Source organism: Neofelis nebulosa, chromosome 7 (assembly GCF_028018385.1).
Source record: "Neofelis nebulosa isolate mNeoNeb1 chromosome 7, mNeoNeb1.pri, whole genome shotgun sequence".
Classification (NCBI taxonomy): domain Eukaryota; kingdom Metazoa; phylum Chordata; class Mammalia; order Carnivora; family Felidae; genus Neofelis; species Neofelis nebulosa.
The window spans coordinates 42,376,675-42,520,853 of NC_080788.1; the positions used below are offsets into that span (position 1 = coordinate 42,376,675).

At 41.3% G+C, this 144,179-nt stretch overlaps 3 protein-coding genes and 1 pseudogene across 6 annotated transcripts; 2 read left to right on the forward strand and 2 right to left on the reverse strand.

Annotated features, from left to right (window-relative positions):
* Nucleotides 1-446: 446 nt before the first annotated feature.
* RAB8B (RAB8B, member RAS oncogene family) lies at nucleotides 447-56,395 on the reverse strand. Its single transcript, XM_058737487.1, has 8 exons — nucleotides 56,191-56,395; nucleotides 14,503-14,563; nucleotides 11,909-11,969; nucleotides 9,095-9,172; nucleotides 8,028-8,117; nucleotides 6,419-6,484; nucleotides 3,843-3,893; nucleotides 447-2,998 (listed from the first exon to the last, which is right to left on the reverse strand). Exons 1-8 carry the CDS (start codon nucleotides 56,312-56,314, stop codon nucleotides 2,906-2,908), a joined length of 624 nt encoding a protein of 207 aa, XP_058593470.1. The 5' UTR covers nucleotides 56,315-56,395; the 3' UTR covers nucleotides 447-2,905.
* A 29,875-nt stretch (nucleotides 56,396-86,270) lies between these two features.
* Nucleotides 86,271-89,778, forward strand: RPS27L (ribosomal protein S27 like). The gene is made up of 4 exons (XM_058737488.1): nucleotides 86,271-86,403; nucleotides 87,291-87,399; nucleotides 88,075-88,185; nucleotides 89,582-89,778. Exons 1-4 carry the CDS (start codon nucleotides 86,398-86,400, stop codon nucleotides 89,608-89,610), a joined length of 255 nt encoding a protein of 84 aa, XP_058593471.1. The 5' UTR covers nucleotides 86,271-86,397; the 3' UTR covers nucleotides 89,611-89,778.
* Nucleotides 89,779-99,811: 10,033 nt separating this feature from the next.
* Nucleotides 99,812-101,970, forward strand: LOC131517907 (CCR4-NOT transcription complex subunit 7-like; annotated as a pseudogene).
* LACTB (lactamase beta) lies at nucleotides 101,236-118,593 on the reverse strand. 4 transcript variants are annotated; one of them, XM_058737490.1, is made up of 7 exons: nucleotides 117,363-117,791; nucleotides 116,861-116,927; nucleotides 114,173-114,363; nucleotides 113,531-113,882; nucleotides 112,166-112,331; nucleotides 102,621-103,160; nucleotides 101,236-101,670 (listed from the first exon to the last, which is right to left on the reverse strand). In XM_058737490.1, the coding sequence occupies exons 1-6, from the start codon at nucleotides 117,723-117,725 to the stop codon at nucleotides 102,629-102,631; spliced, it is 1,671 nt and encodes a 556-aa protein (XP_058593473.1). In that variant the 5' UTR covers nucleotides 117,726-117,791; the 3' UTR covers nucleotides 101,236-101,670; nucleotides 102,621-102,628. The 4 variants fall into 4 exon arrangements, 3 of the variants coding, with proteins under 3 accessions (XP_058593473.1, XP_058593474.1, XP_058593472.1); XM_058737491.1 differs by lacking the exons at nucleotides 101,236-101,670; nucleotides 117,363-117,791 and adding an exon at nucleotides 117,839-118,593 and having other exon boundaries at nucleotides 102,373-103,160; XM_058737489.1 differs by lacking the exon at nucleotides 101,236-101,670 and having other exon boundaries at nucleotides 102,373-103,160.
* Between the last annotated feature and the right edge of the window lie 25,586 nt (nucleotides 118,594-144,179).

The window sequence follows — 144,179 nt, forward strand, 5'->3', positions numbered from 1 at the left end:
AAGAGTATAGTCTTCGGAACATTTATAACAAAGACTGCACAAAATGCTCACGTAAATAGTAAGAAACCCTGTGGCGCCTCCTAACCGACGCACAGGTGGTTATTTTCTCATAATCTGTATGAAGTAAAACATAGCGAAAATAAATTCCCAGCGAAACGTCTTACAATCAACTGGTTTACATGCTAACTTAGTTACAGCACATTTTCATGGTCTGACATCCTCAGACTCTATTTGAAAAGGTCTAGTCCAATCATTGTCAAAAATTCGCACACGGACAATAAAGTGCAGCCACCGAACCACTAACTGCTGCCAAAGTCTGCGTGTACCTTTCCCCTAAGACCACAAACATGTTCACGCAAAACTAGATTTCTTCAGTTTCAGCAGGGAACAGACAATTATCTGTCACTAAAATTCATCTACAAATAGAAAAAATAATGCACTGTAGGTACATTATGAAGCAAAGTGGAGTATTTATTGGGGCATTTTACCATGCAGAAAGGGAATTTCCTATGGTCTTAGCTCAAATTATATACAATTCAGCAAAGCTACATGTAAGAAAATAGCAAGGACAATTTATTTCTATATAACAGAGCATATATCCCCAAATTGCTGCTACTTCAAAGAGCACTTTTAGACTCATCACTTTTACAGGCTCTTTCAAAGGGAAATTCATGGAGACTAATTATTAACCCATATAAGACAAAAGAAGAGAGAAGGAATAAATCAGAAGCAAAGCATTCTGTTAAAAAAAAAAAAAAAAAGCCTAACCACAGAAAATGTCAGTTTTGGTTTGCAGACAACCCCTGAGATATAAACCAAAGTGTTAAGACACCAAATAGTCAGAGGTAAATTACTAGAATTACATTCATACATGGTGTCATAGCACTTGCCTTTTAGAAAGTACTTTGTTACCATTCAGAAAGCTTAACCGCTTGGATATTTTTTCGGAAAATTAGCAAAGACAAGATGTTTCTAAGAAATTATTTTTTCTTTCCAAAAATGTATCTAATTTTAAGATGGTAGATGTACAATCAGCTTTCAATCGAGCAATTACTGATTGTACTGGGACACCAGCAGGTGCCTCTAAACCGATAGGTAAATAAAAAAAAAAAATCAAGAAGGCTGAAATTTGTCAACATTAAGTTTAGCGTATCCATCAAAAATAGCTCTGGTATATTTGCTGCTGCTAAACTGGACGTAAGTTTTCAAACAAGTACTAAATAAAGGTTGACTGGTCCAAGCATTCTAACGCTATGTCTTAATTTGAAGCACAATGCTCTGTGGTAACAAGCAATCCATTTCCATTTTCCCCTCCACTCTAAACTATCAAGCATGGTGGTACCCTCTATGAAACAAAAAGGACCTAACAGGAAGAGTGATTATTAAGAGAGTTCATTACCCTAATCACCGATTTATTACTCCCTTCTGTGTTTTGACACTGAAGGCTAGGATAAAAGCAATGTCAAAATTATCTGAATTTGGCACATCTACAAAAGGTATACCAGTACCAGTGTTTGGTGAGAAAGGCAGCTAAGCTCTTGGTTGGCTTTGACCCAAATGACTGGACCAAGTTCTGTAACAATGAACCTGAACAGATGGAACTGGGTTCTACACATTCAACAACAGCTGTTTTAGAATGGAAACCTTACTCATATTTTCTCTAACAAAAGGGCAAGACTTTTCCTAGAGGCTGCACTAGGTCTAGGTCTAATTATCTTTATTAAAAAAAAAAAAAAAAAAGAAGCCCAAATAAAACCAGAATAAAAAATCTTTATGTTTACCATCACCAAGAGCTATCTCTATTAAATTTATATCAACAAGTTAATCTCTCTCCCTGTAGGTAAGCTTTCTACGAACAAAGGTCTAAATATAATTCTTGTTAACTCTTGCAGACAGGGATTACAGTAGGAACTGGGTATTACAAACGAAACCAGCAAGCTAGGGAGTGAACCTAAGAAAAAAATATATTACATATGCTGATGTGACGGAACAATAGGACGCTGAAATAAAACCCAAATGGTACATCTCTCTGCCTGTATAAAATTCAGCTCAAGAAGTTCACAATTAGAAACAGACAACAATGTTCAAATATGTTATGTTTTAGATAACTGAGCAGTTACAACAGGTCAAAAATAGGAAAGAACAGTGAATACAAACCCCAGGAAAAGTGAGCTTAAGGTGATTTCCAAATGTAGCTTCTACAGATGAGGCAGAGGTAATCAATTGAAAAAGTGATTTCTTCAGCTACCCAAACTCTCTGACCAAAAGGCCAGGAATGAAGCAAAATTCTCAACCACCTGGAGAAATAAATTGCGGCCTCTGATGAATAGATGGACATTTTTATGAACTTTTAAGATGAATTTTATCAGAATTTAATGATTCTTATTGAAGGAAATCACAAACTAGAGCCCTTAAAAAAATTCTATCAATGCAATAACATTTGGCCACATGAACCAGACCCAACATCTTTTAGTTTTAGCATATTAATCTCTGCGTTAAATGTTTTACTTTTTTCAAACACCCCCCAAGTGCACAAGTTTGTCTAGAACTTCACAAGGCAAAAGTGTGCAGATACGAGTCTGAGACTGTGCTGTAGCAGGGACAGGCTAACACTGATGTGCAAAGTGAAAAAGAAAGATAGCAGCTTCTGGGACAAACCAAAGAAAAAACAAGTTAAGTCCTGCGTATGTCTCCACTTCATTGCTTCCATGTTTGAAAAAAGGAGCCTGTTATCTTTCTAGGCCACGAGGCTGGAACCCACGTGGCGTTCTGTGTTGAGAAGTCTAGGTTCAGTGGTGTTCTCCGCAGCAGCCGGGCGGTGTGGTTCTGAGGCTGGCTGACCTGTGCTTTCAGAGAAGCCGGAAAGGGTCCTTTAGGTGTGCTGCAGTCTCTCAGAAAGAGTTCATCAAAGTAGCGAGCAACGGAAGAAACTGGTCTTCTTTGATCGGTTTTCTGTTATTTTCACTGGTCCACCTGCCCCTGATGAATTGCTGTCATTCTAAAAAAGGGAAGATAATAAAGTTACCATGCAAATTGAAGTTTCATGGTTTGGATCCAATTATCTAAAAAACACAAATATCAAATAAAACCATAAATGCGTATTCAGTAGAGTTTTTTTATTAGAAAGTAACTCGTTAGGCTCTGACATTGTTTCTTTGGAAATGGTGGATTCAAACGGGAAAAATATTTTTAGGATAGCACCTTTTATGTTAACAATATGTTAGACAGGAAGCTCCTATTTCCAGTTCAGAGAAATTATAGCCAAAGGCCTGTAAAATTTCAAGGGTAATGAGGGAAACGATGTTAAGATATTGGTATAGGCAATCCTCTTGTTAGATGTAGGAAGAGTTGGTAACATAAGGTATACAATTATATTCAGGCTTCAGGTTAAAACAAACCTCCAATGTGGTCCTAATGATTCATCACTGAGATCATGTCTAATTTAAGCAAACGTTAACAACTTTAAGATCATAATTACATATAGATATAAGTATCTGTCGCATGAAAACTAAGCTACATAATTTTATGGCAAAAATTTAATTTGTGTCATTAATATTTTAATTATTCTGGTCAAAATTCCATTAAAGACCACCTTTAAGAGTCAGATGAAAGAACTGAGGCAGCTGTGGTTCAGAAGTAAGAAACATGAAGAAACAGAAATAAGAATCAAAGCTCAACCAGGTGAATACGTGAGTCCAGAAGAAAAGGAGGCAACGTGAATATATCAAAATCAGGCCTATCCTTTTAATCAAATAAAAGCACGAATCAAATTAAACAGCATGAATAAGACCACAAATTTAACAAATAGCATAAGGAAAATAAAAATGATAAGTGATACAAACCATTTTTCTGTTGAGTTTTGTCATTATATCCCGTGCAAGTGTAAAAAATGCCTAAAGGTAAACCAAACATTTTATTATTATATGTTTATAGCATATTTTAAAATAGAAATGTGGAATTTTCATTAATTCATTATAAAGTATATTATTTGACACCTTTAATCAAGAAAAGGACATAACTACAATCATAGTACACACTTGAATAGCCTCTTATTTTTCAATGATATCGTAAACACTTCCAGTGTTATAAAACTGTCATGCATTCACTCACCAAATATTTTCTGCACATAATATCCGGCACAAGTTTCTAATGTGACACTGGTTGAGTTATGGGTAGCTTTCTCGGTGCACCAAGAGCACCTAGTGGGGTGGAGGCTCTAAGTCCTGCCACGTCCTCAGAGAGGGACACAGCACCTGGTTTAGGAGATGCTGAATATCTGTTTAATCACTGAATGAATACCTAGAGCTCTAGAATCTGTTTTCCCAAAAACCTCTACCTTTTATCTCCAATCTCCTCCCTTTCAAACTGCTTTCACTCTTGTACCGAGAATATATCATCTTCCATGTCTTAGCTCAGCTAAATTCCCCACCATGGAAATCAGTTCAAATGGAAGCAGGACAAATCTGACTAATCTCACTTTGTGTCTAGTGTCTCTTGACCCAAACCACACATTTTTTAACTCTATCATCTCTACTTTATTTCTACAGAGCCAGGACTTTTTCTTTTTTAAGATTTTATTTTTAAGTAATCTCCACACCCAATGTGGGGCTTGAACTTACAACCCTGAGATCAAGATTTCGCACGCTCCACTGACTAAGCCAGCCAGGCACCCCTCTACAGAGCCAAGACTCTTAAAGCACCTTCAGTTGTCTCCATGCTAAACCCACTGTTGTCACTTTCTTTGTTCCCAAACACTCCTGATACCCGCAAAGATGTTCAGCAGGATTATGTCCAATCAAGCCAAATAGAAACAATGTGACAACTGCTATTATCACTCATTATCAGTGTTGCACTGTCACACTGGTCACCTGTAGGTCTAAGTTTCTAAAGAAGCCCATCCTAGTTCTTATGACAAACCAACTGCACTAAGTTAAAGCTCTGGGCAAACTGCTAATTTCTGTAGAACACCTGGTCAGAATAAGCAGCTCAGGCAACTCCCCAGCTCTGTATTTCCATAACTCAAAGCTTGCTCTAAGCCACAGGTGTGAGTAGGGTGCACAAAAAGAGACCTACACCTGCTCCATTAAGCCAGGGTATGGAGTTCATCCTGTGAGAGCAATCCTATCTGGGCCATCTCAGTGAACATATTTTCTTCTGTCTCTACCAAAGAGGCTCCCCTTTTTCTGCTTTTTTGTGGCAAACGGATCTATGCTTATCTATGCTTATGTAAATAAATCAAAAGAAGCTTCCTGTTTCCTAACACCCATTAGCCAACCCGGAAAAAAATTAGTTTTATTGAAAACAAAGAAAAAGTTCTGATCAGTGTTCACTAGCCAATAAAGTCATTTCAATCTCAATTTTTAGCCATAATGTTATGGTGAGTGGTGAGTAGCCTAAGAAATTAAATGTCTACAAAGCCATCAACATTATTGTTTATTGAGTTACATGTATTAACGCACATATATCATTTTTGTGATCAGTTTAAAAAATGTTTTTAAAAAAGAAAATATTATTAACCTCCCCCCCAAAAAAAAAGAAAAAAGAAAATATTATCAACAACTCTGCCGGTGATAAATAAAATCTATTCTTAGAAGTCTTTAGATGATTTGGTTGTCTTTAACAGTTAACTTACTGAAAATGTATTAAACCTACTCTCTGATAGACACACTTATTTCTACTAAATACTGCTGTGTTACAATGTATCATGCTTAATCTAAGGGAACCTGTTCAATATACGGTTTCTCTCTTGAGAGAGTACCGACATGAAAGTAATTAAGACTCTCCTGCTACAGGCTACTATAGTATGACAGGAACCATGATAAATGAGCAGAGGACACTATGCTTGGTCAGTGAGTGCAGGATTTCCAGCTTCCCAAACAAAGGGCAAAGGTGAACTTAAATGGAACTTTTACCTTCTGTTCCGTGAATCTTAACTGAGCAATCTCATTATAGCCCACATGGAGGCTGGGTGCATTTAACAACCTGAGTCCGCATAAAGTGAGAAGCACAGAAGTTCACAAGATGGAGGTGGAGTTCCCACAAGACATTTACCAAGAAAATGACAAGACGGGGTGCCTGGGTGGCTCAGTCCGTTAAGCGTCTGACTTCACCTCAGGTCATGATCTCGCAGTCCGTGGGTTGGGGCCTCGCGTCGGGCTCTGTGCTGACAGCTCAGAGCCTGGAGCCTGCTTCAGATTCTGTGTCTCCTCTCTCTCTCTCTGCCCCTCCCCTGCTCATACCCAATCTCTCTCTCTCTCTCTCTGTCTCTCTCTCTCTCTCTCTCAAATAAATAATAAAACATTTAACAAAATTAAAAAGAAAAAAAGAAAGAAAGTAACAAGTCTTGGAGAGTTGTTTGAACACAGGTACCTAAGCTCTAATGCTACCCCAGAGAAGTCATCAAACATTTCTTTCTTACCTCTTCTACATTTGTACTGGATTTTGCACTTGTCTCCAAGAATTTAATCCCATAGTCAATTGCTAACTGAAAGGCAAACAGAAACATTTAAATTCAGTTCAATTTGCTTCAACATATAAAGCATTTCCATTTTCTAGGTTTCTCAAAGTCCCAAAGGTACAGTATGCAGTTGAGAACTCTTGTGGTTCTCAAATTTCTTTGCTTTCTTCTATTTTTTGAAATGTAGACATCTAACTCATTCATCATAAGTAAAATGGCACTGCTTTCACTCAAAACACCATTTGAGTACTTCTTTTTTTCTATTATGCTTCAGTTCTCTAATATACTTACAAGAAAAACTGTGATGGGCAACTGGGTGGCTCAGTCAGTTAAGCGTCCGACTGTTGGTTTCAGCCCAGGTCATGATCTCATGGTTTGTGAGATCAAGCCCTGCATAGAGCTCTGCACTGATAGCATGGAGCCTGCCTGGGATTCTCTCTCTCTCCCTCTCCCTCTCTCTCTCTCTCTGCCCCTCCCCTATGCGTGCATACACTCTGTCTCTCTCTCTCTCTCTCAGAATGAATGAATGAATGAATGAATGAATAAAAGAAGAGGAAGAAGAGGAAGAAGAAGACGAAGAAGAAGAAGAAGAAGAAGAAGAAGAAGAAGAAGAAGAAGAAGAAGAAAAGAAAAACTATGAAACAGACACTCGCTCCTACCCTTAATTTGGGATTCATTGACGTCTTTTATCTGCTCCCAAAGTACAACTCTCCCAACAGTCACTATACGGACTTTTCATTTTTTTTAATAAATTGGTGCAGGAGATAATGAAAGCTTAAAATACTAGGTACTCAATGCTTTCGTTTTTATTTGGTTTCTATTTCCATCTACTCCCAAAAAGCTCCCAGTTCACTTAAAATACAAAGACTAAATGAATGTTCATAGGGGAAAAGTTTGCAGTCAGATTTAAAAACAAAATGTATTTTGTATGTATCACTAAAAAAAGGCACAGCAAAATTCCAAGACTTAAAAATTGAAGCCTCTAAGTTAATTTAGAAAATGTTAATTTAGAAAATTTAGAAGTAAATATGTACATATAATAAACGTTTTTGCTTTTTTTGCAGGATGCAAAATAGAGAAATCCCTGTAAATGAGATCCATAGCTTTGATGAGTTACAAGCAGTTTATTCATAATGACCTAAACCTAATGTGTAGTAAAATATTCTTAGGAAAAAAAGGGAACTGGACTATGATTACTATTTAAACTTCACTTATTCTATTACTTTTACTTGAAGAGAATGATTTACTTGACCTTTAAAACTGGACATTTTCACACAGATATGGAAGAAATAGCCTGAACTCTAAGCTGTAGGAATCTGAAAAAGGACCAATTTGTATCTCCCAGAAAACAGCAAATTCTTCAGGAATGAGTCATGACTACACATTATATGGGGATGGATCTCGAATACTAATTCACAACATTCAAGTATGGATTACATCTCTTTGTTGTTTTTTAAAGGATTAAAATCACAGATACTTTTCAAACTGAAACCAATAATTAAATAATACTAAGAAAATAAACTCTTAGTGTGAATAGATTCCAATCTTTATGCATTCAGTTCAAATTTACCTTCTCTCCTCTTTCTTTTGACACTTGTCTTTTGTCATTCATATCACACTTGTTACCCAGGATCATTCTTTCAACGTCTGAAGAGGCATGCTGCAGGGAGAAAATAGTACGTTATAAAAACAGCCTGAGAAAAACACAGGTATTCAATAGACAAATCCTAACCTGTCAGAAACATATCCATAAATTTAATAATAAGACAAGCTTTTACTCAACACAGGGTCTGATTCAGAGGAAAATGTAAAAGATGGGAGGAGGAAAGAGCTACAGCTTAAGAGTCCGTGCTAACTTTTCCCTCAAAGGCTTGCGGTCATTCTCATGCCTTTTTTTGGTACATGTACAAACAGAAATAAAACGGACGGTTAGTCCAACAACAAAACTTCCAAGTATTAGTTTAGAAGGAAACTAAAGGATTTAGAAGGATTACCAAATATTAGTAAAGAAGGGGGGAAAAAAAACCCAGTACTGAGTGGGCCAATGAGGAAGGGACTCTGGCTTCTGAACTACTTAAAATATAAATTCATGTAGGTTAATATAAATGTGTACAAAATGATTTTAAAGTCAGATTGCTTTCTGAAATGTCAAAGACATAAAAACACATCTTAATACCAGTCAATCTGGAATTAAACCAGATTTCAAATACGTTAAGATGGAGAAAATGTTAGAAGGGAAAACTGATAAGATGTTGGAATAGAGAGGTATCTTTGCCAGTCCAACGGCAAGAACCTGGGGGTCAGATGTTAAAGCTCTCGGAAGGAGCGCAAGCAAGTCTCTTCTGTTTTCTCATGTGTGAAACGGGGGACTTGGATGAAATTATTTTCAAGATCCGGCCCAAGTTTAGAATTCTGTGAAACTGCTGTCCTGGCTGTACCCCCCTGTCTGACGGGGTCACCAGGCTGGCAGCACCAGAGATCTCTCCCTCTGTGGTGCTCCTCAGAGCGAGGGGGCCTGACCTGGCCGTGCCCTACTTCGTGGCAGCTCAGCTGCCTCTTCCAGAAACAGAAGGAGCCCTTTAAAGTACTCAGCAGGGCTCCTCCTCCGTAGCATCACCATTCTCTTTCCATACATACCTCTTCAATGTTTCTTATCCAGTTTTTAATATTGTCGAAGGACTTTTCATTTGTGATGTCATAGACCAGCATAATTCCCTGTGACAAGAAAATAACATCTTTATTTAGTACTTCATATACTTAAAGTAATAGAATATAATGGTAGTGTACCCCTACCCTCCAGAAACCATTTTTTGTCCTGTGTCCTTTTTAATGAAATACAATAAAAAATTTAAAGTACAGAGAAGCAAAAGTAAATAAATAAATACTTCCATCGTCTCACCATGTAAATAGATAGTCTGTAAACATCTTTACTCTTAACCTTTAATGAATTAGTGATTGCAGTAAAGGTGATACACCCTTTCTACCAGACTTCATGTGATAAGAATCAGCACTAACTGGAGCTAAAAGGGTATTTAAGTTAAAACAGAGATAATAGCATTGAAAGAAAGAGATAATCACTTCTGTTGTCTATTTGTTTATTACAAGTAGAAATGTCTTGCTTCTTACCCCTATACTAAGATTGTAACCATACTACTTTCAAATTATTTCCTGGGACGTCTGGGTGGCTCAGTCAGTTAAGCATCCTACTTCAGCTCATGTCATAATCTCACAGTTCATGAGTTTGAGCCCCACATCAGCCTCTGTGCTGACAGCTCAGAGCCTGGAGCTTGCTTCAGATTCTGTGTCTCCCTCTCTCTGCCCCTCCCCTGCTCGTGCTCTGTTTCTCTCTCTCTCTCTCAAAAATGAACAGTTAAAAAAATTTAAAAAGTAAATAAAAATAAAATTATTTCTTTTTTTTAAAGTTTATTTATTTGGGGGCGGAGGGGGGGGGGGGTGGACGGAGAGAGCAGGAGAGAGAGAGAGGCCTAAGCAGGCTCCGCACTGTCAGCACAAAGCCTGGTACAGGGCTCAAACTTGAGAACCACGAGATCACGACCTGGGCCAAAAGCCAGACGCTTAACTCACTGAGCTAGCCAGGTGCCCCAAAAAGATAATTTTTAGGGGCACCTGGCTGGCTCAATTGGTAAAGACTCTTGATCTCGGGATTGTGAGTTTGAGCCCCACGCTGGATGTAGAGATTACTTAAAAATAAAATCTTTGACAATAAATAAATACAATAAAATTATTTCTTTTTATATGGGCTAATCAAAATGTCACTATCATCTACGTAAATCACAGACACTTAAAACAGAATACATTTGTTATACAGGTTTAATGAAAGGCAATGTCATCGTATCTTTAAAGACCCTCACGTCTGGTATTTCTAAAAGGCTTATCTTCTAAATGTATCAACTGACGCTTGTAAAATCTGTATCACCAGACCACACTCCTATACTAAGTGCTAGATCTACCTATCTATCCATCCATTCAACAAATATTTAGCGAGCACCCACTATGTGTATGATAACATACTTAGTGCTACCAGCAGTGAACAAGATAGACAAGGCCCCTTCCTTTCAAGCACAGCTAGCAAAGAAAACAATAAACAATAATTATACTAGTAATTATAACTCACCATTGCTATGAAGAAGCATGGGGAGTTTTATATATATATATATTTAATATATATATTAATATTTTATATATATATATTTTTAAATGTATATTTTAATATACATTAAAAAGTATATATATATTTAATATATATTAATATTTTATATATATATATATATATATATATATATACTTTTTAATGTTTATTTATCTTGAGAGAATGACAGAGCGGGAGCAGGGAGAGGGGCAGAGAGAGAGGGAGACACAGAATTCAAAGCAGGCTCCAGGCTCTGAGCTGCCAGCACAGAGCTCAACATGGGGCTCGAACCCACAAACCACGAGATCATGAGCCCAGCCAAAGTCGGAGGCTCAACCGAAGGAGCCACCCAGGCTCCCCACCATGGAGAGTTTTGAATATAAATGCTAATCTAATCTGGTTGAGGAGATAGGGGTGGTCAGAGAAGGCTTCCCGGAGAGAATGACATTAAAGCCAAGACCTGAGGACTGAGTATCAAACTTGAATTGGGCAATGGGGTTGAGGCAGGGGTGGAGAAAAAACCCACAGTGCCCAACACACAGTAGAAACATTATAAATATCTTGCTGACCAGAAAGGCCCAGAACCCACTGGATTGACTAAAAGAAAGCCATCTTGGTAAGAGTGAACAGATCCAATGGGAGACAAGATGAGGCCAAAGAGACAGACAGGGTCAGGCATGCTTTGGAGACCAACGACTGGATATCAGCTCCCAAATATCTCCTGTCGTCACCAAAAACCCAACAAGTGAACCAGCAGGTTGTCTTTGTCCCCTCCAAATCTTCTCTTCCTCTTTGTACTCGTTTTGATAAAGAGCAATATAACCCTGCCAGGCCGCCCAAGCAGACCCCTGCGAGTAACCTCCTCACAGCCAGTCCGTCACTAAATCCTATAGGCCCAACAATCGCAATATCTCCCGATTCTGACCCCCGACTCGCACGCACGGCCTTATTCATATTCTCATCTATTAGCCTTTACCTGAATCGCTGGTATTGTCTTTAACTGGTCTCCCAGCTTTCACAAAAATCTACAATTGCTCAGAAGGTGTGGAGGAGTTCTCAAACATCTACAGGCTATTGACCTGATTAATATTATGAAGACCAACGGCAAAGCATGCAGTTACTAAACACAGAACATAAAAAAAACAAAAACAAAAACAAAACCTTTAAATGTCTTGTTTTCACATCCAAAAATGTATCGTCCCCATTGTACTAGACTCTAGCTTGGATCCTCTCAACTTGACAAATGAATATTCATGTTTTACTTTCACCGGAAGAGTTACAAAACCCTAAAACACACTCACCATGGCTCCTCTATAGTATGCTGTTGTGATGGTTCGAAATCTTTCCTGACCCGCTGTGTCCCTAAAATTTGAAACAAAGGAGAGAGAGGTTTTAAAAGTTATCGCCGGCATCACCAAGGAGAGACCTTAAGCTGTGGATATAATTCTGGTCTGCTCACAAAGGCAGTGGTTTCAAGGGAAAGGGGAATGAGACGCAGCGGGAGCCAGCTGTCTGTGAGCTGGAGGCGGTGGTGGCCACAGGAGCCTGTCAGGAGCTCACAATGACTTTGGTGGGAAACTTGGTCCTTGATGATAAAAGCAGCAACAGGAAAATACACGGCCCGGCTAGGAACTGGCATATTAGTCAAACACACGTGGGAGAGAACAGAGAATGGTTCTAAATTCTGGGACCCCTGGAGGTAGTTATAATCCTTTCTATAAACGCCTAATGACTAAGGCATCTAGCTCTCTTGACCGAAAGTCTGATTTCTGTACAACGCAAGCAATTGGGCTAGACTTACTACTGTGGAAATTCTGCTCAGAACACACTAAAATGGATCTCCTCGAGCACTTTTTCAGCTATAGAGCCTGGGATTAAATGGGAGCCTGGAGTTTAACACACAGCGGTGACGATGCTTCCAAAGACTTGAAAATATGGACAACGCTTCAAAATTACATAAACTTGAATATATTCTTGCTTTTTAGCTGATGGCATTCTATGAAAACACATCCTGAAAAATTTTTTCAAATTTCTCATTATGCTTATTGAAGCAATCCCTATAAAGGGAGTCACATTGACTTGATATCTGGGAAAATCAGTATTTCTAAATTTGGATGAGCCCCAGAACTAATTCACTCCCTGTGCCACTAAGGCAAGTTAAATTGTAGAATTTAATTGCAGGGGAGAGCGAGGCATTTGTGGAAATGTACTAGAAATCGAATGCATACCAAACCCAAACAAGAGATGAAGGCCCAAGAGAAATATCATAAATTAGAAACAATAAATACCTTAACATTTATATACACCTTTCCAAATACTTTCCTCTGGTGCTCCCATGATGCCCCACCACCCAGTGCAGTGGTAGGATGACCACCATCCTCACTGTGCACGAGAGGCAACAGGCTCAGGTAGGCTACGGTCTACCACTAAGCCACTAAGCAGCTCGTCGCCTTGAATGACACTGGAGCATCCAGGTCTCAGTTGTTTAGTGCAGGGCCAGGGATCACACCACAGTCACCTTATCCTGCTGTTCTCTCACTGATCAGGCCTAGATACACACGGCACTGGTTTGGTATATGGCAAAGAAATCAGGGGGAAAACAAGCCAAGCACCTTTGAGCCAACTAACCATATTTTGATCTAACACACCGCTGCATTTGGAACCAGCTCTGCCGTGAGGACGGAGGAGAAGCCCTGCCATACTCGATGTTGGTCGTGAAGACTGAATGGAGACTATTTTGCTGCTGAGAGTATTGATAAATAGTGCCATGATGTTACATGAAGTTCTAATTAGCTGACCGACTGCAGGCTCCTAGAAAGGCTTCTTATTGCTATGGTCAGGACTGTTCGGCACAGAGTCAGAAATTCTCTTGGCTTCCCCCTAAAATTTTTAAAACTATCTTTAAAATATTTGGCCTACTAAACATCAATAGATGAAAAGGGCAACCTGTGGTAACCTTCACAATGTTTCCCAACAAATATACTGGGAACCACTCACTATACTAGGCTAATATATGAAGCTTGACATCCTGCTTCAGATTTGGGTAGCTGTCCCAGCTTTAACATTAACCCAGACAAATGCCCTCAGATGGACTTAACTGCTCTAAGTCCTAGGTTCCTCCTCTGTAAAAGAAGGACTAGTGGGTTTCAACATGATGCTCTAGTTCTATTCTTGTTCTGAGATTCAAGGAAGAAAAACAGCCTAAGGAAAAAGCTGATATATATTACTTGACTATTTTGCCCTACCTCCTTCTTAATCTATACTGCTCTAAATTTCTAAGCTTTGTCTACTCTTGTCATCATCACACATTAGATCAGTCCAGTGTTCCTCATTTTTTTATTTAAAGAGGAGAAATATGAAAACAGATTATAAAGTATCAGATCGGGAGGGGAACTCCAATGTCTTCAGTCCAACCAAACAATTTATAAGTGATGAAAAACAGGCCCTAAGAAGGGAAGGCACAGGTCCAAATCCTCAGATTAGAGGCAGAACCTAGAACCTAGATCTGTACTTCCCACAGAAGAAGCCATTAAGGCTTCTTACGGCCTGAATACTTTTGCCTTATCTGATTTCAAAGCTGCAACAACTACAATGATAAAGTGTATGCGCTCTTTAGATTTTAGTTTCCTTCCCTACAAAATTAGTGTTTGTGTAGAATGAGTTCTCAGATCTCCTCCAGCTGTAAGGTTTAGTGGCTTCATTCTTTACCTTCTCATTCTCGGTGGCGACACCTTTGAATATTTACCCACTTCCCCTTGGTTCTGATAAAGAAAAGACGTTTTAGTGATCACAAGTTACCTCTAACTTACCACAATTCACATTTTTCACATTTCAATTCCCACTTTCAATTCCCACCTAAGGTAGAAACTGTGTATATAATTTTTGTTTTACTTACCATATCTGAAGCTTAATTTTCTTTCCATCTAGTTCTATCGTTCTGATTTTAAAATCAATTCCTGCCAGAAAAAGAAAGAAAGAGATGCTAAATTTCTCCAAATATAATCCAAGTCTTATTAGGAAAAGGACAAAGATTTCTATTGAAAAGAAAAAAAAAGTCTCTCCAACGCACTGGAAAATGTGAACACAGAGAGGGTGTGAATGGTATGTTTCCTCTGAATGCAGGCTGAAGAAAGGAATGCTAATTACTCTGCAAAGAATTCCCACACATGTTAAATGGAACGTATTATATGCCTCATTATTTTGATACAAATGGATCACATCCCTCAAAGTTCTATAATTTAGATAGACTGAGAACATGCCATATTTTCCACTTCCTGATATACATATAAACAATGATTCCTACCCCTCTGCCCCATCTTTCCCTGAGAAACACCGTGGGACCTCTTTACAATGTCTTCCTCCGTCTCCTTCCATTTGTTCTTTGGGATCTGCCACTGGCTAAGGGAAAAAACAAAACCCCAGGCTCCCAAACCTGCCTGTTTGAGCTCAGAGATGGGAAAACCCGCATATTTATTTTACATGGCTGGCAAGTATCTTATGCACATTTTAATAAATGTTTCTCGCATCTTACTGACTGGGCCTGACATAGCTAGAATGGTTTTTAGCCCTGACTGAACTTTGGAAATTACCTGGAGAACTTTAAAAACCTACTAATGGCTAGGTCTGCTCCTTTCCCCAAATTCTGAGACTCTGACTTAGTTGGTCAAGGGTGGGATCTGTGCACTAGTAATTTTAAAAGCTCTCCAGGTGATTCTAACCTTTAAATAACACTCAAGCGGGACTGTGAGGTAGTTTGCGAAAGTCATTTGGGGCTCTGGCACTTAAACGTTCAACGCCACCCTCACCCATTTTCCCCCCACTATGTAGCTCAAAACTTATTTAGCAATTTCAATTACAAAGAACCACAAAGTCTTTGACGAATATCAGAATGCTCTATCATTTTACCAGAAATAAGCTGCTACCCTCTGACAGGACAAGTTAATGAAAACAATTCGAACACAATTTGCTAAATCCTTCATCTGGCCACTGAGCTTTTAGATTTCCCTATTCTTTTGCATCCTGTACAGAATCCCTTAAAAGCAGCCTCCAAGACATTTCAAGAGAATATGTCAATTATCCACTATATTGACCTAACCATCAAATGCAGTTATTTGCCGGGAGAAGAGTCTTCAACGGCTAAATTACTACAATGTTTCTACATATAAACGTTGAGAACACACAAAAAGGCTGCCATTTTGAGGCTCATTAAAGTCTCAGTCACTCTCCAGTCATTTAAAACATTTAGGGAGTTTTCTATGGACTCCGCCTTTTGTTTTCTGTAGAAGGACTATCTTTCTGTTATTTGAGGCGGTTCTAACATTATCTGTGAAACTTAACCAGCTTTTCACAATTCAGAGGTTTTCAGCGTTCGGAAGAGTCGTGAGCTGTGGGGGTTAGCTTTTGTTCACGCCGCTGTCAGGAGCCAGCTGAGAGACACGTGCATAGAACACAGTCAAATTAGCTCAACTTGAATTTCACTAAAGATGGAAAATGTCGTTTATATTATTATTGAAAAGCACTGGCCCTGAAAGCCAAAAGACCTAGACTGGAGGTAGGAAAAGGTGAGGGGACCTAATTAGATAAACTAGATAATGTGTCTGAATGTGATTTAGAAACTCTGAAATTCCAGATAAATGTAAAATATTACATATTCAGATGCTATGATCCTACAGATCTTGTCGCTTCACATGTGATTTATGGTAAAAGCGTCCCAGGACTCTGTGCCAACATCTCTCCTGGTTCTATCTCCCCTGCATGCCACTGCAAGAATAACTGTCAACAATCTCTGTGGTAATGTCACCTCAATCTTTAAGAAGCTATGGGCCCAACTCCCTCTGCCTGGCAATACGGCCTTTGCCACCAGAGGCACTGCTCCCCTGACTCGACAACCCTCAGAGCCTCCCTCCACCTGCCGCCTTCTATCTCTCTGCCCCACACCTCCTCCTCTCCGCACGTGCAGGGCCACTCATGCCCCCAGCCTTCCCTGAGGATGCCACCTGTGGGTCATTCCCCTCCTTCCCCCCTCAGCTCTCTACTTGGCCACGTCCATCCCTTACATAGCAAGTCCTGGCTTAATCCTGTGTTATTTGGTTTTGTTAACACACTCCTCTGAATTGCTCTCAAATCAAACAAGGGCTCCAGCCTCTCTTTGCTAGTTAGGTTGCATGCAGAAACATGCATAGATAATAAAAGGTTAAATACTCTTATGAGAGGAAAGGTTACATTCTACTAAGTGTGAAGAGAATTAAGAAAACCTTGGAAGTTCCAAGTTTTCTTAGCACGCCATAGTAACAATAGTAAAGATGCTAAGAAATCTATTACAATATGAAAATCAAGGTCTTTACATTACAATTAGTTTGATAATAACATCAGTAGACTGTATGGTGGATTAACACTCACTTTGACATTTAAAGGAAAGATAACTTCCTGAGACTACTCCAGAATTAGAAAAACCAGTCATAATACAGGGATACAATTGTATCAATCAGGATGCTTTGGCTGCAAATAACAGAAAGCCCAAATCAAACTAGCTTAGAGTAATTTGTTGACTCATATAACAAGGCCAGTGATGAGTTGGGGTTCAGGGATGACTCAATTCAGTAGTTCCGGCTCATTTCTCTGTACCTCCTTGGGCTCTGCCCTCCTGGGAGTATCAGTTTCATCCCCTGACTGATAACCGTTCCTGACCACCACGGCAATACTGAGAAGAAAAGAGATCATCTTGTGCCTCTCACTTCGAAGTGAGGAAATGTTTTCCCAAAGCCTCCAGCGACCTTTCCGTCATGTTTCACTTCTGGAATTACAACCATGAGAATGTCGTGTTCTCGGGACTAATGCTGAGTTCAGAAACCAATCACTGCCATGGGCAGTTACCAAGATTGAATTAATCTAAACTCATCCCTAAATTTAGATTAATCAAAACCCATCCCTGGAGCTGGTCACTTCCTTGACCCACAAGACTGCTAAAAACAGGAGAGAGTGGAAAAGCTGTTGAATTGGTCATTGTATCTGTCAGAATAATACTCAGATCTACCAATCAGTAGAACTTTATATTCATAGCTATATGAATATCACTATCACTACAACCCTGTCGTGAATGTTACTAAGATTAATGATAAGTCTAGGACTTCATCCGGTGTTCAGCCACAAGCAGAAAATATGAAGGAAAAAAAAATACAATGAGCAAACCAAGCAGCTGCTATGACCTCTCCGCACTAGATCATGAGCTTCACCATCTGCGAGTCCCAGCTCCAAAGGAGTGGCCTGTGCACCAGGCCCAGATGATTCGAGACCACAAAGAAGGAGGGGGCTGTCTGTCATATCAACAGCAGCAATAACCACCACAGCTCATTCTGGCAGGAAGGGAGCAACTTTTTTTTTTTTTTAAAGAACTATACAATCTAAAAACATAGCTTCTGAAGAGTATTATGTTTAGGGTAAAAAAAAAGCCCTTCACATTTCAATAGACTTTTAGAAAGCATCATTTCTTGGCAGTACATAATACAATAACTCATCTTCAAAATGATGACCCTGAGTCATCCCAACTCATGAGCAATCCATCAGCCACCAGGCTTCGTGCAGCCTGCCCAGCTGGCCACACAGCCCAACACCTACGTTCGGGAGACAAGACTCCAACACTGTCTCCACGTGTACTAGAACATGCCCCAACAGTAATTTTTTGATGGCTTTAAAGCAGTGCCAGTTTTTGTCATTAATATTTATCTAGTCAATAGGAAATCTACATTATAAGAAAACATTCCCAAAGGACTCAAAGCCATTTTTATTTTGAATTTATTTATTTTATTTATTTATTTATTTTTGATGTTTGTTTATTTTTGAGAGGGACAGAGACAGAATGCGACTGGGTTGGGGCAGAGAGAGACGGAGGCACAGAATCCGAAGCAGGGCTGCAGGTTCCGAGCTGTCAGCACAGAGCTGCACATGGGGCTCGAACTCATGACCTGAGCCGAAGTCAGATGCTCAAACGACTGAGTCACCCAGGCGCCCCTTTATTTTGAATTCACACACACACACACACACACACACACACACACACACACACACACACACTTTTTTTTTCTGAATTGATTCTCATGCTAAACAGTTACTCATAACTGATATATACATTATAAGGAACCAGGAAAACTAGCATGAAAGGAACCATAGAATTCTAGGCTTGGAAAGAATCTTAGAGATGGATTAGTCAGTCCTCCCTGTGTGCCTAAGAAAACTGAGGCCCAGGGAGATATAGCAACTTATCCAGATTGGCAAAGACTAATTGAAAAGGGGTTAAAATCAAACTTGGCATTTAAAGATCAGGCCTTCCCAAAGAGATGTGTACGAGAATGGCCATGTCTCCCTGGGGAGGCCTGCTCTTTAAGGGTCTATGGCCTAACACTAGTGACAACGGCGGTGTCCAGCAGTGGGAGAATCCCTTGGTACAGTGTGGCTATCCAGGAGCAGCAAACAAGAGTCACACGAATCAACATGAGTGAATCTAAAAACATAATATGAAGTGAAAAAAGCGACTGCAGAAATTTCTCACAGTCAAACCATGCCTACAAAATTTCAAAAACACCAAACACGGTACTATATATCATTTGTATATACATCTGTGTGTAATTAAAGTATAAAACACATACACGAGAATGACTATCAACAAAATCAGTATCGCTGTTACCTCTGGAGAGAAATGGAAGAGGAGGGATTAAGGAGAGGTTCAGAGGGACTTCAACTCTGTCATTTATTATTTCTAAAACTCAGTAGTGGTGCCTGGATGTGGAAGTGTTTTATATTAGGTGTACTTTTGTATGCCTGAAATTGTTCATAATTTTTAAGGAGTAGTTATTTAAAAAAATGACATCTGGAGACTCTCACTCAATAATAGCAGAAAAATCAAACCAAATTTAGAGATGAAAGGTAACTTAAAAATCTTCGTGGGAGGTGGCAGGGGTGTGGGGGAAGCAGGCGTTACCCCACCCCACACTGCTCAATATACAGAGGGCCTGGGAGCCCTTGGTGACCAAACGTGAGTGATAGCAAGATTAGATCAAGGTCAGAAAGTGAGGGGGCAGATCAGGGCCTTGGGGCAGCAAGGAGTGCTAGCCACTCAGATTTCAGGCAGGGGTTCAGGAGCATTTCCTTCCCTGCCTGGAGGGAAAAAAAAAAAAAAAGATTCTCTTTCGGCTAAGAATAATGAAAGAATACACATTTGGTCTCTGTTGGGAGTGGCACTCCAGGAGAGGAACAAAGGAAGGAGTTCTGATTTTCCATTCCAGTGGGAGAAGGAAGAGGATCGCCTCCCTCCCCGCTCAGGATGGGGGAAGGGGCTATGCCCTGCACCTCTGAAGAGAAGGTAAAGTTGTACTTGAGGTCTCTGCGTTGTCCAGGGTGACCCACAGGAACAAGAGCTGGCAGAGACCTGGCAGTGAGGCTCCAGGGAGGGATATGGTGTGAGCACTTGACCTAAAGCACTGCTTATCAGATATTTCTCAGAAACCAGTAGTATAGTTGGAGGCAGTTGGAGGGAGGGCCTGGCCAGCAGAACAGAGGGAAGGAACCTTTGAACTCGACCCAAGCCCACAGTTAATAGACCTAGCAGGGCAAGGAGCTTGGAATGAGCAGTACTAGGCCACCCTTCATTCCACAAATTAGGCCTAATTTAACATGGAGAGGAATAGATTGACAAAATTATTTTACACAGTGTCAAACTAGTCAGCCAACAGATGTTTTATTTACTATCATAACCTTTTTCTGCTTCAAGAGAATAGGGAGGTTGCCCCGGGTTTGTGAAAGGGTGAGACACCCTATGCCGGGGTGTGGAAAGGGTATGAAGAAGGACTATTCCTGGCCTTTGGAACGCCAGGGCCAGCCAGTTGTCCTGACCTTCAGCATCACTGTGATCGGATGCATTTTTGCCCTGTGGGTACTGTAGCTTAGAACACACACAGCTAGGGGTGCCTGGGTGGTTCAGTCGGTTAAACCTCCGACTTGGGCTCAGGTCATGAACTTGCGGTCTGTGACTTCCAGCCCCATGTCAGGCTCTGTGCTGATAAATAAGCTCTAGGGGCACCTGGGTGGCTCAGCTGGTTGAGTGACCGACTTCAGCTCAGGTCATGATCTCACGGTCCATGAGTTCGAGCCCCACGTTGGGCTCTGTGCTGACAGCTCAGAGTCTGGAGCCTGCTTCAGAATCTGTGTCGCCCTCTTTCTCTGCTCCTCCCTACCTCTCTCTCTCTCTCTCTCTCTCTCTCTCAAAAATAAATAAACATTTAAAAAAATGCAAATTCCCCCAACCCATGCAATCTGAAATTCTGGGGGGCAGAAACCTGGAGTAATTTGTTAAAGAAAAAAAAAGAAAAAAGAAGTACACACATAGCTCTCTCTTCTACCTTGGAACTGTCTTGGGTTACTTGGGGAAGTCAGCTCACCCAGGAAAATCAGGGATGGAGAAGCAGCAGGGACCTTCAACTGATGTGTTCCACACCCGGTTCCCACTCAAGTTCTTTTATAAAAAGTCCACTCTGGCTGCAGCCAAGAGATCCATGAAAAAAAAAAGAAGTCCTATTTCTGGGACATTCAGTCTTTCAATGAATGACAGCAATGCAAGATTCCAAAGCTGAGTTTACTCACAGCGCCAAACATACATACATATATCAACAGCCAAAAAACAACGGGGTATCTATCCCCTTTGACCCACTTTAAGAAGCAGAAGTCCAATACTGCACTTTCACAATGAAACAGGGGAAAAATGTACTTTGTTTCAAAAGTACATCTGGAAACATCTGTGATCCCAGGCTATCGGAATATGGGTTATGTGGTTGGTCTATTTACATTTCAGAGATATTCTAGAAATAGAAGAAAGTTTCCCAAATATTGAAATCCACTTTAAAGAAATGCTACATCCACTTCCTCACTTGAGATTGTTATTATTAATGATAAAGATGCAGTGTAGACAGATAATGCCAGTTTTGAAACTTTGACAACCTCATTTTGCTTTTTTTTGGTGGACTTTCAAACATGGAGATTAATGAGATTTTAGAGTAGCTGACTTTAGGACAAATAGCTAAAATCTCTAATTAGGAAAATAGATTACTGAAATAGGAAAAAATAAGAGTCATAGATGGGAGCTTTAAAATATTTTTTTTTCCAAAATAAAAAGGACTTGGAGAAAATGAGTAAAAGTAAAAATAAAGTTAAGAATGTTACTTAGATGGAACGAGAGGAGTTCAAGGCATTGTTCTTTTCTAAATACACATTCTGTAAGTTCACAGAAGTATTTTCACCAAGGACCAATTTTGCTGCATATATTTAGAATCATTTAATTTTTTATTTTGTTTATATTCAAATTTACAATCTGGTTTCTTTTTTGAAAATCAGAAAGTCTAAAATTTAGGAGGAAAAAAAAACATTGAAAAGTAAGCTTAGAAGGCATTTAACAACAGTTTCAAATGATCACTGGCAGCCAAATATGTTAGTTTTGTTATATCCAACATAGGAAAAAGAGGATTTTTTTTTCAAACGTGGGTCTGCAAATATAATCTGCTCTTAGAAAAGACAACTAATATGCCAAAAGAAGACAGAGGTGTTCAGATTTCTTTGGTTCTTCTATTCTGTGAATAGAAAGCAGTAAATTAAAACTCTTTTATGGTATAAATAGTGACACATATTACTCCTTTTTGCTGAAAAAGGTGCATGCACATCTTTATACTGTTTTAAAGTTTTCTACTTGTTACTGAATTAAACTCAACTCTTGGCATTCTTGGCATAAGACAGCTGTACCCACACAATTTGATCATACCAACAAAAGATAAACTCATAAACTAATTCTAGAAATTAGGAAGAATTTACTGTTTTGAGCCATATACATATGTGCAACAGATACAAAAATTGTGCAGATAGGAATAGTTTTATGTAAGGTCTGTATTTGAGAGTCTCAAAGGGCTTTGTAGATTAAATTATAATGATTTAATTAACTCTTAACATGTCTTTGGGAAATTATAGGGCAAAATAACAAATTATTATATATACCAAGTGATAACTGCTAAACGAGCTACGTGTTGAATCACATAAGAGGGGGAAAAACACAACAAAAATAGCAAATAAGGTGCAATAACACAGCTACAACTCAGAAAAAGTAGGCAGAAACACCTAGAAAAGATTGAGAATTTTAAATCTGATTAAGGGGCCAGCAGAGATTATCCAGCATTATCAGCATTTGAGAATGGCCAAATGAATACATGACAAGTCTCTTTTGCAAATCTTGCATTTTCAAAAGGAAATGTGTTTTAAGTATTACTCAATCTGGAAGTAGCTACGTGCTTGAAGTAGTTAAAATGTAAACTTTAAAAGTTTTGAATGAACAGATGTTTTACCTTCAATAAAATCTTTTTTCAGAAAGAGCCAAATATATGAATTAAACTTTTCTTGAAGAATACAAGTTCAGAATGTCTGAGATTTCCACCCCTTTCCCCATTATTAATTCATGACCATGTCAAGAACCATACTGCTCTCAAATGAAACCACCTGCATCACCTCTGCTCCATCCACTGTTTCTGAGAAAGTGTCCCTTTGCAGTAGGCAAACACAACCCCCCACCCACCCCCCAGTATGAGTCACTATCACTTTCCTAAACCTGGAATTTCCTTGTTTGTATTTTGACAACTCAGGGTCAGGTCCATTTCATTTAAGGGTGAAGGGAATACAGTGGTTATTCAGAAAATGAAAATAAAAAAGCAATTCCCTGATTTGACACACTGTTGCTATGGGAAAACCTTCTGCCAAATCACTGGAATTATCACTGGAAAAAATTACAACTACATTCCAATGATGTCGCACCAAAAATGCAGTAAAACTGATCCTTTAGATCTTTCTAAGTATTGACCATGTATCATATTTTCCATTCATTTGGAGGCAGATGAAAGCTAAAAAGAAAAAATACATATAAAATAATATAACTAAGTAACAACATGCCATGGTGCAACTATCTAGAAACAAATGATGTATTTTTTTCCCCTTTGGGAACTGAGTTCTTAAAAGAGTAAACACAAAAAAGATTGTTATCGATGTAATGTATCAGTTAGCAACTAGGACTGAAATAAAGTTTGGCTATAATGTTAGCATTTTTCAGGAAAATTTCCAAATCACTCGTTTAAGAAAGATTTCAGCTTATATTGGTATAAAAGACAAAATTTAGTCATCTCCCTCACCAAGTTAATACAAATCAGCTTTTTTTTTTTTTTTTTTTTTTTTAATGGAGGGAAAGGGGTAGGGTCTGTACCAAATAACTGCAAGCTGAAGAGAAGAATCATCAAAAGTCATCATCTCTTTCCTGCAATACCTACCTCACCCCTTCCCATCTTCTCCCGCTGATTTTTCACTAGATAAAAGGAAAGTGATCAGAGATTATAAAATAAACAAACATAACTGCAAACTCATAGTGCTCTGAATCTAGTTAGCAAAAAAAGCCTTTTCTTGATCAAAACCAACATCAATGCCACAGAAGTAGAGTAAAATTAAGCAGCATTTACAGCTCACGGTAGCCAGGGTGACAGATGGGTAATTATAATAAGCTATTGCTAATGAGTAAGGTTAAAACAAACAGATGGAGTATATGCAAGTAAAAGGATGACACGAAGATCAATACAAATGGCATGAACAGAGTATAGTTTTTCCCAATCAGAATGAAAATCTTCTGCAGATGATTACATCATCCTGATTTGTAAACATACTCCCTTGTGATATAAAAGTAAACAATTAACAGCACCATGAGCTTCATGCAGAGGAAGGAAACACTTCCATGGGGCTATCACGTATGTGTGTGTGTGTGTGTGTGTGTGTGTGTGTGTGTGTGTGTGTGTGTACATATAAATATATATGGCCATCCACCTCTACATACTTAAGACATTTTACTAACTTCAGAGGGTGATAAAGGATTCTGTCACCTACTACTTCTTTGGCTTGACTTTTAACAGAACACAGTGAGGCCAATACCCAATACCAACTGAGTTGGTAAATCCAAGATCTTCTCTCACTCACATTTCAGATCTACAGATGCAGTCTGGACTAACAAAGGACTAGAATGATTCCCATTTCCTTTTGTACCCCTTGTCCCCAGCTAATTGCCACTTTAATCTTCAAATACACGGAATGAATAATAACTCAGGCAAAGCATAAAATGAGTGAGTTGCCAAAACATGCTACTTCAGAGTTTACGTTTGATCATTATGCTCCCTACTTCCAAATCCCAGTGTTTGGGGATTTGGGGTTAGGAGGAAAGTGTTTGGGGTTAGGAGGAAAGAAAACCTGAACAATACTGACAAGAGACCATTTCTAAAAAGCCATCCTGATATTTGAACGGCTCAGAGAATCATCCAGCAGCACATAACATAATTTTTCTAAAATTGACAAAACACATTCCAAATTATATTTTATCAACTTGTTTTTATTAAACCAACATCAAAGTGGAACACCCCATTCAAGGCTCCCCATCCCCACCCTCCCCATCTGACCCTCAGGCATCAGAGCAAGAAAACTAACTGCATAGTTTCCAATGACTGGTCCTCAATCTTGGGTAAAAGAATTATTCACTTTATGTTTCCCTTTACCCACTTCTTTCAAAATAGACCATTCTTCCCAAATCCTGGAGAAACGCATTAAGGATCACTGAACGTTAGCACTTGTCTTTCTCAGGTAAGGTTTTCAAAGTTGTAAATATAAAGTATGTTTTTTAAACACGTCACAAGCAGGAGGTTGCTCCAAATGACAAGCATGTAAGATACAAAGGACTCATTTGGAGGTCTCTAGTCTGATCTTGGGTCCTGGAGGGCAACGACCTGTATTTCCCACAACAGAATACCTATGAGTGAGCTATGTCTTCTTTTAGGCAGGTACGCACACACTTCCTTGAAAATAACACACACCCCTTCAACATCCCCACCCTTGACTTCCCAATGCTAGAGTAGCCACTGAAGGCTTTGTGTCTTTTTCACCATGAAGGAATATTCTGAAGCTATTAAAAGCAATCCTTGGTCATTATCAAGGTTATACAGAGACTAGGGGCACCTGGGTGGCTGGGTCGGTTAAGCGTCTGACTTTGGCTCAGGTCATGATCTCATGGTTTGTGGGTTTGAGCCCTGTGTTGGGCTCTGTGCTGACAGCTCAGAGCCTGGCACTTGCTTCAGATTCTGTGTCTCATTCTCTCTCTGTCCCTCCCCAACTGGTGCTCTGTCTCTGTCTCTCAAAAATAAATAAATGTAAAAAAAAAAAAAAAATCATACATAAACTTGCAAAACATGTATTATAAAAGGAGCAAAATATAAAATGCACTATGTCTTTAACATTGAAAAAATATTATACATGCTATATATAGTTGAAGCAGTACTCACTACAACTAGACTTCAAATTCTAGATTAAAGAAGCTTTCAGGGGCTGCCCTTACAAAATCTTACCATTGAGTATAATGTCATTTCTTTTTTTTGGGAGGGGGAGTTGGGCAAGCATTTAAAAAGCACACAAAATAACCAATTCACACACTCCATCTGAAAGGGTCTTAAGACTGCAACCATCACCTACCAAACAGACTAGACAAATCTATCCCTCTTTCCCTAATTCCTTCAGTTCCAGTTTACTTGCTATCACCTGCAACAGAATGTATGGAAGACAAAGAAAGGGATAAAGAAATGGAAGCTTACTTTTAACATGATGCATCTTTGTGGCTTCTGCAGAAACAAACCCAAGAGGAAAGACAACATCTGAAGATTTCATTTTTCCATGCTCTCCCTGCCCCTAATTAACACAGATAATTCTGAGTTCGCCATACTATAATTTATTAATCATAGTCAATTAATCTAATCAGCTGTAAAACAGGAGAGGGCAACAGAGCAAGCTCTAATAAACTGAGCTCACTGGACTTCAAAAGCCACTCAGCTGAGGCTCATGGTGAAATCCCACACATACAAAGGGCAAAATTGGCCTTGGTGAATCATCTGCTTTGTACATTTTCAACTCATTTTTCTACTCAAATAAGGACCCATATTACAATATGGTTTAGAAAAAAGAAACAGGAGGTATATCCAGATTATTTTAAAGTCAACTCAGGGGTACAGAGGGTAGAGAAATCTGGCCTTTGGTGTGTAGCAGGTGGATCAAGTCAGAGTGTTACCATATATAAAGAGTTGAGAAAAATTAAACAAAACGAACTTGACCATTGAGGTAAAAATTCTACCTCTGCAATTGAAAAGATGGTATTTTACAATGGTAAATTCATCGACCCAGTTTTTGGCTGATCCAAACGAACACTGGCAGCCCTGTTAAGTGGAACCCTCAGTTATTAACATGAACAGCAAAAACAGAACTATCCACTCACATGATCACTTTACAGACACAGCGTCATTTCGAGGATGTCCTCAGGCAAGCCTGGGGCAGGATTTCCACATCTGGTGGTCACAGTGTTAGCGCTCCCAGTTTGGACAGCGCTGCCATTAGGTCAGGAAATGCGTACGACAGCGAGGCAAAGGGCTTAAGAAACACGATACACAATGACTGTGTATTTCTAACCCCAAATGGGCTGTCAGCAGAATGAGGAACCTGAAGGAAAATGTCACTGGCCATTCTGGGAAAAGAAGAGATCATCACCAATGGACTGCAGTTCTTTGCATGAATTTCTGAAAGTAAAAGAAGAAAGCAAGACAACTGCACATTCAGAAAAAACTGGTATTTAATCGACTTCAGACCAACCACTGTGGGCCTCAAGGCTGCAGTCCACATTTGGAGATTACTGAGGGCAAAGAAGGAGCAGACTCGGACCTTTTTCAACTCTGTAACCAATTCCCCAGCCGACCTGCGATGAATTATATACTGCCTGACTGGCTACATAGGAGATCTGCTAAGGAGCGCTCAACCGCATCCGACACGCACAGCGAGGTTCAGCTTAGTCAAATGTCAATCAAATCAACTAATGAAAGGGCAAATTTTAGTGTTTAATTTGATAGGAAGTCTTGAGCCTGACCTGAGCCTGACTCTGTGCTAGGCACTGAGGAACACAAAGACGAAACGTTATGGGCCCCAAGGAGCTCCTGGGCTACGACCGATCAGTAAAATGTCTTACTGTGAAAATCCTATGCCTCACTTGTGTCTTTTGCTAAGGATAATATTCTAAGGTCTGCTCCTCAGGAGCAGGAACTAATGACAGATGATGAACCAACAGAAAACATGATTTCCTAAGATACGAAACTGGCTGCTTTAATTCTGTCATTTCCACAAGCAAGCGTATAATTATCTCCCCAAAGGCTGAAAGTAAACAAGTGGCATTTGTCTATCACAAATGGCAAACATGGTAATAGCAATTTTTCACTGTTGTTTAGAAACCAATTTGACTGAAGGTTTAGGGCAGTTAAAAAAAAAAAAAAAAAAAAAGGAAGGGGAGGCAACTGACTGGCTCAGTCAGAAGAGCATGCTACTCTTGATCTTGGGGTTGTGTTTTAAGTAACAGAGATTACTTAAAAAAAAAAATAAGTACGTAAACTTTAAAAGAAACAAAAAGGTACTATACTATCACCTTCACATTCCCTCCTCCAGTGATCATACTACAGTCTTGGTCAAATTTGAAATTTTCTCTGTATTCTAAGAACTTTAGTGACTAGCTGAAAATCAAAATGAGCAAATACAATATTCACAAGGAATGACGTATTAAAAACTCTGTCAGTTTAAACCTATGTTGGCAAAGGCAAAGGGGCTCGGCAAACCTCTGCAGCTCAGCTGTAATCTTGAGTTCCTGACTCCAAAGTCCTTCATCTGATAAGCATGATGAAATTATACTGAAGAGTTACCATTTACTATGAACTAACTTCATGCCAGGTATACCCCAAGGAAATAGCTAACATTCTCCCCCATTTCACCAACAAAGAAACTGAGGCCCAATGAGGTGTCTAAGACGATAAGCTGGTGGCTGGTAGAGCTGGGCTATGTGCTCAGCTAGGTCTGCCTAGCTCCCTTCCTTGGGCTGTCCACTATGCTAAGGATGAGAATTCTGTGACTCACATGGTACTAAGAGGGGAATCCCTTTCAGGGCCCTTCCCCACCACGTGGTACTAACTCACATTGCAAAATATTGGGGAGGAGCCAGCTTCCAATGCAGCACTGGAAGCTGAACCTAGTTCCAGATCATCTCTGTGTCACAAAAGAATAGGTCTGCTCTGAATGGACCTGAATATTAGGTATTCATTCTTTGAGTCCTTTGAGTATGCTTCATGGAACCAATGCATAAAGAATTCTTTTTCCGGATTAATCTGAAATAGATCAGATCATCCTGACATCTTTCAAACTGGAAAAGACTCTATCATTGCAAGTTTATTTTGAATCAAAGTGAATCTCTCCTCCAAGGCAAGGCCCCAAATAAAGGAAGTTCAGGAGAAGGGAGAAGAGGCAATTGTCTATTCTTATGACTGAAATCCATTTCATGTTAGTCTATAAAACAGGGATTGGGACACTTATGCTGCCCCAGGGAACATGCTCTTGGTTCTGTAGGAAAGCAAGGAAGAACCAAAAAAGTGTGGGATACTGGGGATCATCAGTGGTCATATGTACTTCTTAGCCACTTGGAGGGTAACTTTGAAATGAACATTAATTTCTCCCAACATGAGATGAATGCTTTACATAACTTGTCTCTAGCTAATTGTAGTTGCATCTTCCAATTCTGAGTTTATAATGAGAAAGAAACTATGTTGGAAATAACTACAAATGCTCATAAAAAAATTCAAATATGACCAGCTGGTAGACTGTTCTGAGCTCTAAAACCAGTCCTCTTTTCACTATATCTCATTGCTTCATTAGGAGACATTTAACAGGATAATGATATGGGCATTTTATACCTATTTCTTAGGCTGCACCACAGGGGAAAAACACCATAAAAGACAAAAGAAAAACTTTTCTTTTAGCAAAGTATATCAGTCAGAGTCTGACTGGGGGAAAAAGAACCTCCTGCAAGTATCTGTAACAGAAGGAATTTAATACAGGGAAATGATCACTTAAGCCATGAAGTTGCTGAGAGCCAACTAAGAGATGATGAATAGTTTGGCAACAGCAGGAAGCCACGACCACCCCTAAGCTAGAGAGACAAAAGGAGGAGATGGTGTTACTAGAGCTGAAGGTTCAGAGTCACCCAGTAAGAGGTGAAAACTGTGGTCCCAGAGAAAAAAAACCTCTTTGAAGAAGCTACCCACAGCAGAAAGGGAAAAGAAGAAATACCTTGGTGTCTCTTTTTCTCCTCCCTTCAAATCACCTGCCAGTGTCTCTGTCTGACCCGTCAGCTAACCCAGGAGCCTGGGCAGGAAAAGAGGGAGGAATATAGATGAGGGAAAACTAACCAAGAATATGGTTAACCCTTCGCTGCAAGAATGAAATGTGTATTACTGTTGTAAGCCAGAGATCTGGGGGCTGTGTAACAACAAAAGCTGCATGATAAGCAAACACAGTTCTCCATTAACATGAAATAATATTGGGGCGCCCGAGTGGCTCAGTCAGTTAAGTGTCCGTCTTCAGCTCAGGTCATGATCTCACGGTTCGTGAGTTCGAGCCCTGCGTCGGGCTCTGTGCTGACAGCTTGGAGCCCACTTCAGATTCTGTGTCTCCCTCTGTCTGCCCCTCCACTGCTTGCATTGTCTCTCGCTCTGTCTCAAATATAAACAAACATTTAAAACAACTTTTTTAAAAACATGAAATGATATTAATAGTTATTTTCAACAACTGCTTTGAGGAAAACTTTTCCACCATTAATTTGTGAGCCTGGGGCAGAGGGCAAGCACCCGTACAGCTCTCCAACTGTGCCCTGGTGCTGAAAGAGAAGCACTTGGGGAACCTGTGTAGGAATGCAACAGGAGGAGGATTCCTGTGTAGGAATCTAGCTGGAGGTGCGAGGCCATTATGATCAACCCTGGCCATTATGATCTCGCAGCTTCACAATCAACTGGGCAGTTTGGGACAGGATGACCTGGTGAACTGGGAGTGTCATATGCTGGCAAGTCAGGAGCCAGGCCTTCCAAAAAGGAAGTCTGTCACTGAGTCAGCGATGTTGGCAAGCCCTGAGCCCAAGCAGTCCCAATATAGCTCAAGGGTAACCACTGACAATGGTGACTCCAAGCTTTTTGGTTATAATACTTCCATCATACGACTGGCTTCCAGCACAGTCTTTACAGGACAGTCTCATAGTTACTTATGATCCCTCCCTTCTCCCAAAGTAGACTGTAAGCACACGCAGCATGTGGGGTACCCTTTCAGTTTATGAAACTCTACAATTATCCATACATCTTAAAATACATGGTCCCACCCAACAAAGCCAGCCTTACCTTTCACAATTCCTCAGAACACACCCTCAGCAATGTCTCCTTCATGCTCCACTCTGATATTCCCTGCCTCTGAGCATTTGTCAGGATTCCTCCACTGTCGGGAACATTCTCCATCCTTCCCACTGGAATGCTGACAATAACTCAAGACTCAGTAACTCCACCTCCTCTTTCTTCCAGATATCCTAGCCGATTCTGCTCACTCTCTACCCTAAATTTCTACAAAATTTAGAATAAGTATCATTAGAGATGGCATTTAATTATGCTTGTTATTTCACATGATAAGTTTTGCCTTCCCAATTAGATTTAGGCAGACAACCTAGCACAGTATGCAGGTGAATGAGTAGGTACTCAATTAATGTTTACAGGGATGAATGAAAGAGAAGTCCTTTAGAAGCAGGAGCCCTGGAAACTCCTTCTTGTTTGCTAAGCATATCACAGGCACTCAATAAATACTTCTTGACATTGATTAATTACTTCTGGATACAACCAGGTTCACCTATCTCCAAACTGATCCTACTGGAATGCAACTTAATGACTGACAAATTATGTTACAAATTTGGATAATTTTAGGTGATAAAAAGAAACAAACACACAGATACACGAACACTAAAACATTTACATAATTGAGAAAAGAACAAATCACAAAAGACAGTATTAAGCACACATAAAATAGACGTCTTTTTATTTTAGAATGGAAAAAGGACAACAGTGCAGTCTCTTCTAGAGATAAGGGACTGAATGAAAGGTTCTGTTACCATTGTCTCAACTCCAATCCTTAAATAGTAACCTGTTAATTTAGACAGGCTTAGGAGTGGAAGTGATTTTTAAAAATCTTGGGGCACCTGGGTGGCTCAGTTGGTTAACTGTCTGACTCTTGATTTCGGCTCAGGTCATGAACTTGCAGTTTGTGAGTTCGAGCCCAGCGTTAGGCTCTGTGCTGACAGGGTGGAGCCTGCTTGGAATTCTTTTTCTCCTTCTCTCTCACTCGCTCTGTCTCTCTCGCCAAATAAATAAATAAACTTTAAAAATTAAAAACAATAAAAATCTACACATGAGTAAATAAATACCACTTCGGTAATTATATTAGGAGGACCAATAACATAAGTGCTACCACTAGGGGGAAAAAAGAATTGGGTATTTCGTGTTGGTTAGAGAGTTTTACTTTCTTCCCAAACCACAGTTTTCTTAAAACTCTGGCAACAATCACAACCATATGTTGCAGATGTCTCTGCTGCATAAAAACTGCTGCCAATGCTCCAACAGCCAGAGTGGCTTCCAGGGCCCCCACTTAGAGAAGAGAAAGCAGGAAACGAAAAAAAGGAGAGAGACAATGGGCTCATTACCCAAAAGACCCTAACAAAAACAGAGCAAGTCAAACCAGCAGCCGAAGCCCTCCATCAATAAAAGGCTCAACAGTTAAAAGGCCCAGTTTTCTTTCACGGCGAAAAAAGGGTTTTATCCGATTAAATACAGCCTCCAGATAATTGCTTTAAAAAAAAAATTGTTTTTTAACTCTTCATGGCCAAATGCAGCCACAGCAGTGACTTCCCAGCTTTTGTGACCCACAGCTAAGAAATACGTTTTATATCACACCACATTACACACATACACATATGTGTGCATGTTATACATGTTATATAACTGAAACAAAAGTTTCACAAAATAGCAGTTGACTTTTCCCCCTTGTTACGTTCCTACATGCAATGGACTCTGTATTTCTATTCTCTTATGTGCTGGTCTATTCTCTCTCCCTCCACTAAAAAAAAAAAAAAGTTGGTCTGGACATTCTAAATTGACTTCATGACTCAATAATAGGTTGCAACCCATACTGAAAAACATTGGCTTAAAGAACATGGTGGAAGTCAACCAAAGGTCATATGCTCTTTCTTTTTAAAAAATCCATTGCTGATAAGAAGAGGCCCCTCTAGCTTCACTTTTTAATGACAAAGAAAGAAAAAACAAAGACAACTTCAGGGCCTAGCAAGCACTAAAATATTTGTTAAATTTAATAAGCCATTAAAAAGATAGTGTGTGTTGTTGTTTCTGTTTTGTGGTTAAAGTAACATAGAAAGGAGCAGGGAACTAAGTCTTAAAGGAGAAAAAGGAGAATTCTAATAATGGAAATACTGCCTGGGTAACATGCCCAATTTTTTTGAGCATAACATTGCCAGCGGTTTAGCTTCCTGTATCACCTGAGATGCTTTGATCCATCGGCCTAAGGCCAAAAGAAAAAGAGAGAAAGGCCCATCAGAAAAAGGCAGAAGAGGTCAGCATGGTTTGGTAACTGACCATACTCCAAATGAATGAAATAGGACTATACCTTTTAAATGAGGAAATGATTGCCTGAAAAATCAAGGATCCCCATTTAAATGAATCCAGAATGGCTACAGCGCAAACTGTACCAAAGAACAAGAGGCAGTAAATCACAATGAGCATCAGATAATTCTGTATAATGGAATCAGATAAAATCCTTCGAGATACTCTCCTGAGACGATGGCTCACCCACTCAGCACAGAATGATGTTGACAGCTGTGAGACAGACCATCATTAATAGAAATAGCTATCACTTCTCAAGGGCCCACTGAGTGCCAGGCACTGTGCTAGGTACTTACTATACTTTATCACTATTCTCATAACAAGCCTGCACAGGGGCTATTAAGCCCCTTCCACACAAGTAGAAACTGAGGTCCAGGTGGAGAGGGCAAAAGTCCAAATGAGAGCGTGGACGAGGGAAGTGTATGAGAGAGGAAGGGTCCTGGAACTAAGTTATGCAGACACCAGTCTTCAACGTCCAGATTCCTGGTCCCTGGCTGGTGGTTTGGGGCAAATGTGGTATTTGGTCATAACCACCAACAGTAGGTACCTGCCCTGTTTGGAATCGGGAAGCAGCCAAGAATCCTGTAGAGAATGCAGACATCTGACAAGAGATAGAAGTCACAAGGACAGAAGAGCTTTAGATATCCTGTTCAATTTTAAAGACCTTAATTATGAAACAAGAAAAGTAATATAAATACTATATTTATATTCCATAGAAAATATTTTTCCTTTAGGAAAAAAAAAAATACACCACTACATGTGGTTAAGTTAGAAGGGAAAAACCAGAAATGTGAATTCTCAAAAGCAGAATCTCAAATCACAAGGGTTACACAAGAAAAGAGAAATGAACTGTTGAACTGAAATCGGAGGCAAGAGAGCCCGCCCTGGTCACATCCATTGTCAGATGCGCGAACTTTGGATGAAGTCAGAAATGGAGCACACCCATTTCTAAGGAATTCAACACCACTGCAGAATTCTTTTCTCAAACTGAAATCAAGCTCTTGGATAGTTACATTAGACAGACTCTTTATCTCCCATGCTGTAATACCTTGAGAAGAATGACCAGTTTGGATTTTTCAGCACTGGAAATTTCTACATTTTATAAAGTTGGTGCAGAGAAGGAGGCCACTTTTGTTTTGTTCTCAAGAGCACATATGAAAGACATACAAGAATAAGTGGAAAATGTAGAAAGTTACCAAAATTTACTCATTTTAAGTTTCAATACTCAAAACAAAGCAGGTAGAAAGAACTCATGTAAGAATTGCCCTTAACCAGAGGAAGACTTTTATTTTTTCATTTTTTTTTTTTTAGTGTCCATATTACAATTTAAATTTACAACTTAAGCTTTTATCGTTATTTTTCAATGTTTATTTTTGAGAGAGAGAGAGAGAGAGGGAGGGAGAGTGAGCGGGGGAGGGGCAGAGAGCGAGATGGGGACAGAGGATCTGATGCAGGCTCCGTGCCTACAGCAGCAAACCCTACACAGGGGGCTCGAACTCAGGAATGGTGAGACCATGGCCTGAACCGAAGTCAGATGCTTAACTGACTAAGCCACCCAGGCGCCCCATTATTATTTTTAAAATGAAAGCTGCATCATCTAAAGTCATAAATGCACGGCCTGCTGAATTCAGAAGAGGCACACATTACAGTTTTGAGCATAAATTGAGTGACCAAGTGAACAACAAATTCCTTAGGCGGTACAGGGGCTTTTCTGGGCATTTGGCACTATTTGGAAGACCATGATTTACCAAACACCAATCCACTGACCTAATCTATGACTGCTCCCCTAATCTAACCTCTGCCTCCCTTCCCACATGCCACCTCCGTACACATTCACTTGTTTTGGGTAGTGAAATAGTGCCAGGAAGACATTTATTCTCACTGGATTTTATTTGAAGAAAGAAGTCAGAAAGCAACTATCTTGTAAAACTTAGTTACAATTGCAGGTACCAGCTAGGAAGTAGAAAACTGAAAATTATTTTAATCTGTGTATTAAAGGTTAAATTATCCCTAGTTTTGAAGAGATATTAGTTAGAACCTAGAGAGTTTCCTTTTGATTTCAAAGGGGAGAATGGGAAGAAAAAGGAAGGGACACAGGAGGAGTGGGGAGGGAGGGAAGCAGGAGAGAGGGAAGACTTAGATACTAAAACATGCTTTAGGTTTCTGCCAGAGTCTTACAAAAACCTAACACAAACCTCATAGTTAACTACTGACAGTGGCATGTGCTTTTAATTATATTCTGAAAATGTGCAAGCAAGCAAGGCAAAATTGTATCATGGTTCTCATTTACATTTATCATTCCCTCTCTACGGGAATATATAATCACATACAGACATCTGTGGATGATTATATGTGAAGACGGGCCTTTCAAGATCAAGTTTAAGAGTTCTAGTGTCTTTCTTCCTATTCATATACCAATCGGGAGGCAATTCACTAGAGCGGTTTTAGTGAATAGGGAAACGTGAGGAAGTCCAGAGGCGATCTCCCCACCATGTATAAAATTTTTATAATAATTTCCCTGATCTCCACCCTCCTCCTTCCCACAGTAGAGCTCAGAGATGACATTTCCTTTCCGTGTCTATGTATAAGAATCACTTTGTACTTTACAACACTTTTCTTTGTGAGGATTCTTTTTTTTTTCCCTTGAGTCAAAAGCAATGTCAAATTATCACTACAATATCTTGACTCTTCTGACACTCCAGCAGAATTTCCCTTCCCCTAGTTGAAAGTGACATTTTCTAATACAAAAAATTTCCAAGCAAAATGGGGTTAGACTAGAACAAATATGAGTCACAGGTGAACATAAACCGAAACAGAAAAGGTGCTGATGAAAATCCCTCCCTTAACAACTTTATCTCACAATGCCAGTGGTTTAAAAATGACAAACACGGTGACCTATCCAACAGCAACTTAGGTATCAAGTTTTTGTTGCTTTTTTGTTTTTGTTTTTGTTTTATTTTGTTTTCTGCTGTGAACTAGTTTTGCATGCTCCGTTTGTTATGCACCAAGGATGCTTTTATACCAACTCAGGCAGGACCACAATGCATTGTGCTGGGAAGACAGGGCTCCTAGTGATGTTGAACAATTAATTAGGGGCATTTCACCTTCAGATAGGATACATATGAGAGACACTGGTCAGTCAATATGGGACAATATGAAGGAAAATGTGGTGCTTGGCAAAAACAAAAACAAAAACAAAAACCCACCAAAACCATAACTGGATTTAACTGGGGGCTAATTTTGAATTCTACCACACTTACTTTTACTTTTTTTTTTTTTAATTTTTTTTTTAATGTTTATTTATTTTTGAGACAGAGAGAGAACATGAATGGGGGAGGGTCAGAGAGAGAGGGAGACACAGAATCTGAAGCAGGCCTCAGGCTCTGAGCTGTCAGCACAGAGTCCGACGCGGGGCTTGAACTCACGGACCGTGAGATCATGACCTGAGCCAAAGTCAGAGGCTTAACTGACTGAGCCACCCAGGTGCCCCTACTTACTTTTACTTTTAACAAGATATATTTAAAGGAAGTATTTGCCAACTGCAGTACCAAGAAGCCTTTTAAAAATTTTTTTAATGTTTATTATTTTGAGAGAGAGATGGAGACAGAGCATGAGCAGGGGAGAGGCAGAGAGAGAGGGAGAGACAAAATCTGTAGCAGGCTCCAGGCTCTGAGCTGTCAGCACAGAGCCCAACGTGGGGTTCAAACTCACAGGTGGAGAGATCATGGCCTGAGCCAAAGTTGGATGCTTAACTGACTGAGCCACCCAGGTGCCCCATTACCAAGAAGCTTTAAAGAAAATTCAAATTCAGGCTCTCTCTAGGGTCTTACATATTCTTTTTTGTTTGAATGACCAACATAGTTAAAATACGGTAAGATTAAATAAGCCAGTCAATAAGAGATATACCGAGTGTATACAGCCTAGAACAGAGGACAGTTATAACATCCCAGTGAGACAATAATCTCCCAACCTCCCAACATGTAAAGAGGCAAGAATTTTGCTACAGTTTAAGGAACATCTGTTCCTGAATTTCCCCATAATCTCGGCAATTTCTATACTTCTGATGTACAAAGGATGTTCTATTATTTGTTCCCCTGTCAAAAAAGAAAAGTAAGGCCAGAGAAGTCAAAAGAGATTTTAATGCAAAAAACACTCAAGCCAATGAAAGTAAAGTTGATCATTCATTTTTACTTGGGCTTTTGCAGATAAGCCCTCCACATCCCCAACAAACCAAAGAATCCTCCCCCAAACTCTAGCCTTACTTTTATCCTTCAATACGGCAAGGGCTCCCATGGGTCACCACGCAGTAGTATCTTTTGGCAAAAGAAGTTTCTCTAGGTTGAGTTAAGGCCTGGCTCTTCAAAGAAAATTAGAACCATACCACAGATCTTGTCAGTATGCTGCTAGAAAATGCCTGTGGTATGATGCTAAACTTTCATTCTCCCAGAGAGACAATTCAGTTTCTCATCTTTTACTTATATACCTGTCACTCGTAATAGAAAACAAGTCTACAGTTTAAAAAAAGGAGGCCAAGAGCTGACCCAGTGGTCAGTGCCCACAGCTGTGGCTGCCACTATGGCCAGTGCTACTCACTTCCCCATCCCTTTTTCAGGAGGAAAGGCAGGACAGAAGAAGGCGTGGCACACCCTTCCTTCTCCTGCCAGGGGCTTCCGTGTCAGAAACCCTGCCATTTTCTCCATGTCTAAAATGATCTCAGCACTTCAGTGGGAAATGGGGAAACATGGCCCCACTGCGGATGGTCAGGAACCCAGAGAAGAAGGTATTTGGCACTGAAGAGTGCCTCAAACATATCCTAGGAGGCTGAGCTGTTTTATATGTATTTCTCATCCAGGTGTGCTTTTGCAGAATTCAAACGCAGTAACCAAAGATTTGGGGGGGCGGGGTGGGGGGGAGCGACAGTAGAAATAGACAAAGTGGGAAGAAGTGACAGGCCTGTATATAGACACAGAGAAAAGCCTCATGGTCTTGATCAGGCCAATGTTCACAGGGTGCTGACAACTCTAGAGAAGGCCAGAAGCAAAGAAATCGTAACCGACCACCTGGGGCAAAGAACATTTTCAGGGCCTCCTCTGTCGAAATGAAATCAAAATCAACGTGCCAACAACCATTTCACAGGTTTCACAAAAGATGTCAAATGAAATGTGTAAATTTCTCAATTTAACCACCACAAACACAGCAGACCTTAATCCAAGACTCAGATATCTGGAGCTGCTACAGTCTAAGATGAGTGTGTCTTTAAAAGATAAATGGGCAATTATTCTCAGCACATTTTAATAAGCAACTGTAATTTTAATTTCAGAATCATAAAAAAAAAAAAGAGTCTGAACGAATACTTTTAAAAGACCCTTTCCTCCAAAGATGAGAGCTTTACCTAACTACTTCATCAGCACCAGGCGAAGATTTCAGTTCCATGACAATTTTTTTTGAGCAACAATTATGTGCCAAGTACAATGTCTGGTAATGCAAAGAACACAAAGAAGAAACAAGCTTCTGTCCTAAAGAAAGTTATCATGGGGGTGGGGAGGTGGGGACGCAGAGAAGGAAGCCCGTTCTACTTGAACACAGGAAGAACATGGGAGATGTTGCGCACAAGTCCAAAGTACTACAGGGTACCAAGTACCACTGAAGAAACAGGAAGCACCTTCCAGTGGTGGAGGGCTGGGAAAAGGCTGTGACATGGTGACACAAAAAAGGAACATCCGAGGAGCATCAGGAATGAAAGGTAGGATGTCTATAGGCAGATACGAAGTGTGTTCATGAAACCACCCATTCTGGGTAGAGCAGTGATTCCTAGAAAGTTTAATTTTGTGAACTGGTAAAGTTTCCGGGGGGGGGGGGGAGGGGGGGAAGATAGTGGTAGGGAGAAGGGAAGAAGTTGAAAGAAGGAATATTCTAACCTAGGAACTGTTATTCCATAAAATTTGCTGGGCTGGAAATAGGCTTTTCTCCCCCAGAGAAGCAAAACAGCAAGAATTCTATTGCAATTTATTTTTTAATTTTTCAGATGTTAGTCAGATCAATAATGGCCATCTATCATCACCATCATTTTACAAATAAAAGAGCACTTGAATTCCAAAAATGTAGGAAGCACATAATCTCGGGAACTTAAAAATGGCATTTCTTCTCACAAAAGGGCAGCTAGTAACCTTACACTGGTCAGGCAAAAGCGTGGCCACAGCCTGCTGGGTACACCTGTTTAGGAGGCCCTGGGTTTGGATGTAGGACTCCTTTAAGAAACAGTAGGAAATACAGCTGACGCCTCACTGTAGGGAGTTTGGAAGGATACACTGAGAAAATTATCCTCAATTAGGCAAAGTAAAAAATAAGCCTTTTAAGAGGAGGGGTAAGGAGTTGACATGATTAATACCTAGAGCTATGCTCTATTGTGAATTTGAGCAAAGTGCACAGAATGGAATGGGGGCAGGGGTGTTGCCTAAGTGATGATGGAAGTGCCTAGGCCACCTAGGGGACGCTGCGAAGTCCAGGTGAAAGGTGGACTTCAGGTGATAAAGGCCCTGATACAGGGCCTGTATCAGGGCGGTGGAAGACAGAAAGGAAGGGACTCAGCAACGCATCATATGCAGAATTTGAGGAAAAGGAAGGAGCCTAAGATGACTTCCAGGTCTTAAGCCTAGATAAATGAAAAAGTAAACAAAACGAAGCTGACAGTAGTATTAAAAGATATACAAAAATTCATGAAGGGGTATGAGATAAGAGGATGAGATGAATTCATTTGGAGGTGGGACATGCAGGGCAGGAGTTTGGGAAAGGCTGGGGATATAATGAGATAGAAAGCTGGGGAGTCCCACAGGGAAGGCCTTGGAAGGGGGCAAGCCTACCTTCTTCATCACTTGGGGATTTTCTAACCCTTTCTACATTGCAAGCACTGTACTAGGTGCTAGGGATACGATGAAGAACAACAGATCCGGCACCTGTGCTCCCGGAGGGCCAACCTAGAGGGGAGACAGACCTTCACGCAGTAATGACGCAGATGAATGTGATTACAAAGTGTATTAAAGTGTCTAATTTCCAAAAGAGAAAAAAGGAAAAAATCGAGAACAGACACTTGGAAAATGACTCCAATTAAAAGGTGAAATGAGGCTACCAATGGAGACAGAAGGCACAGTTAGAAGAGTAGGAAGCAAATTGGAGCAGACAATTCCTGGAAGCTGGTAGGAGAATGAGTTTCAAGAAGCAAGTGATCGACAGTGCCAAATGCTGCTGAGAGGCCAAGGGGGACAAGGACGGAGAAAGGGCCGCTGGCCCGTTCAGTGAGGAGGACAGGATGACCTGGACGCAGCGGTGAAGCAGGTGGAGCAGGATTTCGAGGGGTTAAGGCGTGAAGACACAGAAAAGTGCAGGTGACAAGACTTCTCTTTCAGGGAGTAAAACAACAAAGGAAAGGAAAGGAAGAGATGGGGGGGGTTGAGGAAACAATACATTTATGGGGTCTCCTTGTTAGACTGGGGATAATTTCAACAGGATTGAAAGCAGAGCAGAAAGGGCCAGCAGAGGAAGAGAAAGAAAAAAACAGAAGATGCAAGAGAGAAGGGGACGACAGCCAGGGCCCCGTCACAAGAGAAAGGGAAGATGTTAACAGGAACATCAACCAACAGGTCAGCACTGCCTCCTTGGAGAGAAGGGGAAAGGAAAGTTGGGACGGTGAAAGTACCCAGAAATCAGAGATGGCAAGAAAAAACGTTGAGGAAGCTCTGGTTAGGAGGTTGTGGGGTCTTTTCTGGAAACGATTGGGAAGAGATGTGAGTGAGCCACATGTACAGCTGGGACTTGAGAAGATGGCATCTGTTGCCAACTCTATCCATTCAACAAACATTCACTGAGGGCCTTCCATGTTCCACAAACTGTGCATTTATGGCTGAGCATAAATGAAGTTAGCAGGCATTTGTTCTCTGGGTAAAAAAAGAAACAGACTGATTTTGTCGCTCTTGCGTCTAGAAAAAGACCATAAGCAATAACAGGTGATAATTACACATCCTTTGAAGCTTATGTATGTGCTAATGGATGAGATGTCACTACTCAGGAGCCCAAGATCCATTCCTCAGAAGGAAATAGATGGTGTTAGTTTACTTATCCCACAGATACCGTGGGCCTGAGCATCAGATAAACCACCTCTGAAGAGACGAGTCATGGTTCCTGTCCGCCAGAAGGTCACAATCAGAAGTGATGTTCTGAAAGCTTCTGCTCTTTCCACGATTTTGGCATATTTCACTGTTTGGAGCATTAACTGAACCCACCATCACAATCTTTATGTTTTATTAGAAGGGAAGACTCTGGCCACCTGAAGGTTGTTAACAAGATACTTTTCTGGATGCAACATACCTTTGGGGAATGGACTGGACCAGAGAGTTCCATGGCATGGTTTTTCAGTGCCATTAAACCTCAAAATGAACTTAAAAAAAAAAAAAAAAAGATTTTAAGTAATCTCTAATAAACCCAATGTGGGGCTCAAGCTCACAACTCCAAGATCAAGAGTCACACACTCTACCAACTGAGCCAGCAAGGTGCCCCAAAATGAACTTTCTTAAAACCACTGCAGCTTTTAAAATTACAAATCATAGAGGCGCCTAGGTGGCTCAGTCAGTTGAGCATCTGACTTCGGCTCAGGTCATGATCTTGAGGCTCCTGCGTTTGAGTCCTGCGTCGGGCTCTCTGCTGTCAGTGCAGAACCTGCTTAGGATCCTCTGTCCCCCTTTCTCTCTGCCCCTCCCCCGCTCAAGCTTGCATTCTCTCTCTCAAAAATAAAATAAACATTAAGAAAAAAATAAAATAAAATTACAAATCATGTATGTGTCCCTTCCCTACACATAACTCTGCATATGTTATTTCAACTAGAGTCACAATAAAATCTATCCTCCTTACACTGGCCCTCGAGGCCCTTCATGACCTGGTCCCTGTCACCTCTTGTACATATTTTTTTAATGTTTAAAAAAACTGAAACAAGTGAAGAGCATCTCACCTCATCCTCGTGGTCCAAAGCAAGTACTGTACAAAACCAAAGCCAATTTCAGTTTTATGCTTACCATGTTCATGTCATCATTCATTAAGTACTAAATATCACAAGGGGGAAAATTGTGCTTCACGCTCGTACTGACACATTTACTCCCCTAGTTCTCTTGATAAGACAGTTTAATGATTAAAAAGAAATTAATAGCATGTATCGATATTGTAAAAATGTGATTAATGACTTTTTTCAGATTAAAGCATCATCATCTTGATTATTTGGTAAAGAAAAACCTATCAACTAACTTTCAAGTTGGGTAATTTACTCCATTAGAATCAGCGAGGGTGTTTCAAGATTTAATGTATTGTTCAAATTCATGTATGCAAACAAACTCATTAAAATTCAGGAGACTTCACTCAGAAACTCTCTCCACTTAAAATTCAGGGCCCTAACAGAGGACATTGAGCTGGAATATTTAAATTGAAACATTTGTCCCTCCTAGACAGGGTATTTTGCACTGTTTTTTGTTTTTGTTTTTGTTCTCACCCAAAGGAAGAATTCAAGATGCCCTGGGAGTCTGCAGCGGCCAGAGGCTGCAGAGAATTTGCTCCTTACATTACACTGACATGCTGCCCCTGGGTCAAGGGCTTGTTCTTGGACACCTCCTTTAACACCAGCTAAGGCCAGGGACAATCACCTCCACTGTGACAATGAGGCTAAAGACAAATATTTCTAATTCTAGCTTCATAAAATGCATGTGGGCCTCAACCGTAAGAACTAATTCTCTAGAAAACTGCAGCACACCTCATTAAGTAACCAAAATGTTCCCATTCATAATTTTTATGGAACTCATTCCAACAAGGGCTTCCTAAATTACCTGGAAAAAAACAAAACCCTTCAGTAATTACTGAGACTGACTGCATGCTAGACCCTATGCTAACTGCTTTACTATAGTACCATCATTAAACCACCTCGCAATAATCCTCTGCAACAAAGGAAAACTGATACCAAGGAGGTCAAAAGACTTGGTGATGTCACCACTTGGTCACTGGTCAGAAGTGGTGCCACGTTGACACCGCTTCCTTGAAGATAACTAACCTTTTTTTTTTTTTTTTTTTTTTTTAATATTTCTGAGTTGCTGGTGGCACAGAAAGGCACAGTGATTAAAAACACAGACTCTGGAACCAGACTGCCTGGATTCAAATCTGGGTCAGTTTTACTACTAACCGGCCTATATGCCCCAGAGAAGTTATTCAACTATTTTGTTTCTCCACTACTTCTTTCAGAAAATGGAAATAATAACAACGCATCTAAGAGGTTGTTTTGTGAATTACATGGATCAATCATGAAAAACGTTAATCCACGTAAAATGCCTAGAACTGTGCCTAGTATACAGCAGACACTCAATAAATGTTCGCTCTTATTGAAAGCAAGTGCTATAACAATGAAGCCTGAGGGATTGCCAGCGTCCTCCCTCACAGCTGTCTGGGTCTACCCTCAGTGAACTGGGACTGAGTTCCCTCACACGCACTCCTCTTTTGTGTGTGTCCCACGTACCAAAGATAATATACACACTATAATGCATTTCATTCTCAAAATAAAAAATGAAACAAAAAACCTAAAAGGGAGTTCCCATCCTTCCTTGATCAATAAAGAAAATGCTTAAATAATTTGCCCAAGGCTCTCAAACAGGACTTCACTTGAGAGTTTGTCTCAGCAGCCCAAGTTCTTTTATCTACACCATGTTATTTCGTGTTCTTAAGTCTATTTTTCCCCTTTGTCAGTGAATCCTTTGGTTATCACTTAGGATCAGAGTTTTGGAAGAGTCGTTTGAGTGTACTGAACACAACACGCCCTTTCTGCTTCTGAAGAAATGGGAAGGCCAAGGAAGTTGACTACTGACTTGCCCACAGTCATATACTGAAAGCCACTGCTACAGTAGCACAAGGCCACTTTTTTCTCTCTGATGTTGGTGGCCTGCCTCTAGGAGGATCTCAGCTCTGTTCCTGAGCTTTTAAGGGCTCAGAGAAACAAAGGACCACTGTAAAAATCAAGAATGCAAAGGCTAAATGAGAGACCTAGGGACTCGCCAGCAGGCAACTTCATGGGTTTTAGCAAATGGACTTTGTTTTATCAAGTTTAGCTGCTTGGGCCTTTCTGCTTTTTGGCCCACAGCAGCATGCTACGGACTCAGGGCTAGCAAACAAATCAGGTGTTAGTCTAGCCTACAATGTCACCGTGATTCTGAGGAAAGCTGCCAAGCAGGGCTTTACAAACAAAACCCAGAGACGATTTCACCCTGAAAAAAAGAAAGGGACAGGCTAGCACGAAGTCTAAACTTAATTTGTCAAAGGAAAGAAGCTCACAATTAAAGCAGCTCTTCCTAGCACATCGCCATCTATCTAAGGCCAACAACATACAAGCATAACAACCAACGGCCCCATGTGGAGAGACAGTGCTGAGATGCTGGTATAATTAGTTCCCTTTTCACAAGAGAGTTGGATTCATAATTAAACTCTGTCCCTTCCTGCCCCCGTTCTGCTGTGCACGTTTGCCTGCTTCCTAAGGGATTGGATTAGAGGCCAGGAGACAACCCCAAACCGCAAGTCCACTGACCTCCCAGGGCCAAGAGGCAATGCAACGCATGTCTGCGTTAGCCGCGTGGGAGCTTGTCGAGGGAGAGGCTGATTTCGTCTTTCCGTGCAATACACTTCTCAAGTCAGTTTACACAGTTGTGACAGACCGTTGAAAGGCCCTGCTACTCCAGCCTAAGTGCCAACACACTTGGCCCCATGGAAAACTCCAGGACCCATTCTGAGAAGAGCAGGTTGTTGTGGACAGAGTGTGCTCATGGCTCGTCTAAGACTCATGTGACTGATCAAGTCAATTACTCTCTCAGAACTTTAGCTTCCTTGTCTAGAACAGGGAGATAGCAACTTCTGTCCATAGAGCTGATCATTGAGGAGTTGAACATGAGGGTCCCAGTGAGGTAGGCAACTGATACTGTCTGCTAATCTAACTGGTCTCTTGCATAAAACCCTCAGTGACCCCCGCTGTTCTCAGGACAGACAGTTGAGCGGGTTTAAAGGCCCATCACAACATGTCCTCTAATTTCTGTTCAACTTTACCTCCCACCTCACTTGAGGCTTCACCCAGACTGGATGTCCTGAGTTCTTCCAGAAGTTGTCTGGTACACCTGCAGCGGGGGAGCCCTCCTTCCCAGCACTCTTCCATTCTACCCAACTAAGTACTCCTTCGGGTTCTGATCTCAGCTTAGACGCCATTTCCTCCTAGAAGCTTTCTCTTCTGAGCTTTCACAACCTCTTATGTTTACTTTGGAGCCGTCTTCATCATTGTGTTAAACTGCCTGAATACTTGTTACTCTTTCCCCCTCTCAAAATTGGTGGACTAAATAAAGTTGCTGAAGGAGTGAATGTAGTGAAAATGAAAATGACTTTGTTTCTGACAGTAGTAAATGACTAACAAAATCTCTGCAGTTCTCACCCTAAGCTTTGTAAGCAACCTCCCCACCCGCGGTCTCTCCTTTTTACTGGTGAGAAAGCAAAGATCATGAGAAGAAGTTAAAAGACTTGACCAAAAGCAAATGGCTAATCAAGGGCAGAGATGCGTTTGGCCCCTACATCTCCTGGTTCAAACACTGAATATTTTACTACAGAATGTTGACAATGTCCAAATTTTATGCTATACCACTGGTGTCTTTTCATAGCAAGGGAACTGAAGGCAGATGATATGCAAGAGTAAAGAGACTTGACGTCTGAAAACTGATACCCAAAGCCTGGCTCTGGGTGACCTGGAGCCATCTCCACGCCCGCCGGCCTCAGGCCCCCCAAGCGTCAATTGGAAATTTAGCACCAACATACCTAAGCAGCAAAAAGTTTCCTACCTTTTTCGATTATTTTTCACCTACTTGACCATGTTTTATGTGAAGAAAATGAGAGAATCTGAAAATACTTTACGCGTCTCTTCTCACAGAAATATTCTTTACAACCTTCACATGGTTATTTTTCTGGTGACATTTAGCTTTATTATTCAAAGCAAAGCATTTTTTAAAGACAGGATTCAAATTCTTCCAGCAGTCTCCTTAGGACTACAAAAAGTTTAACCGATTTACAACATCAACACAGGCGTGGCTTGAATTAACTAGTGCCATTATTTCTTCCTTCTGTCTTCAAGTCATCAAGACACTAGTGTCCACCTGCAAGAAGAACCCTCGTCCACAGTCATTCACTGAAAGGACAAACCCTTTTTTCTTTACAGACACTACTTGATTTCATAGACTCGCAGGATGATGCAGCCAGAAGAGACTATGAAAACCATCGAAGCCTGTATCTGCCTTTCACAATGAGAAAACAGGCCCAGTCTAACTGTCCTTGGGGAGGGGCTTAAGCAGGGCTGATTGGAAACATGCACCAATTGTTTTTCAGAGTACTATACATTCTGCAATAACAGATAATTGGAATAAAAACTGTGATAAATCATATACTGAGATCACAACACAAATTTAAAATGTATTGAGGAGGGCACCTTTTGGGATGAGCACTGGGTGTTGTATGGAAACCAATCTGACAATAAATTTCATATATTGAAAAAAAAACAAATTTAAAACGTAATGGTATTTATCAAAGTTGAAGGCTGAAGGGCCAAGATAGAGACACCCCTCTGATATTATATACATGCATGTCTTAAAATTTGATTATAATAGAATTTTCTGGAAGTGAAAGAAATTATTTTTCTTGTCCCACCAATTTTTCATGCTTCTGTATGATTTGAAATTTTCAAAACAAAAGTAAGTAGACAAAATAGGAAACACACTCGCTCAAATTATTTTGTTTGTGGATGACACCTCATCTGTCACTGTTCGTTACCGGCTATGACTGAGACAAGCACCAATTTTTTACTAATGAGTTCGAAACAATGTAAGGAAGCAATGAAGTCAAAAGTCACTATTAATCCTCACACTCTTTTATTTGTTTTTTTTCAGAGTTTATTTACTTATTTAGAGGGAGAGACAGATTGCGAGCAGTGGGGGAAAGAGAGAGGGGAAGAGAGACTACCAAGCAGGCTGTGCTGTCAGGGCAGAGCCCAACATGGGGCTCGAACTCAGCAACCATGAGATCATGACCTGAGCTGAAATCAAGAGTCAGATACGCAAACAACTGAGCCATCCAAGCACCTCTATTTCCTTTTTTAAAGATTTTAATTTTAAATAATCTACACTCAACGTGGGGCTCGAGCTTACAACCCCAGGATCAAGAGTCGCACACTTAACCGACAACCCAGCCAGGCGCCCCAATCCTCACACTTTCTTTTTTAAAGTTTATCTTGAGAGAGAGAGAAAGAAAGAAAGTTAGCAGAAGAGGGGCCGAGAGAGAGAATCTCAAGCAGGCTCCGCACTGTCAGGGCAGAGCTGGACACGGAACTGGAACTAACGAACCATGCGATCAGGACCTGAGCCAAAGTCGGATGCTCAACCTACCGGGCCACCCAGGAACCCCCGAGTCCTCACACTCTTACCGGCAGAAGTTTCTAATTCCTACCCAATAGTTTCTCCAACTACTAACAAAAGCAAAAGAGACTAAAGGAGTAGCCAGAGAAACTGACAGGGGGAGGAGGGTAGAATGTTGTTTTCATTCTCTTCCCTCTCCCAATCCAACCCCTCTCCCCAAACCCTGGTAAGGGTGAGGTGTTAACGGAGACTGTACTGAGACAGTGGTCTGAATCATTCCAAAACTGAAAGAGTTGACTCTCAATAAAAAATTATTTTCCATGCCATCTGAAGATTTTATTCAGAGACCTTTAGAAAAGAAAAAGTAAAAAATTCTTTGTTGAAAACCATAAACAGCTACCCCATCCAAATTCATAGGCAGCAAACAAATTACAGTAGAGTTAGTCACAGATAGCTCACAATGCAAACTTTTTTTTCTTCTTTTTTGTGATGGACTTTGTGTTTTTGTGTATATGAGATTACAATATTGTGTAATACCTATTCCAGACAAATTTTGCACAAGGCCGTAAGAAACAAACTCTTATCATTCAACCTTTATTTATTTATTTATTTATTTTTATTTTTTTTATTATGTTGATTTATATTGAGAGAGAGAGAGAGAGAGACAGAGTACAAGTGGGGGGGAGGGGCAAAGAGAGAGAAAGACACAGAATCCAAAGCAGGCTCCAGGCTCTAAGGTGTCAGCATGGAGCCCAGTGTGGGGCTTAAGCCCACAAATCGTGAGATCATAACCTGAGCCGAAGTCGGACGCTCAACTGACTGGGCCACCCAGGCACCCCTTATAATTCAACTTTTAAATAGATCATCCTAAATCTCACGTCAAAACTTGATAATATATTTTAGAGATTGTCCCTCTACGTTATATATCAGGAAAACATCTATAAGTTATTAAAATAATTACTGCCAAGTTCTTTGCCAAAATATGCAAAATGTGGGGAAGTCATGCCAGTCTCAGCTCTGCCAGCAGAAAGCTATGCAACACTACACGTTGCTTAACTGCTTTGTGGTTGTGTTTATCATGATGAGGCAGGATTTCATACCTAACCCGGCATTTGCTAAGTGCTCTTCAGTCCTGTAATGCTGTCACAGGGCTGCGACTAGCACTGCCATAGCCTGTCTCTTAATGATAGCAAGACTAAATTTGATGAATATGAGGACATAGAGAGCTTTAGCATTTTTTTCCTGGGTGCCAAGAATTAAAATTCTGGGCTGAGGAAGGAGAGCTACTTGGAAAATGTCCCAAGGTTCAGCTACAGGTAAGTACCAGAGTGCCTAATTAAACTGATGCAGAATGCTACAGTCAACACAGCAAGAAAATAGGTGTTTCATTGCAGCCAAGTAACAGGTCGGCTGCAGAGAACAGTTTCCAATTGTTTCCACCACTTTATGTTGCTTTGCAACACTTCTTCCTCTAAAGACAATCAGGCACCTTCCATTAAGGTTCTTATTAATTCAACTCAAAATGAGACAAATCCCCAAACACAAAACCGAGCAGAGGAAAAGGACACATTTCTACATACAGTATATCCAATTATCATTCCAGGATAACATTTTCACTACTGAAATTTAGCCCTAACAGGATGGACCACAAATAGCTACCTATTCACTTGAGAAAAGAGACGGCAAATGTGTAGGGTAACGCCACCCATTCTCTCCCTTAGTCACCACCGCAGAGGTCAGGAATCCATCGGGCCCTTGGTCTTGGTGAGCTCAGTTAGGAGCTCAGAACTCCACATCTGGCAGCATGCCAGGGGGCCACTACCAACCAGCCAGCCCTGGCATTCGTGCTGACGTCTATTTCAGCCCGGCTCTGCATATGCCTCAACACACCATGCCAAGATATTGAAATGGGTCTTCAAAGAAAGCCACTTGATGACAGTAAAGCCTTCACTGAAGCCGTAAAAATGGTAATTTTTTTCTACCTGATGTAATTTTAAAGTGGTAATAAGAGCGGAAAACGTAACTGCAAACATTAGTTTTACTCTAGACGCTATGCCACTCTGGTGAGATACACAAGAAGTTCTATACAATAAATATTTATAATCATCTTTTGAAAAACAGAATTTGGCTTTATTCAACCCAAATGCCCAGCCTGGTTCCAATCCACTCGCTACCTTGTCATTCAAACAAGCGCTAGGCAGCATACAGACACAAACAGAGCTCCATCTGCTAATTAAAACTGGGCATGAAACTGTTAACAGGCATCTGTTGCATTGTGTGAAGCTAATGGGCAGAGACAAAGCTGAAAGCTCTTCTGAAGCAAACCCAGTGATGCCACTCATTTTCCATTTGGTATTTATGTCAGTGGGGGGTGGGAAGCGGGGTGTTAAACAGCTTATTATGGAGACTGAAAGATAAGTGATACCGTACCTAGTCTAAAACGTCCCTTTACGTTTTCTACTGGCATTCTTGAGTTAAGAATTCAGATTAAGCCCTTTTGATCTTATCTCAGACATACTGTAATTATAATACTATGGAAGGGAATAATAACCAAAACTCAAGCAATGCTGTAGAGCTCATACAGTGTTTTCACAATTCATCCAGCCAGCCATTCATTCGTTCAGTTGATGAGTCATTTAATACAGGCCTTGGAGATTTAAAAGGTGAATAAAGGCTTGATTCCTGCCCCTAGGCAATTCACAGCAACCCTGAAAAGTTGGTATAATATTATTAGACTCTATTAGAGATGAAAGAACTAAGGCCTAGAAGAACAAGTGACTCACCAAGGCCAGAACACTAGGAGCGGCAGATGCCAGGACATGAACGGATCGCAGACCCCACTGCTCCTCCTAATTCGCCGTATATCTCCCTAACACCAAACATGAACCAGTCCACTTGATCGGCTACTTGCATTTCACAAACTCCCTATTATGTTATGTTCCACAATATTACTCACCCCTGAAAATCTACTTCTCCATCCCCACTCCAACCCTCCCCTCATCCTGTATGAAATCTCTTTCCTGCAAAATATTCCCAATTCTACTACACCCAAGAGAGCTGGGCCCCAGATGGCTCTGTGTGCAGGCAGGCAGACCGAGACTAGAGCCAGCCTCAGGCCACGCCAGCAGCCCCCTGGTCTTCCACTTCTGGCTCCATGGTTCTTTTCAGATTCAGTTATGGGACTTAATTCACAGATCAACTGCTAAATTTGTCCTGGTCTTCAAAGGCTAGACTTATTTCCCCCTAAGACAATATCCAAACCTGTTTCCCTCCAGCTTTCTCAGTGGGTCCAGACAATGCCAGTGCTGTTGCCCAGAGAACCTCCTCCCTGATTTGCGGCCACATAGAACAGTTGGCAAAACTCTTTTTAAAGTACACTTATTCTTAGGACATATCCATATTGTATCCAAGACTCAGTTTCCCCACACCCATTCTTAATATGTTGGATGGCTTTTCCCATGCACTAAAACACTGATTGAGGAGGTAAATTTAACCCTTTATTATCAAGCATTAAGTTCTACTTTTTCTGAAATAGTATGGTTATCAAAGCTATCACTTAGATGGAAAACCTACTGACAGCTTTGAAAGAACACAATGACATTAAAATAAAGCTTTATGTACAAAATGTTCAACTTGAAGTTGCATGTTCCTTGCATAGTTTTGTTTGAGAGTCTGAAACCAAGGAAAACAACTATGAAAATTAAAATCAACTTGCTCTACATATCTGGATTATGCTTGGCCAAATGTTGATAACATCTTGGATAAAAATGTAAATATGACAAAGTTTGTTTTTCAATCAATAAGTCTTGATAAAAGCCTTGAATTGCTACCAACCAAAAACAGTTTTTAATTTGAAGCTGGGGTCGACACACTTTTTCTATAAAGGAACAGTGAGTAAATATTTTTAAGCTTTGTAGAACACATATGGTCTCTGTTGCATATTCTTCTTTGTTTTATTTTTTAATAACTCTTTAGAAACGTTAACAAGCATTCTTTGCTTATTGATGGCACAAAAGCTGCAAGCCACATTTGGCCTGGGGGCCACAGTTTGCCAAGCCCTGATTTTAGGAAAAGCAAATCCAAGAAAAAAAATGCACTGTTACAGAATAAAACATGGAAAAGTGCTCTGATGAGACCAGGCAGCGACAATTAACCAGCACACTGCCATTAACATGATTTCATTAGTTATTTTGCACATGGAAGGAACTTTAATGACAGGATGCACTTTGATCTCCCAATCTGAAACTATGGACACAAAAGAAAGGGCAAAGGACAGCTATAATGTGCTGAGTTATCCCAGAAGAAATTCCTCACAGAAAAACGCATGTGCAAAATCTAATTCCTCCCTGGGAAAGGCGGTGACTTGGATCTATGGAGGTGATCAGACTGATCAAAACTAGCAGCAGCTCAACTGTGAAAAGTGACACAGACTTGAACTTGGGGCTTCACCAGAAGCTCTGCTGCTCCCGGCTGCGTGATCTTGACGCTGTCAACTTCACCTTCGTGCTCCTATTTACAAGATTGGGGCAAGGGTATAAAGTAGATAATTTCTAACTCTTTCTGCTGTCAAACTATGACTAAACTAAATAATGAAACCACTCAGGAAATACCCTAACAGGAAGAAGGGGGGAGGGCAGGGGAGAGACAGCCAGGGGAAGACGCTCACGCTGTCCAGTCAAAGGACAGGGCTAGGTTTTCTCTTTCTGTTCCATCAGTACCTTGCTCAGGACAGGCCTTTCCAAGGTGTCAGTATGGCCTCATACGGATAATAAACTGCACCCACATCCCATAGGAATTAGGATGCAGAGCTGACTGTACTACTGTTTCCTAAGTGTCTCAATGTCACATTTTACAGACATTTAATTAAACATTAATTATGATTACATAAGAGGTTGGGGGGAGCTAATCGAAAAACTTTTTTCAGTTCTCAAACAACTGAACTGAAAGGCTGCTTGGTCCTAGGCACCGGGCCTATAATTTCAAGCGGGTAAAACATCCCTACGCAATAGTCAACAAATATTATCTGATACACTGAAGGATCCCCAATAGGCCAGGTGAGGGAAAATGTACCCTCCACCACCCCCAAGAGCAGAAAGGAAATGAGGGAAGCCAGGGTATCAGAGAAGGTAGCAGGACCTTAGAGAAGTAAGAAGAAAGTTCTTGTGTGTGTGAGACAACAGTATCTGTAATCAAAATGACTGTCTCCTTCCTGTCATGATGGCCGAACCACTATCCAACAGGGTCTAAGGATGGCAGATGCCTTTTTTAAAAAATGACTTCCACCTTGACAGAGCAAAATTAAGACTTAACGTGTATCCTCATGGGAAGAAACAAGCACACATACGTAAGTACCAAAGCAGGAGCGCGCGCGCATACGCGCGCACACACACACACACACACACACACACCCCTTGGGCATTAAGAAATGACTCTTTCCTGTGACGTTGACCTTATCAAGTTTTGTCAGCAAGGCTGTAGCAGAACCTAGGAGAAACCCAGGAACTTACACAATTGGGTACCTCAAAAAACAATTATGACTGGAAGGAGATAGACCACCAACTCTTACCTCAACAACTTCAGATCACCTGGGGATGGGTGAGGAGATGGGGAGGGGGAGTGGATATGGCTGTTAGAGATGTGGACACTCCAAGCCTATGTTTGTGGTTAGTTAAGAGTGTGTGGAACTTTTTTCACTAGAATGGTGTTAACATTCACCTTCTTTTCCCAGCTTAATTTCAAGTGCAAAGCATTAGGTTTCAGGTATACAAGTTTTCCTGCTGTTTGAAGGCAGTGTGATACCACTTCCTGTCGGGTTCTGGGGCTAAGTAAGAGGCATGGATTTCCCCTCCTCCACGTCAACTGAAGACACAGCTCAGAGTCTCTTTTAACCACATCCACCCCACAGAAAATATAAAGAGCAAGATCACATACGAGACTCACCCCATTTAACGTCTCCCTTCTGTTCTACACAGTTTCAGGATACTGGTATTCCTGCCTTCATGGCTGCAACCCTTCACCGAACCAATTGCAATAATAAAAAAAAAAAAAAATCCACACAAGAAAGATTCTAAGCCAAGAACATGAAAAGTAATTTTTAAAAGCTACTATCACAAAAGGAAGCAGATACTCTTAGAGGAAATGTGGAACGAAAATTAGGGCAAAAAAAAGGGGGGGTTACTAATAAAACTATTACAAATGAGCAAAAGTCATCCAAGGAGCTTACCAGAAACAGCATCAGCGAGACTCATTCACTTTCGACACAGAGAATGCTTCTGGGAGGGTCACATAGAGAATGGACAAAAGGCTACCCACTCCACTTGTTAGAAATTGTCCTTTACCATCTGGACTGCAATATGCATTCAACAGTGAAAAAGGTCTATTTGGGGTTTTGAAATTAGTACCAGCATCAAAAACTACTGTCCTTTGGTTGCTGTGACAGCTCCCACCAAATCTCTTGGGAATATACTTGAGACATGACATTTAAAATCTGCTTCCTCAGAAAAGAAAAAGTCCCACTCAAGAATGACTGCCAAGAACTTGCAACTCAAACTTCCCTAAGCCCAGACATCATAACATCGAGGGGGGGGGGGGGGGGGATCAGAGCACTCAATCCATATGAAAGAGGCCAGAACAAACCAACAAACAAACCAAAGAATTTTCCAGCTCTTAATTTTAAGAGCACTCTATATCCAAATATTCTTTTTTTAATGGTAAAGAATCCTTAAAACATACAATACTCACATACAATTATTACCATAGCACTAGCCCCGTAATAACCCCAGAAGTTCATGGTGAAATATGCTGTAAGAACCATGTGACAGGTGCTTAAGTGAGCTACTATTAGAAACCACAGACATCACCCAACCAAAAGCTAAGATTCTTAGGGTACTTAATTAACTGTAGCTATTTAATAAAGGAAATGATGTTAAGGTCACTTGTATAGGCAGCTTACAACCAGTTTTGGGGCACCTGGGTAGCTCAGTCAGTTAAGCATGTGACTCTTGATTTTGGCTCGGGTCATAATCTCACAGGTGATGGGTTTAAGCCCCACACTGGGCTGCACACTGACAGTGCAGAGCCTGCTTGAGATTCTCTCTCCCTCTCTGTCTGCCACTCTTGTGCTCTTTCTCTCAAAATACATAAATAAAATTTAAAAAAGAAAAAACACCAGTTTGATTTGCTCTTCAGCTTATGGTAAGTTAGAGATCTCTTTACCTGAACACAAAGTCTTGCCAGTACAAAAGTAGAAAGGACAGCTCCCAACCAAGATCAGGAAAAACTGAATCAATTGAAAGCAACCGGGGGAGGGGGGGGGGGGGGGTACAGTGCATGTTGTGATTCATTTAGCAAGTAATAATTAAAACCAAAGCAAAATGCATAGGAAGGCAGGCAGAATGTAAGATCAATTCCTCTGCTGAGAAGTTATTAAACATTCAAGCCCAAGAATTTAAAAAGTTGAGAAGTGTTGCTTCTTAGGCGATGGGTAGTAAAGGAGTGAACCATATTTTCCTGACCACACCATTCCCAAGAGTCACCAATTCTCTTAACACCCGTTAACACTCACACAACAATTTAATATCCTGTAGACATTATTCCACCCTTAGTCACTTTTTGCTCTTTCTCTGGCACTTGATCCGAAGGAAGAAGAGGGAGAAAATGGTAAGCAGTGTTTTCGGTTACTGCAGAAAGTCCTGTGCCCCACACTTTCCATTTCCCCTCCCTTTCCCATTTTCTCCGTCTTCTCTGTACACCCGCTCAACTGTACATTCCGCTTCCCCTTTTGCCTCCTGTCTCACGCCCAGCTCTCTTTTACTTTCTCCCCCACCTATCCTCACTCTGGCCCCCTGAACTGTTGTCCCCATCCTGCAATTTTGTTCTGCCCCTCCCAGGAGGAGGGATCCAGACCTCTTGCGGCCAGTGCCCCCAATCCCTCACCTCCTGATCACTCATTCCCCTGAATTCCCTTCCGATTGTCGGGTTCTCACCTCTCTTGTCCGTGATGTCCTCCCTTCTTTTACTTCACGTCCCTCCTACTCCCCCCAAAGCTTCATTTCCCCCTTCACATTTCCTTCCTCTTTCCTGTCTTTTAATCCATTTCACACCCACTATCCCCTTCTCTTTCTCCATGAGATTTCGTGTGTCCCCCCCGCCCCCGCTCCAATCACTTTGTCCTGCTAAGACCCTTCCCTGTCACTCCCCCAACCCTCTAATTTCCCCCAATACCCCCAGTCCTTGTTCCTCTGGTTCCCCTTCCTTTGCCCCCAAGTTCCCTCTTCACCTCCCCCCTCCCCAGCCTCACGTCCCCGCCCGCCCCTCTCCCTCACGCCTTCACCCTCTCCCACTGCCCTCGCCACCCTGCCGTCCCCGGGGTCGCCTCCCTGGGGCTCCCAAGCCCTCCTCCAGCCCTCTCCCCCGCCGCCTTGCACCCGCCCCCCACATCTCACTCCCTGTCCCCGGCCGCGGCCCCTCCCTCACCGATGGTGGAAATGAAGGTGGTGTTGAAGGCGTCCTCGGAGAAGCGGAATAGGAGGCAAGTCTTGCCCACCCCCGAGTCGCCGATCAGCAGCAGCTTGAACAGATAATCGTACGTCTTCGCCATCTTCTCGCTCCGGCCCTCTGACCGGGGAGCTAGAGAAGCGGCGGAGAGAGGCGGGGAGGGGGCCGCGGGCGAGGGGGCGTGTCCGCCGAGCCACCACCGCTCGCCCCGCCCTGAGACCCGCCCCTTCCCTTGGAAAAGGCCTGCGCGCCCCGCCCCACGCGGCCAATCCGAGGGGGCTTCGTCATCACCGCCCGCGTCCCAGGGCTTGATGGGATTTGTAGTTCCTTTGAGGAGTCTCGGGCGTGCCCAGCGCGGGCTGTCCGAGCAGCCCCAAGGGATATAAGAGGATCTGCTCGGGGCTCGGTGACCCGGTGGATTAGACGTTTCCACCCCTGCCGGGAAGGAGGGTCCCCTTTCGAACTCTGCGCGTAGTGTCGCTGGAACTCAAGTTCACCGTTTTCTTTGTGTGTGGGCGCCTTTCAAATCCAGACCTCGGAATCTGAGTCCCACGACTGCCGTATGTCTCCGGTCCGGACCCGGAGCAGAGATGCTTTCTTTGCTTCATGCTGCTGTGGCGCAGCCTGTGGATTATCTGCAGAGTGCGTTATCTGGCTTCTCCTGCAGTTCCTTATCAGCACCACCCCAAGCCCCCTCCCGCAGCTCCTCAGTTACAGAGCTCCAAAAGAATGATTGCCGTTCTAACTTGAACCTCAGCTGTGTTCTCTTCACGGCACACAGACCAGAGCCAAATACAATTGGTATTTTAGAGATCTGTTGTGCAGACCGCTCCCCTCCCAAGGCAAGAGGATGGATTAAAAAAAATCTGGAAATTGAAAATATTAAGGCTTGTGCTACAGGTCTATGTCCTATAAAATGAAAATCATTACGCGAGGCCCGAACTATGACGTTGGGAATGAGAATCGGATTTTGTCTTGGCTCAGCGACTCAGCTGTTCAATCTCTGCGCCCCAGTTTTCTCATCTGTAAAATGGGCATAAAACAAGCATTTCATAGGGTTGTAAAGAAAATTAAATTAAATACCTAACATAAATGTTTGTGGTGATAGTTACCTTCTTAAGCCCTCTCTCTCCATGGATGACAAATGAAGGGGGGGGGGGGCAGCATTGTCATACTCAATGTAATCCTTTATTTACTGTTTTAGACTATTCTATAATTGTTTTGTGGATGTATCATTAAGGCCTCTTTCATTTGCTACTGGCAGAAACCCAACCAGAACAAGTTCTCCTGGAAGGGAAGTTTCCTGGCTCAAGTAAAGCCACAGGGCAAGGAATGGCTAAGGAGGTCTAGGACCAGAGGCTTCATCCAGTCAGGGTTCAATCTCCCATCTCTTCTCTCTTCTCAGTTTTAACTTCTAATATGTCAAATACCTACAGATAAGACCCACATGAACAAAAGCTCTTCAGAGTACTCAATAATTTTTTTTTATTTTAGAGAAAGAGAGCGGGGAGAGGGACAGAGGGAGAGAGAGACGATCTTAAGCAGGCTCCACGCTCAGCAAGGAGCCCAGAGAGACGCAGGGCTTGATCCCACGACCTTGGGATCATGATCTGAGCTGAAATCAAGAGTTGGTGGCTCAACCGACTGAGCCCCTAGGCACCCCACCTCAATAATTCTTAAGAGGATAAAGGGGTCCTGAGGCCAAAATATTAGAGAACAACTGGCCTAGGCATTTACCTTAGATCTAAGGAAACACCTTATGGAAGGTTAGAGGAGGTTATTAAGGAAACCAGTGGACTCAACCATTAGTGGAATAAGGAAAACACTTGGGACAGTAAACAAGATGTCAGACTTTCCTTCCTTCCTTCCTTCCTTCCTTCCTTCCTTCCTTCCTTCCCTCCTTCCTTTTTTTTAATGTTTATTTTTGAGGGGGAGGGGAGGAAAGGCAGAGAGAGAGGGAGACAGAGAATCCAAAGAAGGCTCTGAGTTGTCAGTGCAAAGCCTGATGTGGGGGCCCAACCCACAAACTGTGAGATCATGACCTAAGCTGAAGGTGGACGCTCAGCCGATTGAGCCACTCAGGCACCCCGACAGCAGGCTTTTCTAAAACACCTCAAGTGGCTTGTGACTTTATATACAGTGTCAGTGATACTCCATTCTTAGTCTTGTGGCAGAAGATTTGGTTGGCCTTAGTATTGGCCTTCACCTTCCATGTAGAAAAAAGATGAAATGTGTCATTAACTCACATTTATTGGTAATACAGTACCCAGAGAGTTGTTGCTAATAAAATGTCTAGTTCCTAGAGCCTGCCTGATGGAAACAAAGGTCTAAGGAGGTCAGTGTCAGTTTCTGCCCCGTTAAGGGAAGGGCTCTGTCCTCTGGCACAGGCTGAGCCTCCTTGCCCCAGTCAGTTCTTGTGCAAGTCTGTGAATTTGGCTTCAACCAGGGCTAAACAAGTGTGAACAGCTCAGTTCTATACCTGCACCTTCATTCTGAGAAAGAAGTAGGAAAAAAAATCTTCAAAGACCAGTGAAATCTTTCTTTTATAAAATGTGTATTGATTTAAAATAAATTTTAGTCCTACTATCTGCATGCAACTGTTGCCATTCTTTTTCCGTATGAATAAGAACATACAGATGTGGTATAGAACTTAAGTTCGGAAAATAAGTTGGGGCACCTGGGTGTCTCAGGAAAGCATCTGACTCTTGATTTTTGACTCAGGTCATGATCTCACAGTGGTGAGATCAAGTTCTGCACTGACCATAGAGCCTGCTTAAGATTCTCTCTCTGCCTCTCCCTCTCCTGCCCCTCTCCTGCCTGCTCTCTCTCTCTCTAAAGAAAAAAAAAAAGAAAAAAAAGTTAGAGTTAAGAATTTTAAAGTCCCTAAATTTCCTTAGGGGAATTTTTTTAATTGATGGGAATTAAAAAAAAAAAAATCTGTCTTGTTTTCACTTCCCTGGTTTTTCTCTATTACCAAGTATATAATATTGGGACTTTCTAGGTGGTAAGTCTGTGCATCACTGTTGAACCATTCACAAATTTTGATATGTGGGCCCTATTTCAAGAAGAATTCAAATTTTTCTCTTTATGCATTATTAATTTTTAAATTTGTACAACAATGTTACTTACAGAACAGATTTGGTGGTAGGCACAGTACTATTATATCAAGAGGCACCTGGGTGGTTCAGTCAGTTAAGCGTCCAACTTCGGGTCTAGTCATGATCTCACAGTTCGTGGGTTTGAGTTCCGTGTCGGACTCTGTGCTAACAGCTCATAAGCCTGGAGCCTGCTTTGGATTCTGTGTCTCCCTCTCTCTCTCTTTGTCCCTCCCTACTCACACTCTGTCTCTCTCTCTCTCAAAAATAAATAAACATTAAAAAAAATTTTTTTTAAATCAGGGTACTTTGCTCAAAGGACTGGACGATAAGTTTATTTGTAGAGCTGAGAGTACCACGTGTAAGTGATCACTGATTGCCACCTAACATCTACATGGCAGCTTGACTTACAGAAATCTCGATGTCCAAGGAGTTTACTCTCTGTGGTTTTTGTGAGGCCAGCACTCTTTCTTCCTGCTTTTGGTAAGTGCTCCTCCCCCACTGATGGCTGTGAATCAGGGTACTCTACTCCTCCAGCCAAAGAGGTGGATGTAAGGCCGAGCTGGGTGAACCTGAGTTCTTCCCTGTGAATCTCCTGATGAGGTGGGGCAATGATACTGAAAGGAGGTCTGAATGGTGGGAGGTCTGTGTGAGCTTCAGGCTGGTTTTGAACAGAGCTTTAGTTCATTTTCCTGTATTTTCTTGTTGCTGCCCTCCTCTACGTGTTCACCATGTCCTTGGACTGGCTTTCCTCAGGACCGCCATGTTGCACAATTCCAAGGGCATTATTCACATCTCACAGTTTATTCATATGGGGGATCAAAGGCTCCCAAGAATCTACACATATTCTTGAGGGTCTGTGTGTTCTCTAGGCAAATTTTCAAATTTATTCAAGCACTCTTTAACTGTTTTGAATTGCTCTATAGCACTTGAGTGTAAGAAGAGTTACCTTTCTTAACTGCCTAAGTGAAATTAAATTTGGCTGAGACCTCTACCTGGCAAGGGCTGGCAAAACTGGTATCTACCATTATCGGGGCTTTTCCTCCTCTTAATTATATCCTATATGAATCCAGGAGCTTACATGGTCCTGAAACACTAGGGGCAAAGCAGCTTCTGATCATCTGTCTGCACCCAGCAGTGTTGATGCTTCTGCCCAAGCACTCTTGGGTTCTGGTCCTCTGCCATCTGTTGAGCACAGCTGTCCCGGTGGGCTACAAAGATGTCCTTCATGGTGATTATTTTCACTGGCTGATGACTCAGCCATTGAATAAGTTCTCACTCTGTTATCTAATAGTTTGTGTACTTCTTTGTCTTCTCCCTTACAACTTGAGCTCTTTGAGGAAAAGAACATTTCTAATTTCTCACTGTGTACCCCAGTAGGTACTCAATTAAGCTGTCAAATAAATGAATGAACACCTGATTATCATGCCAGTTTTCTAGTTTTTCAAACAGCTGGTTCACCTTCAGTTTATTATTTGCTTGGGTATTTTTGGCCTCACAAATACCTTTCTGGTTGTACTCTATAGTATATTTATATGTTATTCATTCTGTAAGTATACTGTTCATTGTTGTGTTTAAGAAATCAGTATGATTATATCTTATTTCTCTAGCTTGTCAAGATCATATTGAATGATAATCTCTCAAAAATACCAATTTCTCCTATCACCTGTGTGTCAGCCAAAAACATGCTATTTGTTTAGTGATATTCCAGTGGGACAATTCTATAATTATCTTCATCAGAGAGACAAACTGTACCTTTTCCACCCACTGATGTTTCCTGAGCAATCACAGGGTGAATAATGTCCATTCAAACAAATATCCATTAAGCTCACCCTATGAAACCAGCTCAGCAAGGCCACTTGGAGAATACAAAGGGATCTATCACATGATCCCTTCCCTCAGTTTGCTTCCCATCTAATTGAGGGGAGAATCCACAAGTGACAAGTTCAATAATAAATGGGAGACCAGTATTTGGCTGTATACTCTTCATTTATTATGATGGGTCAGGTGTTCATTCTGATTGGTTGGCTTTTAATTCAGATTGGTCAGGCATCCATTTGACTGGTTGGGTGTCCATTTTGATTATTTGGGCATACATTCTGATTGGTCAGGCTTCCAATGTGATGGATCAAATGCTCTTGCCAAACAGATGGCTAAATATGTTGCATATCTCAACTAGATACAAAAGTTAAATAAAAATGATATGGTACAAAAATTGCTGCATGAAATTACAGTATCTGCTTGATTAACCAATTTCTATAAACCTAGCTTTTTAGAACAGAGTCAGTAGGTATATAACAAAGGTGTAGAGGGGATGAGAAGATAGTCTGCATCGTTCAGGCCTGAGTTAATGAATGTGACTGAAGGGGAGGCCATCCATAGCATGGGCCCTTAGAATATGGGCAAGGACCACAGCCAACACCCAGATGAAGGCAAAACTCCTTTCCTGGGTGTCAGGAGTGAATACCTAGTCATCTACAATGCAGAAGAAGCCACCCAAGTTGCAACAATTCTGAGTGGCTCCATTTCTGGGCACTGTCCAGCCCACAGAAAGGGGAGGCCAACCTTAGCCTGCATAGAGAGTTGAGATCAATATTTTACTCTACTAAAGGGTGGAATGGAAGGAACCCATTCCACTACCTCTTATATTATTTCTTTTTCTGATAATAAAGTTTCTGACAATAAAATATTTCACAAAAAAATAATAGAAGATTCTAGTAAAATTCATTCCTTTCAGTAACCTAGACATTGCTATGTAGGATTTTGTGTCAAATAAGGCATATGCTCTAAATACTATGCATTTTTGGGTGGGGTTTCTTATAAGCGTGGGTGATTAAAGAAAGTTTTGGGACCAACTTTAAAATGGACTTTGATCCAATGGCAAAGTCAAGATATGCTGAAACTCACAATCAGCATCCTAATAGGTATTGAGATGCTTATGGCGGTAAATAATAGAACACTAGATAGCTTGAATAAGAAAAAACATTTAATCACACACTAAAACAATCAGATATAAAACTAATGACAGGTGAGTAATTCAGCAGCTCAAATGACATGCCTGGTACCTGGTTTTTCTCTCTGTCATTTTCTTAGTAATGTTTCCTAAGTAACACTTATTTCAACAGGCCAGCCCAATGTGGTTGCAAAATGTCTTCCTGAAACTCCTGAGACTCCTTGCTTCCAGATTCAACAAAGCAGGATGTAGAGAGTCCTCTTCCTCAAAAGTTTAAGTGAATACCCTACAACTGAGTTCCACGGGACTGGACTGCCCTTCCATGAATCAATCCCTAGAGTCTAAGATTCTGGCCTACACTAACTGGAGTAAGGCTGAGTGTAGGGTCAAGCTCAACCTAAATCATGGGATTCTGTTAGAAACAGAGAAAAGAAGACAAGGCGACAGAAGCAACAAAGGAATACTACCACCTGTTTCAGTGTCAAGTGCATATTGGTTTTTGTACTGAGTACCTCTAAGTGGTTAGTTATGCTGGAATTTCTGCAGAAGTCATAGAGCTGAATCCAGGAAAATTCTGACTTGTTCTCTTATACAAATGGATTGATGTTGAACTGGGAAGAAGAGGCAAGAAGGAAATAACTTTGCTTAAGAAAGAAGGGATAGGTGGTCCAAAGCTAGAATTAACATCGGCACTTACACACCTGGTCCCTTTCTACCCTACTTCAGCAAGCAGCTAAGGTTAAACACTTTAGCAGCCTTGAACTTTCTAAGTTCTGGGGTTTTGTGATGGAAAGAGGAGCAGACTAAGCATCAGGTGACTGGGGTTCTGTTCCCAGCTCTGCCACTAACTAACTCTGTGACCTTAAACAAGGACAACAACCTTTCTGTGTCTCAGTTTCCTCATCTGTAAAATGAGGGGAGTTTGTTTAGATGATTCCTTTTTGTCTATAAAATCCTTTAGGTGTTAAATCCAAACCCCCGTAACAGGTGACCCAAGACCTGCCTTGGGGATTCTGGTTTTACAGACATTGGTCTCCCAAGCCAACCAAACACCCTGTTGAATCAAGGGGATTTATCAACAGCCCCAAGGCCTAGCGGGTCTCTTGGAGGCCAATCAGGGTGTGGTGCTGGGAAAGGAGCCCAAGACACCTAGTTCCTTGTTCCAAACAGCATTCAATTCACCCTATGACTCACTTATCGTACTTCTCTCTTTCCAAGGAGTGCAAAGTTTCAGTCCTCTCTGTGATGGCAACAGCAATTTATTAGGTTGCCAATCTAGAAGGTTAAGAGAAAAATGAGATTCTGCTTTGTATTTTGAGCCATATCCAGTTATATTCCTGCTTCCAATTCCTATTTAATATGGATAATCATTTCCCAAATAACCTTAAACATAGGCTTCCCCCCCCCCCCACCTAATTTAACAGCAGCAAGGCACCCTTAATCAGGGTGCATGTTGAATGTTCCAGAACCTAGGATAAAACACCTTATCTCTTTAATTCCTTGCCTCTCACTCTCCAGACAGAACTGAAGCAGTTAGTATGAAATCAAGTAGAACTCTTTGATTACTCATTTTTAAGATGTACAATTATAAGTGATGGTGACAACATAATAGGATGCTAAAGAAATAAGGCTGAAGAGGTGATTCTTTGGGGCCAAGATGAATATTCAGATTAAGAAAAACTGCTAATGAAATCCCAATCACATAGTAATTTCCCACGTATTGCTTTCTGAAACTCAAGTAGCTATATGGCCTAATTAGGCCTGTTTGGGAGATTATCACAACATCTTATTTCTGCCATGAATGGCATCATTCAGCATTTAATATTCATTGAGGCTTTTATGAAACAGAGAGGTTTCCATATGTCTCTAGAGCAAAACATTTGTGTTTGCCATCTGCTACTCAAGAGTAGTTTTTGTAGGAAAAGAATGCAAATCGCTTGGTTCTTTAATTACTTTGGGGTTAGGCTGTACTATAGCTGGGACTGTGGGACGGCCAATTCACTGAAAGGAGCATACGGTTGTTTACTTAGCCACCAAACTTAAAGAGTTCTTTACAAGCAAACGGCATGAAAAGAAATTGAAGCCTAAAACTATCTTTGTCCTTTAAACTCAAGGCAAAGTCCCTTGTGAAGTGATGTGTGAGACTTTTATAAGTTGGCATTAAGGAGACACTATCTAGGGACACTGGACTTTGAGGTTGTTATAGCAAGCATCAGTTCTCTTTTCTTAATCTTGACACCAAAGGAATATATGACTCAATACTTAAAAAAAAAAAAAAAAAAATCAAAGGATCTCCATGAACTCAGTATAAAAAAAAAAAAAAAGAAATTTACTCTTGGTCACCCAGGAGATAATTACTTGGGCTTTGGACTCTGTGCTGTTCATTTTGCCTTTCCCTCTTTCTCATTACTTTCTCGAATTTTGGATAATTCTCTGCTCAGTAACACCTTCCTAGCCAATGGATACACACCATTAGTTTTGCTTAATCAGGAGTAACTTCAACTGAGAATTTAACCCAACGTGGAAACCCTGGAGCTTAGAGAAATCTATAGATCTCAATTACTGATGCTCTTTGGAGCCCTCACAGTAAATTTCATTCACTGGGATTACTGGAATATAGAATGTAAGAAATTGACAAATCAAAGGGACCTAGTTTGGCTACTGACTATGAGATCCTAACCTCATGGACTTCTGTTTTCTAAGACTATTTTCTGCTTGAAGATGGTATAGAACCAATGAGTATAGAGATCGTTTATTGTTTCCAAAGTTTGTATCTCAGAATACAAAATGAATCAGTAGGTGAAACTAGAAGAATGGGTTTCATGGCCAAACCCTTTTGACAAATTCTGCTATCACAGTGTTTTGATGATAGGGCTTCTCAGAACACTTAATATGCTCGTGTGCTTTGTGACTCTTCATAGTCTGGTGCTGAGTGCGGCTTTCCCCACACTTGTGCTCCGAGGCACCTTTTTGATGGAGCATCTTATGGGACCTATGTTCAGTATATATGTCAGGAAAGTGATTTCATCTGAATCCTAGTTTTAGATATGAAGATTGAGCTGTAAAGTCCTACTGTCATGAAGAAAATCAGCATGTTTATAGGAAGGTGTCAGGAAGGGAGGCAACATCTATCTATCAGAGTTCCTGCTGGACTGAGAACATCTGTCCCTGTTCAGGATTCTCCTGAATCCCACGGCATGGCTCCCTCATGCTACCTCTGTTACAATCACACCCATGGAAAGATTAGCCAAGGGGTCTAGGGTGCTGTGATGGCTACTTCCTCCTGACCTGGGGCAGTTGACTTGCCCCCAAGTCCTGGGGGACAGACATTGTACTGAACTGAAATGAAAATCACCTTATGTGCAGAAGGAAATTTACCCAGCATTCTAAAAGTGCAAAAAACTAGATTCTTTTTTTTTTAATGTTTATTTTGGAGAGAGAGACACACACACAGTGTGAGTGGGGGAGAGGCACAGAGAGAGGAAGGCACAGAATCCGAAGCAGGCTCCAGGCTCCAACCTGTCAGCAAAGAGCCTGATGTTGGGCTTGAACTCACGAACCATGAGATCATGACCTGAGCCGAAGTCGGATGCTTAACCAACTGAGCCACCCAGGCGCCCCCCAAAAACTAGATTCTTAAATGAACATTCTTGAGGCTGAGTTTTTTCAGGAAATAAGGCTAATGCCAGCGGTCCTGGGTGGCTCAGTCGGTTAAGCGTCTGACTCTTCATTTTGGCTCAGGTCATGATCTCACGGTTCATGAGCTTGAGCCCCAGTTCAGGCTCCATAGTGACAGCGTGGAGCCTGCTTGGGATTCTTTCTCTCTCTCTGGCCTTTCCCTGCATGTGCTCTAAATAAATAAACAAACAAACAAATGAACTTAAAAAAAATTTTTTAAAAGGTTAATGCCAAGTAATTAAGCTAACATTTGTGGTTTTTTCTTTTGTATCATTCTCTATTTTGAGTGAGTTATAGGATGTGTTAAGGGTCACATCACATCCAGACCAATTTTCTACATTGACATCTAAAGTTCTGTAAAATGGTCTGTGTAATAAAATGTTTTTAAAAATAGATTATTTAAATTTCTTGAGGGCATGAATTATATTCATATTGTATCCCTAATGACCACCACAGGGCTTGGCATACATTAGGCACACAGTAATAAATATGTTTGCATTCATTAGTAAATTACAATCTGATGATTAGACTTTAATAATGATAATAATACATTAATGGTACTAATGACATCCTATCTTTCCAAAAATCTCAAAGATAAATTCCTTGACCTGGTTAAGGTTTAAAAGCAGAAGCCAGTTAACACTCCTTATTTGTAACCTTCTATTTCACAAACGGTTGTACTGTGATGCGGTATTTCTTTCAGGAAATAATAAGTGGGATCACTTCCGTGTTTGACTTTTGAATACATGTACATAGACTTAGATGTGGAATGAGTCCATAGATACCGACTCCTATCTTCCAGTCATTGTAGAATTCCCCTGTCATCCAGTTGGCCTGTATTAAACATCCCCAGAGATAACACACATAATAATAATCCTGAAACAATGTGTGACCCTGGAGGGCCTACTGAGTCATCAAAGAAGGATTAAGTCATGTTGGTAAATTACAGTTTTCTGTATATTCATTCACTTAATAAAAACAATTTTTTTTAGCCCCTACAATATATAAATCAACTCACTAGGTACTGTAAGGGGAGTAAAGAAACTGATACAGACCATCCCTTAAGAAGCCTGTGGTCTTAGAGGAGAGGTGGGGCACACACATAAGTAATTACAATGCTGGATAAAATTACGACATGCTGGTAATGTGCTGTTGTGTTAATTTACAGTTCTTTCAAAATTAGCTTATTTTTCTTTCAAAACTGGTAGTCTCTAGGTAAGCAGATTCCCCTGTGTATTAGAATGCCCCATCTCCTGACTATTCTGGATAAGCAGCATCTGTGACATCAAGTTTTATTCACAGTGATCTGCATTGTCTGGGAGCCATGCTTCTTGTTATATAGCAGGACAGGGCCATCCCAGGAAGGTCTTATTGACCAGCACTATGTCCCTGACATTGGACATACAATTCACTTGAACTGGATGGGTGAGGAGGATGAATCACAATGACAGGAAGGTGGGTACTTTGGGCAGCAACATAGTAATACAGGGGTCAAGTTGTTAAGTGACAGCCAGAAATGGGGTCAACATAGGCACACAAATTGTCCTTGGCTCGCCGAGTAGCTCCCTCTGAACAGAGAGTGGGTCTGTGGGGGAGAAGGTTGTAGGGGCAGTAGGAGGATTTATCGGTCCACACCCCAGAAGTGACCACTACCTGATGATGTGAGTTGACTCTTTTTTTTCTGATTTGAGATCTATTTTTATCTCCATTTAAAAAAATGTTTTTAATGTTTATTTATTTCTGAGACAGAGAGAGATAGACCATGAGTGGGGGAGAGGCACAGAGAGAGGGAGGCACAGAATCCGAAGCAGGCTCCAGGCTCTGACCAGTAGGCACAGAGCCCGACTTGGGGCTTGAACTCACGAACTGTGAGATGATGACCTGAGCCGAAGTCAGTCGCTCAACAGACTGAGTCACTCAGGTGCCCCTTTATCTCCATTTTAAAAGCAAAAAAAGTAAGGAATTCATTTATACATCCAACATCCCAAGATCATTATGGAAACACATCTTTCATACATTAGGAACGATGCTGTCAGAGAAAGTTGGTCTAAAGCCTTTCTCTGAGCCAAGAATCCAGAATTTAATACGGTAATCACTTATTTTTTTTTAAGTTTTATTTATTTATTTGTGAGAGAAAGGGAGAGAAAATGCATACATGAGGGGTGGAGGGGCAGAGAGAGAGGGAGGGAGAGAGAGAGAGACAGAGAGAGAGAGAGAGAATCCCAAGCAGGCTCTGTGCTGTCAGTACAGAGCCCGATGCAGGGCTTGAAATCATGAACCTCAAGATCATGACCTGAGCTGAAATCAAGAGTCAGACGCTTAACTGAGCCACCCAGGCACCCCAATACTGTCATCATTTAAATATACAACAAATTTGGGGCGCCTGGGTGGCGCAGTCGGTTAAGCGTCCGACTTCAGCCAGGTCACGATCTCGCGGTCCGTGAGTTCGAGCCCCGCGTCAGGCTCTGGGCTGATGGCTCGGAGCCTGGAGCCTGTTTCCGATTCTGTGTCTCCCTCTCTCTCTGCCCCTCCCCCGTTCATGCTCTGTCTCTCTCTGTCCCAAAAATAAATTAAAAAAATAAATAAATAAAAAATAAATAAATAAATAAATAAATATACAACAAATTAACATCAAAGTATACACTTATACATTTCCTTATTTACAACTTTTGCCTTCAAAATTGATGATTAAAAATACTTTTTATGTATGGACATAGTTTTTTTTTAAATTAAATACTGTAAATCATTAAATGAAACAGATGAGTTAACAAGGAAACTCATAATTTTAACTTTTTTGTATGTCAGGCCAGGACTGGGATCATGACTCTGATTCTGAGGGGCATGATGAGGACAGAGGGATAGGTTTTGTCCCCCAGCTCCTTGCAAGTTTGGCTGACCAAAGAGCAGGGCAGCAGACACCCAGTGTCCCAGGGATTCATGCTTCTCTTCTTCCTTCCACTTGGTCCATTTTGGGGAGGCAGCAAAAGGGTCATCTATACTAGGATCACCACCTAGAGCTTTGGTATCTAGATTTTTATGGGAGCTCAACCTCTCTGGTAAAATATTTAATTATGGAGTTTATTCGTTTGATTCCTGGCCCTTATACGGGAGTAGGCCGGAGACCATGCCTACTGCCCAGAATTATCTGTGGGAGGCAAACAGTCAAAACACTTGAAACAGCTCATGCCTTTTGTGTTTTATAGTTAAGTAGCAATTACTTATGGTATCCAGATTTGTGCAGACTCCAGTATTAACTCAGACTTTTGACTTATTTGTTATATGGCCAGATAGCATTTGTTCTCAAGTCTTAGCAAGAAGGTCCCTTCCCCTGGGGCCCACTCTTTAGAGAACCCTACCCTTGCCCTCTTTTGGTCACTATTCCAAATTGGGCAGGGAATCCATAGGTCAGGAGATGTATTCATTCAGAGTCATGCTCCCTTTTCAGAATACACTCCAGCTACCCACACCCCAGAATTCTCAGCCGAATGCCCTGCTTCCAGGAATGGTATGGACGTCATCTCTGGATCTATCCTTCTGAGGGTGCACTGTTTCATTGGTGTGGCACCACAGCCATAAGCAATGACCAAAAGGGGGTGCTAACATGGACAGAGCTTGAACACATGGTCTGGGATCCTCATCGCATGTGTATGATGCCTTCATGATATGGGCCCTGCCTGGGGCCGTTGGGGATGGGGGAAGGAGGGGCGTCGGTCCAGGCCAGGACTGCTCTCCCTAAACCACCACATTCTGGTGTGGAGCTCTGTGGAGCTAAAATATTCTAAATTTCATATCAATTTTTTAGGTCATTATAAATATATATCTGTTAAGCTAGGAAACTTGCTTGTTATCTTCATCTATAATTGTTAAATATTTAGACATAAGATTTTTGGGCCTCTGTTTTCACTCTTTTCTTTGTTTTTGTTGTTTGTTGTAGTTGTTTTTTTCCCCACTTTTTTGCACTCTAAGCCCCACAAATTATGGGACTAGGACCTCTCTTAGAATAGGTTTGATTTTGGGTTTGTTTAAAATCTTAATACAGGGGCGTCTGGGTGGCTCAGTTAGTTGAGGGTCCAATTTCAGGTCAGGTCATGATCTCACAGTTGGTGAGGTCGAGTCCCACATCGGGCTCTGTGCTGACAGTTCAGAGCCTGAAGCCTGCTTCACATTCTGTGTCTCCCTCTCTCTTCCCCTCCCCTGCTTGTGCTCTGTCTCTCAAAATTAAATAAACATTAAAAAAAAATTTTTTTAATAAAAAATTAAAAAAAAACTGAATACAAAGGATCTGGTAACAGAGGGTTGAAATGTGGGTGGTGGGTGGGCAGCTTTGTCACCAGGTCAAATTGTAGCATGCTCATAAGCCATGTTCCAACTATGTCCCAATGTCCTGGTCCTGCTCCCTGGCCTGATAGGGGAAATTGTGTGTGTGTGTGCATGTCTAACATCCACTGGGAATCAGAAGAATATGACTTGGCTGTTTTCTTTTTTTTTTTTTTTTTTTTTTTTTTTTTTTTTTTTTTTTTTCAACATTTTTTATTTATTTTTGGGACAGAGAGAGACAGAGCATGAACGGGGGAGGGGCAGAGAGAGAGGGAGACACAGAATCAGAAACAGGCTCCAGGCTCCGAGCCATCAGCCCAGAGCCTGACGCGGGGCTCGAACTCACAGACCGCGAGATCGTGACCTGGCTGAAGTCGGACGCTTAACCGACTGCGCCACCCAGGCGCCCCATTGGCTGTTTTCAAATAATTCAAGCCCACATTGATGCTCTGCTCTAGGCTGCTGCTGTATCCCTGCCAAAATGCTCTTCCCAGTTGACTTCTTTAACCTGCTTGGAGTTAAGAGCTGGGCGCCCTGAAGGCCTCTTCCAGGCGAAAAAGAATGAATGAGAAAAAAAGAATTGGGCCAAGCTTCCTTGATTGAACCACTTCACTTCGGCAAATCCCTAAGCCTTTCTATCTGTTTCGTAGGGGGTCAAGTGAGTAGACTAATTCGGTCGTACCTCCGAGGACATTGAGTGGCAGGTTTAATTAATGATGACTGTGAATGGGCTTTGTAATGTAAAGTCATACATAAATGAAAGGGACACTACAACTATTTTTTGCCAAGTCTGGAGTGCGTCCTGCTTTCCATTGCCACAGTTAAGCCTCTAAGTACTGATCACAGACTGCTGCAGACTTCAAGAGTGCAGAAAAGCACAGCTGGTCTCCCATTACCTGAAGCAGAAAGCAGGGTCGGTAATTCAGGTGGAGAACTGGGGCAAGTAATCAGTGCCCATCTCAGATTCCTGGATGGCCGGTGGCACCAATATCCACTGGGTCTAGCCGGTGGCAGATGATGGACTGGTTTCTGCAAGCAAAGTTCAAAAACAGGTGTATCCATTTATTCCTGGAACCATTCTGGAAAGATTCTTGAGCTATCAAGCATCACATCGAGTAGAGAACTCTTCCCAAAGGTCTCCCTTGCACTTCTTCCTAATGTCTCTGCCTCAGTTTGCTGGCTGACAGCTCACACTAGAGGTGTTTTCTTCAGGGACAGTGTTTACTGAAAATATGCAACAAGAATCAAGCCTAATGAGGATGCATTTCTTCCTTTAAAGTCATGTGTCTTATTTATAGGGGTCACATTCCATGGTTCACTTAAACACATGGCTATATGATTTACCAGAAGTCATACTGGCCTTGCTAAGCATTCCACTTTGGAACGGTTGATTACTCTGGCTAACATGGGATTTCTGTGTCTCTTACACTACTCATCTAACAACATTCATATGCAACAAATCCTAACATTTACGTAGTAAGTGAACATGATTGCTCCTTCTCTTAATCTCTGCAAGACTTTATGTTTCTAGGATGGTGTATCATATGTTGTAATTATGTTTATACAGCCTCTTCCTTATAATTAGATAATCTGGAGCTCCTTTAAAACCCCAAAAGGGTCTTAATCATTGTTACATTGTCCTTTACATCAGTGTCTTCTTTATAGGAGACACAAAAATACACTTAATCAAATACAATGAAAATGAAAAGACCTAATGGGTGATGAAAATGATAGGAAAGCCTAATGTTCATAGGGAGTTTCTTTCTTTCTTTCTTTCTTTCTTTCTTTCTTTCTTTCTTTCTTTCTTTCATTCTGTCTGGGGAGCTTCACTTTCAAATAATTTTTAATTTAATTTAATTTATTTTTAATATAATTTACTGTCAGATTGGTTTCCATACAACACCCAGTGCTCCTCCTAACAAGTGCCCTCCTCAATGCCCATCACCCACTTCCCCTTCCCTCCCACTCCCCATCAACGCTTAGTTTATTCCCAGTTTTTAAGAGTCTCTTATGGTTTTGCTCTCTCCCTCTCTAAACTTATTTTTTTCCATTCCCCTCCCCCATGGTTTTCTGTTAAGTTTCTCAGGATCCACCTAAGAGTGAAAACATATGTTATCTGTCTTTCTCTGTATGGCTTATTTCACTTAGCATAACACTCTCCAGTTCCATCCACGTTGCTACAAAAGGCCATATTTCATCCTTTCTCATTGCCAAGTAGTATTCCATTGTGTACACAAACCACGATTTCTTTATCCATTCATCAGTTGATGGACATTTAGGCTCTTTCCATAATTTGGCTATCGTTGAAAGTGCTGCTATAAACATTGGGGTACAAGTGCCCCTATGCGTCAGCACTCCTGTATCCCCTGGGTAAATTCCTAGCAGTACTATTGCTGGGTCATAGGGTAGATCTATTTTTAATTTTTTGAGGAACCCCCACACTGTTTTCCAGAGCAGCTGTCCCAGTTTGCATTCCCACCAACAGTGAGAGAGGGTTCCCGTTTCTCCACATCCTCTCCAGAATCTACAGTCTCCTGATTTGTTTATTTTAGCCACTCTGACCGGTGTAAGGTGATATCTCAGTGTGATTTTGATTTGTATTTCCCTGATGAGGAGTGACTTTGAGTATTATTTCATGTGTCTGTTGGCCATCTGGATGTCTTCTTTGGAAAAGTGTCTATTCATGTCTTCTGCCCACTTCTTCACCAGATTATTTGTTTTTCGGGTGTGGAGTTTGGTGAGTTCTTTATAGATTTTGGATACTAGCCCTTTGTCTGATATGTCATTTGCAAATATCTTTTCTAAAAATTTCTTGTTGGAATATCTAAGTATATTATATTGGTTAAGATCAAAATTCTTCTGCTACAGCCAGACCTAGGCTTACATCTTAGTTCAAATGACCATTTATGAGTTCTTGGGAATGGTACTTAACAAGCTCTGTGCCTTAGCTTCCTCATCTGTAACATGTGGATAACATCTCATGGAGATGGTGTAAAGATTAAATAAGATAATCCATGTAAAGTGCTTAGTGCCATGCCTGACACGAAATAAGCAAGAAGTAACATTCAGATGATATCACTGTCATCACCATTAGAAATTGTAGGGGAAGGAGTCTTGGGTGCTCTCAGAGCCTTAAAGTATTGCCTCCAGATTTCACAGCCTACCCCATAGTTCCCTTAATATGCCTTATAAATATGAAATAGGAAACCACATAGGTTAGAAATTCCAAGTTTTCTGCTTCTAGCTCCTGATTTCAGATTTTACTCTTTAGATACTTTAAGTATGAGTAAGATAGTTCTCATTCAGACATAACGTAAGGGCTATTTAAAAGGCATTTTGTTGGTTGTAAAATATATTGCTAGGCAATGTGGGCCCTTGGAAATGGGCTTAGCTCCAATGTACTTGGTAAGTCTTTAGTTGAAAATGGCATCTCTCCTCAACATGTGGTCTCTAGATCTGATTGTTCTACGTGAACAAAAAAAAAATTTGCATACATTTATCATCACTTTGCTGAAGTTTGTGGAGAAGGTGTTTTCAGTTAACAAATATGTCCAGCGAATACTCAATGTTTCAGGGAAAAGACAGAACAACACTGAGGCAGCCTGAGGGGAGGATTTAGACCATCAGCTGCCTCCCCAAAGGCAGTCGCGACAATGTTTGGAGGGAACAGGCACCTTATGGGGTCTCTCTCCAGCCCATGCCTCCTTTTCTCAGAGCTTCCCTGACCCTCTTGCACAGGGGTGGGCCCCAGGAGTCACTATCACTCCAAATGCTCACAGACTGTTGGAGTACACGCTCCTGACCCAAGCTGAGACAACCAGATTCTCTTGCCAGGGCATCTGGAATTGGGACACAGGCCTTCTGGTCAGTCACTATTGGCCCTGGAAGTAGGACAGCATATAACAAGGGGCTGGCATAGCCACTGTCATGATGTGCCCTGAGAGGCAGAAAAGCTGGGATGTAGGGAGAGGAGGCTGAAAGAGTGTCAGGGAGAAGTAGAGATGAGAAACCAGGTCACTCCTGAGAGAAAAAGGGAGGTGGCAAGAGAAGAGCCGTCTCCATTCCCAAGGCCTCTCAGGGCTTTGTTCTGACCCCCCTGAGGCCCAGCTGCCCTTCCTGCCCTGGCCCATGTCCAACACACTCTCCACCTTAGCTCAGGCAAGCTTAAGATGTATCTGTTACGTGAAACCCAAGGACTCTTGGCTGAGGGAGTGGTCTGGCAGAGAGAGAGAGAGGCTCAGACAGGGATTCTGGTTGCACAGGCAGGGTCTGCCTGGTGATGCCCACCCTGGTGATCCCATCACAACGGCCTGCCCAAATCGGACATGCACACGAATCATTTTTGCTGACGATAAAACCGAATGGAACAGATTCATGGCTATTCTTGAAACGACGTTCTTAGTCACTTCCTGATGTACTTTCTTGTGTAATAGGGAAGAAAGTGGCATTATGGATGGCACACCCAGAATTTTGTCTAACCCTGAATACTTGTACAGGGGCATATGTAACTGCAGCTGTCACCGGTCAGGAATTTTGCAGGGGAAAAATAAAAACCAGATGGGCACTGGTCGCTTTAACGATCTGTCTGTCCCCATTCTGGCCACTTGACACTCAGCTTTGGCTCTGCCCCAGATTCAGGGGCAAATCCTATCTCTAGGGAAGGTTTCAAGGAGCCCTGTCTCAGGAGTTCAGGGGACACTGTTAGGTTACCCTGTGACTTGTTCTCTCATCAAACTCTCTGGTTCTGGCCTCTGGGCTTCAGCCTTCACCCAGGGATTGAGTTGGTTAGATTCCCTGTCACAGGACCTGACTCCTTGATTCCTCAGGCTTCAGCCCCTGCCACCATAACCCAGCCAGGACCGTGGCCCCTTCAAAATCAGGACTGTAATTTGCATACACCTATTCTTTGTAGGTAACACACCTGAAACGCAGACCAAGCTGGGGACCTTGCTACCTGCCCTTCATCCTGTGTGACCCTCCCCCACTGCCACTCGGGGTCACTCACACTGTTATTTCCAAAATCTGCCCCCCCACTTTCACCGCTGCCAATAGTCACATTTGCTTCACTTATGGGACACCTTCTTTTGGTACCTGAATCTCTCTAAATTGCCACATCGCTTGTTATTACTCTGAGGGTCCATGGTCCTGCAGCTCTGCTGGCCTGGAAGACCTCTTCCCTGTCACTTCAACTGGGCACCAGTCACAATGCCTAGCACTTAACAGGTGACAGGGAAGCAATGTGGTGGAATGAGCATGGGCATCTCGAGCAGACTTAGGTTCAAATGCCTGCTCCTTCACTTACACAAGGTTCTTAATTCCTCTAGAACACAAAAGAATCGTTGAAAGGATTATATGAGATAATGTGTCTGGCAAGATTTCGTAGTTATTTGATAAAATACATCTGCTTTTCTTTCCTGAACTTATATTTTTTAACAGCTTTATTGCTAGTCACATATCATACAACCCACTGACAGAGTGCAGTGCAACGGTTTTTATTATATTCACTAGATTTAGGGTTGTTGTTGTTCTTTTTTTTTTCTCTTGAGGGGAGGGGAGGGGGGAAACAGGGGGAGGAGGGAGAGAGGGAGGGAGGGAGAGAGAGAGAGAGAGAGAGAGAGAGAGAGAGAGAGATACAGAGAGAGAGAATCTTAAGCAGGTTCCATGGCCAGCATGGACCCCAATGCGTGGGGCTCAATCTCACAACCATGAGATCATGACCTGAGCTGAAAACAAGAGTTGGTTGCTTAACCGACTGAGCTACCCAAGTGCCCCTAGACTTAGATTTCTTAAAATGCAATTAAAGCATGAGAAATATGAGGCTTAATAACACTTAAAAAGACTTAGGATGTTAGTCAGCCATACGGTTAGGTAAATAAATGGTGCAATGCTATTATGCTGCCAAGAGAGCTTATGTGATATTGGACTGTGCCGGTACACATGTGATGATCAGAACAAGACAAGCAATGGTTCCCTGTGATTCAGAGCCGACAATGTGTTCAGTCATTGGGCCCGCTGTAAGAGGGATGTGGGCAAATCGGAGCATGACCAAAGAAACATGAAAAGGGTGATGAGAAACGGCAAATACTCTGATATTCATCCTGGAGAAGTAGATTCTAAGAGGAGGAGACCCTGTCCTTAATTAGCTCAGGGCATTCAGTTGGAAAATGAATGACATGTGTTTCCTGTGTTCCCTTCCTAGGCCTGAAAGTCAAGAGGTGAATTTATTTTATTTTATTTTTTTTTGTTTATTTATTTTTGAGAGAGAGACAGACAGAGCATGAGTGGGGGAGGGCAGAGAGAGAGGGAGACACAGAATCGGAAGCAGGCTCCAGGCGCTGAGCTGTCAGCAGAGAGTCCTACATGGGGCTTGAACCCACAAACCATGAGATCATGACCTGAGCTGAAGTCAGACACAACCGACTGAGCCAACCAGGCGCCCCATCAATAGGGGAATTTAAATGCAAGCAAACTTCGACATAAAAGGATTTCCTCTTGAAAATAGGAATGGGTTGGCCCTTCCTAACCTGAAATTCCATATTTAATACGTTGCTACATTATTAGCAAGTCCGAGAGCAATGGCTTATAGAGCTCCTACTCTGTGTAATATGCTGTGCTCAGGTGATAAAATGATCCAGCAGGTCAGCCCTTCTTCATTTAAAGCCAACCATACAGTTTGTGGGTTAGTCTAGTAGTTCATTCTTTCTCCTATTTTTGATTCCTGCTTTTGATGTAAGAGAAAAGGATGCCCCAAAGTGTCGATACAGATATTTTATTAGCAGTTTTGATGATGGTAGAAATATTCCTAGAATAAGACTTTGGCATTACCTGGTCAGGAGGATTATGCTCTCCTCTTCCCGGCTCTGTGTAAAGTGACTTCATTTTAGTTCTTGAAATCGACCACTGTGGAAACATTTAGGGAAGTCAGCAAACACTACAGATCAGCAACATAACTCTCCCCCATCTTCCAGGGTCCCACTGCTTCGAGTCTATGCTACACAGTGACTGCAGAGCTGGCACAATTCACAATGACGACACACCTTCTACTACATTTTTGGACTATGTGTCTCTATGAAAGATATACTTAGGGCCAATGGTATTTAACTTTCACCTAAGGGTGATTTGGAATTTAAGTAGTTTAACAGAGTTAACTAGTTTCAGATGAGTGGAATATTTAGGGGGAAATATTTGGGGAAGATTAGACTCATTCTCAACTGCCTTCTAAGTCACATCTATTTTTCCTAAAACTTGTAATAACCCAGTCTATATATTTAAAGAGTCTATAGGGAGACAGAGCCAGGACTAAGGCCCTCTGGAGCTGGGAAGATAAGGCTCTCTGCTGGCCAGTGCTTGTCCTGCATGACAAGTGGCTCCTTGTGCCACCTATTGGACTTTGAAAGAACAGTCTCTCAGGTTTTGATTGAAAGGTAAGACACCAGCAAGTATTTTCCGCAGCTGGAACAAATTCATGGTCTTCCCTAAGTCAGAACTATTCTAAAAAGCTAGAATTTTACAAGTCACTAAGAGGGAAATCATCATCAGCCCGAGATTCACAGAGCCAACTGATTCCTTTGTAATCAACAAGCTCTAGGAATTACAGTTGGCATTGACTGAGCACTTAGTATACTGTGCACTTTACAAGCATTACCTCATTCTGTCTTCATATAACCTTATGAAGCAGACATAAATATTTTCATTTTACAGATAGGGAAACAACACAGTTAAGTGGCTATTAGGCTTAAAAAGTTTCTGCATTGCCTGCCCGTTCTGTATACAGACATTCTGCAAATAGTTGAGTAAGTTTTTAAATGTGAATAAACAGAGCACCATTCTTCTTAATACTCTGAGCCTGCTGACCCATTAGCCTTTTAATCAGCTTTTATCTAATGGGAAAACAGAATGATTTTCATTTATTTTTGCTTGAACATGCCTTCCAAGGGAAGGCTATACTATCTCCATATCACTATATCACTATAATATCTCATTAACCTTATAATGACTTACACTTACTTTTTCAGTTTCAGAAAACAAGTTAACTTGGGCTTGGCCAGAATTCTGTGGTCGTTCGGACTTCTCATCACACCAAGTTGAGGCAGAGGAAATACCAAAGGCATACATCAAGAAGGACCTATAAAGTTATGAGAGAAAAAGAAGGGTTATGGATAAAGCAGAGAGAGAAGAGTTAGTTCTCAAAGAAAGACGATCAAGCCAGTTACATTGAGTAGATGGCACTCTGGACATATTTCTGTGCCTATCATGCTACTAGACAAGTGGGGGAATGACAGCACATCCTGATCTTAAGAAGCCTATGGACTTCTAAGGAAGAGAACACACTCAGAGGAACATGAGAAGCGTGAATCTGCAGTATAAGAACTTGCAGAGAAAAACCACACAAGACAGCAGTGGTCATTGAGAAAGGATTAATGTAGGCAGTAAGTGCCGCAGAAAAGGGAAAGGTTACATTTGCATACATTTTTGCTGACCCCAGCATCTTCATAAAATATCTTCACTGTGAGCTGTGGGGAGACAGTGAAGTATGAGAGAACACCTGGCCTCTCAGTAGCTCACTTCTCCCCTGGAGACTCAGGCAGGTGATGAGAGGGTTTGCAGGAAGCAACAGCTGGAGAGACATGGAGACCAAGCACCCGGCCATCAAGGCAGGCAAGATGGTGCTGGCAGGTCTCACCTGGCTACCAAGTCTTGATGTACCAAATATTAATGATTTTTTTTTCCCTCTGTATTTGTCCTTCATTCTACCTTTCAGCAGGAGTAGACTGTAGTTCTTCTGGGCTTTGCTTTTGAAAATTTTGAGCCCTCTGGAGAATGGAGAGTAGTAGTTCTCAACCTTGACTCCTCCTGGAATTACCTGGGGAGTTATAAAAAACACTGCCGCCTGGGTCCCACCCCCATGTGCTCTTAAACTGACCTGGGATGCTCCTCTGGTGATTCTAATGTGCAACCAAGTTTGAGTCCCACTGACTTAAAAGGTTCCTGGACATAGTAAGAGAGAATAAGATCTACTAAAATGGACAAAGCATCTTGGAAAAGGAGGGAAGAGGGGAACTTCCGTGTTGCAATCTAGAGAAATAGCCTTGATTTGTTGTCTGGAGTAGTGGGAATCTGGGTTCTGGTTTTCGTAGAGTTCCACAGAGGAGGTAGGCAGGCTCCAGAGAGAATGCCAGTTGGTAAATCTAGGGCAGTGTTTGTAGGTCTGGGATCTGCATGCAAATTGCCAGGCCATCTTGTTAAAATGCAGATTCTGACTCAAGAGGTAGGGGGTGGGGCCTGAGTCTCCATTTCCAGAAAGTTCTTAGGTGATCCCAGTGCTGCCCATAACATGTCAAAGATCTTCATGGCTAGGACTCTAGGCTGTCTCTCTTAAGATTCCCATTTCCATCTGAAGCCACAACCTGTTAAACGTGAAGTGTTCCACAGTCAGGGGCAAAGGACATCCTTCTGTGACCTGGTCTGATTGAGAGCTGAAGGGCAGACAGACCCATCTACAGATCTCCAAAGCCTGGCAGGCTAAAGAGGAGCATATCCTGGCAGGGGATCACCATGTCAGGGTCCTGGTAGAGTACAAATGGCCCACTCAGAAGAGATGACTGAAGATAGCTCCATGTAGGTATTATTTACAAGGTTGAGGCAGGGTTAACAGAAATGAACAAAAGATGGTGAGATACCATCCCTCAGGCAGAAGAACCAAAAGAGGAGAATGTATTGACTGGAATCCCATAAAACCTGTAGGAAAGGGACACCTGAAACAACTGTTTCTTTTATTTTTATTTGTTTATTTATTTACTTACTGGGGGAGGGGCAGAGAGAGAGAAGGAGAGAGAGAATCTCAAGCAGTCCCCACACTTTCAGCACAGAGCACAACACAGGCTCCTTCTCACAAACCATGAGATCATGACTTGAGCTGAAATCAAGAGTCGGATGCTTAACCAACTGAGCCACGCAGGTGTCCCTTTATTTTTATTATTTAAGAGGCCTCACACCCAGCATGGAGCCTAATGAAGCACCTGAATTCAGGATCATGAGATTAAGACCTGAGCTGAGGGACACCTGTGTGGCTCAGTTGGTTAAGTGTCTGACTTCAGCTCAGGTCATGATCTTATGGTTAGTGAGTTCGAGCCCTGCATTGAAAGCACTGAAGGTGGAGAACCCACTTCAAATCCTCTGTCTCCCTCTCTCTCTGCCCCTCTCCTGCTCACACTCTCTCTCTCCTTCTCTCTCAAAAATAAACATCAAAAAAATAAAAGACCTGAGCTGAGATCAAGAGTCAGACACTTAACCCACTGAGCCCTAGGTGCCCCACAACTGTTTAACTTCGAGAAGCACAGCCACATGAAGAAAATAGCCCACCATGGATAGATCCAGGGGAGTGAATACCCCAATATTTCTCTTCACCCACCTCATGATTTCCTACTAATACCTCCCATTGGCCCAACTCAAGTAGAAACCAGAGGACAAGAGAACTCAGCAGATGCAGTCCATCAAAGTCAGCTTCCTGGGCACAGAGAAGGGTGAAGGATGGAGAGGAGATCAGGTCAGGGAAAACCTAGCACAATCTCCAAGAATGAGGTGAAATGTTCTGCCAGGCCAGACTACTTAGCCTGTTTAGGCTGCTATAACAATATACTCTAGAGTGGGTGGCTAAAATAACAGACATTTATTTCTCACAATTCTGGAGGCTGGCAAGTCCAAGATCAATGGTGTGGGCAGATTTGGAGCCCACTTCCTTGTTCATAGATGGCAGTGTTCTCACTATGTCCTTACACGGTAGAAGGAGTGAGGGAGCTTTCTCAGGCTTCTTTAATAATGGCACTAATTCCATTCATGAGGGCTCCATCCTGATGACCTAACCACCTCTCAGAGTCCTCACCTCTCAGTACCACCACACTGGGAAGTTAGGATCCAACCTATGAATTTCAGGGGGACACAAACATTCAGCCTATAGTACAGCCCAGTGGGGCTCAGCTTCTGTCAGAAATTCAGCTGGCATGGAAGAGAAAATGACAACAGAGTTTGCACCTGAGACTCTTACCCCTTCTAGACGGGAGCTTACCTGAGAGTGTCAAACATCCTCATGAATGACAGGTGAACTTCAACCCCCACAACGGAGCTTTTGGGACAATGATCGTGATCCTGTTGGAGAACTGGTGAGCAGAGAAGGGGCGAGCTTTCAGAAGTTGGTGTTGATTTCAGGAATGTGTTGAGAGTAAGCCACTCAAGCTTTGAATCCTGACAACAGGTGGAGCACAGAGGAAGAGAAAAAGAATACAACCATGTGACAGTTTGCTGATGATACAGATTTCTCTGAGTTTCTCAGAAAAATACTTAGGAAGGCAGGAGTGTGAAGAGTTATCTTTGGGCCCCACCTCGTACCCTGAATTTCTTAAGACAAAACGAATCTCCCACCATCTTTCTGGGAAAAGAAGGGCACAAGCCAGAGGCACGTCCCCACTCCGGGGAAAGTAGGGATCTGACCTATTTAGAACTGGTCTTGGCTAGCCTGAAATTTAGCACCGGTTAAGTTCCTGACTTAATTGGAACACCTGTGCGCTTTCCCAGTGTCTGAAGTTGACAAAGGGGGAAGGGAGCGGAGACGGCTGCGCACTTGTGAGGCTGGTACTGAACGGGAGATAACAGAAGCACTTTCTCGGACGTGGCCAGGTAGAACCGCTGGGGAGTTCTCAGCAGTACACAGAATTCCAACTGGCACTTTGGGAAGTCAGGTGGGGGTTCCTTCCTCCGGATCCCTGAGAGCAGGCTGCCAAGGCAAAGGGCCTCTGGGTCCCTTAATTGGCCAGCAGTGCAAAGACAGCGGGACATTTTAGGAGATGCTTAGCTTTGGAGGAGGAGGCAGAGTTGTAGCATCCAGGTCTTTCTGACCTTGAGTTTTATTTCCCATGCAAGTACTGTGTCTCAGAAGTTGAGGGTTTTGACACTGTACGGGGCATTAGTAAGGAATGGAAGCAATAACTAGTCAGAACACTAGAAAGTGTTCTGAGGGGGGCGCCTCCTGGCTCAGTCGGTTAAGTGTCCGACTTCGGCTCAGGTCATGATCTCATGGTTGGAGGAGCCCCACATCGGGCTCTCTGGTGCCAACTTCAGATCCTCTGTCCCCCTCTCTCTGGCCCTCCCCTGCTGGTTCTCTCTCTCTCTCCCTCCCTCTCTCTCTCACAAAATAAATAAATAAACTTAAAAAAAAAAGTGTTCTGAGGCCTACTGCATATCAAGTGCCAAAATCAATTCCAGGTTAATTAAAAAGTTAAAGAATGAATACCACAACAAAAGAATTAGAAGAAAGTTTAGCTGATCCTCACATGGCCAAGGCCTGTGAAAACACAAAAGCAAAAAAAAGAAAAAAAAAAAAAAGGAAAAACCAAGTTTGAAATAAAAATACACGCGCAAAATTAAAAATTTCTGTATAGTTTTCAAATCACCAAAAAAAAAATTAAACAGGATAAAGTTAACAGGAACTAATGAGTTGGGAAAACACTTGCAGCATATGTGATTATTGGTTAATGTCATTAACACAGAAAGGAAGAAATGGATGATCACCTCAATGGAAATATACGAACTGCCAATAAGCACTGGAAAATATTAATTAAATAACAGTGAAATATGATAAAATATCATACAGTTCTTCAGGATTGACTGAGATAGGGAAAAACATAATATCCAGTATTGCCAAGGGTAAAAGAAAGGGGCATCTCAAATATATATAACTGGAATGTAAATTGGTTTGATTTTTCTGGAGGGTAATTGATAGTTTATATTATTATTTTTTTTAAATGTTTATTTACTTTTGAGAGAGAGAGAGCATGTGCACACAAGTGGGGGAGGGGCAAAGAGACAGGGGGATAGAGGATCCCAAGTAGGCTCTGTGCTGATGACACTTTAGGTGCTGACAGCACTGAGCCCCATGTGGGCTCATGAAGTCATGAACTGCAAGATCATAACCTGAGCCAAAGTCGGATGCTCAGCTGACTGAGCACTCAGGGGCCCCAGTAGTTTATATTATACACCTTACAATGTGCATAACTTAAAAAAATTATTTTAAATGTTTATTTATTTATGAGAGAGAGGGAAAGACACAGAGTGAGAATGGGGGAGGGGCAGAGAGAGAGGGAGACACAGAATGTGAAGTAGGCTCCAGGCTCTGAGCTGTCAGCACAGAGCCTGATGTGGGACTTGAACTCACGATCCGCGAGATCACGACCTGAGCCGAAGCTGGACGCTTAACCGAGTGAGCCACCCAGGCTCCCCAAAATGTGCATAACTTTTGACTCAGCAGTTTGTCCTCTAGGAATTTATCTTAAGGAGATAATCAAGGACGTGTACAGAGACTTACCTACAAGAATGTTTACGACAGTGTTATTTTAACAATGACAAATTCTGAGGAGGGAGTACTGAATGTTAAGATTTGACAGAATTGGGGAGTAGCTACATGGGTCTTCATTATTGTATTAGTTTCCTATGGGAACAAAAAACCGTAAAGTTAGTGGCTTAAAACAACGTAAATTTTTTAAGTCACAGTTCTGTAGTTCAAAGTCCGACCTGGGTCTCACTGGGTTAAAACTGAGGTGCTGGCAGGACCGTGTTCCTTCTGGAGACTCCAGGGCAGTGTCCATTTCCAGCTTCTAGAGGCTGCCCGCATTCCTTGGCTCAGGCTCCCCTTCTTCCATTTTCAAATCCAGCAACACAGCATCCCTCAGACCTTTCTTTCATCACCGCATCTCTTTCCCTGACTCTTTGTCTGTTTTCCTCTTCCACTTTTAAGGACCTTGTGATCACATCGGGCCTACACAGACAATGCTCCTAGTTGGCTAATTAGCAAGCTTAATTCCAGTTGTCATGTAACCATAGGTCCTGGGGATTAATGCTGAAGTCTTTGGGGGTCATTATTCTGCCTACACTACTGTATTATAGTTCCATATACTTATCTTCATAAAATGGTATTTTGTAATATTTCAAAATCCTAAATTCAACGTCCACTTTCGTGTATGGATGAAAGGAGGCTATATATTGATAGTATGAATGCAGTGTGCGCATTAGAAGTCATAATGTGGGGGCACCTGGGTGGCTCAGTTGGTTAAGTGTCCGACTTCAGCTCAGGTCATGATCTCACAGTCTGTGAGTTCGAGCCCTGTGTCAGGCTTTGTGCTGACAGCTCAGAGCCTGGAGCCTGCTTCGGATTCTGTGTCTCCCTCTCTCTCTGTCCCTTCCCCACTCATGCTTTGTCTCTCTCTGTCTCAAAAATAAATAAAAACATTAAAAAAAAAGTCATAATGTGGGAAAACATGTAACACGGAGCAATGTTCATTATATAATGAATGGGGGAAAATAAAGTCTACAAAAGAATATGCACAAGATAACAATTATGTAAAACCCAAACCCCAAGTGTATTACTGTTTACTATGCAAGTAAATAAAAAATGTTGGGAAGGTCAAAATGTCAATAATGTTTATCTCTGGATGGTCATTTTAATTTTCTTCAATTTTTCTCCATTTGCCAAAATGTGTGAAATAAAAGGTGATTGACAATGTTATCTAGCACATTTTTCTCCTTGGTATCCTTTTAATTACACTTGCTCACATCCATCCCTCAAGTTCATCCTCATCAAAAATACTTCAGTTCAAAGGGGCACATGCACCCCAATGTTTATGGCAGCGCTATGAACAACAGCCAAAATATGGAAAAAGCCCAAATGTCCATGACTGATGAATGGATAAAGAAGATGTGGTATATACATACAATGGAATACCACTCAGCCATGAAAAAGAATGAAACCTTGCTATTTGTAACAAGTGGATGGAACTAGAGGGTATTATGCTGAGGTAAGTCAAGCAGAGACAGATACGTAATTTCCCTGATATGTGGACTTTGAAAAACTCAACAGATGAACAGAGAGGGAGGCAAACCATAAGAGGCTTTTAAATACTGAGAACAAACTGAGGGTTTGGGGGGGTGGGGAGGTTAAATGGGTGATGGGCATTAAGGAGGGCACTTTTCGCTGGGGAGGTGGGGAGACACCTGGGTGGCTCAGTCAGTTAAACATCCGACCCTTGGTTTTGGCTCTGGTCACGATCTCAAGGTTTGGTGAGTTCAAGCCCCACGCTGGGCTCCATGCTAACAGTGCAGAGCCTGCCTGGTATTCTGTCTCCCTCTCTCTCTGCCCCTCCCCCACCTGCACTGTCTGTCTCTCTCAAAATAAATAAACCTAAAAAAAATTAAAGAAAAAAAGGCAGGCACTTTCCTGGATGAGCACTGAGTGTCATATGTAAAAGATGAATCACTTGGTTCTACTTCTGAGGCCAAGACTACACTGTACAGTAACTAACTTAAATATAAATAAAAAGAAAAAAAAAAAAACCCACCACATTTCAAGTCTGGCTCTCAGTGACACCATTTTTTTTCAGGCCCCAGTTGTTCGCGGAGGCAGGAAGGAACCATGCGGTGAACTAAGCCTGGCAGCGAATCCTGCTTCTTAAAAACTTCAGGGCGAAGCTAACCCAAGGCACAGCCGCATCCCACAAAGAACTTAACGGGTATCTTGGAAGGTGGATGCTCAAGTATAGGAACCCTTCATAATTTCTCCAACACGGGTTAACGGTTTCGATTGACGCTACTATTTTTTTAAAAAACGAACAGAGAACGGCGGCGACAGCCGGGGACCTGGCGGCCAGGACCGTGGCGGGGGCCACCCACAGCGCCCGCCGGGTTCCCCTACGCCGCGGGGCTCAGGCGGCCGTCAGCGTTCCCCATCCGCGGCCTAAGCCCCAGGTGGTTTCCCAGCCGGACACACCGCCTGAGCCTCACTCCGGGCACCGCTGGCTCGACGCGGAGCCCTACGGCCGGCGGCCCTGGCCCAGGAGCCTGCGAGGCTGGTGCGGTTCGGACGTTCGGCACGAGGAGAACCTCAGGGCCTCTCCCGCAGCCCCTGATCGGCTGACCCGGCCGAAGCCGACCCCCACCACCGAGAGGAGCGCCTAGAGCGGACCGGCCCGCCTGTCCCGACGCTCCGCTCCGCCCAGCCGCCTCTATCCCGGAAGTTGATGCAGCTCGCCAGATCGCGTGCTGCTCGTTAGGGGTGTCGCCTTAGAGATCGGGACTGGCTGGGATTGCGAAAGGATCAACATGCCTGTGAGTTGTTTACTTTCTGGCTTTCCGTTTATTTCGGGCTTCTCTGTCTAGGGGTCCTGGGGGCGGGTTAGCCCGACGCTTCCGCGGGCCCGGGGGTCCCTGCCGAACGCATTTCAGGGGCGCGGATCGCGCAGCCCCTCCGCGCGTGGCGGACTTGTTGGGACTTGCCTGGACGGCGCGGAGTGTCGGGCCCTGCATGGGCGTGGAGCGGGAGGACCCGGGGCCGCCCAGTGCTTAGGTCTCGAGTCCCTAGCTAGGGGGACACAGCTTCCCGGTAACACTCAGCCTTCTTGGGTTTGGGTGGGCGCTCGCGAGACTGTAGTCTTTGGAGTCTTTTTGCTCTCCTTGTGCTTGGTGGTTCTCTCCTCGTCTCGGAAGCGATTTTCTGCTGGTTTCCTTTTTCAAAACTGTCTTCGCAGTTACTTTACTTGTTAACTGCATCAAGGACAGTCAGGCTTCAGCCGCTCAGAGTTCCTGTCAGATCAGATGTTGAACCCCGGGGGCAGAAGTCACCCCCGGGTTGGCACTCTCCGGTCTACCTCAGCGATTTCTACTTTCAGCGGGTGTACGGTTGGGGTCAAGTTCTTACTTAGCACCACAGTGTTGTTTTTATCGGAGACTGTTACTCAGCGGACTAAAGAAGAACGAGATTAACTTTACCATATGCTTCTTGATCGTCCTGGACCTTTACCGGGACGTAGAGAAGGCAAGCTATTATAAAAAGTATGGATTAAAGTTAACAGGCTAAAAAAATAACAAGTATCTGACATGTTGCGTCGGCTGAGTATGACTTCTATTCCCTTTTTTGCTTGTGTATTTTAAGTCTGGTTAAATCTGCCACCATTGTGGATTCCTTCTGGGAATAATAATACGTTTTTTTTATTCAGTTGGCTAGAGATTTACTCCACCCGTCCTTGGAAGAGGAAAAGAAAAAACATAAGAAGAAACGTCTAGTTCAAAGCCCAAATTCCTATTTTATGGATGTAAAATGCCCAGGTAAAATTTCAGATCTTAATTCCTTTCTCAAGGAAAATTTCTGAACGGATTGCTAATGTGGTATGTATGTTTAGATCCCTTAGGACCCTTTGTTGACTAGCAGTGGGATTACAGAATTGGAATGTCAAAAGGGACAGTTTCCTAGTAAACTATTCAAACCACGGGAGAAAGATTTGGGGGCGGGGGTGGTGAAGAGGAGACTCCAAAGGGGATATGACATTTGACTTACTAAGTGTTAAGCTATGCAGATGGTTAGTTTTCTTGAAACTAATCATGAAAAGTATGTTGATTCTTCAATGTAAAGCTGTGCTGCCCAGAGTGGTGGCCATTAGCCATAGGCAGCTACTGAGCACCGGAAATGTGGCCAAAATGGGAAATACTCCTTAAGTGTAAAATGTACACCTGATTTTTAAGATGTAGCACATATACACACAAAAACCATATTGATTACATGTTGCATTGGTAATAATATTTTGGAAATACTGAGTTCAATAAAATATATTACTGACTTCACCTGTTGGCTTTTAAAAACATTTTTTTTATGTGACGTTAAATATGTGGCTTGCTGTTGCAAACATTAAAGTCTTAATCTTTTACAAAGTCTTTGCTAGAAATATGTTGAACAATATGCTTTATTTTCTTCTGCTTTTCGCTTTCAATTTGCCCTTTTTCTAGGTTGCTACAAGATTACCACGGTTTTCAGCCATGCTCAGACGGTGGTTCTTTGTGTAGGCTGTTCAACAGTGTTGTGCCAGCCAACGGGAGGAAAGGCCAGACTCACAGAAGGTATGCCATTTGGCCGTTTCTAACCCAGTGATGAGACTTTATGATTATAAATGTCTTCCTTTGCTAAAAACCAGTTTAAAAGAAATCTTAAATTCATTATTACCAAAATAGTTGTATCTTTCATTGTATGCTCTTTCAGTAAAGAGTACCCTGCTCAGATGGCTAAGTTTATATTCTTGACTTTGTAAAGAACTCATGTAACTATTATTTTTTCTTAGTTTGGAACACCTAATTCTGTTACAGTTAGTCATTTAGTTTGTTTAACTTGGAATATTAAACATGAGTCAAAATGGAGTCAAACAATAACTACATATAATAGGACATACAGATTTTTAAAACCATAGAATTTTAAAAATTCCATCATAAATATTTTGTTTCATATATAGTTGACGCATTTGACTGAAGACAGTTTTCATCATTGCTGGCTAAGCAACAGAAAACTAATGTATAAATTAAAATGCCAGAGGTTTTGATTTATGAGTACCTGCTTAATTAAACATCTCATTTAAAAATTTTTATTTATTCATCTACTTATTAAAGACTTTATTTTTAAGTAATCTCTACCTCCAGTGTGAGGCTCAAACTTACAGCCCTGAGATCAAGTCACATGCTCTACTGACTGAGGCAGCCGGGTGCCCCTAAAAATCCCGTTTGAGTTGCTCTTTCACTTTTGTGCACCAAGAAAAAAAAGAGTAATTATGAACATTGTTTTCCATAGTAGTACTTACAGATTTATAGTTCCATAATTATATTTGAAATTTGCTTGTGATATTTTGGGGAGTTGTGAATTCCACATTGTTCTCACCAGAAGAGTTATAAGTAGTTTGGGAACTGATCTAAAATCTATTTTGTGTGAGCTGGTGAGATCTAAGTATGAGGTCAGCATACGATATTTATGTGTAGTGTTGCTCTCAAAAGTATACTTGCAAGAGTTTTTAAACCTTTATATCATGCCATGATCTTGGAGTTTTGTGCCCATGTGCTGATAGATGATTAATAGGGTATTAGAGTTTTCCTAGCAGACTTGAAGAGCATCCTAATCAAAATTAGTTTCTTGGGAAAGTGATTCAAAATAATTCCTAAAAACTAAGATTGTATTTTCTGATAGCTGGCGTTAAAGTTTTACCTGTTGAATTTAGGCTCATGGTCTTATGTAGACTCCAACATAGCATTTGAGAAACAGGAATAATAGTTATAGTCACATCAGAATAAATTCAAATGTACAAGATTTATTATAATAAAGTTCTAGTATAAAAGATAAATAACATATATATGAATGTTAATCTAATATTCCTAAAACTTTGTTTTTTTTTAACTTAAAAAGTACTTTTTGTCATTAAAACTATACTAGAGATAGAGTACACTTGTTTAACATGCTCTTGTGATTCCTTTGCAGGGTGTTCATTTAGAAGAAAGCAACACTAATGATCACACAACCTCTTGAATTTGTGTTCTATCGCAGAAAGCCTTATCAGTTCAATAATTCTGGTTAATCTACCAAGATAATGTAATTATGTTTAATTTTGTAAGGTATACAACAGTCATCTCCTATTTTGGTGTCAGTTTTTCAATAAAGTTTTGATTATGGGCAAATTCCCCTTTTTCTTTTTTTTAAAGTATGTGTGAATATGCTATATGTTTATATGTATACTGTGTCTGTGAATTTGGTATAAACATTTTAAGAAGTGTATTCTGATTAGTTTGTCTCATTTCAAGACTGGAAACCCTAAATATTTGATTTTCAGCCCTTTTCCAAATTGCTGTGAGTGGGCTAAATAATTAAAAAATGGAAAGAAGTCCATTATTTGTTAATTCTAAAAATAGTTTGCTATTGCAACTATGGAAACACATTTACAGAAGTACATATTTAATGCTGTAACAATCAGTATAATTACAGAGTAATTATAATGTAATGGTTTGTGTTTTTGTGGCCCTAACATGCTGCATAATTTAGTAGAATAACTGCAGCTGGGGTCTGAGCTATAGGAAGCTCCTTTTGGGGTAGGAAATTTGAGAGGAGACATCAGGAGTAGCATGATGTACCCCAGGATGTCCTGGTTGGGAATGGTAGATGGCATGGAATTCTCTGATCCAGACACATGAGCACACCTGATTACAGATGTGTGTACAGCCACCAGAGTGGCTCTGGTGTCTCCTTGTCATTTTGATAGTTTATGGAGTGATCCTAGGGAGCTAGGAAGTGGAGTGTATCTCCCTCTAGCCACATTGGACTGCTTGTATTTGATGTGTTATCTTTAAAGTAGGCACTTAAGATGGGCCTTTGCTATCAAGAGATGTTTCTATATATTCACCCCCCAATCTGGAAGGCTGATCCTTAAACATATTCATATACAAGAGGAATGTGGCACAAGAACTGAAAAACTTGGGGCACCTGGGTGGCTCAACCTTTTGAGCGTCCGACTCTTGATTTCTGCTCAGGTCACGATCTCAGGGTCTTGGGATTGAGCACTGCATTGCCCTCTGCATTAGGCTCCATGCTGAGTATGGAGCCTGCTTGAGATTCTCTCTCTCTCCCTCTGCTTGCTCTCCCCTGCTTGCCCTCTCTCTCTCTCTCTCTCAAAAAACAAAACAAAACAAAAAAACTGAAGAACTATCCAAAGTTTGGAATGTATTTAATATAGGGAGAAGTAAATAACCCAAACGTTTCCAAACTTGCTTGGTTTACGGTATCTTTAGAGTCTCAGTAATTTTTTCAGAGTTCCTTGGCCAAAACAAAACAAAACCTAACAGTTAACATTAAGTAGTTAGGTTCTAATACATGTAAACTAAAAACAAAAGTGGTATTTTTTATCTCATTCTTAAATGACCACATTAGTAATCGAATGGGTGTCCCTTTTGGGCACTGCACGGTTTCTCAAAATTGGGATCAGACTAGACAACTGCCATCTCCTTTCTTCCACACTGATTTTTGCGTAGTACTTGCTTTTTATCACAGCAATGACCCAAAACACAGCTTCGCAAAGATAATGACATCATCAGGGGTGCCTGAGGACCTCAGTTGGTTAAGCATCTGACTCTTGATTTTGGCTGGGGTCCTGATCTCATGGTTCTTGAGATCGAGCCCTACATTGGGCATTAGGCTCTGCACTGACAGCGTGGAGCCTGCTTGGGGTTCTGTCTCCCTTTCTCTGTCCCTCCCCTGCTCAGCTCTCTCTCAAAGTAAACATGGAAGAAAAAAAAGATCTGGTACATCGGAAGGAATGTGGTGTCACATATTAACTACCTGGAATTACAAGTTGGCATGGTATCCAAAAGATACCCCGTATCAAAGCTTTTCTTGTACCTCAACTCACCTCAGCTTGCACAGTTCAGGAAACTTGGCCCCATGGAGAGCCAGTGGGGATGGCAGCCTATTGAAATGGAAAGGAGCAAAACCTGTGATATCTAATCTAGAGGGCAAATCCCTGAAAATTTCCTTGGAAATAGTACTGAAAGAAAGGGTTTGTACTTCGAAAAACATATCCAAGGATTAAGTTATGGAGATACTTGCCACTGGGAAGTGAATGGTGTATTGACTTTTACTTCATTATTAATCCAAACAGTATTCCTGGGTTTGAAAAATATGCAATAGAACACTAGGACTTTTACAAATGTCAGAGTCTGCCAATAGACCTTGTTATTTACTGAGTGCTTTTCTTTAATACTCTTATATTGACATTTTTTTTAAAATGTAAGCTTTTTAAAAAAGGTTTTAAGTAATCTACACCGAACATGGGGCTCAAACTTAAAACCCTGAGATCAAGAGTCACATGCTCTAAGGCCTGAGCCAGCCAGGTACCCCAGATGTAAACAGATTTTTAAAGGAAAACTTTCCTCTCTTCTCTAAATAGAAAATCCAGTTACATAAAGATGACAAAATAAAATGGATTCTTGGCTCTGACCTGGTCAGATGACAAATGGTTTCTTACCTGGTGGTGCCTGCAAATCATCCAAAAAAGTTCTTGTTCTTATCCTTGTTCTTGTCCTTGTTCTTCTTCATAGGATGTATATAGAACTCAATGTTGAACAGTGAACATTTCATTCAACACGAAACGCAGTGTTTTTTAGTATATCCACAAGTTGTACAGCCATCACATAGTCTAATCCCAGACTATTTCCGTAGTTCATGAAGAAACTCCATATTCATTGCATTCACTCCCCATTCCTTCCTTCTCCCAGTTCCTGGCAAACACTAATATATTTTCTATCTCCATGGATTTGCCTATTCTGGACACTTTATGTACATGGGGTCACATAATATGTGACCTTTTGTGTCTGGCTTCTTTGACTTAGCATAATGTTTAAGACGGCCATCCACGCTGTAGCATGTGTTAGTACATCATTCCTTTCTGTGACTGAATAATACTCTGTTGTAAAAATATACCTTCTGTTTATTCATCAGTTGATGGACAGTGGGTTGTTTTCACTTTTTGCTACTATGAATAATTGTACTATGAACATGTGTGTACAAGTTTTTGTGTAGACATAAGTTAGATTCTCTTGGGTAATATACCTAGGAAAATTGCTAGGTTATAGTAATTCTGTGTTTAGTTTTTTGAGGAAATGCCTATGTTGCAAAAAGGCTGTACCATCTTACATTCTGACTAGTAATGCACAAGGGTTACAATTTCTCTACATCCTCACCGACACTTGTTTTTATCAGCCTTTTTGATCGTGGCCATCTTACTATGTGTGAAGAGTTATCTCACTGTGGTTTCGATTTGCATTTCCCTGATGGCTAATTATGTTGACCATCTTTTCATGTGCTTATTGGCTTGTTTTTCTTCTTTGGAGAAGTGTCTGTTCAGATCCTTTACCCATTTTTAATTGGGTTGTGTTTTATTGTTGAATTGTAAGAATTCTTATATACTGTAGATATTACACATATAAACAATTTTCTCCCATTCTGTGGGTTGTCTTCAACTTTGTCCTTAGAAATAGAAACATCTTAAATTCTTATGAAACCTAATTTACCTATTTTTTTTTGTTGTTTCTTGTGCTTTTGTTGTCATATCTAAGAAATCATTGCCTAATTCATGGTTATGGAGATTCATGCCTGTTTTCTTCTAAGAACTTTCTAGTTTTAGTTCTTACATTTAGATTTGATCCACTGTGAATTAACTTGAATTAATTGTTACATATGGTGTGAGACAGGGGTTCAACTTTATTCTCTAATTCTTTTTAATGGTTGCATACCATTCTATGGTATGGAAGTGCCGTAATTTATTAAGTATTATCCTGTTGATGGGCACTTTGTTTCTAGTTTGTTCCACTGTAATCAAATGTCATAAATATATTTAAATATGTCTTTAGTAAAGGTGCTTTTATTTCTGTGGGTTAGATTTCTGGGAGTGGGATTGTTGGTTGGAAAGATAAACGTATTTTTCATTTTAATAGGTAATACCGATTGCTTTTCGCCAGCAATATATGAAAACATTCTCCTCCTTCTCCATCTCTTCCACTAATAAATGGAATCTAAATTTTTTGACATTTTGATGACCATAAGGTTACATATATACATCATTGTTACTCTAATTTGTATATCTGCTTACTGAGGAGTGTGGGAATGTAAAAAAGGCAAAATAAGCTGCTATCTTCCTAGAATTCCTTCTCATTTGCCTTTTCTTAATAACACCAGCAACAACAACAACGACAACAAATTCTCCATATTAGAAATATGTCTAAAAAGAGTTGGAATGCAGTTTCCTGTTGCTGCTGTAACAAATTAGCACAAATTTAGTGGCTTAAAACAGCACAAACTTAAATGGATCATCAAACTTAATGGATCATCCATGTCTCTAAAAATAAAACAAAACACACACACACACACACACACACACACACACCCCAGAGAGAGAGAGGGAGAGGGAGAGAGAGGGAAACAAGGAAAACATAAACTTATTATCTTACAGTTCTGGAGATCAGAAATCCAAAATGGCAAAAATCAAGGTGGTGGTGGGGCCATGTTCCTTCTGGAGGCTCTGGGGGGAGATGTTTCCTTGTCTGTTCCAGCTTCCAGAGGCTGCCTGCATTCCTTGGTCCCTGACCCCACATCCTCCTAGCTCTGCTTATGTCATCACATCTCCTCTGGCCTTTACTTCCTACCTTCCTCTTACAACGACATTTGTGATTACATTGGGCTCACCCAGATAATCCAGGACAATCTCCCTGTCCAGGATCCTTGATTTAATTACATCTGCAATGTCCCTTTTGCTGTGTAAGGTAACTTATTCACAGGTTCTGGGGATTAGGGCATCCGTATTCTGCCTATCACAGAATACAAAGCTTTAAAATTCTATCCCAGAATTTAAAACAGATTCTGGAAATGTGTCTTTGTAATTCTCAGTGGAAAAAAACTTAAATCTGGGCACCTGGGTGGCTTAGTCAGTTAAGGATCCGACTCTTGGTTTTGGCTCAGGTCATGATCTCACAGTTTGTGGGATAAAGACCCAAGTCAGGGTCTGAGCTCACAGCATGGCCCTGCTTGGGATTCTCTCCTTCCTCCCTCTCTGCCCATCCTCTGCTTAGGTGCCTGTGTGCATGCATGCAGGCTTGCTCTCTCTCTCTCCTTCAAAATAAATATATAAACATTAAAAAAAAGAAACATATAAAAAAACATTAAATCTTTGTCTGGAAGGGTTAGAATTTATAACTGCATTTTATAGAGAAAAACAATTACTTTTATAGAATAATGACCTTACCTTATAACCTCTTAGGAGTTTAATGCTACATTTTCTTAACTATAGGCATAAATAATTACATCAAGTTAAACCCAGGCTCAGATAGCCTTCGAATCTTGTTTCTAAGGGAAGTCTGGAATAATTTTCTCAGTTTATCTCTTCTACCTATCCTAGCTCAGTTCCCTCATTGCTATACCAAGTCTATTGTTATTTTCTTGCTTAGCAAAACCTCACCTTAGGATAAGAATTAGGGAAAATAGTCCTGTCAGATTTAGTTAAAAGCCTACCTTCAAATCTTGCCTTATGGAAGCAGTTTTAGTTTTGATTATTCCACATGAACAGAAATTTAAGCTGTCACTGCCTTCTGGACCCAGAGTTCACCAGACATTAGCTTCAGCTCTGCTCAGTGTTTTGTGTTTGTGTTCTTCAGTCTGTGAATGTCCTTCTCATTTTCCCACTTCCCATTTTATATGTCATGCTCTGTATTTAGGAGGTGGAATGTAAGAACATGACTCTACTGTGTCACCTCCGTCTTGTCTTTATATTAATCTGTGCAGTAATGTAAAAGTTGTGTACTTTTCTTTATTTGCAGCCAGATTTACTAATTAAAATCCAAATATATATTTATTTTTATTCATTTTATGTACCTTAAGAACTTACTATTTATTGTTTATAAACTATAAATATCTATAGTTTTTACTAACCTATTTTTACTATCTATAAAATTGCATGCCACTAAGTGTGACTTTTATTGGATCTGTAAATTTTTAGAGACTTTTTTTTTTTTTATGGGAAGGCAAGATAATGGTTAGAACAGGCTTTACAGCCAGATATACCTGGGTTTGCAATGAGTTCCAATGGCTAATGGTTGTGTGACCTTAGGCAAAGTAAGAATAATTTCTACTTAATAGAGTGTTTTGAAGATCAAACGAAGTAACATATACAAAGTGCTTAGCACAATGCCTGACACATAATAAGCACTTTGTTAATGGTATGTTTTTAATTAAAAAGGATCCTATTAAAAATCACGTACTTTCAAGTTCCTTTTTTCTCTAAATTATTTACCCATCTCATTACCATACTAGAGTATAGTTATGTTAACTATTTTAAGATTTTTAAAAAAGTTTATTTATTTTTGAGAGAGAGGGTGTACACACATGTGTGCAAGCACAGGGGAGGGGCAGAGAGAGAGGGAGGGAGAGAATCCCAAGCAGGCTCCATGGTATCAGATACAGCTGGATGCCAGGCTTGATCCCACAAATTGTGATATCATGACCTGAGCCAAAATCAAGAGTTGGCACTTAACCCACTGAGCCACTCCGGCACCCCCACAGTAAATTCTTGAAATACTTCATTCATTTATCTTATTCCAGATAGCACAGAATGTAAGTGGGAAATTTACATTAGAGGAAATCCAAATGGCTAAGGGTTAATCATAAAAAACTCCCTATTCAAATATTTTTGACCTACAAAAACGGCAATTTCATATGGTCCAACCAAGAAAAAGATGTTCCTTACAGCACTGCCTACTAAAAAAAAAAAATCTGTCAATGAGAAAACATTATGCGATATAGTTAAGCAATGTAGTATTTTACAGCAGTTAAAATAAACTGGCCAGATCACCGAACAATGTTAAATTTAAAAAGGGAATGTATAAAATATGTATACAATGATGCTATTTATATAAATGTAAATAATACAAGTTAATACTGTTATTAGATATGGATACATACATGGCTGTGAAAGAATTAAACAAGGAATTGGAAGGGTAAATACCAATTCCTGATAGCTGTAGCCTGTAGGGCAAAAGGGGTTTGGCATGAAGGGGTCTTCAGCTTTATCTCTTATGATACTATTTTTTTTAATGAAGAAAATTTAATGAAATGTTAACATTTTAAATTCTGGGTATTGGGATTGCCATATGACTCTTGTGTGCTTTCTGCTTTTTTTTTTTCGGACTTCACAAAATAAAAGTTTAATAAAAATAAAAGATCAGTTTAATACAGGAAGGTAAGGAAAATAATTTGTAGCTAATGATCACCTTGACAACTTGTAAATTGCAGGAAAAAAAAAAAAACACAACAACCCCAAATACAAGAAACTTGTGTCAAGTTCTCTTTAGTTCTTTTCCCTAATATTAAGGATCCGCCACACCAGAGCTAGCACTCTGGGAGATATGTACATTTATCAAGACTGTTTCTAACAATATCGAGAAACGAAGTTATCATGGCAAAAATATCTAAAACAGGAATTCTTTCTTTTTCTTTTTCTTTTTCTAAAACAGGAATTCTTAATCTAGGGTCTGCAAAGCCCTGACATTTGCATAGCACCTCATTTTCTGAGCAAGTTCACAGCACTTCTCAGAGCTTTAAGAATCCTACAGAAGATGAAAAACATCTAAAGCAAGTGCCTTGTTCATAATACACACTCACTAAATTCGCAGGCTCTTCACGCTGTGTGGATCCTCCTGCACCTATAGTTCAGTCACAGGGCACTTCTCCCCAATGCCCAGATAACGTTCTTTCCTCATCCTTTTCCCCTAATTCAAATGTCCGCACTTTGGAGCCTCTGAGCAGTTTACTCTGCAGTCTGTACACAAGTTCTAAGCATACAATAACATCGCATGATCAGGTTGCAAGCGTATGTATCTTTCAGTATCAGAAACATTGATTTATTTTTATTTTTTAAATGTCTATTTACTTTTAATTTTTTTTTTTTTTTTTACGTTTTTATTTTTGAGACAGAGAGAGACAAAGCATGAACGGGGGAGGGGCAGACAGAGAGGGAGACACAGAATCGGAAGCAGGCTCCAGGCTCTGAGCCGTCAGCCCAGAGCCTGACGCGGGGCTCGAACTCACGGTCTGTGAGATCATGACCTGAGCTGAAGTCGGACGCCTAACCGACCGAGCCACCCAGGCGCCCCAATGTCTATTTACTTTTGAGAGAGAGAGAGAGAGCGCGCGCGCACGCAAGCAGGGGAGGGGCAGAGAGAGGGGGACAGAGAATCCAAAGCAGACTCTGCGCTGACAGCAGTGAGCCTGATGTGGGCCTAGAACTCAACAACCATGGGATCATGACCTGAGCTAAAGTCTGATGGTCAACTGAATGAGCTATCCAGGCACCCCCATTTTCTTAAATTACCATAATTTTGGGGTGCCTGGGTGGCTCAGTTGGTTAAGCTTCCGACTCTTGATTTTGGGTTGGGTCACCATCTGATGGCTCGTGAGTCAGAGTCCCACAGTGGGCTCTCTGCACTGACAGTGTATTCTGTCTCTGTCTCTGTCTCTGTCTCTCTGCCCCTCAACCACTTGTACTCTCTTTCTCTCTCCCTCAAAATTAAATAAACATTAAAAATAAATAAGTTGCCATAATTTTATTGCTTTTAGTCACAACATATTTTAAAATTTAAACATTAAATTTAATCAATTAAAAGAAGGCATGACCGGGGCGCCTGGGTGGCACAGTCGGTTAAGCGTCCGACTTCAGCCAGGTCACGATCTCGCGGTCCGTGAGTTCGAGCCCCGCGTCAGGCTCTGGGCTGATGGCTCGGAGCCTGGAGCCTGTCCGATTCTGTGTCTCCCTCTCTCTCTGCCCCTCCCCCGTTCATGCTCTGTCTCTCTCTGTCCCAAAAATAAATAAAAAAAACGTTGAAAAAAAAAAAGAAGGCATGACCTTTTCATGTTTATCAAAAACAGCATGGATTGAAAACTTTGACAAATATGAATACAAGACTTAGAGATCAGAAGCCAGAAAAGAATAAGGAGATCAAATGGATCAGTTATAGAGAGAGAGCTGCTTTCTCTATACTTCAACCAACTCAGAAACATCCATGTATTTACCTTTACAGATCAAAGTGGAAAGTGAAGAAACAGGCTTAGGGCTCAGAAGAATAGAAAACCCCTCTTTTATTAGAGTGTAGGAAAACTTTGCTATCTTTTTGAATTTTCCTGAATTGAGTGTATCCCCAATATATTCATCTATGGCTGTTACAATAAAATTTCCTAATATGTCAACGCTCTAAGAAACCATCTGCAGAGCCAGATTCCCACACTGAATCAGGGTTGGTCTGTGTGATCAGAAGAATTTGTCGTAAGCGATGGTAAAGGACTTCCAAGGCGAGATTATAGCAGACATTGTGGCGTTTACCTCGTCCTCTCTTCAATTACTCAACTTTGGGGATGCTATAGGACAATCAAGCAGATCTATGGCTAGGTCCATGTGGTGAGAAACTGAGATCTCTTGCCTTAAGCCAGTAGCAAGTAATGGAGGCCTCTTGCCTATAGCCACATGGGGAAGCCACGTTAACATAAGATCCTCTGGTCCCAGGCAAGCCTTCAGATGACTGAAGGTTTTGCTCACATAGTGTCTGCAACCACAGGACAGACCCTGAGCTACAACCATTCAGTTTAGCTGCGCCCACATTTGTGAAACACAGAAATTGTGAGATGGGATAATTTGTTAATGCAATAGATAACTAATGCACATTGTACAAAATGAAAGAAGGCAGACGAAATAGGCCACATATTAGATGATCCTATTGATGTGAAATGTCCATAATAGGCAAATCCAAAGAGACAGAAAGTAGGTGGGTGGTTTCCAGGGTCTCGGATGAGAAAGGAATGGGGAGCAATTGGTAATGAGTATTTCTTTTTTTGGGGTGAAGATGTTCTGGAATTGAATGGGTGTACACCTGTGAATATACTAGAAACCAATGAATTGTACCACCTTAAAAGGGTGAATTTTAAGGTATATGAATTGTGAATTGTATCTGAAGTATGTGTTTTTTCACATTACAGATTTGTGACCTGGAAATAGAGTGTGGCTGTAACAGAAACCCAAAATGTGGGAGTGGATTTAGAACAGAGCAGGGGCTGGAAGTTGGATGGACTTTGAAGAGGGTGTTAGTGCAAACCTCAGGAGCCTCGAAGAAACCCTTCAGAAGTATGATGGCCTTTGAGGCTGAAGCTGTGGCCTTAAAGGACAGTAAGGAAAATCTTATTGGAAATCGGAGGAAAGGAATTCTAATTTTGCAGGGGCAGAAACACTTTTGGCCTGCAGGAACACAGAAAGTAGAAAATGTGCCCAATAAACGGGGGAATCCAGCTGAGATGTCCAGTGTTCAATGTGCCTCCTGGCTTCTTCCTGCTGCTTATACCAAAGGCACGCGAGACATAAGCTAAAGGAAGGACTACTTGATAAAAAGAATCAACAATGGATGGTTTGGAAAATTCCCAGACTCTCCAGATGGCAAATGAAGCTAAAATTAAGAAACGGCTTCAAGGCAAAGATAAAATTTAGGGCACTTCCTGGAAAACACGGTTTAAAGATGAAGCTGAGGGGGCGCCTGGGTGGCGCAGTCGGTTGAGCGTCCGACTTCAGCCAGGTCACGATCTCGCGGTCCGTGAGTTCGAGCCCCGCGTCAGGCTCTGGGCTGACGGCTCGGAGCCTGGAGCCTGTTTCCGATTCTGTGTCTCCCTCTCTCTCTGCCCCTCCCCCGTTCATGCTCTGTCTCTCTCTGTCCCAAAAATAAATAAAAAACGTTGAAAAAAAAAAAAAAAGATGAAGCGGAGGTCTTGACTATAAAATCCTTTCACTGCTGGAAGAACCAAGATGGTGCCTCAGAGGGCTATATAAACAACAGGGTTTATTAGAAACAAGTGTTTCTAATGTTTACTAACATGAACCTGCCCCCCCCTCCCCACCTCCCCCTGAGATTTGTAGGAAACTTGCCAGGTTGAAGCAAATTATATTGGCAGGAACACTACTTAGACTGAAAGGAGAGAGCACAAAAGAGGCCTTTGGGCCTCAAATTTATATGAGCAGAAAGCAGGCTGAGAAAGCCACTCAGCTACCAACACATGCTACCTTTCATGAACAAATTATAACTCAGTGGGCAGAACCAGCGGCCTGGAGAATATAGCCAAGAACAAAGAATTATCCCCAGGCCTTGAGTACTCATCAAGGAGCTGCCAACCTGTGTCTGGTTGGATTTCAGAATTGCTAGAACTCACGTATGTCTTCCGTTTCCCCACTTTCTGAAGAGGAGGGTCTACAGCAATAACTGTACATATGTTGCGCCATTGCATGTTCCACATGTGGGGAGCAAATAACTTGTCTCTAGTTCACAGATCTCAGATACAGAGGAACTATACTTCAGGAACTACCCCCAAGGAACCTTATCCATACCTAGACCGGATTTATACGATAGATACTGGGCTATGAGCGGATACTATAATGGAAAGAAATTTCTGGAAAACTTGGGAGGAGGTAAGCGTATTTTGTATGTAGAAAGGACATTAATGTAGACTTGTTAAAGATAATTCAGCTAGGACTGACATTTGTGAATGAGCAAGGAGAATACCCTCCAGGGAACTTCAACTTGGCGGTATAGTTTTAAATTTAATTTGACGGAGGACATGTATGCCCAGGACTCTATAGAGCTACTAACAACATCTGGCATCCAGTTTAAGAAACATGAGGAGGAAGGAATTGAGACCCAGTACTTTGCAGAACTTCTTATGACATCGGGAGTGGTCCTCTGTGAAGGGGTCAAATGGTTATCATTTCATAGTGGTTATGACCTTGGCTATTTAATGAAAATCCTGACCAACTCTAACTTGCCTGAAGAACTTGACTTCTTGGAGATCCTTTGATTATTTTTTCCTGTCATATATGATGTGAAGTACCTCATGAAGAGCTGCAAAAATCTCAAAGGTGGTTTACAGGAAGTTGCTGAACAGTTAGAGCTGGAACGGATAGGACCACAGCATCAAGCAGGATCTGATTCATTGCTCACAGGAATTGCCTTTTTCAAAATGAGAGAAGTATGAAGACATCAGTGCCTTTTTCTCAGTTGGCTGTTATGCTGAGAACATAAAAAATCTTACGATTTTTAGAGCAGAGGTCAGACTGTGGTAGATGACCCCCCATGATCTCCATCCACTTCCTAATATTCATACCTTGTGTAATCCCTCCAAGATTGTATCACGGCTGGTCTGTGTGATCTAGAGAATATAGCATCTGTGATGGTAGATGATTTCTGAGGCTAGGCTATAAAAGACACTGACTTCTGCCTGGCTTATGGCTCTCCCTCTTTCTCTGTCCCTCTCTCTCAATGTCCCTCGAATCACTTGCTCTGGGAAAAGCCAATTAACATGAGACTAAGATACTTAGGCAGTCCTACGGAGAGGCCCACATGGTGAGAAACTGAGACCTCTAACCACCAGTCAAGCGAGTAAGCCATTTTAGAAGAATTTCCTCCAGCTCAGGAGAAGCCTTGAGATGACTACATCTTGTCTGCAACCTCATTAGAGACTGGTGCCAGACTCACCCAGCCAGGCTACTGAATTCTTAAGCCTCAGAAACCATGAGTTAATTTTTTGTTCTTTTAAACTGCAATAGATAATATACAGTTTCTCATAAACTTGTTTCTGCTGTCATATTAAAATAACAGTATTTGAACTTTCCTGTAGAATGACATTTGCTTTATATTACACGTTCAAAAATATATTTTTTATCAGAATATTTTATTCAAGAATTAACACGTTTTTTCAAAAAGTAAAAATAATAGTTACTTCCCTGAGTATAAAGAACTAATCCTACAATAAAAGACAATTACAAAAGTAAGCAATTAGAGGTACATAATTCTCTGCATTCAATTATACTCTATTACAAATCTATTTTTAAAAAACCTCATGTATTTTGGGATTCATGTTTCCAAAGACAACAACAAGAATAAAACAGCTCATTTTGTACCTGTGATGTTAAGATATGTCAGATCTGTCCTTATCAAATTCCAGAGCAATCTTTAAAGCAGTGCTGTTGAGGCCAACCGATTGCATGTTACATATGATAGAAACAACTATTCCTCTTGGGGGAACCTTGTTATTTATAGCTTCCGCATCCAGTTCTTCAGGAAGGACCAGCAGGACACTGCTGGCACCCACCGCACCTCCAGTATGTGAGGCATAATGCCGTTGCTTCCTACAAGAACCATATGTTTGCTTCTTTTCCACGACACCCCATGCCATCGCATATTTACCCTCTTTATCCCAAGACATCTCTGTGTTAGGGACTGGTGTCCAAATCATAACCATCGTTTCTGGTTTGAGATATCCAGGTAAAAGATTTTCATGTGAGTTCTTAAACAGCCCAACTTGGTAACCATACAGCATTGCATTCCCAAATTTCAGAAGGTCACCCACTGTAGACAGAAATCCACCACCAGCCCATTTATAGGAGTTATCCACGTAAGGTGTGTTGACAAGACGTCTCTTTTTATTGTAAACGTAAAATCTAAAATGAAATAAGAATGGTCATTAAAAATTTAATAGTCTACTACTGACTTTACATATGAAAATGAATAGGAAAATATGTACATGAGACAGAATGTGTTTTCATGGAGCGATCATTCTCAGAAATCACTGATTTTCAGTATGATTCAGATTCTAATAAAAACATAAATAATTGAGTAATCAAAGCATAGAATGTGTGTGTTTTTCCCCCCTATTGGCATGGCTTGCCCATTCTGAGTGTATTATACTTTTAATACTGGTAAAAATGTACTGATTGTTATACATGATACATTTACCCTGTGCATATGCAAAAACACTTCTTGTTTGGTAGATATTCCCAGTCCTTGGGGGCAATGAATCATGTGCCACATGTAACTTTTATAACTACAAGTGTATACATCCGGATATTTAAGAATAAAATTAATATTTGTAAGGAGACTACATCTCCTGGTTAAAAATGCCACGGGAATACTATGTGTAGTGATGTCACATGGTACTTTCTTGGTGTAGTGAGAGAAAGTGGAGTTTGCAAAGCTGTTTGAATCCCAACTCACCCTTCCTAGCTAGGAAAATACGCTTATTTTATTTGACTAAAACTTACACAGCTCTTATTTTGTGCCAGGCATTGTTCTAAGAACTATGTAAGTATGAACTAATGACAGTTGGAGGTAGGTACCACTATAATTTCTATTTTACAGATAGAAAACTGAGGCACAGACGGTATAAATTAACTGGTCCCAGGTCACAAAGCTTGTAAGGGACAGAGTTGGATTCAAACCCAGGCTGTCTGTTGCCTCTCTGCTTCAGCATCCTAATCTGTGAAGTGGTGACAAAAATACCTGCTTTGCTGAGTTAGGAATGCGTGCCTGAATCCCTTTGCACATTTCTGGTAGCTACCTAACAAACGTTGGCTTTCATTTACTCACACACTCAACAATTACTGGTGGAGCACTTCCTATGCGTGTGGGGCTGCTTAGATGCTGGAATGAAATGTTAAACAAAAGAGACCAAGCGCCTGACCTCATGAGCTTTCTACTCTAATAGGAGGAGACTGCACCATCCATATTAGGTAAATGGAATGAAATCACACAATAATTAGACATAAAATGAAACGTGGTTCAGGAGAATCCGTTCTTTCAAGATGCATAACAAAATGTGCTCTCAGGTTTGCAGTGTGCTGTCCATCTGTGATGACCTTCATCTTCTTCCCACCTTGGCTATTCCTAACACTGTCAGACTCAAGCTCACCATTACTTTCAGCTGCTTTATCGGCAGGGTCTCGAACTCGGGAATTTCTTCCTGGGACTGTGATTTCCAGTCCTGCCAAACTCTCCAACTGAACCTGCTCTCTTGCCCTCATTGTGACTATTCCCCCTGGACTCCCATCTATTCCCCCTCGACTCTTCCCCATCTCCCCAGGTCTTGGAGTTCCTCTTGATCTCACCTGACTTTCTGTTTTAGCCTGAACTACTGTTTCAGCTGTGGTCTTACTAGCACCTTTGGGTTCCTCACTCACCAATCTGCCAATCCTGAATAAATTTAGGCACCCCTTTCTTTGGATCCTTATCTGCCAAGAAGGGCTGCAGATACTCACACAACAAAGCTGACTGGTCTCAAGTCATACTCTTGCTAAGGGTTGTCACTGCTGTTACCAAATCTCCTTCTTTTCCTGGTTATTATCTGGTATGTTCTTCACAAGAGCTACTTCCAATCTCTTCCACCCTTGGTCATCCACCCCTGGCCAGTGAGCAGACAACTATATCCTTTGTTTTACTGAGAAAATTCCAGCCTACTCTAGGTGCTTTAGATGGCCTCAAACTGCCATTTTTATCTTAAAGTGCATTTACATTATCACGCGTTATTGTCTCCTTTCCGGTCACTTATGAAAATGTCCTATTATTTTTAAGACTAATTCTACTACCTGCATCTCTGACTGCCTTTTTGCCTCTACACCCTTGTTCCACCAGTTCTACTTCCGAGATCATTTTATCTCCTTGCAGTCTATTCTCTACGCAGAAGCCTGAGACTGTGTCTCTCGCCCCCTTCTTCCATCCATTTGAAACCTTCCAATGGTTACCACTTTGAGGACAAAACCCAAGTTTATTATGATGGACTACAACACAATTGATGGTCCTCAACAGAGGCAGTACTAAGTCCTTAAGGGAAATTTTTGGAGGCATTTGTTTAGGTGGCACAATTATTAGAGGGCTCTGACATTTAGTGGATAAAGGCTCAAACGTCCTAAACTTCTTATGATGTATGGAAAAGTCCCACAAAGTGGTATTCTCCCATACCGTGTAAGACCTTCCACTATCCCACCAGATACTCATGGAAGTAAAAAATCTATTTATAGTGGGCTGAGCCTCAAACCTCTCCATTTGGTACATAAACACAAAGTACTTTTTGCATGTTTTTATTCTACGATGCCTTTTTCTTGAAAGTAACTATTGTGAAAACTGAAGAAAGACTGCACTTTATTTTGCTCAAACCTTTAGCCAGAGGCGGCCAACAAAGGCATGAGTTGAAGCACCAATACAATATACCTGTGGTGGTCTGCATTTACAGTTGTTACATTTACGATGCTTTTATGTATTAAGTTGCATCTGACTTTATCACGTCTTCCAATGTTCTGAGTAAACAAACATACTGAAATATCTACTATGTATTATAAATTACATTTCTCTTATTTCTTCTTTATTTAATGTTTATTTATTTTGGGACAGAGGGTGACTGAGTGCGAGCAGAGGAGGGGCAGAGGGAGAGGGTGACACAGAATCTGAAGCAGGCTCCAGGCTCTGAGCTGTCAGCACAGAGCCTGGCATGGGGCTCGAGCTCACAAATCGTGAGATGATGACCTGAGCTGAAGTCGGATGCTCAACTGACTGAGCCACCCAAGTGCCCCTCTTCTTTTATTTTAGAGTAGTGAGTATATGTTATATGATCTGCAACTTTCATTTCAGGATATTAAAAGAAGTATTATAAAATATTTGTGAAATTAAGGGGCAGAGGGTCTAATGGCATTGAGACTCACCATCCAATATGATTTTGTCCCTCCTTCTTTGATCTCATCACTTAGAACATCTTCCGTTGCTTCTTTTGTGCCAGACTTATTTCTGTATTTGCAACAAGGCAATTTAGCCTTCCTTATCAGTCATGTCTAAAACCAATGTATTTTAAATAGATCCCCTACCTCTCTCCATGTTACTCTTTATCCCATGTTCTCTTTTATTTTCTTCCTATCAGTATCTGAAATTCTTAGCCTGTTTGTCTTTTTCCCATAAAAGCAGGAACCTTACCTATCTTGCTCCTTGATGATTCCCCTATCTAGAACAGTATTCGCCATCCACTGAGTGCTCATTAAACGTGTTCAATATAGAGTGGCTCAGTCGGTTAAGTGTCTGACTTCAGCTCAGGTCATGATCTCACCATTCATGACTTCAAGCCCTGTGTCGGGCTCTGTGCTGACAGCTCAATGCCAGGAGCCTGCTTCGGATTCTGTGTCTCCCTCTCTTTGCCCCTCCCTCGCTCATGCCTCTGTCTCTGTCTCTCTCTCTCTCTCTCAAAAAAAAAGTAAATAAACATTAAAAAAAAAGTTTTCAATACATGAACACATCACTTGTTGGCCAAATATTTAATGGAGACACCTTGGAAGGCACTGGGGAGACAGGTTAAACCATACACCGGCTGCTTTCAAGGTGCTAACAGTCTTGCTGGATAAATTTCAAAGCACTACATGAATCACCTGGGGATTTTGTTAAAATGCAGATTCTTCAGTGGGTCTGGGGAGGGGGTAACATTCTGCAAGTCTAACAAGCTCTCAGGTGATGCCAATATTGCTGGATCCTGGACCACACTCTGAGAAACAGGTTGTGGGGTGATTAGCAAGATGGATGCGAGGACTCCTGAGCACTAGTGAGAGTGAGCCTTGTTGAAATGGCCGATTACAGAGGCCAGGCTGGGGAGCAAAGTCGTTCTTTTGGCTGAGGCAGAGAGTTTGAGGGGATAAGTGGCAGAAGGTGATGCTGGAAGACAAGACATGAGCCAGGGGACAGGTCACAAAGAACTTTCTATGTCACGCTAGGAGCCTTGACTCCTTCACTTTAGTTCACAAAATGCTCTGGTTTTCTGTATCCTAAGGGTGGGGGGGGGGTGGAAAGCCTTTTATCTTTTTATCCTCATTACAGCTTCCAGTTGTCAGTCCTTTCTCTCTTCTGATTTACTTCCCAACTACACAGAGCAGCCCATACCTTCTGTTTCCACGCACTCACCCTCTCTAGTCATTCAACTCCTTAAAACCTGGCTTCTGGTCTTTAGTCACTCAACAGCTCTCTTGTGGGTTTTCAAGGCTCTCCTAATTCCCCCATCCAGGCTGTATCCTATTTGCCCCTGCAGCACTGTTAACCAGATTTTCCTCCAGACTCCCCCTCGGGCCAGTCTGCTCTCCGCTTCTAGATCTCAATCCCGATTCCCTACATCTCCTTCAATCACCGTGGCCCCGCTTTCCCAAGTCTTCTCTTCTACAGAGATAACTATAAATCTCCATCAGTTCCACAGCCCCTGTTCCAAATTACAATCAGATTTTCTACTAGCATTAATAATTCTCAAATCTGGTTTTGGGGAAAGGCAGGAAAGTTGTTTATCAGAATCACCTGTGGGCCTCCCCTCTCTCAAAATTGTACCCTTCCCTCAAAATTCATAACTTTGGAGGGAATGTGGGCATATACAATTTGAAAAATCACTCCTTTCTTCCTTCCTTCAAGAATCTTATATGTCCCCTAAAAGTCTGAGGCATAACACTGGGAGAAGCAGGGGTGGCCAAAGGTAAGTGCTTTGAAGATGGGGGGGGGGGGGGGGAAGCCTACAGAGAATCTTAATATGCTCTCTTGAGAACCAATGATTTGATATGTGTGTGGTCTTCTCATTTCTCATAATGAACATGTCCAAAATTAAACTAATCTCTTCCAAAACTTCTCATATTTCTCATCTCCATTAAAACCCTGGTTGACTCTCTTGCCCTCAACTCTCACATCCATCAAGATGCTAAATTCTATGATTCAACTTCTGCTTTGTGACTTACCCTTTTCCCTTCCTTCATTCCTATGGCTTCTCCCATATTTTAGGGCCTCCTTACTTTCTTCCTGAACTCTGATTACACTTCTAATTCCAGCCAGTGAAATCAAAATGAAACCACATAATAGAAATACATTTTCTCATTGGGTAATGTATGTTTTACAGTGAACTCCAAATTTGTAAACTAGGGGAGAACTACCAGTATATTTTGGCTGATAATCAGCTGTGAGTAACTTTCTTTTAAAAGTAAAGCATTCCAAACTGCTTATATCAAAGCTGGAAATTAGTACTCCTCAGGCATTCCTCTTTTAAAATATAAAAATAAGGAGAATTTCAGACTCCAATCAAGAATTCCAAACTTTAAATAAACAAATTCTAGGCTTTAATCTCTTGATTCCTTTTCACAGAGAACAAGTTAATGACTTTTTGTGAAAATAATTTTGTTCAGCTAAAAGATATGTTTACCATTTCAAATTCTTAAGGAATTTCTGCTCTAAAAAGAATGGAATATAGACACAAGTTCTTGAGTAAGTTACTGAGACATCTTTGTAACTGAGTAACTGATGGAATAATGCCAGATGACAAACAGCCTCTTCCTACTTATTTAAGAATCTCTAGATTCTGCACAACAGCATTATATAACTATAGAAATCTATATCAACTTAGAAATTGAAAATATTTTTATTTTTACAAGGCTTCTTAAATCCCTTTAGAAATCAATATGCACCAGTTCATGTTATATTGTTATGAGAAGTTTAAAAACCCACAGAATTTAAAATGCATATTATAAAAACCAATCCCACACTTTGACATTTAGCATTAACATTTGGGTTGAACCTATTACTTGAGAGCCTATCAGCTAATGACACAGAAAAGAGCTACCTAAGTAACAATGCTTAATTATGGAAGATACTGTAGCAAACAAAGCTAATAAGTAATAATCATAAAGATAACAACTGGAGGTACAGACCATATCTACACTGTCAAACTATAGCAAACACTTTGGAAAGCATCCATTGTATTAGCTTTCGATCCCATCCAATTATAAAAGCGATTTTTGTTGCCAACTATTATGCCAAACTCAGAAAATATGAACAGAGTCTAAAAATAAACTAATGAAAATAAAAATCTTAAAAAAAAAAAAAAAAGGGCAGAGCATCTGGGTGGCTCAGTGGGTTAAGCATCTAATTTTGGCTCAGGTCATGATCTCGCAGTCTGTGAATTCAAGCCCCATGTAGGGCTCTGTGCTGACAGCTCAGAGCCCGAAGCCTGTTTCAGATTCTGTTTGTCTCTCTCTCCCTCAAAAATAAATAAACATTAAAAAATTTTTTTCATATTCTTTAAAAAAAATAAAATGAAAATAAGCTAATGCACTGACTAGGGATTCCCCTATCAATAAACTGAGTGTCTTTCAGTACAAGAATATTCAGTCCACTCCCCCCATGGGTATTTGCTTAAAAGGTTATTTAGTTTACTTGCCTATACAGAATATACTTGTTATACAGAATTAATATATCTATTTGTGTATACTAAGTCAATGTTCCTCATCTTCCATTTAAGAAAATCCCAGTTTTATTCAAGACATCGATGTATCCAGCTAAAAACTAATTTCTCTGCATCTCTTACAGCTAAGTGTGGCCTGTTGCTAAAATTGTGGCCAAAGAAATATAAGTAGTATTTTGGGATGGGATTCCAGGGAAATACCCTAAACAGGTGACAGACACTGGGAGGTATTATTTTAAACACACAGATATACACACAGAGAAGTGATAAAGATGATACGTATTTACTCTTGGGTTATAACAACTCTAACAAGCCTGTTATGATAATATAAATATGCTTAAATTTATGATTATGATCAAGGAGTCAGGAGACTAACAAAGCAGTGAACTTGTTTAACATAAACAAATAGAAACATACGCATTTACTAAGTTTTACTTTAAGATTATTTTGTCTTTAAAAAACTGTATCTCTGAAATTTCCTTATACTCTCTGAACTCACTTAAAAAGCTAGTGCTTTTAAGCTCTTTTAAAATAATTATTACCAAAAAAATAATCAGAGTTGAGTTTTAGAGGCCCAAATAGATACTGTAGTAAGTAAAACAAAAGCAAAGCAAACAGACAGACCATTTTCATAAGTAACAATATTCCCTTCTTCTAGTGCCCTTTTTCAGCAGCTCATTTAATAGAACTAAAATGAATCAACTACCCTTTTAGTTCCACTGGGTACTATCAAAATCTAACAAATCAGAGCTGACAGGAGCCTTTGACAAAAGAAATGGAAACCCATGGCCTTTTCTTTTCTTTCTTTTTTTAAGAATGGGAGATAAGCTGAAATTAACTCAGCATCATATGCCATATTTTGATTTTCATGCAAGACACGAACAGCAAATAACTGCCCTGCAGTCTGTACCTTCATAGAGTCTTCATTTTCGGTTTAGAAAAGAAGCTCAGTGATTACACCTAATGTTCTCTCCCCCTTACATATAAGTATAAGCATTATCAAATGCCTAGATCTAAAACAAAGTAAGGTCATGCATCTATGGCATCTTTACTAGAGAATCATTTTAGATTCAGTTGACAAACTCTGGCATTTTCTTATGCTTTCCAGGAGAATGTAATCTGGGACCTAAAAATAATAAACACTAATTGTTTGAAGAGGTTGAGAACCATAGGCCATTTTAAAATTAAAATTCATTGTTTGCTGCTAACCTAATTTCTTTTAGATCCAAAAAAACCTCTTTTAGGCTGATTTGCAATGTACATTTAATCCTTTTAAATAAACTGGTAAGTTTAAAATGGCAATTTAACTAACTATAACAGAAGACTGAACAAAACCAATAAAGGGATAAGAAGATAAAGCTAAAATAATCCCTCTATGAAAGTACCATTAAGCCATTTGCAAAGCATGAACTAAGAAACATATACAAAATAAAAGTAACAGTTGCTTTGTTAAATGTGTTACCTTTCTAACAAACCAAATAGTAATGAGTGAAATGCAAAAGAAAACACAACCAACTCATCATAGTCATTAGTCTCAAAAATTCTCTCCCAATACCCCTTTTACAAGTCACTAGTAAAAATTATGATAAAATTTTAGCTTGATACATTTCAATTAAATGACTCAAACTTCTAGAGGGGACAAACCTATCAGTGCCACCTCAAAAAGCAATTAAGTCACCATCACCAACAATGGGATGGACTGACCTCATGTGACTTCTGAGAGACATGACAACTAAATGTAATGTATGTACCTGGACTAGATCCTGAACCAGAAAATAATTTTTTTTCCTTTTCTTTTGCTATAAAGGACATTACTGGAAGAACTGGCAAAATTTGAATAAGGTCTGTAGATCTGATAGAAGTATTGTGTTGATATTCATTTCCTGAATGTCATTTTTAGAAAATATATATTTAAGTATTTACGGGTAAAGGGGCACCATGTCTGCAGCTTATTTCCAAATGGTTGAGAAAAAAAGAATGAATAAAGCAAATGTGGTAAAAAGACAACATTTGGGGAATCCAGGTGAAAGGTATATGGGAATTCTTTGTACTTCATCTTGTGACTTTTCTATTAAGTATTAAATCATTTCAAAATTGAAAAACCATTAAAAAATAATAAAAGGTAAAGTATTAGCTACAACATAAGAAAAGAGATGATGGAAGAGCATATCATAGATGCCCATGATAGGTGCAATTTTGGTTCAATTAATAATGAGTTGAAATTATTATTGCTGTCTTTCATCTGAGGAACTTGGGGTACTTTGCAAATACATTCAATTTCTCTTACTTTATAGATGGAAAAACAGACATGCGGAAAAGCTCTAAAATGTGGCACATGTGATTTTGGAACGGAGACAAGGAAAGTCTGACTTTTAATGAACAACACAGCGTTAAGATGTGATACAGCTAGACGCACCAGACGGTATCATTTACCTTGCTCTATTGTAAATCACTGGCTCATTTTCTTCCTGCACAGTTGTCAGCATATCCAAGTCATGGAATATTTTCTGCATATAGTCCAAATATTTATATCCTGAAGCTCTTTCTACTATGGCTGCCAGTAGGGTATAGCCAAAAGTTGAATACAAAAACTGACTACCTTGAGACATCATTGCAAGGGGGAGGGAAGAAAAGAAAATGCTTCATTATTATTTACAATCATAAAACGTTTACCACTGAAAACTGGCATACCTTTACAACTGGAATATTTTACTTCAGCATTTAGAAAAAGATAATGGGTGATATGTTAATAAATTTTGTCAACTTTGCAATGGCCCTGCTTACTCCATGATTCAATGAAGATCAGAATACTTAAAATTTCACATGAATCTACTCCTTCTGCGATAATGAATAAGCAAACTTATCCTTCCTCAAAATTAAATTAAAATCCTTCAAACTGGTAACAAAACAGGAAGGGGGAGAAAAGCAAATTTGGTTTCTTGAGTTAACGGTCTTGTTCTTAGTATATCTAATACTCATTGTTTAAGGCATGAATTAGTTGTGTACTTTCTTATTTTAATAAAGTATATGTAGGTAGAAAGACTTTGTTTCAAATATACATTAAAATACAAATATATATTCAAATACAGATACATTTCAAATATATACCTTTATATCATTTGAGATTCTGGAAACACAGATTGTATGATCTGTGCTAATAATTGTAACCTGACTTTTTAAGACAAAATCCAGAATTCTATTCCTTTGTCCTTATTAATTATATCTATATAATATGTCTTCATGGTAGAAAACAACTTTTAAAATAGAAATGGAATAGAAGTACATAAGCTTATGGTAAATTCAAAGATATTAAGTGGTTTTGGTAGGCATCATACCAAAAAATATGTTTACAAACATTTTTTGTAGTCAGCTTTTTGGGAAATAAAATTAAGTTGATGAAAACTATTTTCTCTAAGGAGGGAAAGCAGAAAATAAGTGGAGCAATTTAAACACTAAATTAGACACTAAACACTGACATATTGGCAATATTTTATCATGCCCTCTTTGGTCCAGATTTTATTTGGAGAACATTATAACATTTCTCTCTAATTTTTCAAAAATCTCTTGATACAGAAAATCCACTAAATGACTGATAAGGCTAAATCTAAACAACTTGCTACCTGGAGGGTAGGCTGTGTCAAGAACTACAGACAAAAAGGCACACACTTGTCTAACAGCGAAACCCATGCCGCAATCATCAACCACATCCAGTGCTCTCGGGGTGAGATCATCTTAGATTGTCTGAAAATTAATACTTCAATAATGATGACTTTGTTAAGAGAAGGAATTAACACTCACCAGGTTTAAAGAACAAAGGGTCATTTTTAAATAATCTTAGTGATTCAATTGAATTTTCAAACTTTTCTTTCAAATATAATTCGCCTTGTTCAAAATCATTCTTTTTCTTGCCAGGTTTTAAATTCCGGCCTTTGGCATCATTATCTTGCTCTATCTTAGCTTTAGCAAAGTCACTCTTTTCATTACTTTTGCCTCCTTTTTCTTTGAACTCTTTTTCTTGGTCAGATTCCACTGTCCCTTTCATCATCTTCGAGGCTTTGTAAGCTTTCTCTTCTTTCACCTTTTTCATGTCCTTTTCATAATGACGAATTCCACTTAAATGGGAGATCAACAATCTTGTTGTGACAGAAACCTAATTGTAAAAACATGGAAATTCAATTATAATATTAAACTGTATAATAAAAAGTTAGTAGCCTTAGAATAATGCCTCACTACTGTTTTCCATTTTAAACTGCTGCTGGAAAAACATGTCATGTTCACATCTTCAGCCTTAAGTTTCAGAAAAATACACAATCACTTATCATCTGGATAAAAAAAAAACTTTAATCCATTAACAATCATTAAAAACAAACTGAAGAATCTTGTGAAACCTTTTAAACCATTTAACATGCCGTCAGTAAAATGAACTATGAGTTTCATCACCTTTTCACCTTCGTATTCTTTTTCTGGGAATTCAGGAACATAATGTTGTACTGGAATATCAAGATCCAGTTTCCCAGCTTCCCACAATTTGGCAAGAGCAACCATGGTGAGGCTTTTGCTGATACTGGCAATTCTCATAACAGTCTCTGGCTTGCAGGGTACTCGGTTCTCAACATCAGCATAACCTAAACCTTTAGAAAAAGAAAAGCAAAAAGTCACTAGTAACAGGCTTCATGGTCAAAAGAATCTTCAGAAACTTGAAGCAATACTATCTTAAAACATCCCATGTATTTATCTAAAGGAAAAGATATTCCACTTAAAAAAATTTTTTTTAACGTTTATTTATTTTTTTGAGAGAGAGACTGCGAGTGGGGGAGGAACAGAGAGAACAGAGAGAGGGAGACACAGAATCTGAAGCAGACTCCAGGCTCCGAGCTGTCAGCACAGAGCCCGACTCAGGGCTTGAACTCATGAACCTCAAGATCATGACCTGAGCCGAAGTAGGAGGCTCAACCGACTGAGCCACCCAGGCACCCTGATATTACACTTTTATAAAAAAGTCAACACTTAAGGGATGAGAACCTCAGTAACACTGCCAACAGTAAGGCTAAGAATCTTCTAACTGAGCCAAAATTACACACTGTGCACAATAGCAATTTTCTATCTGCTTCAGATCCTAATTATTCTTAGTTTATCTCAACAATTCAGTTATTCCACATTTCACATAAGTTATTCTATATTCTTTATTTTTTTTTATTTTTTTATTTTTTTAAATTTTTTTTTTCAACGTTTTTTATTTATTTTTGGGACAGAGAGAGACAGAGCATGAACGGGGGAGGGGCAGAGAGAGAGGGAGACACAGAATCGGAAACAGGCTCCAGGCTCTGAGCCATCAGCCCAGAGCCTGACGCGGGGCTCGAACTCACGGACCGCGAGATCGTGACCTGGCTGAAGTCGGACGCTTAACCGACTGCGCCACCCAGGCGCCCCATATTCTTTAAAGAAAACATCTTTGTTCTCAGATTATATTTATTTTTGATTCTTGAGTTTCCACTAAATTCCTTAAAATAACCACGCAGGAAAAGTAAACGTGAGGGGCACCTGGGTGGCTCAGTGGGTTAAGCAACCAACTCTTGATTTTGGCTCAGGTCATGATCTCACAGTTTTCTGACTTTCCCTGCACCAGCAAGCCCAGAGCCTGCTTGAGATTCTCCCTCTCTCTCTGCCCCTCCCCTGCTTGCACTCAGTCTCTCTCAAAATAAATAAATAAACTAAAAAAAAGTAAACGTGAAAAGGTGTCCTGCAAACCCAATCTAGGTAACCATCAGTTTACCTCAGCTGCAAACCAGAAGAAAAAAGTCCTAGAGAAATTTTTAAGTTTGTTTTTATCTTCTGGAGGCTGAAAGTGTGAAAATCTAAGTGATAAGAACTGAAATCTGAAAAGAACAAAAAGGATACAATGATTGTTTTTAAATTGTAAATGTAGATTATGCTGAAAAATATTTACATAAAAATAAAGCCCCCACCCATAAAGCTGACATTTATATAATTTTTTATTATATTTTTTATAAAATTAGTATTCTGATTAGGCTATAATTATACTTGGGAGAAGAATCATTTTTCTTTAAATTCAAAACCTTATTGTTCCCATCAACTTCTCTTAAAAATATTCATTCCTTTGGGGGCACCTGGGTGGCTCAGTGGATTGTGTTGGACTTTTGATGTTAGCTCAGGTCATGATCTCACAGTTCCTGAATTCAAGCCCCAGCACTGGGCTCTGCACTGACAGCATGAAGCCTGTTTGGGATTCTCTCTCTTTCTCTCTCTCTGCCCCTCCCAACTCACTCTCTCAAAAATAAATAAACATTAAAAAAGCACTCAGCCCTTTATTTTTTAAAAAATGTTTATTTATTTATTTTGAGAGAGAGAAATAGAAAGCAAGGGAGGGGCAGAGAGAGAGAGAAAGAGAAGAGAGAGAGAGAGAGAGAGAGGGAATCCCTCTGCACTGCCAGCACGGAGCCCATCAACCCGGAAATCATGACCTGAGCCAAAATAGGAATTAACTGACTGAGCCATCCAGTCGCCCCACAAGTACTCATTCCTTTAAATGATATCTGACACATTTCCTAAAAGGGTTCTTAAAAGCCTGGAATGACCATATGGACCAATTCGTGTCCAATGGGTAAGTAAATCAAATTATAAAATATGCTTTGATAAAAGTATCATAAAATGATTAGAAATCTCTCTCCCAAAGTCTCTAGTTTTTGTTTGGAAAAACAAAAGTAATAAAGTAGATTGTAAAACCCACTAAGAGAATTATGCATACCCCTAGTTCTTAGTGCATTTTACAGAACAGGGGGCTCAATAAATTGTTAACTAAAATTTAACTAGCATTAAGTGTTATCTACAAATATGCAGGAGGTAACAGATTGTTCTATATACAACTTTCAGGACGGTAAATCTAGTCCTTAGACACAAGCCGTCTTTATGATTTCAAGAGTCACGTTTAAACTTTGCTGTTTACAGAAGGCCCCATTCTTTATTCCGTTAGAATTGTTTTCTCTACAACACGTATGGTCTTAGGAAAACTGAACATTTCATGGGATTCACTCCACGCGGTAAAACATCAAAACTTCATTCGCCAACTGGCACAAAACAAACCACTAAATAACACTTTTCTGAGCCCACCTTCTGACCAGACTTCTTTTCCATCTACAGAGACTCCAACCACTATGCCAGGGGCGCCCACCTCATCCTAAGAGCGAAGGGGAAAGAACAGACAGTTCAAAGACAGGCGGAAACACCTCGCACGCCCGCCAGCGCCCACCTCTAGGGCCTTCCCGAGGCCCCGCCCTCACCCCGCCCCTCCGCCCGGACCCCGCCCACCCCGGCTCGGCCAAGACGGGCGCTAACGGTGAGGGGCGTGCCTGGTCCGCACTGAGGGCGAAGGGGCGGTCCCCGAGGCGGGCGAGGTGACCTCCGCCCCCACTTGGGCAACCCCCAAGAACGTCTGACCGTGGCGGGGCGGCCGGGGAACGGGAAGTCCTTCGCGGAAGCCGACCGCAGGCATCCCACCGCCTGGGGTGGGGTCCGCTCGGGCCCGGGAGATGACCACCAAGACGCCCCATTCCGGGGTGACGCCGGTGGCGGGGCGCTGGGTTCTCCGCAGCCTACGCCCCCGTCTCCGCACCTTGATCCGGTGCAGCAGGTCGCGGCTGCTGTCGATGGCTCTGGCGAAGCGCCGGGTAGGGGGCAGCATCGGGGTCTGTGCAGACCACGGAGCGAGGGGCTGCTCCTGCGGCGGCAGCGGCTCCGCCTGGGGCGACGCCTCGGGGTCGGGGGCCCCTGGGGACTGCGTGGGGGCGGCGCCCCTCAGCCCGCCCGCCAGCTTCACCCCGAGCGCTAGCCCCAGCCCCAGCCCCAGCCCCCCGACCCAGCCGGGGCCGAGGGGCGGCAGGCCAGCGCGGTGGTGGGCCGCGCGCCGCCCGCGGCCCCAGACCCAGCCTCCGGGGGTCGCGGCCCGGGCCGTCACGGCTGACAGGAGCCGGTACATGGCGTCCGCTGCGAGACCGAAGCCTCGGAGCTCGCGCAGGCCGGGCGGGCGGCAGAGGCGCGGGGAGGGGAGGGGACTGGATGGAAATGAGGAGGCGGTGACCGCGCGCAGACCTTAGCAGTCGACGCCGGATTCGGGAGCGCCGATAGCATCGAGCCTTTCCTCTTTTCCCTTTATCTCCTTGCCTGGTCTCTTTGTTGATGTTTCTTCTTTCCCCGCACCGGTTTTATCTTCTCTGCCTCTCCTCAGATCAACTGTCACCTCCTCAGGGAAGCCTTCCCAGTTGCCATCCCAGCGGAAGTACTCGCCACACCTTTTTGACCCCCCAGTGCTCACACCTCCTTAATAATACTTAACGCTTTCATTGAACTTATCTGATTGCTTACCAGACAGGCTATGACCTCTTTGGAGAGCTGTGACTTTTACTTTTGGATTTTCAGCTCTTGGACCAGCGCCACGTACACAGCAGCCACTCTGCAGGCATCTCCTTCCACCGCGCCCAACCCCCCAACTCTCTCTCTTGCCATGTCCTTTCTTTATGCCTCATTTCAGCTCCTTCCATTTACTTGAGTCCTTTTTAAAATCTACTTTTGGAGGTCCAGCGTTACACCACATCAAGCGTTAAGTTATATGCAGGCCCATATTAAAAACAATTTTTCTTTTTGCTGCAAACATTTAAACGTTTTTTTGCACTTGAAATAATTTACAATTAGCTATCATTTCTGACATCTGTAGATGATCAGAGATTACTGTGAAATAAGAAATCTAACATCAAATTGCTACAAAAAGGGGCGCCTCGGTGGCTCAGTCGGTTAAGCCACCGACTTGGACGCAAGTCACGATCTCGCCTTCTGTGAGTTCCAGTCCCACATGGGACTCTGTGCTGACAGCTCAGAGCCTGGAGCCTGCTTCGGATTCTGTGTCCCGCTCTCTCTCTGCCCCTCCCCTGCTCACACTCTCTCTGTCTCTGTCTCTCTCCCTCTCAAAAATAAATAAACATTAAAACATTTTTTAATTGCTACATGTAAAAGGTGTATAATTATTGCTGAACAAGTAATGGCGATGTTAATTTTAAAGATAATTAAACACTTATCCATTTCAATTTTACAATTATGCATATTTAGTTTTCAATATATATATTTATTAGGGAGACACTGGGGCTAAAAAATTATAAAGCACTGGGGCTGCTAACAAAGCCACTACCAGCAAGAGATCAGGGTATCCTAGGACTCAGGGGTTTGGCACTGAAACTCACAGAGGTCTCTAGAGCACCATCTGCAGTTAGAATGGACAGGTGCATTCTATCAGATGGTATTGCTGGAAGCCCCACTACTCCAAGCACATGACAACAAGAGAACAAAAATACAAAGGCAAAAAGGTAAAAGACATAGCTAGTGGTGGTCACAATGAGCTCTCATTTTAGTATTCTTTTTAAATTTGTACATATATTTTATGTACTCTTCTGTACTTCTCCTTGGATCAAAAACGGAATAGAAGCACAGAGCCATGCAGAGAGCAAAAGGCAAGTTCCTGGTGGACTTCCAGCAGTTCAGAAGCAGGTAGAGGCCACCCATAGTATAGCTTCTGTGAAGGTAACAGAGAATAAATGTTCTCCATGAGAGCTGAGTACCTAGGAGGCAACCTGACCAAACAGCTGGCAGAAGTGTTGGCTACGTCTTTACTATCACCATGGGGCAAGAGCCCAGAACGCCAATATTTTAGCTTGCTCTGGACTGGGAGCCACAGAAACCAGAAAGAAGAAAAGTAAACTTTTACTTTAAAAAGTAAAGACAGAAAGAGGAGGGGAAAGATAGGAATAGAGAAAGAGGAAAGGAAGGAAAAGTAAGAAGGAAAGAAAATTTCCATTAAGTATAAACCGGCAAACCAAATTTCCTAAACATGTGAAGGAAAATATTTCTAAGAAACACTGGCAATAATCAAAAAGTGAAATACCTCAAACAAATGAAAGCAGTAGGACAATCTATAGGAAAAGAGAAAAAAGAAGCCATTCCCTGGTTAAAACAAAAAAAAAAAAGTAGATAGAAGACAAAGTATGTTTTTTTCCCGAAGAATCCTCGAAGAGAGAAGTGAATGCCTAATATTCACAAAACAAGTAAGGAATTACGAAAAAATAGGAATAAGTGAAACAACAAAGATATTAAAAAGAATTTATCAGAAATTGTGGAAATAAAAAATCTTGACAGATTTAAAAAGAGCATCTTTTCTGAAGTTGGAAGTATGAATTTGGTGGGCTGCCTTTATGTGAGGTCAGTTTTTGTTTTCCCTCAATGTTTACTTTTGCAGGCTAACCTTCTCCAGCTGCTCTAATCGTTCTTCATATCTTAAGGTTTCCGGGCCCCAAACCGGTTCTAAGAACTAGCAGACACTGTGCTTAAGGGTCCACGGTAAAGTGAACCCATCATCTTCCCTCTTCTGGACAGTTGGCATTTTCACCAGTTGAATTGCAAGACTGGTTCATAATGAATATGTGGTCAGCAATCAAGTCTTTTTGTTTTGTTTTGTTTTATATAAACAATATAGTCAAACCTAGCTTCCCTTCTTTAGCATGTACTTGCAAGATTGATTAACCTTTATCTTACCTGTTTTGGTTTAGTATTTCTTTTTGTTGTTGTTGTAATTTTTTAATGTTTATTTTTGTGAGAGAGAGTGCAAGCAGGGGAAGGGTAGAGAGAGAGGGAGACACAGAATCCGAAGCAGGCTCCAGGCTCTGAGCTGTCAGCACAGAGCCTGACGCAGGGCTCGAACCCATGAACCATGAGATCATGACCTGAGCTGAAGTGGGATGCTTAACCGACTGAGCCACCCAGGCGCCCCTGGCTTAGTATTTCCATTGGCATTATTTTTAACTTAAATTCTGTCGCTGTCTATGTTATAATAACCTTTTGGCTTTCATATTATCATCTGCAAACAAGATAGGCAAGCCTTCCATCTTGTTCAAATATTGAATATGACTGGACCTCATACAGAACCCACTAGTCCACCAATAGAAACTTTTCTCCAGGAGACCAGAGATCTAGTAGCCAGTACTTCTGATGTGGTTGTTTAAACGGCTGGCAGCCCATCATTGCTATTTGTGACCTGCTAGTGTGTGATGTCCTGAAAGTACTTCTGTTTCCTCTCCTATTTTCCTCTTCAGAATGTTTCCCATTGCACGTTTGATCTAAGGTTCATTGAAGGCTTTTACAGAACCCTACTCTTAATCATCCAACACATATTTATGGGTATCTGCTCTTTACCAGACAAAGTTGGTGCTAAGGTTACAATGGTTACTCAAAACAGACACATACCCAGCCCCCCTAGAGATCACAGGCAGGAGGGTAAGATATTCATGAATCATATAAACACACAGATAAATGTAAAATTCCAACTGTAACAAGAGCTGTGAAGGAGGGGTGCATAGTGTGTTGAGAGGTGATAATGGTGAGATTTGATCTAGTATTGGAAGATTAGGGAAGGTTTTTCTAATGAGGCAAAATGAGATCTAAGATCTTAAGGATAAATGGGAATTAACTTGGTCCAAGCATGGACAGAAAGAGGAGGAAGTGTCCCATGTAGAGGGATCAGCAACAGCAAAGACCCTGTGGTAGGAGGGAGGAGGGTTCATTCAAGAAATTAAAAGTGGCCATGGCGGCTGTCATGGAAGACAAAGGGGAAAGAAGTGAGAAATGAGGCTGAGCACTGACGTTCAAGATCTTATCTCCCCTTTGATTCTTTGGAAGAAAGAATATTCTTCTAGAGCTGCTTCTTGCCACAAGTCCTATTCCACCGTATCTCAGTGCAGTATAAGCAATACTATCTGTTTTCTAGGGAGACTTTCAAAATTACTTCATCACTCATACGCTGTGCTTTGGTGTGTAGATATCAGGGGTCATAACTATTAGTTAATCAGCTTCCTGCCCAACCTTCCAACCACAAGAATTTCAGAGCACTTCCTCTTTCATGCTGCTGTTTCCTTTGTTACACTTGCGGTACCATACTATCTGGTTTTAATGTGTTCTTTCGGTAGTTTATTCTTTCATCCCTTAAAATTTAGTTGAGGGTAACTTGACTTTGGATGGCAGCTTGGGAGTGTCTATTAGCTGTTTAAAAAAATGCTTGTAACTCATGACCCAGCAACACCATTTTAGGTTGTACTCTCTAGAGCTATGATTTTCAAAGTATGGCACTTGGACTATCATTAGCATGACCCGAGTCATTAGAAACGCATATGTTCAGGTTTCACCCAGATCGACCTACTAAATCAGACACTCCAACAGGGGTGCCCAGCTATCTGTGATTTTAAAAGCCCACCAGCTGATTCTGATACATGCTACAGTTTGAAAACCACTCTAAAGAAATACCTGCACAATTGTATCTGATAACTTTCGCTGTTAAAACAATGACTTGGCTCACAGTTCTTCAGACTGGCAGGTGGTCTGGACTCAGGCAGTTTTGATTTCCTCTGGCTTCAGTCGTTGTCAGCAGTTCGTGCTGGGTTAGCTGGGTCTGGTTGGTACAGGATGCCCTCAGAAGACAGCTCAACTCTCTTCAGTGTGGTCTCTCTTTCTCCAACCAACAGGTGGGCCTCAGCTTGTTCACGTGGTGGCGGATAAAGACCCAAGAGAGAAAAGGAGAAGGATTCAAGGCCTCATGAGGCCTAGGCTTGGAACTGGCACGCTGTCTTGTCTGCTGCATTCTCTTAGCCAAATAAGCCCAAGGTCATCCTAGATTCAAAGGGAGGAGAAACAGACGTTAACTGCTGATGGGCAGAGCCTCAAAGTCATATTGCAGTGGATTCAGGGAGGGTGAAAAATTACAATGGATACAGAGAAGATGGCCCGTTTTTCCAATCGTTCACACACGCTCATACAGAAACAATGCAAGGGTGTTTACTGTAGCATTTTTAGTAATAGCAGAACATTGGAAACAACCTAAATATCCTTCAGTGAAGGATGGGTAAATTGTGGCACATACATACCACATGGATACTCTGTATTCATTGAAAGGAATGGGCTAGGTCTCTCTCTAGGTCGCCTATAAGAAATGTAAAACAAACCCCCCCCCCTTTTTTTTTAAATTTTTTTTTAACGTTTATTTATTTTTGGGACAGAGAGAGACAGAGCATGAATGGGGGAGGTCACAGAGAGAGACCGCAAGATCATGACCTGAGCCGAAGTCGGACGCTTAACCGACCGAGCCACCCAGGTGCCCCATAAACCCCCCTTTTTTAATGAAAAAATAAAACTGAGAAGCGAGCGAATTGTATATAATAATACCATGTATACATTTTTAAAACCTACACAAACAATATTACGTATTTTTGATGGGTACACATCTATGTTTTTGGAAGTTTTTTAGGTTTAAAAGTATACACAATTAACCCTTAAACAACACAAGGTTTGAATAGCATGGGTCCACTTATATGTGGATTTGTTTTGATAAATAGAGTTCAATACTGTAAATGCATTTTCTCTTCCTTATAATTTCCTTTTTTAAATGTTTATTTATTTCTTTTGAGAGAGAGAAAGAGAGTGCGTGCACACATATGAGTGGGGGAGGGGCAGACAGAGAGGGAGAGGGAGAATCCCAAGCGGGCTGTGTGTTGTCGGCACAGCTCAAACCCATGACTCGGGGCTCAAATCCATGGACCATGAAATCATGACCTGAGCCGAAATCAAGAGTAAGACGCTTAACTGACTGAGCCATCCAGGTGCCCCTTTCTCATGATTTTAACATTTTCTTTTCTCTAGCTTACTTTATTGTGAGAATACAGTATATATAATACTTATATATCTGTATCTGTATATGTCTGTACATATACGTATATATCTGCATACATATATACGTACGTATCTAAACATATATATGTATCTGTATGATTCTATTTATATAACATTCTGAAACTGACAAAATTGCAGAAATAAAAAACAGATTAGTGTTGCCAGGGGTTAAGGAGGGGGTTGGGCAATATAAGAGATCCTTGTGGTGAGGATCTATATAGAGATCCTATAAGGGGCAACATACGAGATCCTTGTGGTGATGGAACTTTTCTCTATCTTGACTGCATCAACTGTCAGTATCCTGATTGGGATACTGCCCTAGAGTTTTGCAAGATGTTACCGCGGGGAAACTGGGAAAGGGTATGCGAGATCAGTCTCATTTCCTAGAACTGCATGTGAATCTACAATTATCCCAAAATTTTAAAAAGCTTATTTAAAAATACAAGATGTAGCGTGAACCAGGGTAAATATGCCAAAACTGAAATGTAATCATGCACATCCCCTACTTAAATGCTCTAAAGTGCTATTTCTCAACAGGAGAAAGTCCAGACTCCTGTGGTTCGTCACGTGGTAGGATAACCTATTGAGAAACTTTTTTTTTTTTTTTTTTTTTGTCTTTTCAGAATTGGATTTCCCACAAAGGAATGAACGACATTTCCTTCTCTGCCAAGAGGGTAGCCAGGCCTCTGCAACCTGAAGGTCTGGGCTTTCCTTATCCCCCAGGGGGCAGTTAACAACTGTAATTGGTCGTTTGAGAGATCTCAACCCACCGAAGTATAAACAGGGAAGGTTTTGTTTTTTTCCCAGCTATCTACTTTGCTTGGCTAAATCCCTTTCCAACTGGGTAGAAAGGAACTTTAGTGACATCCCTGTCTGGTCCCAAACGTTTTCAGTCACATCTAGCTATTAAAGTAGTGTAATTTCAAGGGAACATTCAGTTGCTCTAGGTACTATTTCCTTTGCCAAGTGCAGTTCAACACCCTCTCTCCGGGAGCTGGGCAGGCTGCCTCTTGCATGGAGGCCCCTGGCAGAGGTTGAAGGGGGGCTTTGGCTTGCTTGCTTTCATCGCCCTCTCCCCTCCTTCCAGTCCCTCACGCCTACACTCACCACCAGGAGCAGTTGTGGAGTCAGGGGGCTGACGGGAGAATGGTGGTTGGTGCAAGAATGGTGGCCGGTGTGGCCCTGGGTCTGGGCCATGCAGCTGACGGAGCCTTAGAGAGCCTGCCCCCAGAAGGCACGGTTGCCTGTGTACATTGAGCGGGAACTTCCAAAACCCATGGCTTTGCAGAGCTCAGCGAAGGTCTCCCAGACTAAGTTGGAGGCTGACAAGGTTAAGTGTCCAGAGAAGAATCCCACCTACAATAGCCTCCACAGACCCGGGGACTCCTCGCCCCTGGCAGAGCACCACAGCAACAACCATAGACAGGGGTCCAGCAACACAATCCCACAACTTTCTGGGGCTCTTGTTTAATACTAAGGTGGTGTAAGGAGTCCCACCCCCACAAAGAAGATCCATCTAGTGCTTTTTACCAACCTTGATGGGCTTGCTATGTTTGATTTTATTTATGCAAATGAAAGATAAGGCATTATTTGTACCCTCAGCCCCATGGACACTGCCATTTTTATTGAGTAAATAAATGAGTGGAATAATTCATTTCTGTTACATTCTGTTACATTCTGTTACAATTTCAGCACTGAATCAAGGTGTAGTGGATATGTGTCATTCCGTTGGGCCACTGCAAAAACACTTTTCCTTTCTTTGAGAGAATTTCCTCTCTTCTGAATTCTGCCTCCTTGGGGAATAAGGACAATCATAGCAAATGCTTACATAGTGCTATTCTGTGCCAGGCACAGGCCTAAGCTCTTGACATATATTTCATTTTAGCAGCGTGCCAACTCTAAAGGCAGCTAGTGTTATTATCCTTGCCATTTCCTACATGAGGAAATAGAGGTACAGGGAAATGAAGTAATTGGCCCAGGAATTTATTTTCTCAGTCTTCCTTCACTTGGTGGCAGGTGTGTGAAGTAGGCTCCACCAATCAGAGGTGCCCGTTTTTGGAAGCTGGTGATGCCATCAAGGGTGCTTCCCTGGGTGGCAGTGACAGGAATTCTTGTCCAGTGTCCAGTGCCTGTCTGGGCGGCAGGGCCGCCCCACTGCAGGCCTGGGCAGTGTTCCAGGCTGCGCACTGCTCTCAATTTTCCAGCTTTGGGGAGTGCCCTAATATTAACAACTCCATGCGTGTCTTCTGTACATCTGCCATCAGGCATAATTAAAAATAGTGCCCTTTCCCTCTCAAATGGGGCGAGAAAATATATGGTCATCCCACCCAATATGTTTCAATAAACTCCTTTTCTACTTGACCTGGCTACAGTGGTCTTTGTAATCTGCAGCAGACAGTATGCTCCCAACTTTCCCACCGCCCTCACCTCCCACTTCTCATCAGGGCTCTTATCTCGAGTTCTCAGAGAACAGGCTGCTGGTTGCCTCCAGGCCTTTGCACAAGCTTTTGTTTCTTCCCGGAAAGTTCTCATCAACATCTGGGGTTTACCCAGCAAACCCCGCCCTGGAGAGTGTGGGACACTCCCTTCCTGCCTCCATCTTGCCCTACATTCCTCCATCGCGGCACTTAGCCCTGTGGTACAATTTGACCTAACTCTTTGGATTTGTTTTTTTACCCAACTTTTTGGATTTGCCAATGATTTGTGAATTCCTTCAGAGCAGAGACTATTTCATCTGGGTTTAGCCCTAGTGCCTGGCACATGGTGAGCTTTCAACAAGTATATATTGAAGACTCTATATGAATGAGTGTAAAATTGTACTTTTTATAGAAAAATAGTTGCAGTCTGCTACTCAAGTTCCATCTTCTAAGGTTTTCATTTGCTGGTTTTGTTTTTTAGCTTGAGAGAATCCTACTGGAGGACTAGAAAATGGAATTCACCCGGGGAGAAGACCTTACTAGCACTGGGCCATCTCACCCCCTGAGGGAGGAGAGCTCACCATCATTGGACTTTATTATGTGCTGGCTACTTGATATGCATTTGTACATTGAGCAGTAGGTATTATCTCCCTGACAAGTAAGAGAACAGAGGCTAAGAGAGGCTAAATTGCTCAAAGAAATAAAGTCAAATGGAAGAATTGGAATTAGAATTAGGGTTTGCTCCAGGGTCTATGCATTTTCTTGCTTTGTTCCCCGGGGATTTGTACAAAGTGATTCAGACAAGGGAGTGTGTATGCATTTGCTATGTAGATTTACAGAGGAGGCAGGGCCACAATAGCTGCCTCCACCCTCCATTCCCTGCCTGCCATTTCTGCATACTGTCTTTTCTGCCTGCTTCTTTGACTCTATCTTCTTATTTTATTTTATTTTTATTGTTTAGATTTATTTATTTTTGATAGAGAGAGACAGAGCACAAGTGGGGGAGGGGCAGAGAGAGAGGGAGACATAGAATCCGAAGCAGGCTCCAGGCTCCGAGCTGTCAGCACAGAGCCCGACGCGGGGCTCGAACTCACGGACTGAGAGATCATGACCTGAGCCGAAGTCAGAAGCTTAACCGACTGAGCCACCCAGGCGCCCCTGACTCTATCTCCAAATGGAGACAAAATACCCAGTGGTATTACTTGAGGATTGCAAAGCTGGAAGGCACATCAGACATTATATAGTGTGATGGTTTTAGTGGGATGGGGCATTTAGGAAGGCATTGAGCTATTTTGTCTTTTTTCTTTTTTTGCTTATCATAATTGGGGGAGGGAGGAGGGGGGCCCCTGACATTTAGTGGAAAGGGGTCCAGGATGATTTTGAAAGCCCTTCAATCTGTGGGAGAGTTGTGCTGGCAAAGATTTTCTCCGTGACCAAACTCTGGCCAGACTCTTTTGAGCCCTCCTCTCGACTAGGCCTCAACCTTGGCTATAAAAAAAACCCCATAAACGGACACTAACAGTTTCTAATAGCTCAAGGCCATATCTCTAGGCTGATCTTCCCCTCTAAGGTGCTTGCCTGACAAAAATCAGGGCTGCCAAAAGCATTTACTGTTTGTGTCAGTCAACACCTGAAGATAGGCCATCTGTCTCCCAGTTTCTATGGGTGCGTAGGAACCTAACTTCAATAACTAGCAGGTTATTAACAGGTTAACTAGCAGGTTAATTCAGATGACTTTTACACAAACAAACTCTCTCAGCTTTTTGTAATTTTTCACTTCTCTGATTCTGTTCATTCTGCCCCCTCCCTGTACCCTCATTTTTCCTTTAAAATACTCCAGCACCTCTGTACAAATCTGAATGGCCCTCTGCTCTTTCCTCTACTGTCAGTGGTTCCTGAAGAAAATCTGTTTTCACCACTTGAACTAATGCCCTACCGTGTTTTCTTTGACGGTGCACCGTGAATTGTTCAGCCCCAAATACTATCCTTCAAAAAGAGATCCTTGGGGCGCCTGGGTGGCGCAGTCGGTTAAGCGTCCGACTTCAGCCAGGTCACGATCTTGCGGTCTGTGGGTTCGAGCCCCGCGTCGGGCTCTGGGCTGATGGCTCGGAGCCTGTTTCTGATTCTGTGTCTCCCTCTCTCTCTGACCCTCCCCCGCTCATGCTCTGTCTCTCTCTGTCCCAAAAATAAATAAAAAACGTTGAAAAAAAAAATTAAAAAAAACAAAAAAAAACAAAAAGAGATCCTTGTTTTCAAAAATAAATTTTTAAAAATGTTTTTTTAAAGTTTATTTTTGACAGAGAGAGAGAGAGAGAGAGAGAGAGAGACAGAGCATGAGCATGAGCAGGGGAGGGGCAGAGAGAGATGGAAACACAGAATCCGAAGTAGGCTCCAGATTCTGAGCTGTCAGCACAGAGCCAGATGTGGGACTCGAACCCACGAACCATAAGATCATGACCTGAGCCGAAGTTGGCTGCTTAAGTGACTGAGCCACCCAGGTGCCCCAGAGATGCTTGTTTTCAAAGCGAGATCTTATACATGTGTTCACTTAGTGATAATTCATTGAGATGTATACTTATAATTTGCGCATTTTTCTCTCTGTATTATATATATGTGTGTGTATTTATGAGAGAGAGAGAGTGAGAGAGAGAACATGCAATGAGCGGGGGAGGGGCAGAGAGATTGGGAGTAAGAGGATCTGAAGCAGCCTCTGTGCTGGCAGCTGAGAGCCTGACGCTGGCCTCAAACTCACAAACTGTGAGATCATGACCTGAGCTGAAGTCGGATGCTGAAGCGACTGAGACACCCAGGTACTCCTGTATTTTATATTTTCATGTAAAAGTTCATGTATAACAAAATAAGAACTTGAAAAAATGAGGGGTGCCTGGGTGGCTCAGTCGGTTAAGCCTCTGACTTCGGCTCAGGTCATGACCTTGTGGTTCATGAGTTCCAGCCCCACGTCGTGCTAACAGCTCAGAGCCTGGAGCCTGCTTCAGATTCTGTGTCTCCCTCTCTCTCCTGGCCTTTCCCTGCTCATGCTCTGTCTCTCTCTCTCAAAAATAAACACTAAAAAAAAATTGAAGAAAAAGGAAAAACTTTAAAAAATGATAATAAAGCATAATTTAAGAAATAATCATTGAAACAGTGTTAAGTGGAAAAAGTAAGACATTCTGCTTTGCAGTAGTAAAAACACAAACACGTATAAAGACATGAGAATGTAGAGGAGGAGGAATTTGTAGGATTATGTGTGTTTTTTAGAAGTATGTTATTTAATGGCGTTCTGAAAACAAACTTTATTGAAATATATTTAAAATATAACAAGCTGTATGTATTTAAAGTGTACAGTTTGATTAAGTGTGAAACCATCAATCACAATCAAGACAATGAACATATCCATCATCCTCTTTTTAAAAATTTTTTATAAATTATTTTAAAGTGTTTATTTATTTTTGAGACAGAGATAGAGTGAGCAGGGAGGGGCAGAGAGAGAAAGGGAGACAGAATCCGAAGCAGGCTCCAGTCTCTGAGCTGTCAGCACAGAGCCTGATGTGGGGCCCAAACCCACGAACTGTGGAATCATGACTTGAGCTGAAGTTGGATGCTCAACTGACTGAGCCACCCAGGCATCCCTCCATCATCTTCTTTACAATCCTTTCCTGCCTCGCTAGTTGTTTCCCTATCCATTCCCTAAGCGACAGTTTTTTGGCACTGTAGATTAGGTTGCATTTTTTAGAATATTATGTATGTGAAAAAATATGGCATGTATATGCTTTTTTTTGTATATCTTCTTTTACTCAGCATAATTATTTTGAAATTAATACATGCTAACTCATGTATTAATAGTTCATTCCCTTTTACTGGTGGGTGGCATTGCATTATATGGATATACCACAATTTGTTTATGTATTATTGGTTGATGGACATTAGAGCTATTTCCAATTTGTGATTACTACCAGTAAAGCTGCAATGAAACTTCATATACAAGTTTTTGTGTGCACATAGGTTTTCATTGTGCATAGACCTAGGACTGGAATTGCTAGGTCATATGATAACTCTATGTTTAATCTTTTGAGAACCTGCCAGATTGTTTTCAAAGCAGCTGCATCATTTTACTTTCCCCCCAGCATTGGATGAGAGTCCCAATTTCTCCATATCCCTGCCAATACTGTCTTTTTGATAACAGCCATCCTTGCAGGTGTGAAGTGCTATCTGATGTGGCTTCGCTTTGTATTTCTCTGAAGGCTAATGATGTTGAGTTTATCTGTCATTTGTACTTCTTCTTTGGAGAAACGTCTATTTGGATCCTTTTCCCATTTATATAACATTCTTGAAGTGACAAAATTATGGAAATGGATGACAGAGTAGTAGTTACAAGAGGTTAGGGACTGGGGCAGGAGGAGGAGAGAAGGAAGTTGGGAGCATTTATAAAAAGCAACCTGAAGCATATTGGTGGTGATGGAACTGTTCTTTATCTTGACTGCGGGGGACACATGAACCTACGTGTGTGATTAAATCACACAGAACTAAATACACAGACATGCACAAATGAGTATGAGTAAAACTGGGGAACCTGATTTGTATTGATGGATTGCAGTTATATCAATGTCCTGGTTGTGATATTAATACTATGGTTTTGCAAGATGTTGCCACTGGGGGAAACTGGGTAAAGGGCACATGGGATTTCTCTGGATTCTTTATCAGGGCATGTGATCTACACCTATCTCAGAAAATAAAATGTTTAATTTAAGAAATGCAATTAAAAAGAATCCTCATGATTCATTCTTCAACGAAACATAACAATTGTTAATATGTATGCACCTGACAACAGAGAGTCAAACGATGAGAGGCAGAAACTGACAGAACTGCAAGGAGAAATAGATGAATCCACTGTCATAGTTAGAGACTTCAACTCCCCTCCATCAGAAATGGACAGACAGATCCTGCAGGCAGAAAATTGGGGATGACACCGCCGAAGTCAATAACACTATTAATAAATTGGATATAATGGACATCTACAGTTCATTTTATCCAGTAAGAACAGAATACATATTTTTCTCAGGCCCATATGGAACATTCACCAAGGCAGACCCCATTCTTGGCCATAAAACACAAAACACACCTCAACAAGCTTTTCTTTAAAGTTTATTCATTTATTTTGAGAGAGAGAGTGCATGCACAAGCTGGGGAGGGGCAGAGAGAGAGAGAAAGAGAGAGAGAGAGAGAGAGAATCCCAAGCAATCTCCATTCTGTCAGTGCAGAGCCCAATGAATTGAGAGATCATGACCTGAGCTGAAATCAAGAGCCAGATGTCTAACCGACTGAGCCACCTAGGCACCCCTACCTCAACAAATTTAAAAGAATAGAAATCATACATCTGCTCTCAGACTCTAATAGAATTAAAATAGAAATTAGTAACAGAACAAAAATTTTAAAAATTAAAAAAAAATTTAAGAAATTAATAATAGAGAATAGCTAGAAAAATCTCAAAATATCTGGAGACTAAACAACACAATTTTCTTTAAGAAATGTTTTTTAAAAACCTTTATTCACTTTTGAGAGACAGAGAGAGACAGAGCATGAGCTGGGGAGGGGCAGAGAGAGAGGGAGACAGAATCTGAAGCAGCTCCAGGCTCTGAGCTGTCAGCACAGAGCCTGACGTGGGACTCAAACCCACAAACTGTGAGATCATGACCTGAGCCAGAGTCAGATGCTTAACCAACTGAGCCACCCAGGCACCCCTAAATAACACACTTCTAAATAACACATAGATCAATGAAGAACCTCAGGGAATTTAACTAAAAAACTATTGAACTTGGGGTGACTGGGTGGCTCAGTTGGTTAAGTCAGCGACTGACTCTTGATTTCGGCTCAGGTCATGATCTGATGGTTTATGAGATTGCATGCCCCCATTGGGCTCTGTGCTGGCAGCATGGAGCATGTTTGGGATTCTCTCTCTCCCTTTCTCTCTGCCCCTCCCTGCTTCTGCTCTGTCTCTCAAAATAAATAAATAAACATTAAAAAAACCCACAGAAACTATTGAACTAAATGACAATGAAAACATAACTTCTCAAAGTTTGTGGGATGCAGCAAAAGCAGTGATTAAAGGGAAACTTATACCACTAAATGCATATATTAAATAAGAAAAAGAATCTAAAATCAGTCATGTAAGTTTCAATCTTAGGAAATTAGAATAAGAAGAGCAAATTAAATATACAAAGTAAGCAGAAGAAAAGAAATGAAAGTCAGAGCAGAAATCAATAAAATTGAAAACAGAAAATCAATAGGGAAAATCAATGAAACTGAAAGCTAGTTCTTTGATTAGAAGATCAATAAAATTGTTGAGTCTCTACCTAGGATAACAAGAGAAGAGAAGAGAAGAGAAGAAAAGAGAAGAGAGAGGATACTAATTACTAGTATTAGAAATGAAAGAGGAACATCACCACAAATCCTACAGACATTAAAAGAATAATCAAGGAGTACTATGAACAAGTCTATGTCTACAAATTTGATAACCTAGATGAAATGGACCAACTTCCTGAAAGACAGTCTGCCAAAATGCACATAGAAGAAATGGATAATCTGAGTAGGCCTCTATATATTAAAGAAACTGAATCAATAATTAATAACTTCCTAGAACAGAAAGCACCATGCTCAGATGGGTTCACTGGTGGATTCTAATAAATATTTAAGGAAGAAATTAAACCAATTCTCTACAATCTCTTTCAGAGATTAGAAGCAGAGAAGAGGGAATACTTGTAAACTCATTCTATAAGGCCAGCATTACCCTAATACTAAAACCAAAGTTATTACAAGAAAAGAAACTATAGACCAATACCTCTCATGAGCAAAGATACAAAAATCTTCAACAAAATACCAGCAAATTGAGTCCAACAATGTATAAAAAGAATTATATACCATGGCCAAGTGGGATTTATCCCAGGTATGCAAGGATGGTTCAACATTCAAATATCAATTAATGTAATCCATCACATCAACAGGTTAAAGAAGAAAAATCATATGATCATATGGATAGATGCAAAAAAATATATCTGATAATATCAATTTCCATTCATGATTAAAAAAAACCCCTCTCAGTTAAGGAGGACGAGAGAATTTCCTCAAGTTGATAAAGAATATCTATAAAAAACCCTACATCTAACATCATAATTGATGGTGAAAAACTTTCCCACTAAGATCAGGAGCAAGGCAAAGATGTCCCCTCTCAGCACAGCTTTTCCACATTATACTGAAGTCCTAACTAATGGAATAAGACAAGAAAGCATATAAAAGGTTTACAGACTGGAAAGGAAGAAATAAAACTTTTGTCTGTTGATGAAATGATCATCTATGTAGAAAATCCATAAGCATTGACCAAAGCTCTTGGAACTAATCAGCCATTATAGCAAGGTTTCAGGATACAAGGTTAATATATAAAAGCTAATTTCTTCCCTAATATACTAACAATGAACAGGTGGAATTTGAAATTAAAGACAATACCATTCACATTAGCACCCCTCAAACAAAATACTTAGGTATAATCTGGAAAAATATGTACAAGACCTATATGAGGAAAACTACAAAACTCTGATGAATAAAATCAAAGTAACTAAATAAGTAGAGAGATATTCCAGGTTTGTGGCAAGGAGGACTCAATATTGTCAAGATGTCAGTTCTTTACAACCTGATATATAGGTTAATTGCCATCCCAATTAAAATCCTGGCAATTTATTTTGTGGATACCAATACACTGATTCTAAAGTTTATATAGACAGGCAAAAGATCCATAATAGCCAACACAATATTGAAGGAGAAGAACAAAGTTGGAGTATTGACATCACTCAATTTCAAGACTTCCTTTAAAGCTACAGTAATCAAGTACTGGCAAAATAACAGACAAATAGATCACTGGAACAGAATAGAAAGTTCATAAATAGACCCACATAATTATGGTAAACTGGTCTTTGACAGAGGAGCAAAGGCAATACAATGGAGAAAAGATAGCCTTTCAATAAATGGTGCTGAAACAACTGGATGTTTACATGCAAAAACAAAAAAAATATCTAGATACAGACCTTACACTCTTCCAATAATTAACTTAATATCATCACAAAAACAAATTAAGAATGCAAAACTATATAACTTCTAGAGAATAATATTGGAGAAAATTTAGATAACTTTTGGTCTGGCCATGACTTCATAAATACAACACTAAAGACATGCATGATTCATGAAAAAAATGGATGTTTGACTTCGTTGAAATTAAAAATTTCTGCTCTGCAAAATACACCATCAAGAGAATGAGAAGTCACAAAGGAGGAGAAATATTTGCAAAAGACATATGTGATAAAAGAATGTTATCCAAAAAACAAAACCTACAAACCCCCAAGCCGAAAAAGATTGTTAGCCAAACATATACAAAAAACTCTTAGAATTCAACAATAAGAAAACAAACAACTGAATTAAAAATGTGCCAAGGATCTCAGCAGACCCCTCACACAGATGACAGATAAGCATATGAAAGAGGGTTCCACATCATATGTCATCAAGAAAATGCAAAGTAAAACAACAGTGAGATACAACTACACACCTATTAGAATGGTCAAGATCTAACTGACAACACCAAATGTTGACAAGGATATGGAGCAACTCTCATTCATTGGTGATGGGCATGCATAACAGTATAGCTGCTTTGGAAGACAGTTTAACAATTTCTTACAAGACTAAACATATTTTATCATAATCCAGCAGTCTCTCTCCTTGGTGTTTAGCCAAAGGAATTGAAAATTTATGTTCACACAAAAAACTGCACATGGATACTTATAGAAGCTTTATTCATAATGGTCACAACTAGGAAGCAATTAAAATGTTCTTCAGTAGGTAAATGGATAAATAAACTGTAGCACATCCAGACAAGGGACTATTGTTCAGCAGTAAAAGAAAGAAATGAGCTATTAAGCCACGAAAAGATATGGAGGAAACTCACATGCATATTACTAAGTGAAAGAAGCCAGTTTGAAAAGTCTACATACTGTATGAATCCAACTACACGACATTCTGGGAAAGGCAAAACTATAGAGAGTAAAAAGATTGGTGCAGGGATTAGTGGGGAGGGAGGCATACAAAGGTGGAGAACAGAGGATTTCTAGGACAATGAAACTATTCTGTATGATACTATAAAGTCATTAAAATTTGGTCAAACCTATAGAATGTACAACACCAAGAGTGAATACTAATATAAACTGTGGACCTTGGATGATAATGATGTGTCAAGGTAGGTTCATCGTTTGTAACATACATACTGCTCTGGTGGAGGATGTTGATAATGGGAGAGCCTATGCATGCGTGGAGGCAGGAGATATATGGGAAGTCTCTGGAATATTCTGCTCAATATTGTTGTTACCCTAAATCTGCTCGAAAAATGGTCTCTTTTAGAAAATGTAGGGTGCAATGAAAAGATGTTCAACGTCGCTCCTCATCAGGGAAATACAAATCAAAACCACACTCAGATACCACCTCACGCCAGTCAGAGTGGCCAAAATGAAGAAATCAGGAGACTATAGATGCTGGAGAGGATGTGGAGAGACGGGAACCCTCTTGCACTGTTGGTGGGAATGCAAATTGGTGCAGCCGCTCTGGAAAGCAGTGTGGAGGTTCCTCAGAAAATTAAAAATAGACCTACCCTATGACCCAGCAATAGCACTGCTAGGAATTTATCCCAGCGATACAGGAGTACTGATGCATAGGGGCACTTGTACCCCAATGTTTATAGCAGCACTCTCAACAATAGCCAAATTATGGAAAGAGCCTAAATGTCCATCAACTGATGAATGGATAAAGAAATTGTGGTTTATATACACAATGGAATACTACGTGGCAATGAGAAAAAATGAAATATGGCCTTTTGTAGCAACGTGGATGGAACTGGAGAGTGTGATGCTAAGTGAAATAAGCCATACAGAGAAAGACAGATACCATATGGTTTCACTCTTATGTGGATCCTGAGAAACGTAACAGAAACCCATGGGGGAGGGGAAGGGGAAAAAAAAAAAAAAAGAGGTTAGAGTGGGAGAGAGCCAAAGCATAAGAGACTGTTAAAAACTGAGAACAAACTGAGGGTTGATGGGGGGTGGGAGGGAGGGCAGGGTGGGTGATGGGTATTGAGGAGGGCACCTTTTGGGATGAGCACTGGGCGTTGTATGGAAACCAATTTGACAGTAAATTTCATATAATAAAAAATAAAAAAAAAAAAAAAAAAAAAAAAAAAAAAAAAGAAAATGTAGGGTGCAAATGAAATTGTGATGAGTTCTGAAGTGGGTTCAAATCCCTGCTCTGGTACTAACTGTATATTAAAAAAAAATCCAAACCTCAGGACCCTCAGAATGTTTTCATGTCTTTTCCTGAATGTGATTATTGCACAACTTCCGATTTCTGTCTCCTGCATGTAGACTTCTCTGGTTAATATCCGAGCTAAATGTTCTGTCTTTTTTTTTTTTTTTTTAAGTTTATTTTTGAGACAGAGAGAGACAGAGCATGAACGGGGGAGGGGCAGACAGAGAGGGAGACACAGATTCAGAAGCAGGCTCCAGGCTCTGAGCCATCACCCCAGAGCCTGACGCGGGGCTCGAACTCACGGTCTGTGAGATCATGACCTGAGCTGAAATCAGACGCTTAACCGACCGAGCCACCCAGGCGCCCCAAATGTTCTGTCTTTTACCTTGATCTTTTGTTTTCCAATCACTGTCCATGTTGTTTATTCTGATTTAGTTTGCAAACCACTGAAGGCATAACTTTGTCTTACATATATTTGTGTCCCTCATATACAAAGCTCAGCACCTGTTTTATGACCTGTTGGGTCTGAATTTGGGTGATGAGTCCTGAATTTCAGTTTTTTCATCTGTAAGGTAGGACTCATCATAATGACACTGAATGTTGTTGTGACAATTAAGTGTGCTTGGACCTGTAAAAATGATGAAATATAAACTTTAGTGAGGGGGCCAGCTGATGAAGAGTACAAATTAGAACTGTTTATTCGGCCCCTAATATTATTTTTAGTGAAATTAAAACAAACAAACAAACAAACACCCAAGATGTCAACTACTAAAGTCACCAGTTCTTTTCCTGCTGCATGTGAACTAATCTTCCAGTTTCTACTTACATGGTTTGTCTTGCTCTCACATCTCTTTTCCTCCACTTGTCCACTTCATTGTTTGGTCACTGCCTCAGTGATTAAAGACAAAATAGGAATTCAATTCCTGTGCCTCTCCTGGATTGGTACTGACAGAAGGTTAACGAACAACCCTGTCTTGAAATGTCATAATGACCTTTTTAAGGAAAGGACTCAAGTCACACGGGAATGCATTCTCACTGGAGTAATGAGAATGTTAAACACCTGGGAACTGGAACCAAACCCTGCACTGCCACCCATTCCCCTCTCTACAGAGCAGCAGGGAGTCTAACACTGTGCTCTGTCGTTCTGTTACTGTGGATGACTGTTTCCCTACTTAGCTACTCAGCCTCGGGGGTGGGGGTGGGGTGCCCTGACAGGCAACCGCACTTGACTGATGGGCGAGTTGTGCGGCAGAAGGGATCTTGTGGAGGGTCTTTCAGGCAGGCGATTTCTCCCATGGCCTTAATAACAACTAGCCTCAGATAGATTAACTCTGGGGAAAGTAGAAAGGATTTTTTTTTTCCTTAGGTCCAAAAGGCAAAGAATGAGTTAACAGATTGCTGCAGGCATCTATTTTAGTCTCACAGCTCTGAACAATTTCCAGCTGCAGATGTTAAAATATCCAAAATCCATGGAGAACAGAACAGATGACATTATTCATCCCGCCTATGCTGCTCTGGGGGCCTCCTGCAATTCACAGCATTTGATGACTCATGTGAGGAGAAACACTGCCTATGCTCCCAGCCCGCGTACTGTTCACTTCAGCTCATAAAACCTTTTATAGACAGTCACTGCAGGGCCACACTTCCAGGCTGGGGATGTACAATGATGAACAAATTCCAGGGGACCCTCAGGAGCTCACAGCCGAGAAGGCAGGTGGAGGGCCCCTGCACGTGGTTGAGCAGCCTCTGGCCTGCACGAGGGTGCCTGGGGAGGGTGCCTGGGCTGAAATCCAGCCTCTACTCTTATTGCCAAGCCACGTGTCTGGCTCTGGTGGAAGGGGTGCCTTTTTCTTTCTTTCTTTTTTTTTTTTATTTATTTTTGGGACAGAGAGAGACAGAGCATGAACGGGGGAGGGGCAGAGAGAGAGAGGGAGACACAGAATCGGAAACAGGCTCCAGGCTCCGAGCCATCAGCCCAGAGCCTGACGCGGGGCTCGAACTCACGGATCGCGAGATCGTGACCTGGCTGAAGTCGGACGCTTAACCGACTGCGCCACCCAGGCGCCCCAGGGGTGCCTTTTTCTAATACAAAGGAGCAATGTGTGTTCCCAGGGGCCCTGGATCAAGGTAGAGGCCTAGAACTCATTCATACAGGAACATAGGTGCTGTAATAGATACAGGTATCGATAACTATGAGAAGGAAGGAGAAACAGGGAAGGAGTCAAGAAGAGTGACAGAGAGGAAGGGACATTTCAGGAGGGCCTTGGAGGAGAACAGGAGGAACAGGAATTCACCCTGTAGAATTGATGAAAGAAAGGCAAACAAGGCAGGGGAAACAGAGTGAGCAAAGGTGCAGGGACTTGACAATATTGAGGCCTGTTTCTGGAACAGAGGGTGGTTCAGCCTGGCTGATGGAGGTGAGGCCAGAAGGTAGGCAGGTCTTCTAAGCCACATTGAAGATGCTGGGCTTCAGCCAGTAGGCTGATGGTTCTCAAACTTTGGTGTGACACATGAAAGGCTTATTACAAGTGTAGTTTCCTTGGCCCAAGCCCCTGAGATGAGTTCTGACTCAGTAGGTCTGGAGTACAGGGGTTCTTAAGAGTGAATACTTGGGGCACCTGGGTGCCTCAGTTGGTCGAGCGACTGTCTTCAGTTCAGGTCATGATCTCACGGTTCATGAGTTCGAGTTCCGCATCGGGCTCTCTGCTGTCAGTGCGGAACCCACTTTGGATCCTCTGTCCTCTTCTCTCTGCCCCTCCTCTGCTTGTGCTTGCTTTCTTTCTCTCTCTCTCTCTCAAAAATACATAAACATTAAAAAAAAAGAGTGAACACTTAAAAATGATTTTCCCATTGGATTTTGATCCAGTGGTCAGAGGAGAAACAGCGGTAAGCTAGAAGGGTGTTCAGAGGAGTTTAGCCAGCAAAGGGTCTGCCAGAGAAAACGACCATCAGCTGCAAAGTTGAGAGTGGGGGCAGGTGGTGAAACCCACTTTGCCAGTACATGCTCTATCTCAGAGGGGCGCCTGGGTGGCCCAGTCGGTTGGGCAACCGACTACAGCTCAGGTTATGATCTTGCGGTCTGTGACTTCCAGCCCCGCATTGGGCTCTGTCCTGAGAGCTCAGAGCTCAGAGCCTGCAGCCTGCTTCCGATTCTGTGTCTCCCTCTCTCTGCCCCTTCTGTGCTTGCTTTCTCAAAAATAATAAACAATAAAAAATTAAAAAAAAAAAAAAAAAAAAGAAAGCTATCTCGGAGACCAGCCCTTAATTAATCCACCCTCAAATGCAAAGGTCAGATAACAGTTTTAAACTGTGAAGAAAGCAGACAGTAGGGACAGAGGCACGGACTTCAGGCCCAGCTCTACCCACTGTGGGTTGGGTCACTTCAGGCTAATCATTTCCCTTCTGGGTCTCTATCTGTACAGCAGTAGGACCACTGAGGCCCCTCTTGGCTGTATCATCTGGGACTTTGATCCCTCCTAGTGAGAATTCATTGTATAAAAGGATGCTGGAAAAGAAAAAAAAATCTCTAATAGCGGAAATTAGAATAGGCTCAGAGTTGTTTTGAGGAAGGGAAGTTCTTTCTTTCTGAAACCTTCTCAAACCTCTCTGTGCACCTAGCACAGCACTCTGCACCTTGTAGGCACTTAGTACATATTGCTTAATAATGAATAGCATCCAGAGGGTCAGAGTTGGCTCATCAGGACAGGTCACATCTGAAACTCCTCCCCTGTGCTTTATCCGGCCTATATTATCAACGGGCATTTAATGTAGTGACCCTCCTATTATCCAGACATTCATTAATTAGGGTTCTCGATTATCTGGATGTTTTAAAATATCCTCAGGTAATGTTAACAATAAACCTGAGCTATCTATATGTGATTGGGTGGGGGGAAAGAATTAGAAATTTTAAAGGTGATGAAAACTTTCTCTTGGACTTACACAGTCTTTAAATATGCAGACTGTGTCTTTAAAACTTGCCAAATGAAGGTAGTTATGTGGGATATTTGAGAGTATAATAGAAAGCAGAGAAAGCAGCCTTTGGTTTAGGAAATGATGTTCCTTCCTGTCCTAAATCAAAAGACAGGTATAAAGTTCCTTCACTAAAAAAAAAAAAAAAAAAAAAAAAGTTTATTTATTTTGGGGGGAGAGGGGCAGAGAGACAGGGAGAGAGAATTCCAGCAGGCTCGACACAGTCAGTGCAGAGCCAGTGGTGGGGCTTGAACTCATGAATGGTGAGATCATGAACTGAGCTGAAATTAAGAGTCGAATCCTCAACCGACTGGGCCACCCAGGTGCCCCTGAAGTTCCTTCATTTATCAGTTTGCAAATTGGAAGAGTCTATGGCTAGAATGTAGTTATGTCTAGAACAAGGCAGTAGGCATGTTACACTCACTTTGGTCAAGGAAACGTGGAAGCTGTGACCAGGAAGGCATGAATTTAGGAGCTGTTCACCAGTTGAGGCAGAAGCTGTTGGTGTCTTGCCCATATTTCCATGTCACCCCTTCCATGCCAGCACCTGCAGCTCTGTGCCCGTGAAGCTTCTCTGGTGCCACACATTCTCAGTCCTGCACATGAATGTGGCACACAGGAGATGTCAGAGGGTCATTGCCATGCCACCCTCACCCCTGTGAAAAGACAGACTGTTGGGGCCAGGTGTATGCCTTAATTCCCTTGCTCCTTGGATAGAATAATTGTCTTCTAGAGTTCCCTGAGGGTTAAGCTCCAGATGGGCACAGTGGTGACCTGCACGATCACACGTCATTCCTCGCCCTGTCTCCCCTCTCTACTGTGGCTTCCTAGAATCATCTCCCAGACAAACCACCTACACTGGAATCCTTGTCTCAGGTGCCAGTTCTGGGGGAACCCAACTGAGACATCAGGCCACTGGAAGTGTGATCACTGAGGCCGTTGATTTGTAGCCCTGGGGCTAACAAAAGACAGGGCCACCACATGGCTTACACAGCCCTAGAGAAAGTAGCTGAAGAGTCCCACATAAAAAGAGGTGAGCACAGGGGAAGTGCATGGACAGCAGGGTGGTGGGGAGCAAGAAGGTGGGAGAAAGCAACCTTGATGGGATGTCTACTCTGGCCCTGAGTCTGGGTTCAGCATTAGACATACATTATCTCTATCAATCTGTCCAACAACACTATGAACTAGGAAGCTGTCACCTCCATTTTACAGGTTAGGAAATGATGATCAAAGGAAGTTAAGTAACTTGTTTACAATCATGTGACCATCGAGTGGTGTAGAGAAGGGATTTGAACTTCGGCCTCTCTGGTGCCAGTGTCTCTGCTCTATTCCCCAGAGCTCACCGAATAGCCCACACATAACTAGCAACTATCAGTGACCAATGTGGTCTTTACAAAGAAGAGCCGGTGGTTCCGCAGGCCAGGCCGGGCTCCCCAGTGGAAAGGACCTTAGGGAAGCTGAGGTCAGTTGTCTGTGTTTCCCACTCAAGTGTCTACCTCTCTGAAATTCATTCAGAAATGTTCCATGAGAAGCTGTTTGTGTGCCAGGCACCTTGGAAGGACCTAGGTGCACAGTAGTGAGCAGACTTGCCCCAGCTCTCATGAAACCTAGAGACCCATAGGGAAGATGGATCTTCGTCCAATAATCACACTCATCAATGTGTAATTAAAAATGAAGGTAATTGCTCTTAAGGAAAGAAACATGGCTAATGAAAACTTAAAACAAAGAGACTTGTTCTAGATTGGGGTCCTCAAGGGAACCTTTCCCAGGAAGTGCCATTTGAACTTTGCTCATCAGGCGGGTGAGGGGAGGGAAGGAAGATGCTGTGAGGTTAACGTGGCTTCAGGCCGAAGGGGATGGACAGGAGGAAGGTCAGGATGAGGCCGCAGAGGTGGCCAGGGGCCAAGGGAAGGGTTTTGAGTTTCAGCCTAAGAGCAAAAGGTCAGAGTTGGGTGCTGAAACCATCGATTTAGTTAGAGCGTGGAGAACAGACTCTGGGTGAGAAGAGGGCAGAATTGGTGCAGACAGAGCAGTTAGGAGGCTCTCAAGGTAACAAAGGCAAACCATGAGTGTGACCTGGCCACTGGGGTGGCAGTGGAGGAGAAAAGTGATTGGTGTGGAAATTTGGAGGTAAAATCCATCAGGGCATGGTGGAAGTTTGAAGATGAGGGCACAGAGGGGAAGACTGTAAAGGTGAAACCAAGCCTAATGGCTTACATAAACTCCTATTAACTGAACTGATGTTTACATTCAATTGCAATGAAACACTGTTAAAAGGACAAAATGCCCACTCTTGTGTACTTTATGACAGGCCTGATGAGAACAGCTGCCTTGCATGTGAGAGGGTGGCACATCCTTATGAACCTCAGACATGACCATGGTGGTGGCTTCCGGAAGAAGTTTACATATCCAAGTTCAAGTCCTTGGGTGGCCAACATAGTTGATGCTTTTCCTGTCAGACCCACTCTAGCGGGAGGGGTTGTCTCTAAAACAGAACCACCAGACAGAGCAGGCTGACCTCAGAGGGAGAAGCTTACAATAAATCGGAGCATTCTGGGAAACCAACCCCAAGAATTCTGGCCCCCTTCCCCACTTGTGACTATCTTTCGAACTTTAGGATTTGGCAGTCGTTCAAACCAAATAACTCTGGGGTGCAAAAGGCAATGGAGTCCAGAACAATCTCTGCCTCATTGTTTCAGATTAAATATCTCAGAATCCTTGCCCTTCTCCCTCTTCAAATACAGCATATTTTCTGGTGCAATGAGAATTTGCATAAACATTTTTTTTCTCAATAAGCTTTTCTATAACAAAGCATTTGGTTGCTTCATTGGGAGAGAATTTCCAAGATTTCAAATGTGAGTGTCTGGTCCTAAGTATCCTGGTGGGACTACGTGGAGGTCCCAATTAAAGTCACTTGTTAAAGGGAGCAGGCACTTTTGGAACAAACATCCTCTCAGGTTCTGCTCTCTAAGGGTCAGAGAGCCCTGGCCTCCCAGCTCAGCAGAGAGGCAGTGGGGGAGGGGAGAGTGCATCCTGGCATGAACACTGAAGGCTCCCAAACAGGGAACATGGCCAGTGGGCTCCAAACAGGGCCATTACTTTTGTTCAATTACGCATTACGAAAAGGGTAAGAAATGAGGGAAGCAAATTAAAACTCAGTAACTATTGCATCCAACACATAACTAAGGCTCTAAAATCTCATAGTTGAGATCTATGTACACCTGAGCCCTGACTCCTACCAAATCCCATACTTCATCATTAACATCTGTGACTCTCAACTTGTACTTGAATCACGGGGGGTTGCATTGAGGGGTGCGGGATGAGGGTGTTAAAAAACAAATTAATGCCTTTGGTAATGATTTCATTCATTACCACACAATATGTAAGTCACCCCAAGTCACTCTATTTGTGGCCTCGGCCTTATCTGATGGCCAATAGGGCAAGCTGTGGCCACTTCTGTTCCATCATCTGTTCTGCCTGTCCAGGACACTCTTTCCCCCAGTAAGGCACACACATGTGTTTCCTATTTGAGCCCAGTCCCTATACCCTCTCTTAGCACTGAAACCTTGTAGTGTTTAAGAACATGAACACTCACTCACCCCTCTGGTTCTCTCCTTTCTGGCCTCCTCTAATTCTGGCTTCTAGGAACCAGACCTTGGCTCTGATCTGCTTGGTCAGTGCCTACACCGGCCATTGGGGATTGTGGGGCAGATACTTAGATCCTCATAAGCAATCTATGAAGTAGAAACTAATATATTCCCCATTTTACAGCTGGGGAAATTAATGCCCAGAAAGGTTAAGTGATCTAAATAAGACCACCCAGCTCTGGACCTTACTGTTTTTGATTCTATAAGCCAAATAATCTATTATTCTAAGTTTCAGCTGCAAAACAGAAGAAAATTATTAGCCACATATTGGGTGGCAAGCATTAAAGAGATAGAGATGTAAAATTAGTGAAA

What these genes read in the sequence shown, in the direction of transcription:
- RAB8B (XM_058737487.1), bottom strand. Translation starts at nt 56,314, where the DNA reads ATGGCGAAGACGTACGATTATCTGTTCAAGCTGCTGCTGATCGGCGAC. An exon ending in CAAAAGAAAGAGGAGAGAAG is followed by an intron (nt 6,485 to 8,027) that starts GTAAATTTGAAC and finishes TTTGCCTTTCAG; the next exon opens with TTAGCAATTGACTATGGGAT. An exon ending in CAAAACTCAACAGAAAAATG is followed by an intron (nt 2,999 to 3,842) that starts GTTTGTATCACT and finishes TCCCTTTTTTAG; the next exon opens with AATGACAGCAATTCATCAGG.
- RPS27L (XM_058737488.1), top strand. An exon ending in TATGGATGTAAAATGCCCAG is followed by an intron (nt 87,400 to 88,074) that starts GTAAAATTTCAG and finishes CCCTTTTTCTAG; the next exon opens with GTTGCTACAAGATTACCACG. An exon ending in AAAGGCCAGACTCACAGAAG is followed by an intron (nt 88,186 to 89,581) that starts GTATGCCATTTG and finishes ATTCCTTTGCAG; the next exon opens with GGTGTTCATTTAGAAGAAAG.
- LACTB (XM_058737490.1), bottom strand. Translation starts at nt 117,725, where the DNA reads ATGTACCGGCTCCTGTCAGCCGTGACGGCCCGGGCCGCGACCCCCGGA. An exon ending in ACCTGCTGCACCGGATCAAG is followed by an intron (nt 116,928 to 117,362) that starts GTGCGGAGACGG and finishes CTTCGCTCTTAG; the next exon opens with GATGAGGTGGGCGCCCCTGG. An exon ending in GTGATTTACAATAGAGCAAG is followed by an intron (nt 103,161 to 112,165) that starts GTAAATGATACC and finishes ATTTCATTTTAG; the next exon opens with ATTTTACGTTTACAATAAAA.